Below are 121,218 nucleotides of genomic sequence, written 5' to 3' on the forward strand. Positions count from 1 at the left end.
TCGTGGTCATGTCCATAAATTTAATTACGTATTACTTAACTTATTATGAAGATATAAACACATAATTCACTGGAAAAATTATTACAATATTTTTAAATAGACAAAGGTAGCTAGCGAGACTTTATTTCTCGTACTCAAGGTCCGAGGGTCTTTGCAAGATTTACAGCTTACATTCGTGTGGAATAGAATACATTCATGAAGTTAACATATTACATTCATATCCATGTAGTTATAGATAAATAAATTGACGTATCCATGTAACTCCACGGAATAAAGAAGTAAGCATTTAGTTGCTTACGTAACAAAATTATACACACTAGTAGTTTTCGAAATAAAAAATTCTTCCCGTTTTTAACGTCTTAGCATGTGAAATCAAATAAGCTGCGGGCTTAGGAAATATATCCGACAAGCTCAGCCGACTGTGAATCGTTCTATTGTTGGAATATAGAACTTCAAACCACATTCCTTAATCTCAAACGTTAATCCAGTAATCATTGTTGGTCGGTCGCGTCAACCGGTTCCATCATAGTTTTAGTGAGAGATAAAGGGTTGTCATATACATAAGTTTATACAAAATGAATATGAAATTCGGTCACCTTAGCAAGGCCGGAGGTGGTCTTTTCTTGTTGTAAAAGGTGGCCTCACTTTCACTGCCTTCAGATGTCGACGCAAAATGAAACTTGTCAGCTGATAAAATGTCAGATGTTTGATTGTTGCATCAATGTTCTTAAAATTATATACTGTTTTAATCACCTTTAAATTCTTTTAACGCGATTATAAACCAATTTATTGAATGAAATAATACAAGTCTCGTATTTTAAACAATTACTATATCGATACCGTACCCAACTACATTGAGACATGTAATTAATTGTTCTGCTTGGACAAACGACTAACGTACTGAATCAGGTGATAGCAACAATAAAACATCTGTTAGCCAACGTAACGTAACGTTTACCTCAGTACCACTTCAACTCGCGTGAGACCGGAGAGTGCACTGTTCTTGTCTCGGCTTCCGAAACGAAAGCGAGACCGGTGGAAGGGAGGGTCGAGAGGGGGAGTAATGTAGGACACTGCTGCACTGCCCCACCTGTTGAAGTGTACAACATTCCCGCTCCTGCAGACAACGTGCCATAATGTAACAGTTATCGCGGGAATCTCCCCTTTTTTACTATAGCAGAGCATTGTTGTGAGGTAAGGCCCAAGCTCGCATGCGGAAAATAGTTTTGAAAGTCCTGTATTTCTTATTAAAATATCTAGCCCACAAACGCATTATGTTACAACAATGTAATTTTTACACCTTACTAATAAAAACTCATTTTTTATTATATTGCGAATCATCCCTAATTTCAAAAATCATATTAATTGGCCTACAAAATTGTCATAAGGACAAAAAGTGTTTCAGTTTCTTAAGATTGTGCAAATAACAAGAAACATAAAATATTGTTTGACTTTACTTGTGCAATAAAAACTAATTTACACACGCTTTTTCAAACAACTGAATTTTTTTTAAGTCGCCAGGTGTTGTATTTTATACATGATAATAATAAATAGTCAACATTTCAAAAATACATGCGTTTTACTATGTGAAATGCTCTAAATAAATAAATACTATGTTAATTGATTTAAATACTATGAGATTGAAACAATCATAGGAGAAAGTATTGTGATGGTCGAAAAATTAAATCTAGGTGTTACTTAACTTTTTTGGACTTTGGACCAACCGATTAGAAAAAAAAGCGGTTTCCACAAATATCTCCAGAAAACATAACTTACCACTTTCAAAAAGCTATAGTGATTTAGATTAATTTTTTTACATTTAAACTGCAGTAAATGGTGAATACATTTCTATCAAAATTCTATTTATAAAATATTTAACTGATTTGACGTATAAATGTTATTGAAACCGAAAAAGTAAGGTGACAAATATCTCAATCTAGGCTACTTCAAAGTATTGTGCGCATTGGAAAATACTTTATATAGAATATAAACGTTTGTTCTATTTTTTCACTTCATACTTCAAATATTAATCACCACCCAATGTTAAACAATCAATCTTTATTTTAAGCCAGTTTTTCACATTACTTAACATTGTTTACTGCTATGTAAATTTTTGTGAAATTCTCTATTGTTACAGGCTGTCATTTTGTAACAGGTTTTTCATTATTTGAATAATAGCAAACATTTTAAACTCGTAGCAAATTACACCACTTTGTGTTTTGTATTAACCCAAAATGTTTAGTTAGTATTCAAATCTAACACGGGTATTAAAATTCTACACCAAATCACGATGTTATTTATTTCATTTTTAACAAGCGCTAGTAATTCTGTAGTTTTTCTAATTATTAACTTTCTTTAAATAATTCGAATCAAATTTTATTAATATTTAGACAAAAGATAAGAATATTTTTGTTATAATAAATAATGTTTACATTTAATTTAACTCTGACAGTCTGATGTTTTTGAGTTAAACAGACATCACAAGTATCTCTTCCCTAATCCATAAAAATCTGGTTTCTTTTTTACAAACCAAATTTTTATTTTTTTCAATTACCGTACTGAAAATTCTTCATTGAGATACCAATACACACATGTACATATTTTAAACTGAGTATAAATACAAATGTTTGAGTGTGATCAAACCTCATTCCTGACCAGGATCAAAAGCTTTTTACCATCTCTTTCAGCTTATACTTTTCAGGACTTTGTTCCTTGCTAAAGGACTTTAATTCTACAAGCATAATTTTTCCTTTTAAAAATAAAAATCAAACTCTAATGGTTAAATAAATGTTTTTAGAGATGTGGAATGTGTTATTATTAACTGATCTTTTTGTACCAATGTAAACTGATTTTTAAAAATTTAGATAAAAAAATATTTACTTATGATGTAGTAGAGTACACAATGTTTTAACTTGGAAATAAAACAATCAAATTCCCTCTGCATGGTATTTAGAATTTGCTATTTTCCTCTTCGCACAATATAGTCGTATGCTGACAAATCAGTGAAGTTGTAATTTGACACTAAAAACCAATATTAAAGTAATTTGTACTTGATGAAAAGAAGTAAAAGACAAGAAAGGTATACTTAGATATATCATCAGTGTATGTACTGTAAGTATATTGCTTTTCAGACAGTAAGCTTTTTAATACTACAAATGTGAAACAGGACCATTTTCTGTAAGTAGAGAAAAACGTGAATTCTTTAGCATGTATCTATGGATGTGTTAATATACAAGAACACCAATATATTTCTAAATTTATTGTTGTTGTTTAGTCCTCCCATTCAACTGTTCATTTGTTTTCATAGTTCATTAGATTGATTACATATTCATAATCTTTTAATATAAAAGACCAAATAAGCCAGTTTGCACCACTTTGCCATTTAGTCTAGAGTATAAGGACCAATTTCCATTGTATAAAGTATAATTTTTTGTGAAATCTTATACATTTCTTTTAAGAAATAGACCTGTCATCAGCCTCACTCGTGTTTGGGGTTTGGGGTGGAAATGGGACGGTATCAAAAAGATTAAATTATCAAAGGACGATTTGTGTTATCAAAGCGTACATTTTTAGGTTGACACACTTAATATCAACTGTAGACTATAGAGAATTATGGTATCACCATCAGCTAACAAGATAAAATAGACCAAAAATCATGATTTACAGTAAAAAAGTAAGTCTTCATACAATTGGCTATACAGTTCCATTTTATTCCCACAGAGAACTGTTGTGGCTGACAATTGATTTCTGTCTTTAGGGACATTTCAATGTTGATTTCATGAAAGATACATTCTTTAGTGCAGAGATTCTTAAGCTATTTTAGTCTATGTATGACATAGTTTTTACAAAATAAATGTCTTTCGCTATACGGTATCTTAAAATTTATAATTATAGAGCCTGTAACACACCATTTGCAGTGTACAAGTTGATTTCTCATTTATTTACATTAGTCATTAGATCCACCAAACTTGTTTCATATATTAGGATGGTGGATTTACTATAAAACAAGTAGTTCACACATCTTTTACAAATGGTAACAATTTTTAATAAATCTTAAAATACTTTGAAAAGTACATACATGTACGTACGGGGTGTGACTATTAAATAACGAGACTGATGCTGCTGCGGATCAAGGAGGCATGCCCAACCACAAATAAACAGCAGCTGTTTAGTAAGAACCTTTCTCTTTAGTATGCAGCTAGCTAGTCTAGCTTCTGTAAACAACACCGTTTAGTTAGAGACTACATTCACGTTACTGTTGTTATTTTTGTTTTGCTGGATAAAATGGTTAGTGTAATATTAGAGCAACAAATTATTGTGAAATTTCACTTTAAACTTGGAAAAAAATGCTACTGAAGCTTATAATTTACTGAAAGTAGTGTATAGCAGTAAACGTTTATTGCGGGCACATGATTTTGAGTAGTTTAAGCTTTTAAAAAATGGCAGAGAGTACGTTGAAGATAATTCGCAGCCAGGTCGTTCTTTAACATCAAAAATGGATGAAAATGTTGAAAAAGTCAGCAATTTGATTTGGTCTGATCGTCGATTAAGTATTCACGCAATTGGTGATGCTATAAGTAAGAATGTTTACGGCAAATTTTACATGACAATTTTAACGTGCTAAAATGGTGCCTACAATTCTAACGTTTGAACAACAAACTCGCATAAATGTTGGTACTGACACTTTGTAATCAATTAAATGACTCAAACTTTTTGGAAATGGGATGAAACATGGTTTTTACTTATGATCTAGAAACAAACCGCCAATCCATGCACTGGAAGAGCCCGACTTCACCAAAAGCCAAATATGCTCGAATGAGCAAGTCAAAATTTAAAGCAATGATGATTGTTTTTTTATAACAATAGGATTGTGTACCTTCACTGGGTTCCTAAAGATCAAATAGTTAACCTTTATTACTACCTTGAGGTACTTTCTAAACTACGTCAATGGTTAAGGAAAAATGCCCCGAAATATGGAAGGACGACATATCATGGGATCACCACCAAGACTATGCGCAAGCTCATTCAACATTATCTGTAAATAGGTTCCTAGCCAAGTACTGCATCCCAGTGTTAGAAAATCCTCCTTATTCATCAGATTTTGCACCATGTGACTTCCACCTGTTAAGGTGAAATCTGCATTAAAAGGGACAAGATTTGAGTCTGTGGAAGTGTAAAGAGAAAGCGGCACATGTCCTTAAGATGACAGAAGATGATGACTTCCAGCACTGTTTTCAAAAATAGAAAATTCGCATGGAGTGTTGTAGGGATAGAGAAAGAGTGTAAACTAAAGGTGACAAAAGTGGTTATGTATAAAATAAAACTTTTACAATATCAGTCAAACTACATATTCTTTAATGAACCAGAAACAAAAAACTAATTTTGATGGGAAAACATTTATCATTGAACTGTTAGTTTAATGTGGTATTTTGAATAACTAATAAGTAAAATATACCATTTTATTTAAACTACTGTATAAAAGTCTAATGATTAAACATTCTTACACTTGAATGAAGCAAAACCTGATGACTGTAAAAGGGCTGTGAAAAGGGAAAGCAGTCCATTCCCTAAGAAGTAACAACCACAAAGGAAAATTACTCAGCATTTAGAACTCTTTTAAAGAAGTGAACACAATCCACAGAAATTTCAAACTACTAATTTTAAGCTGGAATAAGTATTTTTTGTATAGTCTACAGATAAGAGACCAAGTGGAACCTTTAACCTTAAGCACAAAATAACATACCCGTAGGTAATCTACACTGAAGAAACCAATTAATTATTAAACTTTTAATAATTATTCATTGTAAAAAAGAATAATTATGTCATTATAACTTTCATAAAACCTCAAAACAAATAAATGTAACCACATCTATATTGGTATTTGCTAAGCATTAGCAAACCTTACCAATCAAGAGGATAATCAACAAGTGCCATTTTGGTTTGTCTGTGTATCTGTTCACACAATATTTTGAGAACAAACTGACCAAAAAAAATCACCCTGACTGACTTGAATTTTTGCATGAAGCTTCTTTCTATATAGGCAACATCGGATTTATTGATGGAGCATCTGATCGTCACGTCATCTGATTTGTTTGAGCGTTAGAACATTTTTGCATTGGCCTTTGGGTAACCATTTTGGCAACAAGAAATAACAGAATAAATTAATATTAAACTGAGTACAATCATACAACATTTTAACATGTGGCATTGTGACAAGTGTAGGTATAGACTTTAAAGTTGCATACAACCTCAGTGAAACCTGTTACAAAACACATGGTGTAATGTATTCTTTCTTTGTATTAAGAAGACCAAGATTGAAAAAAATGATTTTATTTTACTTTCAAGAGAATAAAATGGCAATAATATATTAAAAATGATCCTGACCAATATTCAAGTCCTGTATACAATATTTACGATATAAATATAACACATTTTAAAAATGATTCATTTAAAAGTTACAAAGCAGGCAGACTAGTGTTGTGTGAAATTAGAAATTAGTAAACAAATTCCACTTTCAGATGGTCTTCCACATAATGTTTAGCAGCTTCTTCAGGGGAATCTAAGATCATGTTACAAGTAGAACATTTTTCTTCCCAAACTTTTTTGACGTGAGTTCTCATGTGTCTTCTGAATTGCGACTCTCCAGCGAACCAGAACTTGCTGCAGGTATTACAATAATACACATTAACTTCAGTTATAATTGACTGATCAACAGAATCAGATTTTAAATCATCTAAATCTTTTTTGCTGGATGAACCATCAGCATCACTTGATACTTCCGAGTTATCTGTACAGTTTGACTTTTCTTTAATAGGTTTATATTCTTCATGATCTTCAGAGGAGGTACTACATATTCTTTGGCGCTTTTTTCCTTCTCTCAACAGAGGAGAATGACAGACAACAGTCGTTTCGGCACAGATCGGATTGGTACCGAAGTCAGGACTTTCCGAGTGATGCCTTCTCATATGCCTTGAGAGGCTGTTCTTCAAAGAATAATATCTATCACAACCTTCCACCAGACAAGGATAGCCTCTAGGATTCTGTGCAATCATCTCTTCTCTGTGGCATAAACTGATGTGATGCTTCAAAATGTTGTCACTGTTAAAACTACGACAGCAAAAGTCACATGTCCACACCTCCTCTCCATCATGTATCACCATGTGTTTATCGTATATTCCTTTACAGTCCATCTGGATTTGACATTTCTTGCAAAAGAACCCAGTCCCTGACACTTTTTCTACATGCCACTGTAATTTGCATTTTGAGTCAGTGCTAAAGTCGCAGAATGAACATTTGAAACTTTTAGGATCACATGGTTTTCCATGGACACGTTCAAAGTGGATGATGTATTGTTGCCAATATAGGAATGGTGCATCACAGATTTTGCAAGAAAATTTCCCTTTACCGCTATGTCTCAATTTCATGTGTTCCATCAGCCGTCCTTTTGTTACAAATCTTTGGAAACATATGGTGCATTTGTAAAAATCTTGATGGCCATGTTTCAACTGGTAGTGGTACTTCAAGCGACATTTCTGAGAAAAAACCTTATTGCAAAAAGTGCATTTTAAATCATCATGGGTTACAACATGTGCTTTATAATCTTCCTTATCATTACATTTTTTACCACAATACTGACAAATTAAGTGTATTACCCGTAAGTGTTTTTCCATGTTCTTTTTCTTTTTAAATCTTTTTTCACAAACATTACACCCATACTTCTCATAAATGAAGTGATTGTACATGTGCTGATTTAAAAGATCCTCATTCTTTCTCCGTCTTCCACACTGAAAGCATCGATATTGGGTTTTATCGTGGTAAAGTAAATGCTTTTCTAAGTCCTCTTGAAACATGAAGAGCTGACCACAATAAGTACACATACTTGCAATATTCCAATGTTGTTTGCACAGATGGCTTTGCAAAGTGAATGTTCTCTTACTACACCTGAAACAAACATTACAGAGTTATTATTTATTCTTAAACTAAAAATTGTAAAACCTGAAATTGGTGTAGCTGGCTTTCAAATAATGTAACATAATAATTCAAACAGCCCTCCCTCCATGTATAAAAAATGCCAATTGTTTATATTGATTGGGTAAATAATATCTGTGAGGTCTTACTCCGTCACTATAAATCTATAGTTATAATCATAATTTTTATTGCCATTGATCACATGTTATATATAATGAAATAGGCATAGTCGTGTATTAATAATAATAGACGTAATAGAGCAAATAGAATAAAATATTTTAAAAATTAGACATGTAAAATTTACAGTACAATTTTACAATTGTGGTTTTACAATGTGTGAGTTTAATTACTACTCTGACACTATCTAGTTATTCAGAATCAAAATTCTATAACCACATCATGGTTTATAAAATCATCTAGATTATAAAATGGATTTTGTTGTAATCAATGTAATATCTTACTCTTAAACACCCCAGTTGAGGCAGTCCAAGCTTTTACATTAAGTTTATTAAAGAAAACAATGCTGTTCACCATGTGAAATGAACCTGTTTTGGCCAGCCTGTGCCGGGGTATATCAAGCTTATCACGATTTCTTATATTATAAGAATGTAAATCTTGTCTAAGTGTGAATGAGTGCAGATTAGTTTTTACACATAATAATATATGGAAGATGTATAGGTTTATAATCGTGAGAATTTTTAAACTAATAAAAAGTGGTTTACAGTGTTCTAAGAATTCAGCTTTACAGATTGTTCATAAAACCCTCTTTTGTATTATCAAAATATCTTTAACGTGAGAAGAATGACCCCAAAGTATTAATCCAAAAGAAATATGAGACTGGAATAAACCAAAGTATGTTGTCCTCAAATATTCAATAGAAACAACATCTTTTAGTTTCAAAAAAAGATAACTTACTCGCGAGAGCCTATTACATAAGTAATTAATGTGATGGGACCAGTTTAGTTTAGAATCAATGTGAATACCGAGTAATTTTGCGGATTGGACATCTTGAGTGTTATTGGATAAGCTGAGACTAATGTTTTGAGTTTTTTCTTGGTTACATAGCAATTTGTTAGAGGAAAACCATTTTTAAAGCTTCAATTTCAGCTTGTTTCATTATAATAAGTAAATAAGGGAGGTTTTTATTACTTGCAAAAAGAGAAGTATCATCTGCATAGACTACTGAACTAAAATTCAAATTATTTGGTAGATCATTTATTATAATAGTAAAGAAAAAGACGCCAAGTACTGAGCCTTAGGGGACGCCTATTTTCACTGGTTTTACAGAAGCATTATTACCCCCAATTGAAACATATTGCTTTCTATTAGTTAAGTAAGACCTAATTAGATTAGATGTTTCTTCTGAGACTCCATAAAATTTCAATTTCTCTATGATAATATTAAAGGGAACACAATTGAATGCTTTACTTAAATCCATCATCGAAAGGGCTACTCATTCTCTATTTTCAAAGGCATTAAGAGAGTAATTTACTACTTCCATGACCGCTTTTATAGTTGAGCGACCTTCCCGGAAACCAAATTGGGAATCAGATAGAAGATTTAATCGTTCAAAGTACTGGGACAGCTGTTAATGCATTAGTGACTCTAATATTTTAGAAAATATTGGAACAATGGATATGGGTATTTTGAGACAATAGCCTATCGCCCTTCTTATAAACTGGAACAATTTTGGAGGTTTTAAGCAACTCAGGAAAGTAACCAAACTCGAAACATTTGCTAAGAATAAAGAAGAAAGAATAAATGCTAATGGTTCTTTGATAATATGAATAGTTTTTTTACTAAACAATTTGAAATCCAATAGTAAGGTTCATAGAATAAATAAGAAAAAAGATAGAGTGGGAAGTGAATGTTAAAAGTCAGTAAAAGATTTAATTTCAACACACCCTCACGTTGTAGTACCCAAAACGGTTACTAGCAACTGGATGCCCACTTTTTAGCACCTTGCTTGTCATACCAATATAAATTTATTAAGTACCATAATCATACTACCAAAAACTAGTTATAATTCCGTCAATTTTGGTTTGTTGACTTCACTGCAATTGGTCAATTGTTTTAGATTTCAATACATTATAAACATACATCATCAATAATATGAAAAGTGTTGACCTAACACAAACAAACTAAGAATGCTGACTCTGAGAGTATCATACACACATAAAATAAAGAATAACGAAATAAGCTAAATTAAACATGAATAAATATGGCAATGTGGATAATTCATGCTAACAAGTTGTAACTCAACAAGAACTGTAAAGAACATACATAATGAATAACCAAATGAATTTATTTTGAAGTTAATACTGCAGTATAAACCCCCATAAGTATAAGCGTACAAAACTGAGGGAGTTATAAATCATGCTCATAACAACCACCAGTCAACACATGTGAATCAACCAGAGATCTTGAAAGACTATTTTTGTCATTGACAGAACATAACCAATCACCAAAATTGTTACTTATAAATTTTGGTAGTGGTTATTTTACCACTTAGGAGCGTAGGTGTAAGCTTACTACTCTTATGTTTTCATTGTCTGCTAAGAGCTCATTTTACAAAACTCAACCGAAACCAAGTCAGAATCTTGAAAGTTGAAGTTTAGGTCTTCAACATTGTTATTAATACTTCTACTACAACTCAAAAATCACACAACTGAACTAACAATAACTTTCTAGCTTTCTCACAATAATTTGTTTCTTCTTTAATTTTGTGCCTTATCCTTTTCGTAACACTGCTCCCTTTCTAATAAAGAAGCTGATTTAAGTGTCAGCTGCAACAAGAACGTATGCAGGAAAAATGTTGGGGTGGCTCAAGATGACTGATATTTTTCCATGGTGGACAGGGAGTAAGGTAAGTCCAGTCTAGAATCATTCCCCATCTTGTTCCCTAAACAGTTTTTGGCCCATTTCAATGTTGAGAATGATCTTTCAGTAGTACATATTAGTAATACTGAATTATTTAAATAATAATAATCGTTTGTTAAGACAGTAATTTAAAAAATTTTAAATTTGGGGGAGGGGGTCCAGACTCCTTGGACCTCCTGCTGGCTATGTCCTTGAGCTGAATTTTGTCTGTACCATCAAACTGGCAATATTGAAATAAAGGATTACCCAAAAAACAACCCAAGGATAAAATACCAAATGCCAAACAACACTTTTCCCTATGACACTACGTAAATCACATTAAAGATCATGGACTATGAATATAACACTCTTAAATTCAAGGAGCCCACCACAATACCTAGTGGTACACTGAATACATACGAGTAGATCTTCTGGAAAATGAGGTAGTACAAATGACAATGATAATTATTAGTAACCTCTCAACAAGTGTGATTTTATTATATTATTAACTAAAGGAAGTAGTTAAAAAAATATTGCAACGAACATTAACCGAACAACCGCTAAATCTTAATATTCTGGTTTTATGATTCATACATTACAAAAAACGAAAAAGTTCATTAATTATAGAGGGACAGACAAATGTTATCTGATGTTTTGGTTTAACATCTGTTAACTGAATATGGCTCTCCTACAGTGTGACCGAAATACTTCAAGTATGTAATTTTGTATGAAATGTTTTGACGTGGCGAGTACCAGAAAAATTACATTTTAGTGTAGTACAAGTCAAAACAAATTACAAATAATGTGTATAACAGTATTTTGTAGCCACTTAACGATCATCTGTTCAGGTTAAGAGGAACTGTGGTATAAGTTACATGGACTCACACCACAGCCAATGTTGTTGATGGTCTGGAAAGGAGAGAACATGTGCTAAACATATTTCTCGACCTTCCCAAAGCTTTTGACTGTTGCACCAGTTGTGGACAAGTAGTATTTGGGGTTTGCCACATGAGTAGTTCTCATCTTATCTTATGAACAAGAAGCAATACGTGCAAATTGTGAATGCACTATCAGGCACAGTGAAAATGTCTCATGGTGTCATGGTGAAAGAGTATTTAGAGCACAAAAGAAAGCTGTCAGAATTCTTTTAAAATTGAACTCCCTAGAGTCATGCAAAGATGCCGTCAGAGAGCTTGAAGTGTTGACTTTACCCCTGTTTTTATATTCTCGAGGTCTGCCAGTACTGTCGATTCAAATGCAAATTGGTACTAGGTAGGGATGTTCACCAATACAAGCCGAGAGGCAGGGAAACCTTCAGAAATGACCAACACAAAACAACAGCGTTTCAATACTTGCCATCTTAATTGGAGTGAGGCTGATCAATAATCCCTGAGAGTATCGAAAATCTAAATAATCAAACAATTCAAATCTATTAAAACACCTCCTAGTCTCAAAAGTATTTTACTCCGTTGAAGAGTTCATAATGGGCCGCTAGTAAGAAAATACTTGAAAATTATTGACAGTCAATATAAAACCCCAGTTCTGGTGTAGAAAATGACATCCAAAACCGTATTTTTGGACTAGTATTTTAGAAATATTTACGCTTTAAAAGATATTATTATAGTTATTAGTATTATCACTCAATAGTTTACCTTTTTGAATAAATTATTATTAACGCTGTTAGTTAGCAGCCATCCACACATCTGAGGCACCAACTTTAAAATTGGGATAAAAAGTTTTAAACTGAATAGGAATAGTTTAAAATGAATGATATAAATAGGAACTTATATTTAAACAAATGGTTTATAATTAATACTCAATATAGAGTTTTCTCTTATAAGAAAATCTATTAAATATAAATTAAAAACAAATAATATGAACGGATAATTGTATTATTTACAATTTTATTCATTAGCATTAAGACACTAAAAATATAAGAATATCTTTATTTATAAAAGTGTTACGTACATATTTTAAAAAAGTTACAAGAATTTTAAAGTAATATTTAAGAATCACTTTAACTAAGCCTGTACAGAGATTCCTTCTTCATACTAAATTAAATTTGTCATAGCTCAGATAAAATGTTGTCAATCAATTTTGATTAGAATAACTCCCATTTATCAAATGCCTGCATTACTTCTAAATCTATACTTATGTGCAACCATATATAAGTTTCTGAAGTGAAAAATGTATGGATTTGGGATGAGTTCCTATTTAAAACGCAGTTTCAAAGTTAAGCCTTACATTACATTAGGAGAGGATCTTCTAATGTGTGGCTGGCAGCTAACTACTCTTGGATCTTCTAGGAGATGTGTACTGACTACGGACAGGAATATTGCAAGACAAAAGGATAGCCTGTATATCCTTATAATAAATTTACACTTTAATATAAATATACATTAGTAATGTTAGTCATTATGAAATTGTTTCAGGACATCTTCAGGGAAATTTGGGGGCTTGACTGAGGTGTTCTTACAGTAATGATATATGGAAATGTATGTATTGGCACAGCACCCCTGGGGCTCACAAGTTTCCAAGTTATGTAGGAGCACTAAAACATTATCTTTATTCATTCTTACCTACTGACATTAAAAGTGGAAGTTGTTAGTAAATAATTTGCTTTATACGTCTAAATGACAAAATAAACAAGCTAAGTTTAATGTAACTCCCATTATTGTAGCTCTACTAGTTAGTTTGTGGTTAACGTTCAAACTCAGGTACCTATACTTTTTAATCAAACAGTAGTGTTCCGCTCAAGAAGGAAAAATAATTCTAAAGGTTGATAATGAATATTTAAAAGTTATAAAAATAAGTAAACCAATAAATACAAAATAACAAGAGGAATTCATTTTCTTCTAATAACTGTATATACAAACAACCTGAGTGGCTAATGACCCTGGTGACCTTGACCAACATCTTAATAAAATATATATATATATAATTATAAATTTGACATTTTGTGTGTGTGTTGAAGGGGATTTGAGAATGGTTTATATTTACAATTCTGTCCAATTTAAATTGTTTATTTCATTAACTTTTTATTTATAAATGTTGGTTGATTTTGGAATGTTTTATAATGGATCAGGCAGACTGCGCTATGACACGTAATACAACGTGAACTGATACTTAACAGCTGTTAACACTTTCAGCTGAAGTTCATCAAACAGGCAGAAACATCTGTTTACATTTAAATTTAAGAAAATATTAAATTATTGTAAAGTGCTTGATCAGTAGTGTAATGCAGATTGCAAAGACTATTATCTAATTTTAAATCTAATTTCCAGACTATTATTATCTAATTCTAAATTTAAATTGCACCAATGATTAATAAACCATCTAATTAATTATTTAAACACTGTTAAAAAAGTATCTTATTATGAAAAGCTGTGAATGTTTGCACAAAAGTTAATCGAATCTGGTGAGCTCCCTTGACACTGTGTATGGCATTTTTACTGAAATTAAAGAAAAGCAAATGTTAACATACTCTTCCTCTCATACTGGAAGCATATGCCCTTATACATATTTCTTGATCAGTGAAAACATCAAAATCAATTCAGCACCAGATATTAATCTAAGTTAATTCCAAAGCCAACATATATAATCATTTTCTTTGATAGTGGAACAACATAATTCAATTGCAGAACCGTAAATAAATTAGACAGGAGTGAATTTAAACGACCGGAATGGACTCATATTGACCACAGAGACATTTTAGTTGTACAATATACTTTCGTCATTGTGGCAAAAGTTTAACTATAACACTTGTGACTATATGTCTTAGACTGGAAGTAGATTATGAGTACTGGTAGTAAACGCTTTTTGACCCAATGAGATCTTTTAAACCAACATATGTATATATTTTATAGATCAAGTAAATAAATTAGACCGTAAATGAATTTAATCAGACGGACCTGACTTTTTTTGACTGAAGTAACGTTTAAGTAGTACTAAGTTATATATTTTCTTCATTAGAACAAAGAGACAAACTATAACTGTCACTTGAAAAATGTTTGATCAAAAGTAAATTAAAAGAACCGAAAGAAGACGCTTTATGACCGAAGTTGGTTTCCGCTGGTATATATTTTCTTGACTGCAGCACAAGGCAAACTTTACAATGGTATTGGAAATAAGAACTTGATTCTGTATAACTAAATTAGTTTATCGAGACTCATCTATGTAAAGGAAGTGTCCTGAATTGTAAATGGAATGAATGTATCAACGAAGGAATGACTTTTCTCTAAATCAGGGCTCTGTTCTATGTAAACATTATAATATTACAACACAATCATATGTTTAATTAATTTAAGTACCATTTGAAAAATATTGCTATTTATCGTTTTGAAAGCATAGAGTAAGCAAAAAGTGACATGGTCACAAACATATCATATATATATCTAAGATAAGCTTAATCCATTCCTAAACTGCACAGAATGCCTTATCATTATGCACTATATCGCCATTACTATACATTATAACATTAATTGACAATTCATATGTTTATCTTTAGCTATGCTGAAAATTATAAACCTATGTGAAGCTTATAATAAATAAATTGCTATTGTCTTCCGTTTAAAGATTCCTCCACACTGGCCTAAATAGTTCAATTGTTACGTAAATAGTCGATGCAATTTAATAAATTATTATGGAATGTTGGAGGGAAATTCAAATAAAAACTGTTTCACTCTATGATTTCAGGGCCCAAAAACACTGGTTTTTTCAAACTTACATCTAAAATTAATCAGGAGATTGGAATAGTTTTGAGTGACTATCAATTATCTCAGGAGTGTTTTAAATGTCGTCGAAAAATCATATGTGAATATAGTGTCCTGTTTTCAACAGGGAATTGCGTGCGAAGCCACGAGTAACTGCTAGTGTCGATATATACCTGAGATAGCCAACACTAAGAGGGTTCTATGAAAGGATTCAAGTATTCTACAAGGGTCTTTATTTCTTGTGTTCTGACCATAGATCAGCAGACATTTATTCCAACAACTCCTAGTATATTGTTTTTATATTTCTTCCATTATTTATGAAAAGATATAAATAAATGTTACACATCTTTTACTACTCTGTTTTACTAGAGGTACACATATTTTTAACTGCTCCATGTCAATTATAATTAATTATTAACAGAAATATGTGTTAATTTGTCAAATAAAATAAAAATTTCAAAGGCATACAAATTAAAAACAGACAAAATTAAAACAACGGAGACGTTGCAAAGCGGTGCTCTGTTATCTCCAGTCAAGACGAGTGATTGTGCTGCTTGTAACATCTCTTACCAGATACTAATGAATCTGCCACCTGTTCTATATAAAAGTAATTTGCATTTTGAATTTGAAATGTAAAAAATGAATTGAAAAATGTCTTTATTAGAGGTGGTTAGGACTATAAAGTCCTTTCTACCACTTAACCTTGTGCTGATATTCTTGACTCTTGATTAGGAATAGAACAGGCCAGCGAAAACTGGAAATGCAGTATTAGATTTGTAAGTAAAGGAAAGTTGTCTAAAGATACTGCTATAAGAAGTTAAATATCCTTTGAAAAATTGCATGAGGATGTATTGATTAAAACTGAGGAAAACATTAAATTACAATTTTCACAACATGAGAAAAATCTTAATTTCTAATTTAATGAGTTTAAAGAGCCAATAGACTTTTCTCCAAATAATTGATGAATATGAGGTAAGTAAAAAGTTATTTTTCTCATGTTAAAACTGAGTAAGTCTCTCAAGACTGTTTGTTAAAGAAAACAAAAATCTCAAAAATGTTGTTGCGTGAACAAAGCTTGAATGCAATAAACGAATTGAATTGAGAAATAAATTGTAATTTAAGCTTGAAGGTCCAGCACCTTTTACTCCAATCCAGTCGTTTGGAATCAACTTAAAAGTTATATCAATTGAATAATTCACAGTGAGAAAAGACGAATGTTTATTATAAAATACGGTACCTTGTATCACAATTATCCCAACAAGGACGGGGAAAGGGTTCACAGTATATCGAGCCTGTCTGACACTGCAATCACTAGTAGGAAAGCCGGGCAGAACTAGAATCTAGAAGCGAAGGCACCAAAATCTTTATTTCGTAAGTCTAAGAGCCACGGAAGCCACACCAAGGAGATCTCGTTGAGAGAGAAGAACATAAACAGGTACTAATAGTACGATGAGAGAGGGAAAAGCAATTAATTATGGCGATTTAATAGATTAAATTGAATATGATGTGTTTTGGTTGAGAGAGGAAGTTGACTGACTGCACTGTGTAAAGGGCGGAAATAACTTGGCCAATTCAATGGTACCGATTGGACAACAAATAATGCCATTCTCTCTTTGTCTTACTCATATATATATATAAAATTAACGCTGTCAATTCAATGAAAAACAAGCACAGTGAAGGTGTTAGTGGTATTAATATTATTCCTGTTAACCAAAATTTACCTGTGAATTTTGCTCCCCTTTTGTACAGTATGTTTGGAAATCTTTAGAACAATACAGAGTTAATTCCTGATAAGTTTAAAATGACTTTCATAGCTTGTATTTTTAAATCAGATGATAACTCAGATGTCTCATCATATTGCCCAAATTCTGTAATAATATTAGTGTAATAGAGAAAATTTTTGAGGTGATAATTAAAAAAAAAATAGTAGATTTTACCAAAATATCACTTTTTACTCGAAATTTCTAATGGATAGTGGAACAGATCTAGCTGTTGAAAAATATGTAAATTCAATTGATAATGCATTAGATAAGTATAAATAAACAGAGGCTGTTCATTGAAGTTAGCTGTGCTCTAAAAGACTGTTGCACCAACTGTGCTCCCACATCCACAAATAGCACATTCAGAGAAAAACTGTCATGTCATTGTATTTTTTTCAATTTTTTAAAATAAAGAGATTTTAAACTAGAACTTATTGTTGACTGTTAACATTGTAAGTGTGACTCCCTTCTGTGCTGTGAGTATTCAGTTATCACAATTTCCGGATGGTTGGCTCCGGTCTTAAGTTTAAAGCTATATAAGCTACTGAACTGTACACACTTACCAACGACACTGTTCAGGTGCTTTGTGTCCACTGGATATCCAATGTTCTCTGATTTCCCACCAATTGGCAAAATTTACATCACACTTCTCACAAACTAGTTTGGATTTAGATTTTTCTCGTTTTATTTTAACCATCTTCCTAAATTTCTTTGATATAACTATCTTTGGAAAACTAGTATTCTGCAACAAACAAAACCAATAACAATGTTTTGTTATATAAAATAGGACACAGTATATTCAATTAAAAACATGATACACTATCACATTTCAAGGTACTAATGGTCATTAGTAGTCGGTCTTTTGTTTCTACAGCTAAATCATTTAACTGTATCATCATACAACAACAAAATAAGAATCATACAAGTTTCATCCTTGAAAGTTAAAAACATGTAATTAAAATTTAAACAATATAAAAATCAAATGCTATTTACAACAAAACTATTTCTAGCAATGAGTATGTGTTGAAAACTAACTGCATGGAAGACGCCAATTGACCTTGCAAGAGTGTTACCAATGTAGTAACTGTGATGAAAATGTATATATAAAATTAAGTAATTTAACATTTAAAGTACTAAATTTAACTATAAAAACCAAAAATTTACTCTGGTGAAAAAAAATGCGGGACACATGTTTACAATTATTATCATTTTGCAAAGCCTGAGAGTCAGTGGAAAGTAAGAGCCATGCATACATAGGCCATGGTGGCCAAGATCCGTCTTTCTACAGGGAAAGTCCTTGCTATTGTTTTTTAGGACTGCAGAGGCATACTGCTAAATGATTTTCTCCATGAACAGTGTACAATTAATCCTGTAAACTACTACTAACTCCCTTATGCCATGAAACTGGCCAATTGGCAAAAAAAGTGAGGTATGCCTATTGGAAGTGCAAATCTGCTAAATGACATCGCTTAGCCACTCGAAGCTGTATTGACTCAAAGAAAAACTGAACCAAAGTCACTGGGAAACACTTGAACAAACGCATTACAGTGCTAATGACTTCCGCATGTTTGGATCCCTCAAAAACAATTGGAAGGTCACCACTTTCACAAAGATAAAGGGGCGGAATCTTTTGTGAAACTGGTTTCATATACAATTCCCTTCATTCTTTGATACACCATTATAAAATTTCTGATTTGGTAGAGAAAATGTGTTGATAAGAGAGATTTACAAAGCATAATTAAATGTGTTCAAGATTGTATTAATTTAACCAATAAGTTAAGTGGTCCAACAAAAGTCCAGTTAATATTTTTATAGTGGAGGATTTTGGTAACACTGAGATCATCACTACATGTGAGTGGTAAAATTGCAGTAAGCTACATGTAATTATAGGACTGTTTATCCTGCTCAGAACTGCTCAATAGATCACAAGAGCAATTTAAATTAAGAATAAAAGCAGTTTCATTACTAAGTGCCAATTTGAAAGTAAAAGTAAAATTCAAGGAAAATTTACATTCATATTTAAAGTAGGGTGTATAAATTTATAAAATAATATTATTTAAATTCTGATATAATGTATTTTTTATAATTTCACATAAATATATCAGTGTTATAATTTTAGATATAATTAGTACAATTTTATGTCTCTAAGCCATATATTGACATACATATTGCTTATAAAATATAAGGTTATATTTTATATCAATTCTAATAATATAAGGTTATTAGAATTGATCCGTTATATTATTTTATCACATTCTTTGGACGGGATTTAAGTAGAATGGAATAAAGTGATAGATTAGGTACGTTTTGAAAGTGATTTAGACCAGAATAAACAGAGACATAATTTTAAACTATACGATAAGGTACCAGTGCCAAACATATATCCAGAATGTTACTAATATTAAGAACGAGGAAGAATTTAAAGGAGATATTCTTACTTACCTTCGTTTTTGAATCATCTAATGTACTCTTTGCCATCATTGTTGTTTAGCTGTGACTGTTTGGACAATTAAATGAGTCTAAAACTGTATAAGTCCAGATGTTTCTCAAACCTGTATAAACAAACACTGAAATAAAAATAGCACTACATAAAGTAATATATATATATATATATATATATATATATATATATATATATATATATATATATATATATATATATATATATATATATATATATATTTAAAAGTTTGGTTCACTAATTGTCTTGGTAAAAAAAGAGAGGTATTAGCTCTCAACTGAGTGGTAACAAGTTCTTGCGAGATTTTTTAAATAGATTAAAATTACTTTTTCGTTAAATAGATCACTCAAAATAGAGCTTTTATTAACTAAATAACACAAACCAAAGTACATTTAAATCAGATTTAATGTACATCTTTTGGCAGTCAGAAGATAGATACGAGGCTTGTTCAGAAAGTAAGTACCATTTCATTCCACTGCCGCTATAGCGCTCCAATCGGTGTTCTGTATATGCGGACTAGTCGTCCATATTCACTGGCTATGACTCACGCCATTTTAGTTGTTCTACGTTGTGTTTCCAGTTTTCTCTGAACGTTTAAAATGTTTAAGACAATTAGTGATCCCACCGATTGTGAGATTCGTTCTGTAATAAGATTTTTAACGCAAGGAATGTGAAAACGGCTGAAATTTATCGCCAACTTCGAGATGTTTACGGGGAAGACGTGATGACTGAAGGAATGTTGAGAAAGTGGGTTAGAATGTTCAATGGCAGTCAAACAAATGTGCATGATGAGAATCGAAGCAGTCGGCCTTCTCTCGTTACCAAAGATCTGGTAAGAGCAGTTCACAAAAAAATCCAGATGTTTCACTATGACAATGCTATCTGAAACATTTCAACAAATTTCACGCACTCTTTTGTACAAAATTGTTACAGACCGCTTAGGTCATCGCAAGCTGTGTTCCCAATGGGTTCTAAAAATGCTCACTGGCGTGCACAAAACCAAAAGACTCGGAAGTACTTGACTTTTCTCACACAGTACCGTGATGTTAGTGAGGATTTTTTACACGAAATTGTGACAGGTGATGAATCTTGGGTCCGTCATGTCACACCAGAATCCAAACAGCATTCAATGGAGTGGCAACACACGCAATCCCCGAAGAAATTCGAAGAAAAATTCTAACTTTCAGAAAAAGATTGTTATCTGTTCAGAAAAAAGTTATTTATGTTAGAATAATCTAATAAATATTGTACTCAACTTTATTACATTTGTTGCTATTAGTTGTTTTATCTATTAACAATCATTAAATAATTATTACACAAGAGTACAAATACAAAATGTACATTTATAAATGTGCATTATACATTTTTTAATTCTAATCATTATAATGTCAAGGGTGGCAATAGTTCTGTATGACAATGTAGGAGTAACAACGCTTTTAATAAAATGAATTTAACATGTACTAACATAAAGATGCTGTATATATTATTTAACTTTCAGGCTGTTCAGTCTTTTTTATTATCTGACATGCAATACACCACATTAAGACACATATTCAGTTGTCTATTATAATTCTTTTCAAGTACAGTTTACCAGTAGCTATTATTTGCAAAACTAATTTAGGTTTTTGTGAAATCTAAATCTCACAAAGACAAAAGTCACCCATTTTCATCTCAATAACATATATGCTAACTATAACCTTAAGGAAAGCATTTATGATGTCCTTCCTTGGAGCCCATTTTCAAAACACTTGTGGTTTGATATAAAAAAAACATTAATTGTAAAGAGAACAGATAGCTAACAACAATTGTTCTGAAAGATAAACATGTACCAGAAGATAGGGCTCCGTTGTACGGTAACAATAATAAAATACAGTTTTTTTCACAAATAAAAACTATTTGTATATATTTTCCTACGAGGAACTAATACATTTTGAAAGTACAAGAGTGTATATAGTAAATAATGTATAGGCTACTGTGTTAGTATTTTGTTCAATTTTTTTTTGTCTTGTACATATGTTTTCACTTAATTTGTAATTATAAAATATCTGTATACTTAGGATTCGGATTCTTTATTTGCCAAAAACACCATTGTTAATAATGTTAAAATAAATTAAACTAACATACATATAAATTATTCCCCATGCAACAGTAAGGATTTGAATGACTATATAAACATAGTCATACCAAAGAGATGGCATCAAGACATGTAGAGTTTGATACTATACTGAAAATTATGTGTTTAAAATTCAATTTGTTTATTCCCGTGGATGAAGAAAAAGTGGAACCAAATTCAGTACTGGTAGTCGATATACATTCCACCACAACATACAAATTGAAAAGGCTTTTACTTCAAAAAGTAAGCAAAATATAAAAGGAAAACATTCAGCGATATGTTTTTACCTGAACTGTACAAACCCTACATAAACCAAAACATGTCCGGTACACCTTGGAAGGAATTGTTCAGCTAGAAACTCGACATCTTACGACTTCCACCCTACCACCCAGACCCTATTGAGTTAATTTGGGTCAAAGTCAAAGGGTATGTAGCTTTTGGGTAGGGTACGATAAGCGGACCCGGTTTTTATATCAAAATTGGCAAACGATACTACTTAATCATAACCATCGATATAATCAATCGATACTGATTAATTATTTTGAATTATTAACTTAAATAATCTATATCAACAGCTGTAAACACTTTCAAATAATACGTGTAAGGTAATATTTCAATTTTACATAAGTAACATTTGATTATTAAAAATGGCAGTCAATTTTAGAAAATTACACAACATTGCTTTCAAAGATGATAAGATATGTTTTACGTGGCTTCAACATGTTGGACTCGTACCGAAAAACCGAGATTGTGAAATTTGTGGGAAAGAAACAACTGTAACTGTGAGAGGAGCAAATATGGTCGTCTTCAGTTTTCCTAATTTTGGTTATAATAATTTGTTTCATCACTGTAAATATTAAATTCATATTTTAATTTAAAACATGTGATTGTTATTGAGGACTATAAATACCTTTATATCGATTGATAGTCTAGGATTTGAGATGCGAATATTAGGTATCGATGGTTACATTCTTCGATATAAAAAACCGGGTCCGCTTATCGTACCCTACCCTAGCTTTTATATTAATTATATATTACGTTTTAATTGGTAAATTATATTAATATTTATACATTAATTTCTAAGATTGAAAACTAGCAAAACCATATTATTCCTTGAAATATCTTTCACGTTATTTGGTCTGAAATTTTGCTTTCAGTCCTTTGGATGGTCATGAATATCGATGATTCTATATCATTTGATAATCATCATCCGATTGTGTTGATGGCCAGTTAGGATATTGTAGGCCTATTTTTTTCAAAGAATATGGCCCTAAACAATTTTTTGAACAAAAGCTTGGTGTCCCTGAACTGCAAAATACCAATTAGGTATTCCTAATTGTTTGGAATAGGCTCTAATAAAAATTAATTTATTATCATATGTACCATTCCTTTTTTTTAGGTCTACTCCTATCTCATTTTCAGATTGAACAAGCGCTAAACAAAATATGTTGTCATAAATTGAACTTAATTCAGCATAATAAACAACATAGGCTACTATAACATTGAATCGGTTTCAGAAAGTTTTAATAATCATACTAAACTGAATACGTACCGGTATTCAAATAATTTAATACTCTACAATCCCTCTTAGATTGTCACCTCCACTTCAATTTCTCAATAACCTAACCCTAAAACATACTCTAACTGTAAAGTAAGTAACCTAACCTAATCTATCTAACCACACAACTCAACATACCTCAACAACATACAAAGAGCGGGAATTGACAGTTCGCTGTTAATTCCATTGGTTTTGGTTTGGTTGTGAAACTAACACTGCTTGCACGATATACTATATTACATGTCTATGTCCTTTAAGAACACAAGTGTACACTATAAATATGTACATAACATCGATTATATTCACTTTGACTTAATACTAAAAGCAATAGTATTATTGTAATACTGTCAAAAGCAGTAGATCAAGACATTTCCTCCAAACTTTGTTTTAAGAAAGGTCTCATATACTTGGATATCGTGCTACCTTATTGGTAGAGTACAGGTGGTTCAGATCTCATATAATGACAATGACAAATATGTCTGGTTACAATCTGCTCGCCCAGCTCGGTCAGAACAAATACACATTACAATAACTGGAAGGTATGAACCAGCTAGAAGTGATCCCTGCTGGGTATGTAGCAGTGCATAGTAAAAACTTAATATAATGTATAGAATCATTTAAGACATACTCCCATTCATTTATTCTTAAATTGCGACTTTTTAGCAACAGTGTAATAGCCTTCCTGATTATGCCGTTGAACGTTCGATCTGCCCATTTCCTTGAGGATTATATGAGGTAGTTCTACTTGTCGCTATGCCTTTTGAAGTTAAGAAAGTCTTAACATGAAAGAAGAGCCCCTGTTAGTATGACTATAAGAGGATAATCAAAATAAACAAAACAGGTCGCTTAACTTTTCTATTACTGTGCTCGACGTTATATCGGGGCATGGATAAGTAACAGGAAAACGGGAGAATTCATCAACAATCGTCAGTAAATATTTATTCTTGGAGTTTGTTTGCAATGGGCCCTTAAAATCCATGTTCAACCTTTCAAATGGAGCAGTTGATTTTATTGACACTGTTTGTTGGGGTTTATAAAATCGAGGCTTAATTCCTGCGCAGATGGTATATGTAGCAGTCATCTTCTTTATTTGCTCCAAAGAATGAGGCAGATTCCAACTTCTTACCCAGTGACCATCCTAGTAATACCATGATGACGAATTTGAGTATAAAGTTGATACAGTTTGTTGTTGCCTGTTGATCCGTAAACTCTAGACGGTGTCAGTGTGTCGGCTATCTCAGTTTGTTTACCAGATCTGTAAACAATGTCGTATTTATAACATCCAAGTTCTAAGCACCATCTAAATAAATCTTCTAGTTTGGAATTTTACTATAGTGACTATTGTGAAACATGAATGAGGTAGATTTCTGGTCAGTGATAAGTCGGAAGTGACGATCAATCAGAAAGTGTCGCCACTTTTTCAAAGCTTCAACGATAGCATAAAATTCTTTTTCTACTGCAGAGTGTCTTTGTTCACTTGACGTCAAGGTTCTTGAGACAAATGCTACTGGACGTCCATTCTGGCTGATTTCATTACTTCTTGTTTCAAATTTTCAAAGTCTGAGGCTGCCTGAGATGATATTGGAAATGTTTTCGTTTGTATTAAACTTCGAACTTTGTCTGAATAGAGTGATATCCACTTAGAATAATGCGATAGTATACCAATAGTTCTTCTTAACGAAGCTGTGTCTGTATGTAGTGGTAGATTTTCTAGTGGTTTAGATTTATCGTGATCAGGTCTAATAGTTCTGTTATTTATCTCATAGTCTAATAGTTTTATTGACTAGAGAGAGTAGCTGCTTTTCTTATCAGTTATGGTAAGTCCAAATGTCTTGACAGCAGCAAGGAACTTATTTAGGTTAATATCATGTCCATGTTGATCCTTGCCACACAGTGTAATGTCATCCGAATATGCATAGGTTCCATCTAAATTTTCAGATTGTGTAACGCCATCGAGCACCCTCTAGAAACAAGCTACGCCATTTGTTACCCCAAATGGTTTCTGGTAAGTGATAAAGCCTACCGCCAGCTTCAAAAGCAGTGTATTTCTTTTCGTCATCTCGTATGGGATTTTAATGATAAGCACTAGACAAATCGCTGGTGCTAAAACAGAATATTTCGACACATGCTTTAAGCTAGGCAGAGGATATGCATTTAAAGAGTAAAGCGGTTTATAGTTTGAGAATAGTCTATCACCATTCGCCTTTTATGATTTTCATTAGTAGTAACAAGAGTTTGAGCTCGCCATGGTGATTGACTTTCTTCTATTACTACATCTGCTCATAATTTATCAACTTCATTCCGAATGAATATGTTATCATATACTGAATGTCTTCGGTAACCTAATAAAGGAAGACGTTCAACTCTATCATGAGGAAGAGAACAGACAATAAGTGGAAATTTACTTCCATCAAAATTCAGTTGAATTTGAGAAAGATGTTTTAGTAAATCATGACCCACTGTGACATCAGCACAAAGATCTTTTAATACCCAATTTTTGCTCTTGTGTATGAATGCTCAAGGAGTTTTACATTTACAATACAGTAGCCAACAATTTGAGAACTAAGTGAAGCAGATGTCACTGAAACCTTACCAGATCCACGGGAAAGTCTAATGTTACTCCCAGAACCAAACGAATCACTTAAAAAAAACTCTGAGCTTTCAGTATTTATTAATGCTTCAGCTTCGTATTTATCAATGATTAATTTAACTACGGCATGTTTTAAGCATGAAGAAGAAGCTGCTGTAATATTAGCAACCACATTTGAACTAGTTTTAACAGCATTAGAAGTTTTAATGTTGCTTTTCTTTTGTCTTGAAACCTTTTAACCTTAGAGTAATGTCCCGATTTAGAACAAATGTTACTTATTGTAGCGTCCTTAGCAGGACAGTGTATGCGGGGATGCCGACTGTATCCACGAAAGTAGCATTTAGCAGAAGGGACAGCCGAACGCTGTGTCTAGTTTGTCAGGCGGAAAATTTATGAGTGTAGTAGCATTTAAATCAAAATCAACATTAGAATAACATGCTGATTGATTATGAACTGCTTCTAATGTATGAGCTTGATTCGAAGCTTGTTCCAGAGTTAAAGTATTATATTTTCTAAGAGCCGTTGTCGAATTTTGTTGAAGACAAAAAAGTCCACTTAGAAAACATCTCGAATAAAGTTATTTTGTGATCTTCAGCAGTAACTGACGATAATTTTCAGTCTGTGTTCAGAACTTTTCAAGTCAACAAGTATTCACTGATGGACTCACCTGATCTTTGCTTACACGAAGATAACTGATACCTTGCAAATATTTCACTTGTAGGTTTGATGAATATAGTCGTACTATTCAGAATGTTAACTGCAGCATCGTATGTTGTGGACTCGGATATGAAATCAAAGATTGGTTGTGAAACATAATTGATGAGAAGATTCAGTTTATCCTCGAATGTAAAGCTCTTCCTTTGATGAGATTCTATTCACAAATGTCTCAAATGTTCCAGTATTTCCCAAGTTTAGAGCAAGGGAGTGAATTTGGGTCATTATCAAATTTTTGATTTTTGTTATTTCATACATTTAAGACTAATGCATTACTGTCCTAATAGAGCAAACAACGTGTTTAACACTAATTTTAATAAAGGATCATATTTTTTATATTTTCCATCGTAATGTTACAAAAATAAAATACAGCATTTTGAGGATTAGAGTATTCCATTCCTTAGTAATAAACTTAAAACAAGGATCCGGTGTTTCGTCCACATACTTTGACATAGAGGTTAAAGTTGTTATGAACGTTAACGAATTTATTATATTTCTGGAATTAGATGAATAAAAAAATATATATGTAATATCCTTACTAATTAAATTAGATATTTTTAATTTTTCAATTACCTGAACCCATTATATCTCTTTAATTTGCATTTTGATTTCAGTCGTTTAATTATTATTAATTTATATTTTATAAGGGCATTAAAAATGTTAATTCTTATCTGTAAAGATAGATGTATAACTAGAGCCAGATTTAAGCATAGGTGACGTATGCGTGGTTTAGGGGCCCGCGCCACAATTACAGTTACAAAATATTGTCACTGGTAATGTTAATAGTAGATATTACGTTGATTTTTGTATATTTAACTTATATCAATAGATATCAGACTCTAACCGAGTGCTTGAACTGCAGAAACTGAAAAAGACGATATTTTACTCAAAAGCAACACGATGGTCATGTCGAGCTGATGCTACCTAAGCTCTTTTGCAAAGACATCAAGAAATAAAGCAGATGCTGGTGAAAATTTCAGAAGACGGTGGATTCTGGGATATCAAGAGTGGCTGCTCTGGGTATTCGAAAAATACAAAAGTTTGAAATAGGGTTGTATGCCGTTTTTTGGGACGATGTTTTGGGTCAAGTAATGAAAACTAGTGAATCTTTACTTACAACCCATATAATCGACGTGAACACCACTGCATCATTTTTGAAATCTTCAAGAAGCCTGATTCGATTCTTAAGGTAAACAGGAAAGTTTCAAGGAATATGAGCAAAAGGCTATCAGATTAACTGACAGTCTAGAATATGAAGTTTAAGTTGAGTAAAAACGTAAACGGAAAATAAACGTACATTTAGGTCCTCTTTATTGTGTACAAGCTCCGGTAGTTAACCTAACCTCATCTAATACATTCCGGACTCAAATCTCAATTACAGTTACAGATAAACTTGAAGATGCATTAACAAAGAGGCTTCAAGCATACGAACATACCGATTCGAGGATTGGGTTCCTTAACAAATTGGACAATGCTTTCTAATGATGAGGTGTTATCAGCAATCAAAACGTTGGTAGACAGCAACAACGAAGAATTGAGCAACAAAGGATTACAATTTAAGAATTTTTCCAACCAGTTTTAAAAATGAATACGAGGAAAGTGAAAAGCACAGTTGTAGTGGAGAAAGTTGTATGTATCACCTTGTGTTGGAAAACAACGTAAATATTGCTTTCCTGAATGTAGAAGTGGCGTTGGGAATGTACCTTTCCTAGATGGTGACTAATTGCTCTGCAGAAAGATAATGCTTTAAGCTGAAACTGACGAAATTCTCCGGACCTCTATGTCAGAAGACAAGCCACACCTTTGGGCCTTGCTTAGTATAGAACACGACATTCTGAGATAAGTCAACCATTAGAACATCATAAACGGCTTCAATGTGGAGATGCTTAGACGAAAACCAATCAGCAAGAGTGGCTGAAGTGATCATGATTTGCATTACATGAACTGTAGGGCTAAAGATTTATTCATAAGTGCTTAATATTGACTTGTACTTTTCTTGTTGACTTATCAATGTACATTAAAGTGTTAAAGTTATGTTTACTTTTGTGGCTTACCTTTACCTAAAACAACATGAGTTGTAATATAAATTAACGACATTAAAGTTGTCTAATGTCTTAATTTTCTCGTTCATATGGGTATAAACAGTAAATACCGACAAGCACGAATATCAATTTTTAGTGATAACGCAAATACTGAATTCATAGCAAATATCATAATTTGTTTGACAAACATCTAAAAATTTTTCGACAATCACATTTTGCATAAAATATTGTGTGTATTCTGCTATGAAAGTTTAGAACCTATTAAGGTTATTATTAATTAAAAATTGACATTTGCGTAAAGTTGGATAACTGGTAATAATATTTTAAGACAATCCTTAAGACTTTCTCCATATATTCCTATCGTCTTCTTAATAAAGAAAACCTCGTTAATGGCTAAGAGCAGACAAGAAAGTAAATGCCAACGTGTGTTACATCCATTTAACTAACAACGAAAAATGTGAATTTACAACTAACACCATAATTTGTTTTATAAACATCTAAAAAAATATGTTAAAAATATTATTTGCAACAAATATTTAGTTTAATGAACAATATTACGTTTGGCGAACATGTTCGTCTCGACTTACTAGTCTCGGATTAGTATAGGCGCAGCATAAGGCGTTTGATTAGATAACTCGTAACTTAAAGGAATGCTAACATCACTTCACCACTACGGACTCCAGATTTGTCAGTGTGCGATTAGATTTTATGGGGACATCTAAAGAGCATTTTGTACAAAAGTAGACCCATAAACCTTGCTGAGCTTAATACATGGATAAAACAGCATAACGCTTACATACCCGAGAACACATTGCCGCCACATTATGCTAAAATCTTCAAGATCGGATAAACAAATGTATGAGGTTCAAGTGACAGCACTAAAATTGATCTTTATATCTAACTAATAAAGGTCAGTTCGTCTAAAATACATTTTAGGCATTAAATTCAAATTGACACAATTAGTTGTTTATATAATATGATATGTTAAAGTTCTTGTTTTTCTGCACCGTCTTAAACTTTCGTATATTATCTTTTACTAACATTATTTTGTTACAAATCACAACTAATAAAATCTATATATTATTACGTCTGTACAATTCTTGCGAACATAAATATATAACGTTTCTACGTAATTCTAAATAGGATCCATGGGTACAGAACAGCAAAAACTGTTATACTTTGCTTTGACTTTACCTTGTTATGTAAAATGTGTTAAAAATAAGAAAGGTCCAAGAGAGTACCAAAAAGACTGGATCGATATAAGCTTTCCTAGATATTTGTGTTACAAAAGTGTCTCAACGATAAATAACAAACACAAAATACCATGAGTTGTGCAATGACACTTATTTCTACATACTCTTCTATTGTTTAAAACCTCTAGAACAGCTCAAAAGATAAACTTTTGCTTGGATAAATATTGTTGGACTCAGAACATACTTTTAGAAATGTGTGCACTGTGCAATTAATGAGATCAAATAAATTCTTATACAATGTGACAGGAGTAGGACTTTATTCTTCAATTTTCTAATTAATCACTGTGTTATAACTGACGAAGCATTGATATTTTAAGGTCAACAAAATACAAAGTATTTAGTGAAAATTATCTAAAAATTAACATTTTGTACACTTTCAAATTTTCCATTTTTTAATTAGTTGTATTCAATACCACACAAACCATGATCCAGGGTCCGCACCATACGTGGAGCCTAGGGGCCTCTATTTTCTAAATCCCGCCCTGAGTATAACTAATAAAACGAGTTAATTGGCACGATAATGTTTGCATATATGTTTTCAATACCGGAAAGCATAAAAATGTACAATTGGTTAGATATGAAAGACATCCTTCAGATAGCTTGCAATTAACTTTTAAAATTTATTATTATTTGCATGGTAAAAGAAATATGTAGGAAATAAACTATTTTTGACAAGCAAAGTTTAGCCTGTTAGGTGTTATATTGCTTAAAATGCCTATTAAGGATATAAATAAATTGTTTATTATTGTTAACATTGTATGCATTTCATTTGAATGGCCAGTTAAACTAAAATGTTAGTTAATAAGTTATTATAGATAAAATTCTATAAGTTAAAGAGAGAACAGCCTCTCGTGTTTATGAATTTGCTGTTATGGAAATAAAAAATAGTAACAATTAATTTGGAGTTGTTTCTATGATAAATCAATTTATGAAATGTTTAAACTCCACTACTATTTCGCTGTTAATGCGTGCAGGACGAATTATTCTGTTTTTAAAAACTCTTCCAAAAAGTAATAATGTGCTACAACAGCAAATTCTTCTATGTTACCTATAAATCGTGTTAACTGGTAAACTTACTTCGATGAAACGAGATCAGCAAATAATATAACTATTGTCGTTATTATAAAACTTCCATATCACCATTAGGACGTTAAATAATGTATTGAGTATATTGCAGTGGAATAATAAGAATAACTTGCTTGATTTACGAATTATTGCTAGCTTTAAAATTGTGTATCACATGGTTAAATTGATATAAAAACAGACAACGTAAGTCAATACAGCTTATCTGACAAATAAATAATTTATCTGAGATTTTAACAATAAAAATAAAGTTGTGTTTATTAATAAGAACGGCTAGACCGATGTGGCTGTAATTACTTTATTTTAAAATGTTCGAAATAGTTCACATTGATCTATTTTTATGGAGAAAAAGGAAAGTATGCATAGATCTCATAGAAAACGGAATTTCCAATCATTTCGAGAGATATTAGTGTTCTGTAAACAGCAATAAACATGTATAGTATTATCGGACTTTTAGTATACATGGCGCCATTTAGTGTATTATGGATATTACTTTAACATTGCTATAAAATTAAATTATTCACTAACATAATCCAACGAACCATTTGCTCCGTCTCTACGATATTTGAGGAATAAGAAAATGCATCGAGCCCGTAACAGTTGCAAATAGAAACGATGAATCGGTATTCGGAAATGCAAATCCAACCCCAGATTGTCCGCTCAGTAATACACCATAATCCACACATTACACATTTAGAGTGGATAGCACGGAGCGGAATGGAAATGTACGAGTACGATTCAAATTTAATTCAGTTAAAACATCTTATATCACAAAAACACAAGAATATTAAAATGTATAGGCCTAATAAAATTATATATTGACTAAAAATCTGAAATTAATTTAGGATTTAATTTATTATCTGAAAACTGCAGAGTAGTTTAATATTAGTGGAGAAAGAATCTGCTTGTGCAGTAGTGGTATTAGAAAAGATTAGAGTTCGATATATTTCTTTTTTATCTTGACCAGAGTGTTAATTCTATATGAACATTTAGTCGAACTTTAGAAATGGATTTGTTGTGTTCTAAGATTTTTGCGATAATTTTTAAATGGCATAGAGTAGCGGGTACAGCGGTTATCGCGAGCATGTCTATTTCTTAACTGGGTGACCTCTGAGCAATCCTGCACTTTCAAGCATTTCGCCTGCCTAGCCATTGTTGTTGGTTCGGAAGTCACATATAAGCCGTTAGCCCTCAGGTTAGGTGTTAGAGAGGGCTTCTTAGCCCTATTTTCGCCTGGTAACAAAATACATTACGTTAGTTTTACTTTTTTACAACAACAGTACTACATTTAAAATCAATAAAACATACAAATTATAAAGTTGTGAGGGTGATACAATGAACAATGGTGAAATGATTTTCATATATGAAACCGAATTCTCCCATCTATAGTTAGGAGAAGAGAGGGAATGTCCCGTCAGTTTATGTCTGTCTTCAGAAATTAGTACCTACCTCTGACTCCTCGCTGCTGACACTTAAGAATAAACAAACCATCAGTTGTCAACCTTTCCTTATTCCATAAGGGTAAAGTTTAAACATTCAGCTTTAATATTTAACAGTAAATAAACGTAAACAGCAAACCAAGGAACATCTGATAATACATTTTGGTTAATACAAGGAACTGATAAGTAATTTGCTACATATCATATCATTCTCCCCAGCTTAATTTGAAGGTAGCGTGATGGCATCCGGGAAAGCTGCGGTTGGGAACTACTCGTTTGTTGAGTACTCATCTAAGAATTCGACATATGCATAGCCGGGATTCACTGGAATAAGTTCAACTTCTTCCTCTAAAGTGCCAAATTAGCTAGATCTGTTTCTATTTCGAAGGATAGGACCAAATCGAATGAAGCGTTTCTGATAGAATTAATTTCCAGTGTTTGACAAGCATGGCTTCTCAGGGAAAATGTGATTGTCATCCAAATTATATCATTATACTTTTCAACTTAGCCATTGACTCTGGGATTGTATGCTTAAGGATTGTATGCTTAAGAACGACCGATAAGCTTCTGAAGACAAAAATGCCGGAACTCTGTATCTTTTTTCTACGTGTTGATGACATTTCGAATATTTTCAATTTTAATTCATTGCAATTAACGCGAACAAGCGTACCTCAGCACTTGATCTAGTAACATCAGAGGCGAGGTTATGAACAAAAACAAAAAAACTGGCCACCTAGCACCGAGCTCTGTGACAAGGCCGAATGCCTTTGTCGTGTTGAACCTACCACTGGGCACAGCAAAAACTGATGTGTCACTTAAATCTGGGCAACCCTATGGATGTCCAGGAGTGGCATATCACTAACAGCAAATGTCGAGATTCTGGGGTACAAGGGCAATTCGATAGGTCTAGTCAACTGCGGGAGATGACTGTTGGAGTTTGGTGGTGTTTGTTCCCTAACTATCAGAGGATCTTGCTAGCCTCAACAATTAAGGGTCTGCCACCCCTTGCCTGCTTTGACTGGAGAGGCTGGTTAAAGCTGGCCTCCCCTTCTCCCGGGAGGACACGACTTTGAGATTAGTGCCCCAATTCTTCCTCATGGATCTCGATAGAAGGCGGCACCTACCCCCTAACCTTACCCATCCTGAATATCACTCCGGAAGCAGCGCAAAGGTTCTTACAGGACTAAGTGCAATTTATAAGCTTCTTGTCCTAAGAGAACAAAAAATGAACTGCTACAGATGTGACACCGTATGTACAAAAGTTTATTTATTCAATAAAATCTTCAAACGGCCAATCTTTACCAACCTGGCTACTTGCATCTGAAAAAGTGTTTTCGAAGATAAATGTAAGACAGAGCAAGTACGATTCACTCGAAAACGAGGTCGAACTTATAGATGTAAATCCTAATTATGCAACTATACGTATCAATAACAGATGCGAGAAGACAGTTTCCCTGAAACAGCTAGCTCCAAAAGGAGACAGTGCCGCTGTGCTATCAAAAGATAAGACAGATCAATCTGTTTAGGTAGTGGACCAACCGAACAGTAATATCTCTGAAGGATCACAAATATCAAATCAGGATATATCTATGATGAATGTGACAAGTAGCTATCTGCTGGATCTTGATCATCTTGCAACACATCCTCATTAATCTAAACCAAGTAATTCATACGCTCCGTCACAAAACATTGATTTTCCTCAACAAACAAATTCATGATTCTGACTACTCACCTTTAAGACGAACTCCTAGAAATAGATATCCCCCAAAATACCTAGAAGGCTATTGCCTATCAAGGAGGGGTGAATAATTAACTAATACAAACTATCATATGTTTACATCACATGTGTTTTGTCAAAAATTATTTTATTATTATGTATTGTTCAACTGATTATTTTTCTATGGTTTTTTTTAGATGATTAAAACCCTTTATTCTGTTACGTTACTAACTGGGTTTACTTTTCCATTACGGTACACAGTGTCCTACGCGGAATAAGAACCCACCAGGCCTTAATTTAGATGAACCTGTCGGGGTAGATGTTAACTTACTGTTTATTCCAACGGGTGGTATTGCTAAGGCAGCTTGCACAGCTAATTTTTCTATTCAACAGTTTAGGTCTGAGACGGTACTTAATTATACATTTACAGTAAGTGAATAATAAACATAATTTCAAACTCTGCTCGAAAGATCTTGGATGATATTATAAATAAAAATAAGTATATCATTTGAAGGTGAACGAAGGAACAAGCTGCTCGCTCAGTCAGCTGTTACTAGGTTATGTTATGAATGATTTATATTACAATACAAATTAAACATCCAAATAACAAGCAAAAGAATTTGTTTTAGTTAAAATTGAATAATAAATACATTAGGTTAGTGAGTGATATGTTTTAACTTCGATTTTTCACATCTACTAACGTGTATTCTTTATTTATCCTTTGTGGTTGTAAACGAAAATTGTGAAAACTGTAAAGGTTAGGTTTTCTGACGACCACTACAAAAATACCGAAAGGATAATCCTCCTTTCCGCCTTCATTTAACTCCTTATTGGCAGGCTATTTTTTATTCTTCTATAAGTGTCTAAAAATTGCAAGGTGTAGAAGTATTTAAGTAAATCATGTATATACTTGTTAAACAAGAATTTTACCATGCCTGCTAAAGTTTAATAAGTAGCCACCATCACAATTGCATCATCAATATTCATCCTAATCTAAACTACTGAAACCAAAATGTCAAACTGAATTACAATATAGGTATTTCAACTTACAGTAATAGTCCAACTGTTTTTATATTTAAAAAAGTAATTATTTAATGATAAATTAGTAAAATACTTGGTAATTTGGTACTGTTTGTAGGCCACTTATCGGAGACCTAATAAAACTACATTATTAGAAAGAACAGACTTTGTTTGACCTACCCTGAAATGTCCGTCATTATGACGATCAGTTCTTGTTTCTTGCCCAAAAGGAAATGATGGAAACAAGTGAAGTAGACCACTCTGTACCTATACTTCTTATTACGCGATATAAGTAGGTTTATATCAAGTCATGAATATGTTACTAGTAGTACCAAAGTTAAAGATAATGATTAGTAGCGCTCACATAATCTGAGCTTGAATTAAGGCAGGCTACTATCTCGAGGAATTGTTTTATTTTTTCGCCGGGAAAGCACCACCGAATCCTGCACTGATGGCCAGGAGCATATACGATCGGTACTTTCCTGATCTAAGATCACGTGTCAGATCATCCGATGTGAAAGAAAATCATTTCTCAAGATAGAACTTAAATTAAAGCTCAGATAACACTTGTTAACGTTTTATATTTGTAATCCACACACACACACACTTATATATACCTGCTTATATAGTATAATAAGAAATAGTAGATAGGGACAGAGTGGCCTTCTTCTCTGTGACGTTGTTGTTCCTTTCGGGAGGCAAGAAGCAAGAACCAGTTGTCATAATGGCGTATAATTTTTTCAGTAAGTTAAATAAAGTCTCTACTCTCTAATAGTGTAATTATTAAGTCCTCTGATTAGAAAAACTGGGTCAATGTCAAATTAACCAATGGTCTGGACCTTGACCTCTAAGATTTTGATAATTTTTTTTGCTTAGAAGTTGTACCTACTAAAACTAGTTAAAATGCAAAATTTAAAATTTTTCTGTACATTGGTTATGGGGTGGTACGATTTTTAAAATCCACAAAAAGGCAGTTTTTGGCCATATCTTAATATTTTCTAAGTAATGTAGCTTAAAGACTATTGATGCTTAAGTGCTAAAATATATTACATTAGGTAAGATACTGTGTTCTATAATTAGTTAGGTATTAAATAATTATCCCCCTTAACTAGATAATATTTTTTATATAATTTAGTTGATACATTTAAATTGGCATATTTAGTTACTTTCTTTAAAACATTTAGAATAACTTTTAAGGAAAAATGTATTAGTAGACATTATTTTAACAATGTAGCTAGTTTATGTATAAGTTTAGCATTCTGTGGCTGTATCGTTTCAATGTTACCTTTTTAATTCTTAGAAAGAGTGTATTCAACTACACAGACAGGCTGGACCCTGAAAAGTGCCAAGTCTGTCCTGTTTCATGTAGGAACTTGCACCAACCAAACTAAGCTAGCCAGCCAATCTCAATGCATTCAGCACAGTATTCAGTTGTCTGAAAGTCTTCAATTAGTACAGATCTATCTACTGTCATAATACTTATAAGTTTTGGGAGTGCTCTACTTGTTCTACTAGTTCATGTGTTTGTGTGTGGATTAGTTAATTTATATTTATAAATTAAACATTTAATACAATATTTTTTTAAATTTAATTTCTGGATTTATTCATCTAAGTAGCCTATATAAATTAGTATTATTAGTTTTATCCTTTTTTTGAAATAGTTGTTGAAAGTCAGTGGTTTTTTTTGCATAAACATAATTATTATTTTATGCAAACAAATTAGTAGGCAAATATGGAATTAAAAAATGGGCTTTTATTTCTGCCAGATGTTATAATCCTTTTAATGCAGAAAATAAAAAAAAATATATACAGTAATTCTGATGATAGCAGAATGATGCCAACATCATCCCTAAACATGAAACACAAAAAAACCAATCTTAATAAAAAAGAATATGTCACCATTACAAATAAAGATGGAAAGGCCCAAGTACAAAAGCAATTAGTGTTAGCAAATTTAAAAGAAATATATCAATTATTTAAGGAAAAATTCCCTACAAGCTGAATTGGGTTTTCAAAGTTTTGTGTGCTTAAGCCCAAGAACTGTATCCTAGCTGGAAAAAGTGGAACTCATGCTGTGTGCGTGTGCACATTACACCAGAACATCAAGTTAATGATGACTGGAGCAAAAATGAAAAAATTTTCTTGGAAGATGAAACCTCATTGAAATCATACCACTCCTGTCTGGCCAAGATAATGTGTGATCCAATTTCTTAGCACTGTTATGTGAATGTGTGTAAAGAATGTCCTGGTGGTTGTGATTTGTAAGAGTTATTGTATAAAAAATGTAACAATAAAATAATTGTAAAGATACTACAAAAAAGTAGGTATGTGGATAGGTGTTCAATGGAAACCGTAATATAAGCACCAATGATTTTTTAGAATCACTTTTAAAGCTCAAAACACATACATTTATAACTAATTAGCAAAAAGAATACTACAATGAATTAAAGAAAAAAGTACCAGAAGGCCATGTAGTAATTAATTGTGATTTGGCCATAACTTCTTCATTCATCGTACAGGATATATACAATCCTTTCAATGGATTACCAGCCAAGCTACCCTACATCCCTTCATTATTTATTACAGATAGGAGGGAAAATTGAAACATCTTCAGTATGTTTTCATATCAGATTGTTTTAAATACAACAACACATTTGGCTTTTGTTAAAAAAAAAACTAAGAAATCTTAAAACAGACTGCTTTTTTCTTTAAAAAGATTATCTATTGCTCTGACTGCTGTGCTGCTCACTACAAAAATAGAAAAAAATCTCAATAATTTATGTTTGCATAAAGAAGATTTCAGAGTTGAAGCAGATTGGCAGTTCTTTGCAACATCTCATGGCAAGAGTGCATATCACGTGTCATCACCTTCCTGGTGGTACTTTTAAGCGGTTAACTGCTAAAGCTATTTTACAAAGGCTATATGACCAACAAATTTGAACACCACATCAACAGTATGATTTGTGTCTGAGAATATTAGCAATATTGACTTAGAGTTCTGTACAATGGAAGATTACGAAGAGGTTAAAAGATACTTGTGTCCTCGGCTTAGTGAATCAAAGGCAATTTTAGTAACACAGAAGTGTCATTCATTTATACCATTCTCAGAAAATCATATTATTCTCAAGCCTTTTTATTTCAGTCTGGATGAATCCCTTGAATATGTAACATCAGTTTACCAAATAACAGCAACTGGTTTGAGACATACCACATCTGGTTTTGTGACAATAGCATATGAAAACTCTTGGAGGATGGGATGTATTGAGACAAAAAGTAACAACATGTATAGGGTAAACTTTTTACATCCAAAAGGTCCATCTCATTCTTTCTTCTACCAACAACCAAGAGATATATTAGAGGTGCCAGGTAACACTCTGTTTGCTGAAGGTGGATCCAGCAACAGGAAGAGTGTACAACTTAATTGCTGAAGAAATGAAGTCATTTTCTCTTGCTTTGGAAACATATCTTAGAAGAATATACAAAAATGTTATAAAATTATATATGAGGGATAATTGTGATTAGTGTGAAGAGTACAATTAATATTAATTTCATAGTTTGTGGTAGGTTGTGGCCTTACAGTGCATAGCAATAAAGATTCAATGTTACTACTTTTAATCAAAATTTGGGGAGACTTTAATAAGCGGCCTAACTTGTTATTCGATTGTAATTATTGAACTATTCAATATATTATCCAAATTTGATATTATATATTAATCGTACATACATTAACAAGAAGAATAGTACATTACAATTTTTAATAACATACATATACAGTAATAATAACATTGAAAAATAACAAATCCAACTATAGCCTAGACATAAACATCAGAAATATCTTATAATACTTATAGATTACACGGATAGCATTGAGCAACCGCTTTTGTGAAGGCAGTAGCCAAACCCAAATGTATATCTAGAAATTTATCACATAATTTCTTCATATTCATCGTCATTTCAAAATTCTAAAAAAATTTTTTACTTCTTACTGTTAATTGTCAACATGACAAATGACTGTAACTAATAAGTAGGAATCATATGTTTTGTTAAATAAATTGTAATATCGAATTATTCATTTGGAAAAAACAATCAAACCATTCGATAAAACAACTGTATGAAGAGTGTAAAATTTTGCATTTTAGCTTGTCTTGGTAAGTAAGACTTCCATATAAAAATTCAACAAAATTTGAGAGGTTAAGGTCCAAAATAATATTTTCATTGGTTGATTTGACATGGAATAACCCAAAGTATAAAAAGCTATCAAGGCCATGTGTATTTGTAACATATAACAAACAAAACCGTGTAACATTCAGTTACATTTTACTGTTTTGAAAGATAAACGTGTCTGACAGTTTGTGGTACAAATAGCTACATTGCCATTCTACTTGTGTCCATGACTTAAATACCATAAACATGATTTTACTTTGCTTGAATTAATTGGAAACAAAATAGTTATTCAATACATTAATAAGAGCTGGTAGTAATAAATTGTAAATAACTATGATTATGCCTTTGTATGTGATAGTTTAGGTATTTCTAATTGATAAAGTATTTCTAATTGATAAATTGGTAAGCTGATTATACTGCATCAATTGAAAACTCTAAGATAGTAATTATAGTGTTTATTTCATGTTTAAAAAAATATATAACATTTGTTGCATTACAAAGTTTTTGCTAGAAGTGTGATAAGGTGTGTACAACTGAAATAACAGTTCTCACAAAATGGATGTTTTGAGTCTGGTACAAGAATACCCCATCAACTTCCACCCAAGCAAACCATTGTCTGCTAATTTAAGGTGGGCCTTCCCGCCAGCTATACCACAGACCAGTGTACATCGGTGCTATACCCCTACATAAGTGTACATCGGACAGCAAAAACTCTAATGTCAGACATGGGAATTAAACCTGTGACTCAAAGGCCAACACCTGCGCCTGAGATTAGTACCTTAGACCACACAGCCACACTTGATGTATTGGATGTAAATAGCTAATATTACATTTTTTTTTTTGGCTGCTTCAAAATTCGACATATAGATCACTTTAGACACGTTACGTAAAAACAGTCTAAAAACCATTTTTAACAATTTCTTAAAATAATATACTTCCATTTCCAGAAAGAATTGTTAGGTGGTCAAAAACCATATAATGCACAAAAATTATTAACATTATTTGAATTTAGGTTATATCTCAACTAGTATACCGATCCAAGGGATTGGGAGGAATCAAGGTTTGTGGGTGGGGGAACAAATTAAAGATGGTTAGGTTTAAGATGAGGGGATAACAGGGTTACCAACATTCATGTGAAAATTTGAGTGGGAAGAATAGGTCTATCAACTGCATTGAAAGTACAGTAATTTTAAATCATACCTTGTCCAAACTTAAAATAACTTTTTGGGTTTGGTATAAATATATCATTATCAGAGTATAAAATCATAGTGCATACATCTGCATTTATCAATGATACAGCCTCAGTTTGATAAAATATTAGAAATATGGTTTCTGGTTCTTTGTGTTAATTTAATTCAAATTTCTTCATTTCTTTTCTAAGGTCATATTACTATAATCAGTACATATGTAATTCTATTCTGATTGGTTCTTAATTTAATTTTCTTGTATATTTAACTTATTTTGTTTCTTTATTAACACACAAGCATAAACAACCATGGCGAATTGCCACATTTTTACAATGTTATATCAGGAGTTTTGTTTTTTGTTAAAGGAGGCTAATTGACTAGATAATCCTCGGATCACTATCCTTCCATGTGACCTTGAACTGGATTAGTAACTAACTGGCTGTGCGGGCGAGCAGTTTCTTCCTAAGCTCAAACACTATTCCGATTGTGAGCTATATGGTAACACACATGCTCTCGCATTTTGACCATGCAAGATTTCTTTTTAAATTCAATGCTATTTGATATACATTGCGTGGTTCAAATATCTGTTTTAGTTCTCATCTTATTGTCAACATGTTTAGTTTGTTTCAAGAAGGTAAAATATTCTCATGTCAATAGCAAAAGTTCACAGAGATGTAAACAAAATTACGATTTTGCATGATGTTGGGATTAAATATTATTAATTACTGAAGAATACCAATAAACATATTAAATTAAGATATCAAATAACACTCATAAATATTATTGTATTGACAGGGCTGGTTTGAAGATGAAGTGATATGTTTTATGAAGTTGATTTTTGTTAAACTTATCAGGATTCAAAGGAACTGAAAATAATCCACATACCATTGAATGTATCCATATAAATAGCATATTTTTTAGTATATGGATGGTATGATGTTTGTATTTTCTTTACAGATGTGGTTGGCTTATGATAAATATTGAAATCAAATTTGTTTAGTTACTTTTTAAATATGAGTTACAAAAAGGTAAAGCTATTTATTTCTTCCAGTGTAAATTTTGACTTGAATATTATTGAGGTCATTAACAGAAGGTTTAACTGTCTTCCAATTCCGTAAATAATATAATTGTATCATTTACATATTGTTTATGCAGCATTTTTTTCCTTTAAACTTGTTATTTATTGAACAATATTAATTAATTTCTGAGGCAAGCAATGATGATGTGACTGCTTCTTGGATGGTATTCCTCTGCGATGAGAAATACTATCTTTGCAAGCAGCCCTTGCCCAGCCGTTGGTGGTGGTTCGTATATTATTTTAAAGTTGTTGGTCCCTAGATTAAGTGTTAGAGAGCTTCTTAGCACTAACGTCACCTGGTTAAAATAAGACAGCCTTTACCTTTGTATAAATTTTAAATTTGATTGAGATAAACGTCTATTAAAAAGTCAAGACAAGGACGAAGCCATAGCCAAGCCATCCATTTAAAGATAAAATGTATTATGTAATATAAAATATTCTGATTTAAAACTTCTTTTTAAATCTTGCTCACTAATTCGTCAAGAACTTCAACCAAGACTGTTTACTGTTATTTAAATTTGCATAAACTAGCTCAATTGTGTAACTGATACAGTAGTGCAAAGATTAACTATGTCAAAAGAAGCAAATAAATAATACTTGGCAATTTAAATTTCTTTTGTCTCTTTTGGCATTTAGTCTATCTTAGGTTGTATTTAATAGTTTTAATTAGTGATTTAAAAAAATATTACTAACAGATTGTTAATATTGGTTCAAAACTCTTCAGATTTCAAACTTTTTATTTTTTTAACTTAACCAGTTTCATTAGATTATTCTTGCATTAAGCCCTTACAACAGGACTTGTTTGTCACCTTTAAAGCGGCCTTACTATCAGATAGTATTAGGTATTTAGCTCCTTTAGGGTTATTCAGTAGAAGTCTTTTGGCGCATGTTTCAATTGCCATGACATACTCAGAATAATTTGGCTTGTTTTTCTAAGGGTTAATTAGAAACTGGTTAGTAGTACAACAAGTTGTAAACATTTGTGATTAACATCATATTTCAATAATTGTTTGGCTAAGTGGGATTAACAAAAATACTAGGTTAAATTGTATGGGGACATAACATTTGTAAAGCTATCAATTGTTAGCACTAATTATCTTGTTTTTCTTTGATTGACAGTAATAACTGCAGTTATGGATTTTATCTTTGATGATGACGAGGACCTTGATATAGTACCACAAGTCTTTCCCATACCACCTCCACCTTTAGAAGGAGAAGATTTAAGTATACCACCCATGAATGGAGTCCAATATCTACAGAGAGCTATGTGAGTTTTGAACCCTATTGTTATTCTGTACTTTCTTTATTAACTAAAGGAGATGCTTTAGGATTTTGAAAATATTTTAAATAAAATTTATTTCTATAGGTAGTAATTTGTAATTTTGGATCTGTTTAATCATGAACTAAATTGAAACTTTGAACTTGTTCTATTGTACCATTACTATAAGGAGTGTTTGTCACAAATGAAATTCTAATGGAACAGTGAAAACAAGGAATATAGTTATAGTTCAGCTATTTTGTTTAAACTTCACAGTAGATTTTTGGACCCTTATTAACTTGTTTCTAATCTGTAAATATGGTACTTGAATATATCCTACAGAAGAAGATATCTATAATATGAAGAACAAGTGTCAGGAAAATTGTTTATTAAACAATTCATGAAAAATTTCAAATTATGTACTTTTAAAAACAAAATTCTGTTAAAATATATGTATTGTTATCTGTGTTATGAATGTTATGCATATCACTAAAAATAAGCATAAAATTGCTGCAAAATGATGTCTCTCCCAGCTCTTTAGGTCATGTTGGACAGCTTATAGAATAATTTTAAAAAATTTGTTCATGGCTGTTGGTGAATTACTGGTAGAGGTTAAAATCAGCCCATCTTTTTCGAAACACATTGCTTTTTTAACTTATTATGCTTACTTAGCTAATAATGCAATAAAAAGATGTCCCTAGATCATAGTTTGCAGGAATGATGTTTCAAGTCTATCCATTTGAGGATGCTAATAAATTTTCTCATATCTCATCTGTAGGAATCTAATTTTTATTTTACTACTACAGTTAAGTTTTGTTTCTCCCTGTTAAATAATAAAATAGTATTTTAATTTGAATAAACACAATAATATTGCAGACAGATCAGGTTGAAATTGTACTCAAACAATAGTGCAAGTAGCAGTAAATAAAAGCACTGAAAATCGCTTACAGCTACTTTAAATATAATATTTTTCATTCATACAAATGTACAGATGTACCACATTTCAAAAAGATACACAGAAAGTATACTTGTATTCCACAAAATCTGTCAGTATACCTGAAGATTGGAACTACTTTTAAATAATGCATTGCAATTCTGAAATTACTCAGAAGTTATTAGTACAGATGTAAGATATGTTATACTACTAGGCATATGGTAATATATTGGTTTATTTTATTTCAGAGAAGAAAAAAATAAATGTGAAGGAGTAATAACAGTAAAGATGGATTTGCCTCCACAACCCAATCTTCAGGTTATCCATGTAAGTTGGGTCTAATTAAAGTTTATACAGTTAATTCTTGATTAGTACTAAGTGAGTACTTACAGAGTAAAACATCACAAATAAAATAAATATTTCAAAAGGACAACACACATTATGTTTGAGTATGCACAAAGATAGAAAGAATTACAGTATTTCAACAGTTTACCGCTGTTTTTGAATAGATCCAGATATGGCGACACAAGGTTACCAAGCCTAATAAGACAAAACAGAATATTATATACGCTATAGATTGTTATAGTCCACTTGCAATTGAAATGGTGGAGAAATTGCAATCTGATAGGCACCCTGAGATTACTAATGTTGAACAGGTGTGGACAGTATAAAATTGCTGAAGAAACGTGACATTTCAAAATCACTTACATAGAAAAACTTAACCCTTAAAGCACGTTACATAGATGTCAGTACCATCGGAATTGCGCTAATTGCAACATACGGGAATATCCTTATTGTCTTATTTTAGTTTATTGTGTACATTATAATTCTCCAAAGTTCCATGAATGTGTGGGATTGCATATATGTATTGATTTATGACTTACAGGAAGCAAATTGGATTTCCAGTGTATATTAAGTGTTATTCTTTTATCTTTGTTTCGCTGATGAGATTTAAGTGTTCTAAGTGAATGCAATAATTTCTTTATTTCTTCAAAATTTGTAAATCTTTTAAATTTTGTTGACTGATTAGGCATAAGCCTCTTGAACCTACAACTCAGTTTAAATTTAAATTTTAGTTTTTCTTGAGAACAAAACAATACATTTTGATTATGGGATTAAATTATTTTCTCTTATAAGTAAAACCATTGTTAACAAGAAAGTAAATTGGAATGAGTGAATGAATTCGAACAAAACCTCGATTTAACTTATGATTAACAAAGCAGTCTATGATAATTAAAAAATTATGCATAAACATGTTTTATTTGCAGCTTTATCTCTTATTGGTGAATTTTATTATTTTCGTTTATTTTAAACTTACTTCATTCGAAGTGATTTTTTTGTTATTTTTATTTTTTATTATTGTTTATAATTTTCATGTAAATGCACAATCTTTATAAAGACATGTTCAACCCATATATGCCCAAGTCATTTTTAGAGGTTTCAAAATTAAATTTTACCCATTTATTTGTATTAGTATATCTTAAAAATGAACCAGAAAAATAATTAAAAAATTTCTTACATTCATGGATTTTCCATAACTGATCCGCCCCAAAAATGGGGCGTTGGGCATGTAAGGGTCCGTAAGCCTAATACTAATTATTTTTGTATTTTTTTGGAAAAGCATACATAGAAACGAACATGTAATACCTAAATATATGTGTTTTATTCAAATATAACATGATTTAAAAATAATAATTGAAGTAAATCTTATTTTTATAACTAACATATATTTCTGAAAATACAGAATTATGGACTTAGATTTTTCAGAATGATTTTTTTTCTACTAACTGGGAATGAAACTTAACAAAACAATTAGGCGTGGCATCCCTACTGAACAATTTCTGACATTTCTTGGTGGTATAATTTCTTGTGGCATTCAGCGCAGCGTATTTGAGACACATATCAAATGGCTGATGCCATCCAAGCGTAAGCCATCTGGAACACGGGTCCGCTCGACTTCTTAGATGGTCTTCCAATTGATGGACGGTCTACATTTCTTCATCAGGTACACTTGAACTACTTCTCTGATAAACCCAAGAAAGTCGAAAGCATCTTTACTTTTGCTTGCTGGGCTTAGCTTATACAACTAAAAGGCATTGTTCAGCTGCAAACTTAAGTGGGGAATAAAATAAGTTGCCAATACCGACTTCTTCATCCGTATGGTTGTTTGTAGGCTAAGAAGACATTTTGATCATCGCCTATCAACTCCTCCCATGTATAAATTGTAACAATCAACACACAGTGGTTGCTTGACACTAATTCTTCTTTTCTCCTGCTGTGACCAGCGGTTGCATGAACTACCATGGGAGATACTCCAGACGATTTTGATGCAAGATTGTGACAACACTATTATTATTGAATCAGACAAGAATAGTTCCTGACTTTCTGTCACTTAATTGCTCAAAGCTTCCTCTCTTTAGTTTTTTAAATAATTTGTGCGTCAGTTAACGGAGCCTTCCTCGATTCTGTCAACTCTAATTGTGCCAGTTCATCATACCCATTTTCCTTGAGATCTTTCTAAAAGAGGCAGTGATGTAAAGTAGTTATATACAAACAGGCTTTATTTACTGTCGGAGGGAAGTCCTTTTAACCAGGTTCATTACCACTGACCCTCCCACAACCTAAAATGTGGATGGGTGTTGCCTGTAGATGCACCCTGGTAAGGTTCACCTTGAATAATGTAGCCTAAACGTGTACACATCGACCAAACTTTAAAACCAAACCTTATTGGTTTATTATGTATGTGCTGTTTTGCACCATGCCTCCCAAAATACCTTACCATTGACTCATCCAAATGCTAACGTACGCGTCTCTAGGAAAATATTCTAACCAATTTTTCGTTTTAAGTATTTCCAAGAGGTTGGATCTTGGTATATTTGTCTGTAACGTCAAGATTGTTATTGTCTGCAACATGAAAATAACGAAGGATTTCTTCAAATCTGGTGCTGAGACTTAGCTGCTGCTACACTGGGTGATGCGTGTATGCACCTGTGTCCCAGTCAGAGATATGATTTCACCCCCCCCTGGCAACAGGTATCCACTCAATAAAAGAAATACCAGTAAAAAACACGTATTTCATGGGATGTTACATTAAAGGATGTATGATTGGCCCTTGAACATTTGCGTACTTCTTTGATTCCTGAACTATTCAATCAATTAGTTGTGGCATCTTCATCATCATAAAATAATTACAAAAAACTCTGTTGGAGTTCGATCAACATTAATGAAATCTGTGGCATCTCCCATTCATGTTCAGGCTATTTTAAACTATGGTCTCATCTAATTGTTCCCATTTACCGTGTAGGTAAAGATCCTTTCTTAGCTTTTTTTATTCATTTGTCTCAGAATGGGTCTTATTTTCAAACATGGTTGTGTTTTAGAACTAACTCTTCTTGAGGAGTTTTTTTACGTTTCCTGTCAATCAAAACCAGATATTACTAATGATTAACTTGATCATTTAGCTTCATCAATAACACTTGTCCCTGAAGAGGGACTAATGTCTAAAAGATCACTGGAAGTGGAAGGTTTTTCTATTAGGTCACTACTCCTACAGGATTATTTATAATGATATCTGGATCTCCAAAAGATCATTTGATCAAGTCCATCAGAGTTAAGAGTTGTAGCTTGCAGTTGAGCGAGCCGGACGCTCTCAAGCTGGTTACCTGTTAATCGATTTATGTTGTCTTCCTCCTCATTAGCACTATCTTCATCACTTTGCAAAAAAGTTTTCAGGTGGCTCAGTGTACACTTTAGCAGTAAGGAGAGTATCTGTATTTCCTTCCAGAAACTGCAGTATAACTTCAACGGTGTAACTGGAATAAATATATGACATAAGTATTTCTCAAAGTAAATCCGACTTAACAAATTTGTTTTTACTAATAACAGTTGGAAATAGAATGGTGTTACCTATTGTGTATAAAAGATAACTGAATTCAAATGTACTTATTTAATGGGTCTACGTCACTAATTGACAACATCGTTAGAACGAACATCAATCCAAGTGAGCTTGGTCACTCCGCCCGATCAAGTTGTCATAACGGCAGTATCGGAACCACCATGCTCATGTTGGTGTATCTCAAGGTTAATGTGTCTCCTTGCTGATAAAATACTCCTAAGTTCAAACTCAAACGTCAAATTTAAGATAACAGCATCCATTGTTTTTTAAGACACTTGTTGGCAAATGAAATGTGGGCTAATGTTCTTAGTGCACAAGATGTGAACTCCAAGTTCTCACTTGTTTCCTATCTACTTTTTCATATTATTTTAATTTAATTGCTCCTATAAAGAAGGTAAAATTATACCAGAAAACCAAATCTTTTACGAAGGTGGTTTTCAATAAAGATTTGCTTCTGCTCCAAGAGAAAAAAAAAAAAAAAGGTGATCACTATGTATTCTCTGACTGAAACACCTTGGTTCTGGACATCCATTGTTGCGAAAATCTTACCGTGGAACTTAAGAAACAGTTTCGGACTAGTGTTCCGCTCCTGCTAAGGCTGGTTGGATTTTATAAACACATCACAAAGGCCACCACCCCCCCCAAGAACAAAAACAGGGCCCGTTTGTGGAACATCAAAAGGACATCAGCCCAACCAAAAAGTCTAAGGATTGAATTTACCTGTTACTGCCATTAAAGAATGAAAAGTGGTACCTTAGTGGTCGATCCGACTGTTATCTCATGTCAGTTTAATTCTTTTCTTCACCCAGATGGGCGAACGTCTTGGAGGCGGTTCTTGGAATGTTGACGACCCACAACGAGTGTGTCATGCGATGCGGACAGTTGTACCTTCACTTTTTCCCTGTGGCCAACAGATGTTCGGGAAGTAATCGCAGTAGTAAAAAAAATCCTTAAAGCCCGCCACACCTCACTCAGGGGCTGATGGGATTTTCTTCTAGCCTTCTGAAGGATGTTGTCTCTGAGCAGGGCTGGCTTGGCCTTTGGCCCACATTGCGAATGCTACCTTCGAAAGTGGTGTATTTCCATGTATTTCTAAAGCAAGCAATAGTTAAACCACTACTGAAAAAAGGGAAGCCCATATGACATCCGAAAACTATAGGCCCATATCTATCCTATCAACGTTTTCAAAAGTCTTGGAAAAGCTGTATCCTTGTTCGTTTACTGTCCGTTTTTATCGCATAATAATGTCATTTTTGAAAAGCAATTTGGCTTCAGACGTGCTGCTTCTCGACACTTGATGCCGTTTTTGACTTCATCAATCAATGGTTTCTTATTTGCCTTGGTATGAACCGTCTGCATTTCGTTTGGTGTTTTCTTTGGATCTCCGAAAAGCGTTGTTTCGATGTTGTCAATCATGGGCTCTTGATATGCAAACTACAAAACCTTGGAATTAGGGGTGCCGCATTTGGACTGGGTGTCTTCATATTTGATGGGGCGTAGCCAGGTAGTTGAATTTCCCTTTGTTTGACCACTCTGGTTGCTTGAGTCATCGAGTATCCTCTGTGAAAACAGTGAAGTCAGGGTACCCCAAGGCTCTGTCCTTGGCCCAGTCTTATTCCTATTATTTGTTAAATGACATCTCATCTAGTGTGGGCGGAGGAAATCTGTGCTTATTTGCTGACGAACACATCTTTCAATATGTCACATAAAAATAGGGAAAACCTGGAATATGATAATTTTTTTGTACAAAGGCAGCTGTCTTCTTCAATGGATGGAAGTAAATCACCTTACTGTGAACACTGCAAAGACAAAACATTCCCTGGATTTTAATTTTTTAGAGCACCCATGAATGGTTGATAGTGTAAGTTCATCCATTATTTTAGGCGATTCCGTTATTAACTCGTCACAATTTACAAACTTCTTGGGTGTGATTTTGGACTCAAGCCTGAACTTTCACCTTCATCAATGGACAAGGTGTGTGGGAAAATAAATTTTTTATGCAGCGGCATATTTTTATTATACGTAGACGACTCTCTCCAGTTTTTTCTAGTACTGAAATTCTTCTGGCTTTGGCATATTATGGGTGCATTTACCCACATCTTGCTTATGACTTCCAATATGGGGCTCTGAAAAACTACAAAGACCCTATACAATCTTTCGTTGAGCAGAAGAAATCTCTAAGGATTGTATTAGGGCTGGCAAGAAGTCAATCATGCAGGAGGGTTTGTTTTTCCGATCAAACAAAATTCTTACATTCCCAAGCCCTATTTACATACTCGAAACCTTAACCTTCTTTAAGAAAAATTATGCACATTTTTACCTCTTGATTCTCCTACTCAATACAACTTACATAAGAAACTCCATCTGTATACCTGTAACCAAAACACCGTACCTTCATTTTTTGAAAACCAGTTATATTTTTACAGCAATCAAATTATTTAATAGTCTCCCCCCACCCTCCCCCCCACTGGAAATAAAAGCAGAAACTGTTGTTTAGCAAATTTTAGAAAAAGAACTTAAGATGTTTTTTTGATTGATGGAGAGTTATTTACTCTGTAAGAGATTATCTAATGTACAAATAAGATGTTTAGTATTTTATCTTTTGTTTTTTATTATTATTGTAAAATTATTGACCATTGTCATGCAATGTTAATTGTTAATCTGACAAATAAACACTTTTAGACTTTGACTTTGACTTTGGCTTGGACTATGCTATGTACCCGGCTATGCCTCCGCCGCCCCAATTTTGGGGGGCAGTAGGAAAAATGAGGTTATGTTTCTCTGTGACTGAATAAGTAAGTTTATAATTATTTTTCACTAAAGTAATATACAAACAATAAATCCAACTGTAAAATAACTTCTACTTATTTGTCAGTTAGAATTACGTGTTTTCCTAATCCATTTTTAATCTTCAAAATATTGACAGAAAAGACACAACACATGAGGCTTCTGCAGAGGTGCAACACACTGTTGCAATCACTATACCAACTGATATATGTAAGAAAACACATAAAAGTCCCTTTATAAACAAAAGTGTACCTGACAGAGTTTTTTTTTTATAGTGCCGCCCCAAAAATGGGGCGTTGGGTATATATGGGTTAAAGTGTTTCAGCATATTAAGTGGAAGTATATACATTAATGTTAATTTATACTTGCTTCGCTCTCATGAACACCATTTGCATTGTTTATTGTTATTGCTATTTTATTTTATTTTTCTATTTTGTTGTACACATATTGGAAAATCTATCACTGCTATATGAATTGGCTATGAAATACAATGAAAAATCTCTTTAACGCGTTTGCTGCGGGTGGTAGCTCTGGTTACCGCTGCTACACTACTTAAATCATTTAAAGTAAACATTTAAATATATTTTGTTATAATTACTCACCACATATTTGTAAATAATAACTGAATTTGAGTGAATTAGCAGAGATTTATGTAAACTTTTTCACGTTTTTTATAAACTTTTACATTCATTTTGGTTTTCACATTTACGTATAAATATTGTTTATATGTGTCTAAAACGAATAAAATACAATTTACTTAGCTACAATGTATTCATTTGGAATATTCCCACTGCCATAAAAGGGCGTTCCTTAGTGCGAGCGGTAACTAGCGTTACCAGCTGGCAAGGAAGACTGTCCTCAAGAGCTAGCGGTAACCACAGTTACCGCATTCCCAAATTGTTAGAGAGTGATAACTTTTGTGATTTATGAGTAATTTTTATATATTTCTATCATATGTCGTCCAAAAGTAAGTAAAAATAAATTTCAGCATATAGGAAACTCTATATAGGGATTTTTAGCAGCAAACGTGTTAAGAGGCGAAGTTAGGACTAGGTATTTGTGAATGTGGAGCATTTCCTCCACTCTAATTATGAATGTGAAGCAAGGTTGTAACTTTTTTATTTCCTAATTGACAAGTTCCTTAAACAAATGGTGTAAAATTTAAAAAAAAGTTAAAGTAATTTACTCTAAGAGGCCAAAGATGCATGGTTCAAATCTCAACTTTAAAAAATTAAAGATTTTGTACTTGCCTTATATGACAAAGTCGAGGGGGTACCCCCCCTCAAAAAAAACAGGAATTTCAGTATAATTTCTTTATTTCTCAATATTTTTACATCAAATTTTGATCACCTTCAAAGTATTCACCATTGGCCATAATGCACCTATCCAAATGATGCTTCCATTGTTCAAATGTCCTTTAGGCCTTCCAGCGATCCATGATAGCAAAACACTTTCCTTTCTTGTCCCTTTTGACTCTGGGGAACAAAAAAATCCGGTGACTAGGGGACTGGACAATCGTCATGCCGTTTTTGGTCAAAAATTGTGACATGGAGAGGGCGGTGTGAGCTGATGCGTCCTGATGGAAGAACCAGTCACCAGTGTGCCAAAGATCTGCTCTTTTATTCCAAATGCTCTCTTTCAATCTCTTCAAAATTTCCAGGTAGAAATTCTGGTTGACAGTTTGACCTGGTGGAACAAACTCCTTGTGCACAACACCTCTGTAATTGAAAAAAAACAAATGAAGATTGTCTTGATTTTTTATTTCACTTGGTGAGCTTTTTGGGATGAGGAGAGCCAGATGTCTTTCACTGGCTTGATTGCTGCTTTGTTACAGGATCGTATCCATAGCACCGTGATTCATCACCAGTAACCACCTTGGAAGAAAATTCCGTCTGTGAGTAGGCGAGGAACGAATTTGGCTACAATCCTTTTCATGTGCAAATCTTCAGATAAAATCCTCTGAATTGAACTCCATGACACTCCAGACATCTCACAAAGCTGATCATTGGTTTTGCGATGGTTTTCACGAACAAGGTCATTGATTTTGTTGACATTTCGTCAGTTCTTGATGTTGAAGGCCGTCCTGAACGGGTTTGGTCTTCAATTGACATTTCTCCATTTTTAAAACGAGTAAACCACTCGTAAACTCGAGTTTTACCTAAGGCAGTTTTCCATAAGCATTCTTGAGCATTACAATAGTCTCTGCAGCGGATTTCCCTAACAGGAAAAAAAATTCAGAGCAGCCCATTGCTCTTGAGAATTCATAATGTTTTTTACAACAAAAATTTGTTTTAATGAAACAATTTTCACAGATGAACCGATCCACTCACAGCGACACAGCTGCGCATACTGACTCAGGAAGCGTGCGTGACCTTGACGTTTGGCCGGCCGAATGATGGCTTCCCCCATTCTTGCTCCTCACCACAGCCCAATTCCCGTTACTTTTGGATCCCCCCTCGTATGAGAATAGTAAGGGTACACCAAAAGAAATAACATTTTTTTTTTAATATGCAAATGCTAGAAAGAAGTAAACAAAATTAATCAAGGAAAAAGAATAGCTAATGAAAATTATATAAATAATTTTTTTAATAAATGTAAGGCGGCTGCATGGAAAGTTATAAAGGCAGAATATTGTAACTGTGAAACATGGTGGCTTAATTGTAGTAGATTCCAATAAATTTAAGAATTATTTCGTTAATTTTGTCAGTGAACTAGACTTAGGTAATAATTGCAAAGTCTCTATAAATAATATCAAAGAGTCAGTAAATAAGTTTATTATAGGTAGCAATAAAACCAGTTGTTGTTTTAGATAGCAACAAATTCAAGTTAGGGGTGTCCAATAATGTTTATCTAATTTAAGTTTATCTTGTGCTGAAGATTACCATCAGTTTTGTAATAAGATATTGTAAAAAAATCTCAGGTATAATACATATTCAATCCATAAAGCTATCAACCCATTTCACTAGTTTCAATTCTAGGTAACCTTTTGGAAAGTTGTATAAAATATCAGTTAAAATTTTTCATTGGTCTAAATAATATTTTTGGTAGTGACCAGTTAGGTTTCATTCCGGCTTGAAATACAATTTAAGCAGTAGAAGTTGTTAGCACAGTTTTAATAAATCTGGAAAATAAACTGGTAACATCAGCAACATTAATAGATTTTTAAAGCGTTTGACTGTATTTCTCATGAATTATTAGTGAGTAACTGTTTTACTATGGAGTTAAAAACAGTGAGTTCGCATTGATCAATTCCTTTCTTAGTAACAGAAAGCAAATGGTTGTTCAGATACAGAATGTATCTAGTTTTAGAAACATAAATATCAGAGTGCCATAAGGGTCTTTACTTGGTCCTCTTTAGTTTGTGATAGCAATTAATGATTTTTCTTGTAATATTTCTTGTCAATTAGTTTTATATGCAGATGACACTAAACTTTTAAATTACCATAAAAATCTGGATAACTAGATTATCAGTCTGAATATTGCTCTCAATTGATTTGAAATTAATAGTCTTGTAGTAAATAGCAATAAAACAGAACAAATCATATTCTCTTTATACAGGGTGTCCAAAAAGTCCGGATCGGTTAAATATTTTTCAAAATATTTTAAATAGAGCTACAAAACGTTACACAAAGTTACTGGACATAAAAATCTATTTTATCACATATTCAGTGATCCGCTACTTCCTCAGGGGGGCGGCCCGCTAGGAGTCAGAAGAAAATCTTAAATGTAAGCATAGGTTGATATGCATATCAAATTAAAGGTCTATATTAGTAGAGTACAGAGCCACAAACCCGACCTCAAACGGATAACCGAGTCAAAAGTGGCAGCCGTTCAAAGATGGCAAGAGTTTGGGTCCAAAAAGTCCCGGGTCGGTTGAATATTTTTCAAAATATTTAAAATAGAGTTACAAAACCTTACACAAAGTTACTGGACATAAAAATCTATTTTATCACATATTCAGTCATCCGCTACTTCCTCAGGGGGGCGGCCCGCTAGGAGTCAGAAGGAAATCTTAAATGTAAGCATAGGTTGATATGCATATCAAATTAAAGGTCTTTATTAGTAGAGTACAAAGCCGCAAACCCAACCTCAAACGGATGACCGAGTCAAAAATGACAGCCGTTCATTAAAAAATTAAAAACATTAAAAAATGGACATGAGGTGTTTCTTGAGGTGTTTGAGGGTCATTTGAATAACTCATTAAATTGTAAACAGTTTTGGGTTAGTAAAGTTAAAATCAAAAAGCTCATCAGTGTATTTTGTTACATTAACCTAAGTTGCAAACTCTTAGCTATCTTTGAACAGCTGTCATTTTTGACTCGGTCATCCGTTTGAGGTCGGGTTTGCGGCTTTGTATTCTACTAATCAAGACCTTTAATTTGATATGCATATCAACCTATGCTTACATTTAAGATTTTCTTCTGACTCCTAGCGGGCCGCCCCCCTGAGGAAGTAGCGGATGACTGAATATGTGATAAAATAGATTTTTATGTCCAGTAACTTTGTGTAAGGTTTTGTAGCTCTATTTTAAATATTTTGAAAAATATTCAACCGTCCCGGGACTTTTTGGACACCCTGTATAATACAATTTGTAATGATAACAAAACAGTAAAATTATTAGGTATACAACTTGATAGTAAATTAAATTGGCATTGTCACACTCAACAGTAATATAGAAAATTACCTAGAGTAACATTTATCTTGTGTAAATTGGCAGACAATGTGACTTTTAACATGTTAATAGCTGACTTTGTATTTTTTCATTCATATTTAAGCTAAGGGATTACTCTATGGGGCAATAGTAAAGGTTCTTTCAAAAAAAAGTCTAAAGAGTCGTAAAAAAAATACCAGAAAGAGTTTCATATAGACCTATTTTTAAGAAATTACAAATATTGAATTTTCCAAGCTTATATGTTTATTGTTGTATAACTTCTTTTTTTTCTTTTTTTTTTTTTTTTAAAGGAGAAGCCGATCCCCTTTTAAACCTTATTCTGCCCGTCCTCATGGGCCACTGGCCTGTGCGAGGATCTTATCAAACAGAATAAGGGGGAGAGTCGATACAGTACAAGGTCAATGGTACTGATAAAAAGTCCAAGGGTCACAGACAGGATTCGAACCTGCGCTATCTCTAACTCAGACCAGTGGCGTAGCGACAGAGGAGCGAGTGGAGCGACCGCTCCAGGGCGGGGGCGACGGGCAGGCGCAGGGCCTAGTAACATGTTACTAGGCCCTGGGCGGGCGGACGATAATATGGCGTGAAGCAGCCCCTTCCACGCGCATCACGCCCGCGCAGTGTCTTTGTGTCAGTCAGTCTGTCATTGACCTTGGCTGAGACAAAAGGCGTCCGTACAGACCCACCGAGTGATTGACTTACTTCAATTTACCTTTGCGTAGTGATTGCAGATTTAGCGTTAGTGCAAAGTATTGATTATATTATTTATTTTGTTGTGATGTGATTTGTGTGGTGTTGATTTATTACCTTTGGTATATAATGTCAAAAAAACTAAGTGGTGCTGAGTATCGGAAACGAAGGTTAGAGAAAAGTCACACAGAAAATCTTGAACTTAAGAAGGTAAAGAAGTTATCTACCTACTTTTCGAGGGACACTTCAGTAGTTGCAGTTTCTCAAGAACCCACTTGTAGCTCACAAGTACCCACAAGCGATGAGGACTTGGAGCAAACAACTATAGGCTTACCTGAAGATGCAGAAGACCACTGCCTTCTTCAGGAACCTTTTTCTAAGGTAGGCCTAGTTAAAACTGAAGGTACCGATTGCGAGTTGAACCTTAAAGAAAATGTAACAGCTGTTATAAGTTCTTCTGATAAGGGTAATTTTGAAAACACTCTTACAGGTACAGCCGAACAAAAACGGCAAATAATAAAATTAGGCCCTCATCAGCCTAAAGGGCCATTTCCAAAAGAATCAGAAGGGAGAAATAAAAATAGGGGATTTGACGAGAAATGGTATTTTCAAAAGAATAAAGAAACCAATTGAGAATAAAACGTAATTGGTTATGCTATTCAAACATCCTCAATGTTTGCTATTGTCAGCCATACTGGCTTTTCAATATGGCATATACTGATGTGGGATTTTCGAAAGGTACGTCTGATTGGGCACATTTACGTCGAAACATAAAAGACCATGAAGAAGATTCGCAAAGTCATGCAATTGCGTGTGAAATATACTATCGCTGGCAGTTAGGCCTAACAGTTGATAGTGAGAATCTGGAGGAGATTAAAAAAACCACTAATTACTGGAGACAAGTTTTAAGGCGAGTGGTGGACGTCATTATTACGTTAGCTACAAACGACTTACCACTGAGAGAGCACAGATTGTGTAATGACGATGAAGATGCAACTAAATCGAAAGGAAATTTCCTTGAGATAATACATATGCTAGCAAGATATGACCAGGTCCTTGCAGATTTAATTAAGTTACCAAAACGTGGTGTTAACTTCCTTAGTCCTCAGATTCAAAATGAGCTGATCAACCTCATTTCCAAAGAGATAAAAAAAGAAATCAAGGAAGAAATGAAAAAAAGCCCCTATGTGTCTATTATCTTTGATACAACTCAAGATATAGCGAAAACCGACCAGCTGAATACAGTGTTTCGTTATATAAAGATAAAAACTGACGAAGGTGACAGGCCAGTACAACTAGTCATAGAAGAAGCGTTCGGGGGCTTTTTGGAAGTGGAAAGCCAGAAATCAGAATACTTATCAAATGTTGTTTTCAATATCATAGAAAAGTATTCAGATATATCTAAAGTTCGAGGGCAAGGCTACGATGGAGCCGCTAATATGAGTGGTATATATTCAGACCTTCAAGCAAGAATAAAACAAAAAAATCCTGCAGCTAAGTATATTCACTGTTGTGCTCATGCCCTTAACTTGGTAATCAACGATTCAGTATCAAACATTCCTGAAATCAGAACCTTTTTTGATAATGTTCAAAGTCTTTATGTATTTTTTAAAACTATATCAAGATGGGCACTGTTGACTAAGTCGGCTATGTTACAAAAAACCAAGAAAGTGTGTCCAACAAGGTGGACTTCAAGAAATCAAGCCGTCGACGCTCTTCGATGTGGTTATTTTGACATAATAAAAGTACTGACTTTCCTAACGTTAGAAGGTAAAGACCAAGAAGAAGTAAACCAAGCTAAATCACTTTTGAAATATTTTGAGCAGTTTCCTACAGTAATATTGATAGTTTATTGAAAGTGTGTTGCTTGAAACTATGGACATAATTTCTAAAAAACTTCAAAGTACCGAAGAAGACTTGGAACACGCAACAAAAATGCTCTTAAATCTCAAAACAAAAATTAACAAACTTAGGAATGAGTGGCAAACAGTTAAAGCAGATGCAACTAAGCTTTGTTTGCAATGGAAAGTTGTACCACATTTCATTGACTCAAGAACAAAAAAGAAGACAAGAGTGTTTGACGAAGTGCAAGTTGATGACCCTATTAAAGACAATGAGAAACGTTTGAGGTGTTCAACCGTAGCCTTGACATAATCACAACACAGCTGACTGAGCATTTTGAGGTTGTTACTCACATTACTAGTAGTTTCCAATGTCTGAAGCCTTCTTTTTTAGTTGGAGCAAGTGATGAAGAAATCTTAGAATCAAGCAAAATTTTGATATTAAACTACCAAGACGACATCTCTCTTAACTTAGGTCCACAGATTGTAAGGCTAAAAACTTGTTTTTTAAGTCACGTGGAAAAACTCAAAAGTATAAGGGATCTTGCAGATACTTTAATAGTGCGTGCTCAAGTTGGTTCCAGCTTTCCAGATGTTGTGAATGCTTGTTTGATGTTTTTGACACTACCTGTTACAACTGAAAGTGCAGAGAGATCATTTTTAAAACTTAAACTGATAAAGAACTATCTTTGCAGCACCATGTCCCAAGAACGTCTGAGTGCCTTAGCAACTATATCTATAGAGCGCAGCAGAGCCAGGCACATCAACTTGGACGACACAATAACACAGTTTGCTAGCATGAAGTCACGAAAGAAGATTAGTTAAGATAGTAATATGCGAGTTGGTTTTGTAACTACTTAACTACTATGTTCACGTTTTAGATAATGTACTCAAATTTAAACTAGGGTTTTCAATACATATTTATTAAATATATTGAAATTTGTACTTTCATTCCAAACTCTATGGAATTGAATTGAGATTTAAATACATATTGCTATACACGTAAACTAGGTCTCTTACAAGGAACAAAACTTTATAAAGAATAGTAGACTGTAAGTTATTATAAAAAAATGATGTTTGGTCAAAGACGCCTTACATTGCTGATGAAATGATGGCCAAGAAAAGTTTGTTACGGTAGTGAGGTGAACTGTCGGCACTGATTGATCATGTAGGTAAAAAAGTTGGGGAAGGGGCGCCAGGGACTGAGTCGCTCCATGGCGCCAAAATCCTCACTACGCGACTGACTCAGACTCAAAGTCCGAAGTCTTAGACCGCTCGGCCATCGGCACTCCCAACTGATGTAAATATAATGCTTAGTGACTTGATAGTTGGAAAAGAAATATGTCAATATTGCCCTAGAAAAAACTACCTGTTATATTTAATACCAGCTAGGCTAGAAAAAACCAAGAGCAGCCATATTTATATGAAAGTTAAATTTTTCATCCAACTTCCAGAGAAAGGATGGTCTGTACTCACAAAAAAATTTCAAATAGTTTTTGGGATGTTATTAAAAGAAAATACTTTGTATTCTGTACAAGAGTACTTGGCCTGTGACATGAGTAATCTTCACTTTTTTGTTAACGTAGTTCTTTTTCTCAAGTTTTTTTTTATCTTATGTAAATATAGTGTTTATCTTGTTAACTAGTTGTAGATTGTTTCTTTAAATGTTATACCACTTTTAAGTTATTGTTAATTCTTTATATTTTTAGATTTTTTACTTCATGCTTTACATTGAATTTGTTAATTGCATTATTGTAAATGCTTAAAAACAATAAAATTTCTTGAATCTCGAATCAAAATCCTCTTTATGACAATGAAAATAATAATTAAAAACTTGCAAGACAGGTTTGCAGATTCAGCTCATACTCAATGGCTGGCAACACTGTTAGGACTAAAGATTGGCTGGCAAAATGTGGCTTAAATCTAACGTATTCCCAATTTAATAATGAAATAAATAAAAAGCCTTTTATTGACGAGCGATTTTCAGATATGTCTGGTTTTCAAAATAACTCCTAGTCATTAACTTATTAATTAAAATAATAATTATTAATTATTATTATTATTAAAATAACATAACTAATCTAAAAGAATATCACAACATATACACATGTTTTAAACATATATACTTATTCCTAGCAACTTACTTATTCTTACAGTAAGTAAACAAGGTCATAGGGGAAGTAGTACAATTTTGAGACAAGTAAAATTATATAAAAATATGACTGTCTAGGCTACATGTTTTAATAAAAGTGTTAAATGGTATAAACCATTGGTTTGACATAAATGATGAAACATCTGCTGCATTTGTGATAACAGTAAGCCAAGACGGTGGTGATATTTTCAGAGAATTTTTCAGTCAATTAGTTATTAGTTTTTACGTAAAACTTAAGTATCAACTAAATATGTTCTTGTATTTTTGTAATCTCTCAGTTTCACTGTTTGTATCATATTTCTAATTATCGTAGGTTTACTAATATTTTAAAGTCAGAACTCTGTTTTAGGTCCCAACAAAAAAAGAGTGCAGCAGAGAGCTGCTGCCAAGCAAGGATTATCAGCAATCAGTCACAGCTGACTTTTCTAAATTACGTCTTAAAATGGAGTCCCTTCAAAAGAAGATGGAAGATGACATTACCATCAGAAAAATAAGAAAAGCATTGGTATGGGGTTTTTGTTTGAATCTAGTACAGGTTTTAGCATTTCACTAGGTATGCTTCACATATACTGTTTTCATCTGTGTTGTCTCCTCAAATAGTGGAACATTTATCCACCAATATTGTGCCAATGGTATAAGTGGAAAACTTGATAAGCAGCCTTAATTTTTTACAATCAGTTTTTGTTTCCTAAATTATAGTTTAGTACGATTCCAAATGCTATCTAGTAACCAGGAACCTTTCTGACTATAAGGATGTGTGTTAAACTGTAAATAAATAATGCTTGGGTGGATTTAAAACTGTATACTTTAATTGTCAAGCATTTTATAAAACCAAAGCAAAAGCAATGTCCAGCCTGTCGGCACAGATGTTTTAACTCTCTTAAAAATTTCTAGCTTAGCACTCAGACCAATGGTTGACCTTTTTTTTTTGTTGTATTGCCAATAACTTAAGTTTTAAGGGTTTATTGCAAACTCAAGATGTATGGTATGAACCCTAACAGTGTAGCATTTCTATAAAACACTACATAGACATAAACGCCTATAATTGTCCTGAAATGTGTACAATATGTTCCTCTTCAGATATTTTTTAGTTTGTTGTTTTTTACAAAATATGTGCTTTTCTTCAAACGTGCCTCTTCGGTTAGGCAGAGAGGGAGGCATGGGTAGGGTTTGTTTTCTGCCATTTTTATGCTCGATCAAACCATCTAGAAATGATAGGGGTAACCACTGACTTTTGGATGACCCTGCATAATATAATTATAATTGTGAAAACTGTATGCACTTTAACATTGAATACTCAATAAACGAGATGTTATAGCAGAGTTCCATTGGACTCTTATGCACATTTAACAGATTGTCTTTTGCATATATTTCAGCCTTCTGCCCTGGATTTTCCATTCTAGCAATCTCCTCAACTTCCTATCCTCCTTCATCAATTATTCGTGTCAAGGTACAAAACATATAAGAAGATACCATTAACACAATAAACAATGATCTCCATTATTGTTATAAATTATGTGTGAGCATTTTAAATAAAATTATAATCTTACTGTTGCTTTTAAACTAAGAATAAATGTTTTTCACCTGTTGTGTAAAGTATTGCTGTATCATCCACTGTTGTAACCAGACAATGATAACCTTAATAACTATTGTCCTAAAAGGGGACTGTTAGAACAGGGCTGTGGCATGGGATTGTACATGAAGAAGTTGAAATCCCCATGTTGATAAATTAAGTGTCTCATTGTTCTAAAATGTATACAGATCTAATACTTCCAGTGGGGATGAAATCTAGCTGAAAAGGAAAGTCATCCTTGAATTAGGGCCAAACTGGAGAACATTGCTTGCTTTCTCTTGACTAAGCTATTGGTAGTTTATTAATTTTTTAAAGTTCCAAAGTTATTAAAATAATATGTAATTGATTCATGATTATCCTGGTTCATCATAATGTTGATTTTAAAATATTTCTTTTGATGAAAATACTTCTTTGCTTGTTAACTTTTGAAATTCAATGTATTAATTTGATTCTTTGTTAATTGAAATAAGCACAACGAGCATGATCACTGTGTATCTCTAGCATTTTATAATGAGATTTTGTTAAAGCCTGATAAAGAAGATGACGATGAATGGCTGAAAATCTGTTCACTACAAGAGGGACCAGATGTCGTGAGGGAATGTGCTGTGGGGCCCTCTGCAAAATTGTGCCTTTCTATGTCGCAGGTAAACTGTTATTCACACCATTATTTAAAACAGCTTTTCATGAACTTTAGAAAACTATATTAAAATTTCCACTATATTAAGATTTGTTAACAGAATTTTGACTTATCACTCTCAAAACATTGGCTATCCAAGGAGCACTTTGTGTGGAGGAACAGGTGATAGTCAGAAGGCTTGGGGCTGTAAAAAATGTGCTACAACCATGTTATTTAATTTGTCTCAGTTCTTAAGATTATGTGATCAATTTATTGATTATCATGTAAGTTTTAGGGTTCACATCATGTCGAAACGTAGTTAACAATTAAAATCTGTGAATATTTTGGCTTTGGTTTGAAAAGTCATTTAATACAAAGGCATTAAATAAATAAGAATTTTATTGTCATTAAGCTTTAAATTCAAGCAATAGACAAAGTCAAATCTGCTATATTAAATTATATTAATAACTTACAAAGTCAATAGACAATAAAATTTAGAAAATCTTAAACAACTCTAAACGACACAAAATAATTTAGACCAACGATGGTAACTATATCAATAACTTAACTATAAGGACAATCTATAACTTAATCTAACATAACAAACATCTTATAAAATATCATATTGGCAGTTCTTTGGATTAAAAGAATTTCTGAATAGAATAAAATGGTAAATTAACCAAAAGCCCATGGTTAAACCTAAACTGCCAGTAATATGTGTCCACTTATAGGAGTGAATCAAAGTGGGTGAAACTTATAATAGTAAGGAACTTGTGCATGACTTTTGTTTTCTCATATTATATATTCTCAGTTAGTTTTGTATCTGTGGTTCTTTATGGTTGATTTTTTTCAGTATTTGACATTTCATGTGTCACTAACTTGTGTAGATATTAATTGTTTTATTTACCAATGAAGACTGAGCCGCAACATAGAATTTCATAGATCCAGGCGTACACAGTGGAATAATGTCCATTACTGTTCTCAAACTTGAATAATAAATATATATTGAATTGAGTCCTATTTCACTGAATGTCAGCAATGTGTGCAGGAGGGGAATGACATGACTGACTCAAAATCTGTTTCATGGGGGATCCCACTGGGTTCTGTCATTGGACCCCTTCTATTCTCACTTTACATACATGACATTACTTCAATCGTAAGGCATTGAAATATTCATCTTTACGTCGATAAATTTACAAACATGCATTCACTGATTACTTAACGAACTAGACACTTTTGTGTCACTACTAACTGGGATATAGAAGCGATTCACTTTTGGGCTAAACAACCACATGGACTGAAACTGGGTAAAATTGAGATGCAAGCAGTAATAATAGGTAATTCGAGACTCATAACGTATTAACCTTGAAAACGCACTAAAACTAAAAGTTAACAGTCGTGAACCAAATTACCAAACTAAACTGAAGAATCTCGGACTGACTGTGAATACAAGCCAAAAATGGGCTGCCTATGTTACGACAAAGTCTTTGTTGGCATCCATAGTTTAAAGAATTATGCTTTGTATTTGTCATTCAATATTAAGGTGGTGCTGGTTAAGACACTTTATATTTCCACACTTTAACTACTGTGATCAGTGATCTAACTGTTGAGCAATTGGACAGATTACAACATGCTCAGAATCACCGAATTAGATTTATTTTTAATCTCAGACATCATTACCATATTTCACAATTTTTAAGCAGTTATACTTATGAAACTTCAAGAACTACATCAATTATATATTCTTTCCTTTTTACATTCAATTATCAAAATTAAACTTCTGTTCATCTGTCCAATTACTTCTATTTTATCTCTGATATTAGTGAATGACCTACAAGAAGGGAAGCCACTCACTGTACCATCAATTCCAATTAATAGATTAATTTTTAATAGATGGTACTTTATGCTGGAGGGCTTTTGGGGTGACAGGCGGTGAAGCTTGTGACGTATTTGAGGTCAGATAGTATGTTGACACTTTCTCTGCAGTATCGGTAATCTAAATGAAGAGCTTAAATAAATTTAAATGTGAAGGACATTTACATAATATTTGTATTTAAGTATGTTAGCATCTTACAGTGTACTTTGAATTAATAGTTTAGAAAATAACTTTGTTGTCTAATTGTTTAAAACTAGATTTTTTTTAGGTAAAGATCTGGCATGTGCTATCATATTTCCCTGACTGGATAACTGAAGGTTCACTCAGTTTGGCAGACAGTTGTCGGTGGATCTATTGTTTACTAGCGTGTCTAGAGCTGCCTATGGAGCCTGATGTGTACTTCACCCTGCGCCAGATTTCACGAGCTCTGATGGAGCACAGGGCTGGACTGGTCAGTTGCCAATTCATTACCAAATAGTCTTTGAAACGGCACATATGTACATTGTTTGCTATACACCTAGATGAATAAATCTTGTCTTAAGAGTTCTGTGAAGTTGATAAAATGTGTTTCCTACACTTAAGCAGGCATTGATGAGGTTCAATGCAATATCTCTATATAGCGTATTTTATTTTTAATAGATAAAATGAAAATCATACAGAAAAGAAATTATTTATATTCCCCAGCAAGCAAAAGAGAAATTGTTTCAGTTTACTGAGTGACAGCCTTCAACGACGCTCTGCCAAATTCCATGGTTGGAAATGCAACATCATAGAACTCATTCTTGTCTATGTAGAAATGATGTTCCAAGCAAATTTTAAAATCTATTGATAAAATCTTTCTCGAAATATCTTGCCACATGATACATTCACATTTTTTCATTACATTTAGTTTCATACTAGTGTTCAAATAATAAAATTCTACACACTGAATAATTTTTTTCTTTTTACACACACAGGATGTTTACAAAAGGATTTAACAAACTTCTGTGGCTGATAGTATAGATTTTTATTTTTTTAATTATTATATTTACACATAGATTGGGATATATAAGAGAAATTAAAAAAATAACATTGTGTTATTTGATTTAATACAAACAAAATGGCCTGTTGAAAATTTTTAGTAATATAAAAAAGTATATTTATAAAGATCAGCTGTTTTGCATCAGTTCTAAAAAATAAAATCAACTGACAAGTATTTTGCAATTTTTATAACAATTCCAACGGTACCTCTTGCAACAAAATCCATTGAGTATAAGCAACCACAACCACTTTACAGGTACTCTTGCACAAGCAGGGAGCAAGAAACAGCTAATGCCTCTCAACTGTGGCATGTTTGTTGCTCCTTGCTTGTGCAAGTATTGGAATTGTTATAAAAATTGAAAAATAGTCGCTATCTAGTTGATTTTTTTGTTACATGACTTAAAAATTTTCTACCAGTGCTATTTTGTTTACATTAAATCAAATAACAAAGCTATATTTTGAATTTTCTTCTTATGTATTCCAGCCTATGTGCCAAACTTGGTATCGGTAGCTTTACTAGTTCTAGAGATAATTGTTTTTAATGCAAAATGGTGGCTAGCACCTCAAAGACACATTCCACGACTGTTCTATGTTTGTAGGACAGTTTTTGTTTGGAATCATGAGTACTATCAGCCAAAGAAATCTGTGACATCCTTTTGTGAACACCCTACATATATAATATGTATAATTAACATCAGAGCAGTATTTATACATAAATATAAACATATATTACATAGTATGATAGTGTTTAACTGGTTTGACATATCCCATCATTGGCAAAGTAAACTGTGACTCTAAGAATGTAATTTACCAAATTAATTGTAAAGTTTGTAACAATCAGTACATTGGACAAACATCTAACCACCTTAGAGTCAGAATAACAGGGCACAGATTTGATATTTTTCATAAAGACAAGGAGAAGCCATTGGCCAAACATGCTGCTGAGCACAAAAAAGACAAAATTCAAGAGTGTTATGAGCTTAGGAATTAATAGGTTTTCCCTTGTCCTGAAGAAAATGTAAATAGATAAAAATGTAACAATCTCAAACAAGCCCATCAGTTACTTTTTAAAATCTAAATACCCAAATGGTTTAAATTTAAGATAAAATTAACTTTTCCAAATTTCCTTCAGTGCCATTAATGATATAACAGCTGGGTCTTTGAATGTTTTAGTTGCGTATTTACATTTTTGATTATTTTCTTCCTATTTGTTGTGTTTCTTGTTGTTCTTTTGATATTTATATTTTTGCTTCCTGAAGATGTGGGTATCAAATCCCACGAAATAGAAGCTTTATATCTTCGTTTTTCATTTAAATAAGTGAAATACTATATATCCGTACATATACATATACATACATGGTGTCACAAACTTCTGTGGTTAATGGTACTCATCATTTCAAACAAAAAATGTCATATAGACATAGGTTGAGAAATGTCTTGTATAACTGCTAGTTTGTATTTTTTATTTTAAAAAATATCTAAAACTAGTTAAGCTAAAGACTAACTACATACGATGGGGTACCCAAAAGTAACCGGAATTGTATTGCTGGCAGCCGGCAGCGTGTAGTACACATTCCTGCCGCTAGGCGTGTGTCGCGCAACCCATTGCGAGCTCAGTGACCCCAGTTCCGTTGTCCTAGTGCATTCTGTTCGTTCGTAGTGACTGTTTTCGCTAACCCTGTTTTGTTCTTGTTTCGTTTTTTGTCATGGCAAGTTTAAGTGAACAACGTGCAGCTGTGAAATTTTGTTTTTTACTTGGTAAAAATGCTGCAGAAACTATTTTGATGTTGAATACAGCTTACAAAGATGATGCTATGGGGAAAAGTTAGGTCTACGAGTGGTTCGCTCGATTTAAAAATGGCGACATGTCGATTGAAGACAAACCTCGTTCTGGACGTCCATCAACCTCTCGAGCGGACGAAAATGTTGAGAAATTTCGTGAACTTGTGCTCACCGACCGTCGACAGACAATTGAGGAACTATCAGAGAGTAGTGGGTTAACTTGGAGCTCGGTTCAGCGAAAAGTTCGCCAGAAAATATGCGATTTGTGGCAGACTGGAGACTGGTTCTTCCACCACGACAACGCACCGACACACACAGCCATCTCAGTTAGTCAGTTTTTAGCCAAAAACGGCATAGTTCCGATGCCCCACGCACCTTACTCGCCTGACCTCGCTCCATGCGACTTTTTTTTATTTCCACATATGTAAAGAGGCTTGAAAGGTCAACGATTTGACAGCGTTGAAGAGGTTAAGAAAAAAACGAAGCTCGAGCTTGCAGCCATTTCTAAAGATGACTACAAAAAATGTTTTGATCAATGGAAATACCGTTGGGACAAGTGTATTAGTTTAAAATTTAATTTATTAGTCCTTAAGATATTGATTTTTTAAAATAAAAACATACAGACAGATAGATGGGAAACTATAGACCTGTGTTCATATTGTGAAATAATATGTTTGTCTTGACCAGAACAATAACACGGTATACTTTTTTCCAGAGAGTTACACTGTATAATAAAATGTTTTGATTGTTCTTTGTTTTCTTGAATTCCAAAAGCGTTCCTTACTTTCACAGTATCCCTCGTATTAGCTCTATATTTTTTTTAATCAAATCAATTTTTTTATGGCTTTATTGTGATTTTAATAATATATTCCTTGTTATCAGATGACATAGTCACCCATTTAGGCAAAATAAATTATTAAGTTTAAACTTTATTTTTTCCATTTTATCAATAAACATACTTTTAAGTATTTGTAATATACTTTGTATTATCGTAAATGTGTAACGTTCTTTACGTAGATGTAATAAAAGTAAGATTGGAACTCCTAAGTCCACCTCTTTTGAAAAGTAGTAATGAAACATTATTAATAAGAGTAATTGTGTTTCAGGAAAGCCAAGACACTGATTCTTTGCCACACATAAACCTCATTATCTGCATCATTGGTCGTTACTTTCGTCAAGAGGATCTTGCAGATCCTTACGTATGATCTCAATTTATTTTTGTATGATTTCTTAAGTTTATTGTTATTAAATTAATTATAACTCTAATTTTTTATGTTATTATCGTTCACACCTTTCTTTTATAGAAAATTTCACACATTTTTAATATCAATAAGAATTAGATATAGCAATATTCTGACACAGACAACCCACCCAGCTGAGGACTCATCTTTTACAGAAAAGTAACTGGATAAAATAAATAACGAAGTAATCATCAATACATTTAAAAAGGTTTTCTATAATTTTAATCCTTGAATATATATATATATATAGTAGTCGTCTATACAGTGTGAGTTAAAAGTATGGATACACTCTGTTTAGTGATGGATAAAGATGCAGGGGTGGAACTGGTCACACTGTTCTGGGAAATAGAAGTGAACTTTTTAGTCACTGTTACAACTTTGCCCATTTCCCCAAAATGGGATTTTGAGGGGAGGGGTTGGCTCAAAACTTTTTAAATGTAAAAACTCATTAAGTGATACCTCATTTGAAAGGTCTGGATAAAAGAACAGTCAACATTTATGAAGACTTAAAAAATATTCTTATACTATACAGCTATTATAACAAAATGTTATGACAAAAATAGTTACAGCTATTTAAATAAATAAAATCCCCCAAAAAAGTGAATTATTTGTGGTAAATTTTTATCAAACAAACTAATAATATTTGGGCTGATATAGACTTATTAAATAAAATGGGACTTAAATTAAGGGATTAAACAAAATATTGATACACCCTTAAACATTAATTATTGGAATGTTAACTGTGATTTTTGTTTGAGATTAATTTATTTTGAAGCAAAAAATTAATTTAAATCAACTAAATTCTATTTATATGCTACTTACAGAAATATTATAACACTAAAAATACAATTGACTTAAATTAATAAAATTAGGATTTGCCAATCTTAACGGAAAAATGGACACTATATATATGCACACAGGGTCAAATAAAAATAAATTAAATAAACTCTTTATACTACACTATTATTGAACTAAGAATAACATAAACTCTTCGTTATACAGAGTTGTATTTTTATCAAAATAAAAAAAGTTTTATTTTTCAAAATAATAAATAACTAAATAAAACAAATAATAACTAAATAAAAACTAGTTTTAATTTTTTTAACTAAATAAAAACTTTCTCGAAGCTAACAAAAATAAATAGAATAAAAATTGTATATACCAGATATTTAAATTAACAATATCATAACTAAATTTGAACCTTGTGTTAGAACAGAGTTATTTATTTGTCGAAGTCAGCTAGAGAAGTAATTCTTTCAGTCTCAGCACCCTTAACCCTTTCTGGGCCAGGCGGCAATATATTGCCGCCATAGATCGCGTCTGAAAAGTGCCAAGCGGCAAAATATTGCCGTCGGTGACATATGCGAAAAGCCCCAGGCGGCAATATATAGTCTCCTTGATATTCGTCGTTTTCTTACATAAATACAACGTCAAATGATTAGTTTTATGTTTTTTTATTCCCTGGTATATTTTTAGATAATTAATATGAATATCATTTTTATTTTGGAGGTCTATGCATTTTTATTTCGTAATTGTAACATGACATTATCAGCTGACTCAATCTTTTGTTGTTAATTCTTTATGCTTTAGTGTAATCGTATCATTGTATGTTGGATTCTTCTTCATTATTTTATCTTGTGGTTGTAAATATTAGTAGTGTTAGTTGTTACGTGCTTAGCTATTGTGTGTAGTAGTTACAATAACTGACAATTTGCGATCTCATGGGAGTGAAATTGTAAATAGCACATTTGTAAATAGAAAAAGTGTAAATCAATTTCAAATAAAATTGTGTAAATATTTCTTGGTAAATAGTGTTTTTTAACTGTACTGAAACTGGATCCTACAATCATCTGTTTACCGGTACATCTATAATGTGAATATTTATTTTAAGTTTCTTGCAATGTAAGAGTCAGTTGCTTTAACACTTATAAAATGTTGCGAAGTACAATTATGCGTATTTATACAAAATGTGTCATAAACAATTTATTTATAAGAGAAATAACACAACATTTTGTATGGTTTTTCCTTTCTAAATGTACATACAATATAGTAAAATAGCTTCCCACGGTAAAATTACGAGGGCTGTTTTTTTTTCAAGTTCCGATAGGCCATAAATAATAAACACATTGAGATAAAAAGATGATTTTATTACCAAAAGATTCGTAATTTCTTACTTATTTTTCTACGTAGTCACCAAAAATGTTGAGGCACTTGTCGTAGCGAGAGACAAGCTTTCCTATACCCTCCTCGAAGAAGTCTGCCGCCAGTGAGCTCAGGTAGACCCTTACAGTTGCTTGAAGCTCTTCGTTGTCAGCGAAGCGTCGTCCACCTAACCACGCCTTCATTTCTCGAAAGAGGTGATAGTCACTGGGCGCCAAGTCAGGACTATACGGCGGATGGTCGAAAACTTCCCATTTGAACTTTTGCAGAAGTTGTTTTGTGACATTGGCACTATGCGGTCGTGCATTATCGTGGATCAGGACCACGCCGGATGACAGCATTCCTCTCCGTTTGTTTTGTATTGCTCTCCGGAGGCGATGTAGAGTCTCACAGTATGATTCCTTTGTTATCGTTGTTCCCTGTTGCATGAACTCAACCAGAAGCACACCTTTTTGGTCCCAAAACACTGTAGCCATTGTTTTCCTTTTGGTCAAAGTCTGCTTGAATTTTTTGGGCTTGCTAGGGGAGTGAGTGTGCATCCATTGCTTTGATTGTTCCTTGGTTTCTGGATTTTCATACAGGACCCAAGTTTCATCCCCAGTAACAATAGACTTTAAAAAACTGTCTTTCTCGTTGTCATATCGCGTCAGAAAAGTTAGGGCTGACGCCATTCGCTTCGTTTTGTGATCCTCACTCAACATTTTGGGTACCCAACGGGCACACAATTTTCGGTACCCTAGCTCGGTGGTCACAATCTTGTACAAGGAAGACCTTGAAATGGCTGGAAATTCGGTAGAAAGTTCATCAATTGTAAACCTCCGTTTCTCCCGGATCGCTTGGTCAACTCGTTCAACCAAACTTGCAGTAGCGACCGACTTGCGTCCTTGACCGCCTTCGTCATGGACGTCTGTTCGACCTTCAGCAAATAGCCTACACCATTTTCTTATCGCGCTATCACTCATACAGTGTTCACCATACACAACACTCATTCTGCGATGGATTTCAGCAGCACTACATCCTTCAGCTTGAAGGAAACGAATCACACTTCGCAACTCACAACTGGCGGGAGAATTGATCGTAGCGGCCATCTTTACTCGCCCGTAGCTCGGCTACGACTGATGGATTGGAGCCGGCAACGGCGTTGGTTGTAGTGGGGGAGCGGCGCAATTGCACAACACGCAGCCCCGCCTCCCGCCACTACGCTGGTTATTTGGAGAAACAAACGGAACTTGAAAAAAAACAGCCCTCGTATTTTTCCTTTTTTAGTTATTTGCAACAAAAAATAAATAAAAAAATAAAAATTTTTTATGTAATCTATTAAGACATTATTTTTTTACATTTTTAATTACTTAAAACTACATTTATATATTTTCTTCTTGATAGTATATATCTATACGAGTAATTTGGTGCAACTTTTAGGTCATTCTCCAATTTTTATGAAAAATTATTAATTTTAATCTTAGAGACTGCAAAATCGCCAATTTTAGTCTGGCACTTTTGACTAGTCACAAGGGGATATGAGATGTGAAAAAATTTTGCAACGTCTCATATTTGGTCCTGGCCCTGAAAGGGTTAAACCAAAGACCTTGCCAAGAATCTTTCGGTTAAAAAACCTGGTGAAGTTGATCTTCTTCTTTCACTGGAGTCTCCGTGCTCGCCTGAGAATTCCTTTGTTGTTGGCGGTCAAGTGCTCTTTGATGAATAACGGGCTGTTGATCAGCACTGGTTCAATGTCGGACGTTGATGTTTTTCCTCCTTCAACCATTCTTCTCTAACCATCCTAGAGGTGAACTGCACAATTATTGGCAGATGGATGTGCTTTTTGGAGAAGAGACGCAGCTGGTGAGCGATAGAGAAATCCTCTCTTCCGAAGGGGACATTGATGGTGCGAACTACATTTTGAAGACAAAAGTATAAATTCTATGCGTGTATACTTGGCAATCCCAATGATCTCAGTGTTAGCAGAACGCGAGTGCTGCTCAATGTCTTGTAGCTGATCGTTTAAATTTGGCAACTTCCCATTTAGCTTGCTGTTCACTTGTTCTAAATCATTGCAGCGGGTTTCCTACTTCTGCTGAGAATTTTGTAGCTCAAAAACACTAGACTGAAGTTTTTCACCACTACCATTTAACAATTGATAGATTCTAAAATCGTGTTGATTTCTTCATCTGTGTTCTTGTTAAAATCTTTTTTAGAGTTCAGCAATGTATTTTTTTTAGTTGTATCCTCACTGCTACAAACTGATAAACACGAGGCAGTTTCCTCCACACATTTGTCATACTTCCAAGACCAATGTTGATTGCCCTTCATAAAACTGGCAAGTGAACACGCAGGGTGAAAACAGCATACTTTGCAACATCAGAAGCAAAAAAGTTGGTATCACACTTCACACCTTTCTGAAATTTTGAAGTAAAACATATAGTAAACTGCACAAATAAAGAAAACTCAAATAGCAGGTAATAGCCTCAGCTGGACAGGTCAAATCTTGCAATCATAGATAAGAGAACCGGATTCATCGGCGATCTGATAACAACTGAATTCATGGAACATTTCAATATAATTGTTTATAATAGGTTTTGTGTTATAGGAATTGTTGATCTTCAGACTGTAGTCTGGGTTATAATAGCTCATTCAGTCATTTTAAGGCTGCGCTCTACCACTCTGGTGAACGCTGATGCAAGGGTTTTGAATCTGCCTCATTGTAGGCTTATTTTTTGAACTATTACAAACATTTTGATGTCATTTAAGTAACTAAATATTTGTATACGTGCATTAGTTTTTGCAATTTCGATTCAACTTAAGCTGCACATCAGGTGGAAAGTTTTTAAATAAAGGGTATTTTCAACGCTTCATAAAATAAAAACGTAAATTTTTATTAAAGAATTGAATACAGACATTCGTAGATTGGAATATAGTAAGCGTAAAACTGCAAACGGTTTATTAAAAAGTTCTAAAGTTAAGGTACAATAAGGCAGACATGAAAGGTCTGCAAGCGCTATTTAACGCTCTGTCAGGTGGCGCGCGTGGCGGCTACAGCCGGAAACTGTAGGCAACTCTCCCACCACTACCTGCTGGATATTTCCCCTCACCCGCTTTCGCTAGTTTATAATGTGTGGCCTTTCTCTGTACGTACCCTCAATTTTGTTGATTTATAATATCTATTCATACGAGGGGGTACCCAAAAAAAAACCGGAATTATTTTATAAAAATTATATATTATCAAATTTTTTACAATACGACCTTATCTCCTTCAAAATAATCTCCATTAAAACTAATACACTTGTCCCAACGGTATTTCCATTGATCAAAACATTTTTTGTAGTCATCTTTAGAAATGGCTGCAAGCTCGAGCTTCGTTTTTTTCTTAACCTCTTCAACGCTGTCAAATCGTTGACCTTTCAAGCCTCTTTTCATGTGTGGCAATAAAAAAAAGTCGCATGGAGCTAGGTCAGGCGAGTAAGGTGCGTGGGGCATCGGAACTATGCCGTTTTTGGCTAAAAACTGCCTAACTGAGATGGCTGTGTGTGTCGGTGCGTTGTCGTGGTGGAAGAACCAGTCTCCAGTCTGCCACAAATCGCGTCTTTTCTGGCGAACTTTTCGCTGAACCGAGCTCCAAGTTAACCCACTACTCTCTGATAGTTCCTCAATTGTCTGTCGACGGTCGGTGAGCACAAGTTCACGAAATTTCTCAACATTTTCGTCCGTTCGAGAGGTTGATGGACGTCCAGAACGAGGTTTGTCTTCAATCGACATGTCGCCATTTTTAAATCGAGCGAACCACTCGTAGACCTAACTTTTCCCCATAGCATCATCTTTGTAAGCTGTATTCAACATCAAAATAGTTTCTGCAGCATTTTTACCAAGTAAAAAACAAAATTTCACAGCTGCACGTTGTTCACTTAAACTTGCCATGACAAAAAACGAAACAAGAACAAAACAGGGTAAGCGAAAACAGTCACTACGAACGAACAGAATGCACTAGGACAACGGAACTGGGGTCACTGAGCTCGCAATGGGTTGCACGACACACGCCTAGCGGCAGGAATGTGTACTACACGCTGCCGGCTGCCAGCAATACAATTCCGGTTACTTTTGGGTACCCCCTCGTACATTAATAATCAAGTTCCTATCTTGCACAAATGAAAAATTGTAGTCAATATTTTGTTTTTAAATAATAATGTACTATGAACAAGTATGTATTAAGTATGAACTACAATATTTTTATTTATTCGTCATCCGATCAGTGTGAAAGGATAGGATATAGTGCAGTCATTGAAGCGAAAAATACTGTCTTACCTCCGAATTTTTTTACTGTGAACCGATTTGCATGAAATTTTGGAATTAGGCTCATCTTACCCTTAACTTCAAAAGTGAAATTTATCTGAACTCCACCTATTATTTTTAAGGGGTGTAAACAACCCCTTAATGGAAAAATTGACATTGAGCCATTTATCGCTAGAAAACATGTCTAATAGTAAGTGGTGAAATTGTAAAGTGTTTTCTAACACAATTACCTCATATTTAAATAATTTTCAACCCCTTGAAAATCTTACAACCCTTGAAAACAAGCCCTAAATTGAAAAAATCACAAAAACATACTTTTGTATGACACAAAAAGATGTAAGTATGGAGTAAATAATATTTTATATTTTCTATAATAATTATCAAATTTTTAGCCCCCTTTCAACCCTTGAAAACTACCCCTTGATAAAAAATTGTTAAAAAAATGTTTTTTGATAAAATGAAAAGGATTTAAATATTATCCCACACTCTCGAATATGATTATCATATTTTTGTTTTTCTACCCTTAAAACTATCCCTAAATTAAAACAGTAAATATATATGATTACATATTTAAAAATAATTAATTGAGAGTAAAAAATAGCCATTTGTTGAATAAAATATTTATAAATTATATAAAATTCACTCAAATGTGTTATATATAGCCTACATATATAACGTTGGTATGTATTCATGCCTACGTTTCCAAAATATATGAGCCATATTATGTATATAGATACACATTACAATAGTTTTGGGTCTCTATTATACTGCGTACTTTCACATTGCTCCAAATATTCACACTCCGAAATGTTCAGTACTAAGTAGAAAAAAATATAAGTTTTTGGACCATAACTCCTTCAATTTTCATGCTATCACAATTTATAAAAAAACCATTGTAAGGTAATTAAGAGAGCTACAACATCCTTTATTGCAATATATAGTAAAAAACCTTTTTCTAAAACGGTGAAGGGTTAAAAGGCTTAAGAGAGGCTGTGATTGCGCTGCCACGCGCTCTTTAAACAATCATATCTCCGTCAATTTTTGTTTGACATAAAAAACAAAAAGACCAAATTGTTTGTCAGAAAAATACCTAAATTTGTCACCCCTACACTTTTATACGTATCTGTCATCATTTTTTAGATATTATGAAAAAAGGTGGTTTTTTTTAATTTGAATTTTTTTTAATCATGACTTTTTTGAAAAATATGTGTCCTGAAGCAGCCAAACTGATAAAATCCATCAAACTCTTCATAATAAAGTTAATTCTAGGTGGAATACGATTACTTTTAATTTTGGCGGAAATTGCACTTATGAAACCCATTGATTTAAAAGAAAAAACATTAGATGCTCCTCTTATTTGCAATACAGCTCACTTATTTTACGTGCAAAAGACTTTTAATAGTGCTCATTTAAAGCTTATTTCAAGCACTACAAAACCCTTTTTTATTAGAATGCCTAAAATGCATCTGCTCGCCGCTAGATGGCATTGACCACATCGATTAAATTTCAGACAAAATAAAAATCGGCTTTGATCTTTAATATCTAGCTTAATATTGCACTTAGAATCTTTATAAAAAAACCAAATTGTTCATTTTTTAACCTACTAAACTTTTGTTCTTTATAAAATTTTCGATAAAACGTTTATTTTTGGAGATATTTGCAAAAAACCGATGAAAAACGTGAAAAAAAGTGCGAATTTTCAATTGCCAATAACTTGAAAAGTATTAAATTTTTCGAAAAACGTTGTAGATGATTTTATGCTTAAAATTAGACCTTCTATCGATATCCGAGGTTATTTTAAAAAAGAAAAATTCACCCCTGAGAAGGGGTGGCAACCAACCCCAGGGTGGTTGCGGAGTTCAAATCATTTTCAATTTTGAAGTTAAGGGTAGGATGAACCTAATTCCAAAATTGTATGCCATTCGGTTCACAGTAAAAAAATTCGGAGCAATAATGCTTCAATGACTGCACTAATAACAGGCCCCACTGAGCTCACGGGCGGCGGTTTCAAAGGACCGCGCCGCGCTGGGTCTTTCCAGCGGCCATGGACAAAACACTACTTACGCGCCACCGTGGCGCGTCCATGATATGAATGATCGTGTCGTGTGGAAGCTCTCACATACATCTTCATATCACCGAAATAGTGTTGGCGAACTCTTTCCGTAACAATAAATTCGTAAGTGTGTTCACCTACCTCTACCTCCTGGGTATTGACATTGATTAATGTCAATATTTTCAAAATATGAGTGACATACCTCATTATGAGGTATTTTGTTTAGTGCAATATTATAGTCTAACTATAACAGTTTTTATTTGACTTAATGTATGATTGCTTCATTTGATTGTTAAACAAATCTCATTACATGAGAAGCTATTACCCATTACAAAATAAAGGAATTAAAATTTTTAAATCTAGATTTTTAGACTAGGTCTGATTTTCACTTTTTGGACTTTTGCACCGCTCGATAGGGACATTTCTCCACTCTGCGATGGTGGCAATAGAGAGTAGGCTTATATTTTTATATATATTAATAAAATTTATATAATTTTTATAGATGTTTTATAACTCCAATTTTATGTTAGTATAATGCAATAGACGTGACGAGAGCAGCTGATATAGTAATTCATTTAATTCACATAATATATACCTATATTATCCCTTACAGTCATGGAGACTAGTGGTATGTTAAAAAACAAACTACACAATTAAATATGACAGATAGGTCCGTAAGTGTTATTAGTTTAAATTCAACATTATTATTTTTGCGTAATAATAGGAATTGAGGATAATAGAAATTGTATTTTTATAACTAAAATGAGTTGTTTCCAAAATTTGAAGAAAGATGTTAGAGACATTTACATTTACATTTAATTCATTTTACATTTAATCCAATATATATATATATATACTCGGGTAAATTTTTATCCTATACAATTTGCTAAGTAAAAACTGTAATTTCTCTCATGTTGGTCTTGTGATATTTTGCATGATAGTAATTTTAATGTATTGTTGTGACTTTGTGTTTTGTTGCTGAATTTTGTTATGTTACTATTGTTCAATTCTGTAAAGTTTATTGTTGTTACAAAGTTATAACTACATTCTAATTTGGCAGACGCACAGAGAGTGACATGTAGCTGTATGTTGGGAGTGCCGATGGCCGAGCGGTCTAAGTCGTTGGACTTTGGGTCTGAGTTAGAGATAGCGCAGGTTCAAATCCTGTCTGTGACCGTTGCACTTTTTATCAGTACAATCATCCTCGTACTGTATCGACTCTCCCCTTTATTCTGTTTGATAAGATCCTCGCACAGGCCTGTGGCCCATGAGGACGGACAGAATAAGGCTTAAAAAGAGATCGGCCTATCCTTAAAAAAAAAAAAAAAAAAAAAAAAAAAAAAAAAAAATTTATTAAGTCGTAAATATGAACTGAGCTCATAAAATATGTAATTTTTTAATATACTGTTATCTTTGATATAATGTATCTATACATTTACTTTTAATGTACATTTTAACTAACCACATTACGGGTAGCGTGGTTATTTAGTCTTAAAAATCTTATGTGATCTGATGATTCTAAAAAATGAAAGAATGATTATATAAACAAGAAAATGTGTGGGTTTACATTATGTATCAAAGAATTAATAAAATTATGTTAGTTTTGTTGATAACATTAAAATTATTTAAATTTTCTATGGTTTTCATTACAATTCCTGCCTTGTCCAGTTTTTCCACGTATTCCAGATTGGTAGACACTCTGACCTGACAATATCACTGGAATGATTACGTTTCTGTTAGTTTTCAAATATTTCAGTAGACCGAATTTAAATTAACAAAAATAAAATATATTTTACTAAAACGTTTTATTGCATAATAATAAAAGTATGTTGTACCAACGAGTAACGGTAGGAAAAGTACCGGTTACAGTTTCATACTGATTTAGCCGATCTCCGCGTTGTTACGAGCCGTACGACACTGAACGCATTTTCTTTCGGCAAATAACTGAGATGCTCCGTAGTCCCGATATTGCGATCTGATTGAATCTCATCAGAGTGCCGCTCCAATGGATTAGCTCATTTTAGGCCACAGAACACAAATCGTCCAAATCTCAAACAAATTCTCTGAACCGATTCAGCTGAGCTATGGTGTCCCTCAGGAATCAATACTCAGTCCGATTCTTTTCCTCATCTATCTCAATGACATGGAGTCATCACTACTGTATGGAAGACTTGTGCAGTGCACTGATGACATGACACTTTGTTTCACCAACAAATCAAAACCATTCTGAAACAGCATATCTTTCTTAACACAGAAAGTGTTGTGTCCTATACTTCAACAGCCTCAACCTCAAAGCGAATTCTTCAAAATCAAATTTCTTGACTTTCGCGTTGCGATCAGGAAACTCCAATGACGGGCCAGCCGTTTTATTGTATGACTGTTTCCCGGAGGAAGTCGACTGTTCAAAATTCCTCGGAATATTCCTGGATCGGGGATTGACTTGGAATTATCACATTGATCATGTTTGCTCAAAACTGGCCTCGGGCATCTATGTGTTAAGGTCTTTGGCCAAATACTGCCCCATTCAGGTACTGATGGCGGCTTATTATGGCTTGATCTACCCCCACCTCACCTACGGTTTGGTGCTGTGGGGATCCAGCACAAACTATCAATTTTTAAGAGCATTCAAATTGCAGAAGCAAGCGATTCGCATAATCGCACAGTTAAGGTTCAGAGAAACATGCAAGGAAGCTTTTAAAAAACTGCAACTGTTGATTCTGCCGTGTATCTACATCCTAGAGTTAATCTTTTTTTGTATGTCTAAATGTGCCATGATACGTGGCCGTGATATACATTCGTATGGGACAAGAGGCAGAGATACCTACCGAACTGGAAGTCACAGGATGGGGGTTTACGAACACTTGCCTTCGCAGGCAGGAGTTCGTTTTCTCAACAAGTTACCAAATTCAATCAAAAATGCTCCAACGCCCAAGGCGTTAAAAGCTCGTTTAAAACGCTTTTTAGCGTCTCAAGCATTTTATAGTACTGACGAGTTTATGGCATTCGAGTGGGTGACCGCACAATTGGAACACTGACAGCCGGGGAAATTGGCATGAGTGAATGTGGTGCGACTGAAATTTCTGTATGTTTGACTGGTCTCAATGTGGAGTGATTATTGTTCCAAATTATAGAAAAATGACTATTGCTATACATTTTTTGTAATGTTCTGGCAAAATAAAAATGATTTGATTTGATCTATGGCCTGTGGTACATCGCAGTCTTAACAAATATAAAACATGTAACTTACTGTAATAAAAGTGAAAGTGTCATGTAATGTTATTCACATGTAATATTTGAAGGAAGCCACTCCCAGTCTGATTTTTTCTATAATATTTTACGTATCATGTTTTGCCTAAATTATACTACAATATGTTATATATGTTTAGCGATAGCTTTCATGTGTATCTTTGTGTCCAGTTACTGTCAGTATATAGGGGCAGACTAATGTGAATAAAACATAGCATGTGGCGTGGGTAAAGTAGCTGAAGAGTGAAAGGCCTACTAGCCCATCCCTGTTAAACACGAAGCTGTGTGCCCATCCCGCTCGGCAAATGTTGGAGGCGCTCGGGAAGTTCCGATCCCCTCCATAGCAACTACTCATTGCCCTCCCTACAACCGATTATGCCAGCGCTCCAAGCGGATTTTTGAAACATCGTACTGCGATTTCTGGCCTGTGGTAGAGCGCACCCTTAATGTTCATTCCTCTGATTTTTCTTAAGCCACTTTAAAAATGCCATATTACAATGTCAAAGAAATCAACCAGTTTCAATCTGGAGTAAAAGTTAAATAGTACTTTTGTTAACTATTACACTACTTATGTATACTTAATAATTAATCATATTTAAATGTAATTTTTCAGCTGCTTTGATGAAATTTAGGTAAAAGTTTCAACAGCTTGTGTCAGTTAAATTTAGATTTGAAACATACATATTACCCAAATTCTAAAGTATTCCGGACAAATGTCCTGATCTTTTTCTTCATATAAACCTTCCTTGGACTTCAATGAAATGGCTTGTACAAATTTTCTATATAAGCTCAAGTTAATCCTATTATGCAACACATGGTGTAGCATACTCTTATCTTGTCATAATACAGAGTGCTCATTTAATCTGTACCACTTATTGGTATCTCGTAAATGAATACATTTACAGGAAAGTTTAAATGAGAGAAATCATTTAGTGTTTAATGACAATTAAAAATATGATCCTAGAATATAAAAATTCTGAAAGGGTGGCATCCAATTCTAAAATTGATACATAAAACCAAACTTTAATACGTTTTTTATTCTTGGCATTTTTTTTTTTAACTTACTCACTTAGGAGCTACAGCCTATTAAAGTTAAAAAAATTACATTTCAATGTTTAAGAACAGTTATGTGAGTAATGTCAAAAGAGAATGTCTTAATTGTATTAATTGATATGTAAGTAAAATATTAATATTGTCTGTAGAGAATAGATAAATGTCTTGTTTCGTTCTTTCTTAGGTATCTTCATTAATAAAACCTTAATGTAATTAATTTTGAAATTCTAAATTGATACTTTGATGAGTCATTAAAAAACAAGCGAATTCCCCTTTTAACCCTTTGAGTGCCACAGCGTCGCTAATTTTGACGGTACGAAAAGTGCATAAAGTGCCAGCGTCGCCAATTTTGACGTTTCGTATTTCGATAATATTTTATATAGTACAAGATTATTTTGGCCAAATAACCAGACAGCTGTATTAAATAGGTTCCAAGCTATCAATAAATATGAGTTTTATGTTGTTTCTGTACTATTTTATCTGTGAAACTTATGTTGTTTGGGTACTTATCAAGAAGCCACTATTTTTGGACGAGTTTTCCTTATCGGGGACAAAATAAATTACAGTGTTAAAAACAACTGACTTTATTTAACCTATTTTGGAATTTACAAGTTATTACGACAATCAATGAAATAAAAAATTATAAGAACAACGTTCCAGTATTCGAAAATGTCAGGTTATTCGTGTGTCTATTTGGAGATAGGAAGTATGACTCATGGAGTATTTTTCGATTCATTATGGAAGAAGGAACTATAATGAAGTATATTTTGATCTCTGATAAGGAAAACTCGTCCAAAAATAGTGGGCTGTGATAATACTGAAGTACCTGTGCGATGATTCTGTCTTCCAGTCACGCGACGTAGCGGACGAGTACCGCGTTGCGTAAGGGCCTTTCTTGTTGTTTATGTGCCGATAACCAAGCATTTGAGTAAATACAAAATAAAATAGTAACTTATACAGTATTTTACTGTATTTCTTTACAAAAGTAATGTAGTGATTTGAGTTGTGTCCAAGCGAAAAACGTGAATTTGCAGTGTAAATATTATTAGGGTTATTATTTAGTAAATGTAAACTTTTATGTAAATATGTTAGCAAGTATTTATTTCTAAATTTACTAATCATATTTATTTGTATTATGTTAATGTTTTTTACATTTATTGGGAAAACTACATCATTACTAAGAAATTTCTAAACTCTGAAAAACGAAGTACAGTTTATAAAATGTCGGTACCGGGCAGCATTTAGTTAATACATATAATGCCATGTTTTTTTAAATTCTATAATAAGATATTACACATGGGTTTTATTAAGAATTATATGGCCTTTATCATGGTATAAAGAAAAAAAATCTTAAAAATACCGTTAACTCTCAAATTAGGTCGAAACTTAACTTTTTATACAAAAGTAAAAACATTTTTTTATAAATACTGAAATTTTTATAAATCAAATTTTATTTGTAACTATATGTATCATATTTTGCATTTAATAAGAAAAAGAACAACAACAAAATTATGGACATCTGTTTGGTAGTTATTTTACAACAGCTTTTTTCCCAAAAGCTTACAAATATGCGAAAAAACAGCGTAGCACTTTATGCATATGCCTTCGGAAAATACCCGTGGCACTCAAAGGGTTAAACTTATATAATTTAGACATTGGTGGTGTAGATAAAATGGACACCTTATATGTCATACATCTATTGTTGGTTCAATAAATATCATAATCGGACTAAGTATAAAATCATGGAAAACTGTTTAGTAAAAAAGGGCAAATTATATTTATTAGCTAACATCTTTTTTTAATCTCCATTTTGTAAAAGTACTAAATCTTGGTTCTTATCACAACAGTCTGTATTCTTACAAAAATACAATACTTATAAATTATGCATATGTTGTGTATTATATTTACCAAGGTGGAAAATCATGCAAACTTAAATTAATTTCTGATGCAGTCAAACCAAAAACAATACAATAAGAAAGAATTGGAAATGTGTACAAAATGCTAGTTAATTTAACCAATAATTTAATCAATTTAACTTGCAACCGGTTAGTGGAGATATATGGACTCAGCAGTATGTAGGCTTGTAGAGGTTAGCTAATGACTGGTGATAATACAGTATAGAATTATAGATACAGTATAGAAATACAGTATAGAAATCATGGATATTGAGCTGCATATTCAGCTCATGCTAACTGTTAAATAATATTTAAGTAAACACAGGTAAAAGAAGAATTTATAAATTAAAATCAAAGACCAAAAATAACATTTATTAAATAAAAAACAATATATGTAAATTTTATAAATATAATTCATTTTGTAGTATTGCCTATGTAAATGCATAATACTGCTGGTAGAGAAAACGTTATTGTTGCAGTTTGGTGAGACGCTTGGCACCTCGATTTGGAGGCCCCTTGGGCTTCTCAAACTTGGGTCGGTGAAGGTTCCTCTTGGGATGGAGCTCATCTTGCAGAAACTCTTCTGTCAGTTCTGACCCACTATCAATTTCTAGCTGCAACAATAAGGGAAACCAGTTTTCAGTTAAATTGCAAGAATATTCAGAATAATTTATACAGTTTTGTATAAATATCATCACAAAGTTAAATAACACAAGTAAGGAAATAAAGCAAGATATAAAAACATATTGGAAATAAATAAGAATCACCATTTTGCCGAGGTTAAAATAAGCATTTGACATCAGCTAATTTATTGCAAGTTTAAGAAAGGTTCTGGGTCAAAAATAATAAAATAACTAACTGAAGAGAACCAGCAAGGTTGCACTCCAATGTCCAAGGCATAAAAACAAAAATAAATTAAATGAATGCTTTCTCAGAAGAAAGAGACAATATTGTGCTATTGGGTCTGACTGAACACTGGTGTAATAAAGATGAATCATTTCTTATACGTGAATTATTCAAACAAGGCTGTATTTGCATTTGTGTGCTGGCAGAGCCATTACAGCTTAAAATGCCAGCTGAATTATCCTTTGAGGCTTGTACAGCCGTACTTCCCAATCTAAATATCTCTAAATGTGGTGTGTATATCGGACACCGAATGGCCAAAACTTTGATAAACTTTTGGATCAGTTAGCAGCCTTTAACACATTCAGTGCGGATGGCCCCACCTGGGGCTGTCTGACCTTGGCGCGCAGCACAGTCGGCCCCATATGGTGCCGTCAAGCAACACAGCGCACTTTGATTTAGTGTGGTTCGGCCACTCGCTGTAAACGGGTGGATCTTTGCTCCGTCATCTGTTACTGTGTACACCATTTTGTGGCTGTCTTCGTTCGTTGTCCCGTGGTACGGTTCGGCCCCAATCGGGGACCATTCATTACTTGTTGTTTTATCATGTTTGGTGGAATATTACAGTGTCAGTGATGTGTGTGTGCTTCTTACGGTATATAATTAATGTTTTTTGCATTTTTTAGTGAAAATAGATCCCACAGTGCCTAGCACCTCTGGTCAGAGTACCTCTCATACTTCAAATAATGAAGAACACTATGACAGTGACGGTTCAATTGACGACATCCAAAGACAGCTTGATGACTCTTCTGGTTCTTCCGTGTGTTCTGACGATGCGGATGAACCTATTCAATGCCCTTCATGGAGTATATCTACTATGGGGATGCGTCAAATTGGAATTGTTAAAACTGATTCCTTGCTGGTGTCGATTCCAGGGGTTGGTTCCCCGCTGGATTTTTTCAATCTCTTGCTTGATGTTGTTTTTCTGGAAAGTGTTTGCAAGTATACTATGCTTATGCATTCAATGATGTGTACTCTAAGAATAATTTGACTCCCAAATCACGAATAAATACTTGGAAGGACCTCACTGTGCCAGAGCTAAAGACATTCTTAGGAATTCTGTTACATACCAGGACAATCAGATTAAATACTACTAAATTATTACTACTAAATTTTTGAACGGCCTAATTAAAGGAGGGCTATAATAAGGATGTGATTTTCCACGGCCAGCAAATAAAATTATGTGATAGCATAAAATTTTTAGGTATTGATCTGGATATAAACTTTTCTTGGAAAAAATGTATTGAAAATATTATTAGAAGTTTGAACTCGGCATGTTATCAAATGCTAGTGTTACGAAATTCAATTAATTTGGAAACTAAAATAATAATTTACTACTCTTTCTTTTTTTCAACAATTCAATATGGTATTGAATTTTGGAGATCATCTTCTGACTTTGATAAAGTTTTTAAGATCCAAAAAAAATTATGAGATTAATGACCTTTTCATCATTTAGAACTTCTTGCAAACCTCTGTTTAAAGAATTAAAAACCTTATCACTTCCAAATTTATACATTCTGAAAACCCTACTAACAGTACAATCAAATTTTGAAAGCTTATCAAGTGATAACTTTGATCATAATTACAATACAAGATTTAAAGCTAATTTTCAATATCCCATACATCGACTGCGTCTGGTAGAAAAAAACTCCAATATACACGGCAAAAAAAACTATATAATAAGTTACCTCAAAAATATAAACATTTAATCAATTCAAAAACATTTAAAAGCAAACTAACAGATTTTTTGTTGGAAAAAAACTATTATAGTGTTGATGAGTATTTTATGGATCCTGAATTTTAAAATTGTGTTTTAACATAGATTACATTAAATTTGTTACGCTGTCTTGACCTCTTATATGTATGTTTATGTGTATATGTATAATGTGAATGGTGATGTGCATATGTATGAATGTATAGGTGTATGTATCATTATTACATTAACACATTCGCTGCGGGAAAATCCGTAATTAGGTTTGTCATATGCGGGAATATTTTTATTGTGGAATAACTTACCTTTGGTGGTTGAAAGACAGGAACGATGGTCTATAGGATGTTTCCGGTCGAATTCGGTAAAATAATGATGTCATAGTTTTGGGCCCACATGTGGGCCGGCCGCATTTCTTGAAAGTGTTGTTATTTTCGAACTACTCAAAAGCGCACAACCACTAATTGTACAGTATTATTTAGTCTAACAACAGTTATAATTCCTTGTTTTTGGTTTTTTTGTAATGTTATTTACACTATATACACTCGGGCCCACATGTAGGCCAGCCGCACTTTTGGTTAGTTCTGCACTGTCTACCTCCTCGAAAGTCAACCACTACTAAATTTACTTCACTTAGTCTAATATTAGTAATTATTCCTTTTCCTTATTATTCCTAGTTATGATATTTACACTATATACATTCCCACCCGAATGTTTTTGTTAGTACAAGGAATCATGGTAGGTCTCAAAACATTGACCCATACACAGACCAGGGTTTTCCGGACATGTTTCACAATGGTATAGTGTCTTAGTGTTTGGTTTTCCCACTTTAGTACACTGCCTACACTTTTTTCGCAATGTTTTGTTTTTGCTGTCTTTGCCAAGAATCTTTCCAAGTTTGTGAGCCTGAACCCTTTTCTTTTTTTGAGGAGGTGTTTCAATGGTGTGAGTTGGTTGAGGTAAAAGGCCTTTTATAACTTCCAATCTGAAGTCGTAGAGGGACATTTTTTGTTGATTCATGTTGTGAAGGCTGTGCGCATTTACAAGTATCATTTGTAGTACATGTATAAATATTTTCTTGTACCACCTTATGGTTTTGCGTTCACAAGGGTTGTACGCCATCATTTGATCAGCGCGATCAACTCCACTCATGTGAGCAGTATACTTGACAATCGGGAGGGGTTTTTTCTTTGCACGACCTCGTTTGTCTACAAAATCTACTAAATCGTTCTCATGTTCAGTTGAGATATACGTAACATTTCTTTTGTCTCTCCACTTGCCAATCATAACTCCATTTGCGTACTGCGCAATTGTTTAACCTTTTTTCAAAACTGTGTTTGTCACCTCCATAGGTGTATGTTTCCTTCCAGCACGCAATGTTCCGGTGCAGTAGGTCTTCTCAGAGAGTAATTTGCTGGCTAGGGAGTAACTGTTGTAAAAGTTGTCCATATATACAGCATGTCCCTTTCCCAAGTAGTCTTTCAACAGATGGAGAACCACTTTTTCGGTGTGCCCAACACCACCGACAACATTGTCTGCTTTTCCTGTATATAAAAGAAATCTCAATATAAAACCCTGGTGCTCTGTTAGGGTGTATAGTTTGACACCATACTTATGTCACTTGCCCTTTATGTACTGTCTAAAATGTAGTCTACCCCTCCACAGTACCATTGCCTTGTCAAGAGACAATTCTTTTTGAGGGTAATAAACACTCCTCATTTTGTTGTTGAAACAGGTTATAACTAATTCGATTTTTTTAATAGCATTGTCGTTATCATTAGGATTGTGTCTACAGAAATGCAAACAACGCAAAATTACCAGGAACCTATCCCTTGACATGAACGTGCTAAAACACTTAAAGTTAAAAAGATAATCCGTTCTCCAATAATGCTGAAGACGGTTGATTTTGATTGTTCCAGTGTGCAGCAAAATTCCCAAAAATATTTTTAGCTCTGACACTGTAATGTCCTTCCAAGCATTAATTCGGGAATGAGGGATCAAGTTAGGTTTAGCATAAACTTCGTTGAAAGCATAAGAATTGGAAAACTGACAAATTCTTTCGAGAAATATATCGTCAATAAGAAGATTGAAGAAATCCATTGGAGTACCGTTACCCGGGAATGGCAACAACAAAGTATCAGTTCTTAGAAATTCAATCTGGCGCATACATGCGGTGGAAATACTCCAAGTCGGGCACACAATTTCATGCTGATCATCATCGTCGCTATCATGTGATGAAGAATCAGTAGACGAATTGTCAACAAGTCTTTGAACTTCGTCCACAGAGCCATCACTGTCATGTTCCTCTTTAACATTTCTACTTACAAAGGTGCTGAGACCGGAGAGGTACTAGGCACTGCAGAATCCATTGCAATAAGTATAACACTACAGACAACACGGTAGAATATATACAATCACCTCCGTTACATAATAACACAACACAAAACACAAAAATATTGGAGTACACAATGGGCCTAGTACAGGCCGACCACAACGCGGGAACTAAGAACGAAAACAACCGAAACGGAATGTGAATACCACTAGAAAATGCGGCAAAGATTCAACCGTCTCGGGCGAGTAGCTGAGCTACACTGAAAGGCCCACTAGAGGGCCGGCCGCAATGCGTGCGCAGCCAAGCCGGCCCATAAGTGGGCCGGCCGCACACAATGGGTTAACTTATGACAATGCTACCTGTTTCTATAACAATGCTATGTATAAACGCTGATGTAACAATAAAGACTGATTCTGATTCTGAAATAGAATACAAGACTACTGGAAAACTGATTATTTGTTCAATATTAAATGTTTCAGTAGTTTTATGTCCAGAGATTGATTCTTGTCAATCACACGGTGTCTGCATTTCTGCAGAACAAATGACAATGCTGCCAGATGAAAAAATTGATTTTGTTGTCAATTATTTTAACAACAAGATGAGAAGTATATACTATCCTCAAAAAGAGTTGTCTCTTGATGAGGATATGGTGCTTTGGAGAGGGAGGCTGCACTTCCGCCAATATATGAAGGGAAAACGCCACAAGTAAGGTGCAAAATTGTACACATTGACAGAACACCAGGGCTTTATTCTAAAGTTCCTGTTCTACACCGGAAAATCTGATACTATTGTAGGTGGTGTAGGACACACAGAAAAAGTTGTACTTCACCTTTTGAAAGACTATTTTGGGCAGGGGAATTCAGTCTACATAGACAACTATTATAATAGTTACAGACTTGCTCCAAAACTGTTAGCTGAGAAGACCTATTGTAAAGAGACACTACATATGGGTAGGAAGTTTACTCCTCCAGAGGTTACAAACCAGCCCCTAAAGAAAGGAGGGACTGTAGCACAATACGCTAATAGCGTAATGATAGGAAAATGGAAATATAAGAGAACTGTTCTCTACATCTCAACAGAACATGAGAATGAGATGGTAGATTTTGTTGACAAAAGAGGACGCACTAAATAAAAACCTCTTCCCATCGTGAAGTACAATGCTCACATGAGTGGTGTTGATCGAGCTGATCAAATGATGGCGTACTACCCATGTGAGCAAAAGACTATGAGATGGTACAAAAAAATCTTTGTCCATGTGATGGATATAACCAGATCTATGATCGATGCCTGTCACCGTTTGGGAAATAAGTCTGGTCCCAACAACTTGCCACCGGGGATCATCGTTAAATTCGTCAGCCGACTAGATAAAGAAGAATTCCTGAGGAAACGGAGGGTCAAAAGCAGCTTTTCTACTCGGCATATGAACCTGGGGGTAGACCAGCCGGTCTACATCAACGAGTCCCTGACGCTGACGAGGAGGAAGCTTCTGGGCGAGGCGAGAAGGTTGAAGCGGGAGAAGAACTACAAGTTCCTGTGGGTCCGCAACGGCAAGATCTTCTTACGGAGGGAGGAATCTGCTCGAGTAATCCATGTAACTTGCCAGGCTGACTTAAGCAAGGTATAGGCTAACTTAGTTTTTTGATTTTTATAACTGTTCTGTTTCAATATGTTTTATGTGCGTGTGTATGTAGATGTATACATTTATTTATATATGTATGTATAAATGTAGATTATATCATGTATATTTTTTTCCTAGCTCTATATTTTCTTTTCTTCATTATCATTATTAACTATTTTTTTCTTGTAAATAGTTTATTTTTTCAGCAATAATTAGTAGTTTTTTAGTTAAACTAATTCATCAAAACATTAGAAGTATTAGGAAAAACTTTGATCTATTTTTATTAGAAATGTCACAGAAAAAGACTTATCCTGATATAATTATTCTATCAGAAATATGGATTAATAGTAACGAAATAAATCAATATTCAATACCTAACTATGTTTTGTATTCAAATTGCAACGATAGTTATAGATCAGGTGGCATTGCGGTTTATGTTAAAAGTTCAATTTCAGTTATACATTCTTCAATAGTTCAAATGTAAACAGCTGATGCCTTAAAAATTATAATTAATATTCTTGGTTATGAAATTTGTTTATTATCTGTATACAGATTATATTTCCATTCAATAGATTCTTTCATTAATGAGTTCTCAGTAGTTTTAAATAGTTTCAATAAATATCAATATTTTTTTATTGTTGGTGATTTGAATATAAATATATTAGAAAACACGCAACTTGTTGATAGCTATCTGAGGTTATTGGCGATGAATGGATTAGAAAGTTTAAATCATGAGCCTACAAGGATTGCGGCAGACTCGGCCACCTGTATTGATCATGTTTTCGCCCATATTGCGTGCCGATACAGGATGTTAGTGGATGTCTCAACAATACACGCCGGTATCACTGACCACTCACTGTTGTGTGTGCGCTTATCACTGGCCGGTGGGGATGGGGAGGGGGACGAGCCCTTGCCAACCTCTCAGCCGCTCAGGACGCGCGTCAACTATGATAAGCTGAGACAGCTGTTGCGTGAAGCCGACTGGTCTGATGTTTACAACGATCAGGACCCGTCGTCTGCTTTTGACTCTTTCATTGACTTATTTCAGATATATATAAAACAAAGTGAAGAAATATTAACTTTTAATAAAAAAATAAAACAAATAAAACCTTGGATAAATGATTTTATTTGTAGAAAAATTAAAAAGAGAAACTCCTTATTCAAACTTGTAAAAAATCATCCTAATAATATTAATCTGAAAAAACTATTATACCATTTCTAGAAACAAGTTACAAGATGAAATAAGAGCGCTAAAAAATAATTACTATAAAGTACAATTTGAAAAATGTGAAGGTAATACAAAAAATACTTGGAAGGTTTTAAATGGCATAACTAATCAAATGAAAGTAAATTCAAAATCTGTTGGATTGTATATAAATGATAAACTTGAATACGACTCAAGGACTGTAGCAAATGAGTTTAATGAATATTTTTTGAACATAATAGATAATTTAGATTTAGATAGCAATTTGCCTATGAATTTTTCAACTTTAAGTTTTAAAAGCTATTTTGACGATGTGTATCAAGTCAGATCAATGTTTTTAGAAGCTATTTTCAAAGAAGACGTAACTATTGCTATAAATTCCTTAAAAAATAATACCTCTCCTGGTATAGATAATATAAGTTCTAATCTTATCAAAACAGTTGCACGGGAAATAGTTGAAATTCTTGCGTATCTGATAAATTCAAGTTTTGAACATGGTATTTTCCCAAACCAATTGAAGCAAGCAGTTGTAATTCCTATTTATAAGAAAGGACCAAACAGTCAATGTAGCAATTATCGCCCAATCTCATTACTTTCTTGTTTCTCAAAAATTTATGAAAAAATAATGAAAAAGAAGCTTTTAAAATTTCTTAACAACACGCGTTTTTTTAGTCAAAATCAGTTTGGTTTTAGAGATAATATGAACACTGAAAATGCCCTAATGCATTTCATGTCAAACATTTATGACAGATTAAACCTAAATAAATGTACTAGTGGCCTTTTTTTAGATATAAAAAAAGCTTTTGATACTGTGGATCATGATATTCTACTTGATAAAATGCATAAATCTGGAATCAGAGGAGTAACAAACAAATGGTTTGAAAGCTACTTAAAAAATAGACGTCAATGTGTCAAAGTGTGTGCCACATACAGCGAACCTGGTACAATTTCTCACGGTGTTCCTCAAGGATCCGTTTTAGGGCCAATTCTTTTCATAATATATATAAATGACCTATGTAATGCAAAATTTGAAGGTAAAGTGACGTCTTTTGCGGACGACACTGCGCTCAGTTACGTAAAAGATAATTTGGCTGATATTCATATTGCTATGAATAAAGATCTGACAGCAATACAGTGGTGGTTCAAAATGAACCATATGTTACTTAGTACTGAAAAAACGATGTATATTAATTTTAGCTTAAGAAAAGATGTATCGTTTGAAACACCCATAATTTATAAATGTGCAGGTTGTATTATGGATTCAAGCTTAAGTATCTGTTTAACAAATAAATGTTCAATCGTTGAAAAAACTAAAAATTTAAAATACCTAGGTGTTATTTTAGATCAAGAAGTTAATTGGAAAAATCATATAACAAACATTAAAACAAAGTTAAATAACGTAATTAGACTCTTTTATTTTCTGAAAAATATGTGTTGCTCAAACATACTTAGAATGCTATATTTTGCACTTGTACAAAGCCGTATTGAATATGGATTATTTCTTTGGGGTGGTACTTATAACATAAATATGAATTCAATATACTTACAGCAAAAACATTTTGTCAGAATAATAACTTCAAAAAAAATAACTGAACCCTCTCGTCCACTATTTAAACAGTTGAAAGTTTTTCCTTTGAAACATTTATTCGTTTTTAAGATTTTAAAATGTTATTTTAGTATGATAACTTCTGTTCATCAAATTAATGAATACAAAAGTAAACTTAGAAATGCAGATAATGCTGAAGTTCCAAAGCCGAAAAATACATTCTTTACCAAATCTTTTATTTTTATTGGACCTTGGTTTTTTAACAGGCTGCCAAGCCACATTAAAAACTCAACAAATAAAATTGTATTTTAAAAAAAACTAAAAAAAGTGGCTCCATGATATAGATAATATAGATATCGTTCTAAATATTCAAGTTTAGCTTTTAATATTATCACTTTGGGTTTTTATATAAATTTTCATTATTATCCTCTTAATCATTTTGACAAACACATTAGTTCTAAGTAAATGTAAATTCAAATTTAAATCAGGTTATACAGATTTAAATATCTTGTTTTGAATAGTTTTATGTAAATATATATTTCTTTTCCTTAGCGAGAATTTGGTTTATTTTTTGTGTGATTTTTGTTCGCTGATAACTATTTGTTTATTAATTGTTTTTATGCTGGAACCTCCGAACAGGCTAGCCTTGGAGGCCCTATATTTCTCTATATATAAAAAGTAAGATGTAGTTGATAATTATCTTTATGTTTTTGTTATCTCAGTATATTTTTTAGTTTCATTCTTGTACTTAGATTATTTACTTTTATGTATTCTTACGAGTAAATTTGTTTAAGTTAAAAAACCTTGTAAACTTTTTCATTGTGCTTGACATGTTTTTGTATTTAAAATATTGTAGATAAACTTATAGTTTTGAAGTCAGTCCTGGCAAGACATAAATACGTAAAACTGTCTACTATACATATATAAAAAAATTGTCAACTATATGTATATTGTATATATTGTGATGTAAAAAAAAAGAGAAATAAATTCTTTATTCTTTATTCTTTATGATGCAAATGATTCTATGAACGCTTACCAGCTTCACAACTTGTACCGGCCCAAGATGACACTCTATGATTTCCGGTTGGAAGTCATCAGAGGTCTTCTACCTCAACCCCCTCAAGGCATTAAAAATATTTTCCAAAAGAGAAAGAGGAAAGATGCTCACAAGTTGGGAAAGATCCAGGACCTAGAGGCAAATGTCAACCGAACAATGAAGAAGAAATGCAGGCAGTGCACCAAAAATGGAAAGCCAAACGTCAAGGTCGCTTACCACTGTGAAACGTGCCCAGACAAGCCTGGCCTGTGTATTGGTAACTGTTTTGAATCGTATCATGCATCTTTGACATAAATACAGACAGACAATGGGTGGGTGGTGGGGTTGTATAAAGTGTATATAGTACTTAGAACTAAGAATACCGACTAATTAGACCAAGATATGCGGCCGGCCCCAATTGGGAACCGATGATTTTTCATCATAATTTTTAAGAAAAACTACCGGAAACAACATTTAGACATTTATAACGGTCTCCTAACCAAACAATATGAGTTATTACCAGAGATGTGCTCTTTACAACAAGTTTGAACTTCATGGGGACCTACCCTAAATGCGGCCGGCCCCAAACGGGGACGACTCTTATAACATCAGAGGTCCAAGAAATACAGCCGAAAAATAATTTTAGACCTTCAACCCTGTCTTTCAACCATATAAAGTAAGTTTTTTCAACATAAAAAATTTCCGCATATGATGACCGCAATTACGTTTTTTTTTTTTTTCGCAGCAAATGTGCTAAAGAGGAGTTTGTTGTGGATGTGTTTGGTGACTTTAATGTCCAGTTTGAAGAGGACCTAAATTGTAAACAAAGAAAATGAAAAGAAATTATTTACAACCAGTTGGAGTCAAATAGTTTTGATTACACAATTAATTCACTACTTCACACAAAATTATAAAAAAATAATAATTTATTTTTGCTTCCATTCAAGATTTTCTAACAAAATATTGTTGAACATCTCCCTTGAGAATGTGAAGAATAGCAGATGGCACAAAAAAGTAGCGTTTTACCCAAACAAACAGATTTTATCCAGATATCCAATTCAAAATTTACTAAATTGGTCTTCTTATCATACTATTATGGGAGTGGACAAATTATTACCTTTTTCTCAACTATAAGGCCAATAGAGTTTTCAATATAATCCAGAAGAGGTGCTTTACAACTGGAGTACAGCATACGTTCCTTTATTGTGCAGGAGTAGCCTGGCATAGAATATATAAACACTGAAAAAGAATATTGCATTAATTAAATAGTTGCAACATAAAACTGTTGTGACTCATAAAACAAAATAGAAAATCGATGAAGATGTTTCTAAAAAAGTCATGGACTTAGGAGTCAATTATCAACCAGCTAATAAATATTGCTTATAAAATGAGTTGTGTGAATAAGAATATATTATGTTATCAGAAAAAAAACTCAGTTGTAATAACATTATTAGGTAATTTTGTTGATACTGATGGGGGAAGCTTTATGAGAGATGATCTCTTGTTCCAACCCAAAAGTACTGCCAACTCTTGATTATTCAGTAACAGACTATGGTGAGAGTCAACTATGACGATATATATACACACACACACAAATATATATATACACACACATGCATACACGCATATATATATGATGTATGTATGTATAAACATATGATATACATATATCAGTATGAAAATTTACAAGCTATATTTTTGAAATCATGCTAATTATTTAGAATTAAATGTACTGTTTGATTTGTATCTAAATACACTAGTAGTTACATAAGAAATGGAATTTAACCATATAAGCATTATAAGTCACATTCATGACGTATTATTAAGAATTGTTCAAGTCCTGTTATTAAAGCATCAATTCATATGTTTGTTAAAAAATATATTATCAAGACTTCCTAGTATTGAAACATGTCTATAAATAAAATGTTTGTGTTTGTGTACATTTTCCAAAGTTTTGCTTACTCAGACTTTTTAAATTAAAATTCAGGGTATTTATGAACATTAAGTATTTACCCTGATTCACAAGTGCCTCGGTATTGTACACCCCTGATTACTACTATACTCTATATTAATACAGCCCAAGTGTAATTCATGATTTATTCCAGAAATCAATAATATACCAAAGATTTGATATTTGTATGTAGTAGTTACTATGGGGTAATAAAACTAAGGAGTACAGAGGTTACATGATTTGTCTGATATAGAAGTATTTGTTACAGGTTGAATCACACCAACTTCTAGACACGAAAATTCGTGCAAAGACAAGCTCTCACTTACTTTTTTTATATTTTGTTTAAATGGACATTTTTAGTAACCTATTTAATTGTCCTCAGTAAATAGTAATATAAATACTTTGCACATAAAACTTTCAATAAAAATGTACAACATGTATTTATATATAATGCAATGCATTATATAATGCATAATGATATTTACATTGTGGAAAGGGTCATACATGAGCAAATTACTGAGTTAAAATAAAATATTTATAATTCAAAAGAATATGTGTACAATAAAAGTACATGAAACTTGTAATATAAGTACGTCATTTTGTACAATACTTCCATACGTTTAGGAGGAAAAATTGCTGAATCAATATGTTGGGGACTAATAAAATTACAATAAAGCAAACATGGGACTCAATACACAATCAAAAGGTCACTTGTGGAAATATATGAGGAGGAATAAGACAAGTTCCTGAGTTACTAGATACAAAAACACTATGATTTCTAAAAAATAGGCATACTGCTTGGATGTTACCCCTTGCATACTAACGAGATAAAGACACCAGTACCGGGATTCTACTCTTAATAAATACTGTATTATTTTTAAAGACAACAGACAATATTTATTGAGCATTTTAATGAGTTCTAGTATCTTTTTAATTAAACAATTCCAATGACAAAATCAAACTAGTGATTCTTTAAGAAACAACCATCCATAATACATGCCATTACAAGAAGGCAATATTTTTAGGCTTTAAAGGTTGTCATTATAAGAAATCAGAGGAACAATTAAAATTTTAAATGATATTTGTTATACACAAATTACATACTTACCAATAGACTCAAGGTAATCACACTCGTGGGTGTGTTTGAAGCAGAAAAGGTGATAACGGGCAGCATCAGACGGTACAAGGTTCTGCAGTCTCGACACACTCACCTTATCAGCCTTCACTAGTAAGATCTTTTCGTTCTCAATGTCTGTGGGCAGTATCAAATCTTTCACAAATATTCATTAAAACAATAGCTTTTAAACTTAAATGATAATTTTTTCTAAATCAGTGTTTAGAATAGACAAACAGTGTGGAGAAGTTATTATTTAAGTTTTTATATAAATTAATAACATAGCTATGGTAGGAAGGGTTGATTCAATTTGAATGTTGAGTTTAGTTCCATTCACCTTCCTTGTATTGCAGCATTTGGTATCTGACGCTGTCTCAGACTTGACTCCTGGTCTAATCTGAAGTCATGTTCGTCTGAAGAAATCTAAAGAGTTGTGACGAAGAAGTTCAAAACAAACTTTTACATCGTTTGACATCAGAGACTCAAATAAATGGGTGAAGTGGCAGTCTCAATGTCTCATCAGGTGAACAATTGAGTGCATTACAATGTGTCTGACACAATCCCTAAGCACTGTGGAGCAACCAAGTTTTCTACACATAACGAAGCTTATAGTATGAAGGGTTGATTCAAAATAAATGAATAGGTGAGGAATTAAAACCGATAACTATTTCATCAAAGTAAAAGTAACTCCACTTATCTGCATACCCATTAAATCCCAAAGATAATATTCACAATATAAAACCATACGCTTTAGAAATTTTAATGGTTTCAAGAATAATGGAAAATATCTCATTTAATTTGGAGAGTGTCCATTAATGTTAAGACTCATACAAAACACAAACTTTCAAAAACTCACACATACTCATAACACTGTTGAGACACTAGTTTCATTATTGTTATCACAGATTTCCGGTTCAAACATTTCAAATAATTTTACACAATTCTTTTGATATTAGCTATCCACACCAGTACTAAAATATTTCAAGATGTAAATTATTTGCTAGCAATTCTTTAACTCAATTTTAACTAGAAAATCTTAAAAATAGTCATGACAACATCCTCACTAAAGCTAAATATAATTAAGATTAGTTTAATATTGTACTTTTTCTCTTCTTTATTCCTTACTAGATGCTATGTTACATACGTATATTTTTTTAATTAATAATTATTGTTTTGTAAATTATGAACCAAACAGCTTTGCCATTAGAAGGATTGAATAAATAAACACCTTTAAAAGACTTTTAGTAATATTTCTTTCTTTACTACTAAATTGTGAGTTTCCTTGTTACATCATCTGACAAAAACAATTGCTCTGCAATATTATCTTTTATTTGTTGTAGTATATCAAAGTGCTTTACAACAATGATATAATATGGATATGCCACATGGTTTTAGAACAACAGTAACTAGGCTTACAGCATGAGGAGAGAGGAATGTTCCATTTAGCCTACACATATAGGACTAATCATGTTATTGTTTTGTAACCATTCTTGTTTATGTTATTTCATATTTTTATATTACTTATTTTCCACTGATTTAAATCTTTGACATACGTGAGATTTTTTCATCCTGAAAAAATGAGATTTTAAATTTATTTGTGATTCTTAAGGCCGGTATCGACAGTGCGAGGCTGCTCGCTGCGAATGCCTCGTGGCGAATGCTCGGCTTTGTCTCGGACTGTGGATACCGGGGTTGCTCGCTATGAGGCGTTCCTGTTGCACAATGTGAGGCGAGCCGTGTGCTTGTCGGTTTTAGAGCAGCGCTCAAAGGTGCCTCGCTCCGAGCTGTGCATCAAGTGGATACCTGCACTGTTTGCCTCGCACCGTACAAGACACAATTCTGCACTGCAAACCAACAAACCTCCACAACGAAACTGTCATCATGGATAATCATGAAATTATCAGACAATTAGTGAAGTGTTATGAAACTGTGGGACTCAAAACACCCTGAATATTATAATAAAAACAAGAGAGAAGACTTGTGGCGCGAAATATCACAGTCAATGTATGTTTCGGTGAAAGATCTGAAAAAGAAGATGACGTCTCTGTTGGGGTCTTACCGACGTGAAAGCTCAAGGGAAAAGAAAAGTCAAGTTACAGGATCAGGTATGTTTTTACTACATAATACAACACAAACAACATTCAAAAAGGTATTTACAAATTTCACCGATTACACATTTGTACATTTTTGTAAAATTTATAATACAATGTATTTTGGAATTTTACTATGAAAGTTAAATTCACAAGAAATTATTGAGTTTTTATTTTACAGGTCAAGGAGATGTTTACAAGTCCAAATGGTTTGCAAACACATGGTTAGACTTTCCATCTGATAAGGACATGCCAAATGACACGTTCGATACAATTGATCACAATAAAAGCAGCGGCAGCAACTTGCGCATTTCTAGAAAAAAAAAAACATTGTCCCGACTGTCTTCACTACGAATGCGAGTGGTTTCGCGTGCTCGCAGTGAGCATTCGTGGTTACAAACTAGATGCTAGCTGAAGAGCTCACCCTGAGGCAGATGGCACGAGGCATTCGCAGCGAGCAGCCTCGCACTGTCGATACCGGCCTTTAGGAACACATCAGTGGTAACAAACAACCTTATTGGTGTGATTATCAAATTCATTTTTGAAAAAGGGTGAATTTAAAAGTGCTTTTATAATTTGGTAATTGTTTTTAGGACTAGAGTGTCACGAGAGGGAAAACTTAACCACCAATTACTTCTTAATATTTAGTTTCTTCACAACTCATACCCATTTTCTTTCTTATTTCCCCCTAATTTGACCTCACAAAATCCAATAAAACTATTTTCAGCTTTGTAAAATGGCCCAATTTGGGGGATTGGGATGCTTTTTAGGAAATTTTCAAATGTAAACATGAGTTCTGTGATACATCAATCATTTATAGGTCTATTTATACTAAATATTTTGGCACAAACAAAATTTATTTATCTCTATCTTAATGTATTATTATTTATCTTTTAACTGTATTTACAGAGTGTATCAAAACGTTTTAAAATTAGGTACTGTGTTAGCATAACTGAATACGGAACAATAACAATTTTTCTCCAAGCTTATTATTGAGGTATTCTTTACCTTTACCAGATTGGAAGATTGTTATTTTTAACATAGAGACATTAAACACAAACAAATAAGAAGTTGTCATTCTACATCCTTAACAAAATATAAAGTATTTACTATTTTAAAGAGATTATATTGCTTTCACAAATTCGAATCTAACCTATCTTGAGCTGTACGTAGTCACAGTTGCCCATAGATAGGTCCTGGATGGCAGCAACAGCTTCTGGGTGGAGGGGAAAGGCCACACCCCCAAGTGTCTGAGTGCGGGAGTCGATGCTCACCTCTGTGAGATCCTGAGACAGGCTTGCCAACTCCTCCTCCCTGGTGGTGAGAGGTGCTGGAGATTTGGCGGCCTGTCTTGTCTTCTTCAACCCTGACAATGTCACATCCTCCTAGACAATCTCATCTTAATTAGTAATCAAAATGCACCATTTTTACCACTACCTTTTAGTAAGATCAGCTATCCTACCAAACAAGCATCAACAGGTTATAGATAGATTATTTTAATAATAAATAAATACAAAATTAATTAATAACAACAATACCTAAATAGAAAAGATGTGACCTTCTGTGAGTTAGAAAAACATTCCTTTTTTCCGCAAATTCCTTTGATATTGTCTATATAAAACTGAAAGAGACAAGGTTCCAACACTTTTTAAAATCTTCTTTACTCTAGCTTCAGATTACCTTCAACCCTATAAAATTAAACAACTCACTAAAGAAAGTTTTTATGAACAAAGATGAAATCATTAAAACCTATATCTTGTTTTGGCTACATAAACTAATGCAAAATATAAAGTAATAATTTAATAAGGTTAAACATTAGGGTCAGTCTCTTTGGGTTGTTGATAAATGCACATAACCAACATAAGAAATAGCCTTATCATTTTTCACATTGATCAAAATGTTCTCATACTTCAACCAGTGCACATAAGCCTAAAAAATACTAACCGAACTTCAAAAGTTCATTGTATAAAGCATCATGGAGGAGTGTACATAAATTGTCTGACAGAAATGATAGTGTCGTGAAATGTGAAATTAACTCACATGAACACACCTTAGCTAAATATTAAATTTTGTGATCGTCTGACATCACTGGGAAAACTAAGATGCCACAGTAACGATGGTATAATATGTATGTGTTATATATTTTTACACATTGTTTCATAGTTTCTTTCAAGATAGTAAAAATATGTTGGTACATGACCAGAGAACTTGATATTTGTGGTTTTGCACCATAATTGTTGAGCAACTACTAGTTTTTCAAGATTATTTTTTTGTATAGGCACTAGTATTTTTTCTAGTTTAATATTCAAATTCTACATATTTTGGCAAACAATTTTTAACAAAAAGGTACCTTTGCATAGAACATATATCTTTTATAACAGTTTATAAAAGCACTCACAAATCTTCTAAAGTTGGCTTGCCAGTATATAAATGTATATGGTCAGTTGGAGGGTACGACTAAATCAAAAGTAAGTTTCAATTAAATAGTGGGATGTCTTTAAACAAATTAAACATTTGTCACTGTTTAGAAATATTAATTTTATTAGCAAGGCATTTAATAATATTAAAGAAGAATTGGAAATTAAATGAAGATAAGGTATAACACTCCTTTTATTACAAAAGGTATATACCTTTTGTAACATATGACGATGGCAAATGTCCGAAATCCTGTTATCCTTTCAAACCTTCCATTGTCAATAACAAACTTTAAACAAGGAAAAGAAGATTATTTTGTAATACTTTATTGTGATAGAAATATAAAAGAAGTAACTGACTGCCTGATATATCTCATTCTTTGGTAACGACAGTGACAAAGTTACGAGGTGAAGAAATCGTATCTTATCTAGTACATAAGAGAACAGTACATGATTAGTTAATATAGTTCAACACATCATTCCTATAATTGTAAATGTACCTTATCAATCTTGAAGTAGGATCACCTAGTACACATAGTGTGCTACATTATGATCTAAACTGTCAAGTAAATTTGTAAAAATATTGTAACAGTAAAACAGTTTAGAATATTTTGAAATAGTCTATACATAATTATTAAAATATGAGGTATACACCACAATTTGTAAAAGCTCATTTCATACTAATAACATGACAGATAATAGAATATGACAGAATATAATGAATTATAAAAATACATAAGGGTTAATTTCACAACTTAAATACAAGCATGGCTGCAAAAAAACAAATTATTTACGGAATATGTCATGAGTTTCACTTAAATAAACTTATTAATACAAGGAAAATATGTATTAATATTAGTCTTGTTACTGGCTGATTGTATATGAGGTATAACTAAAAAGTTCCTGGAATTGGTTTAAATATACACTCAGCACGCTCAATGGTGGAGAGCATTTGTTTTGTAGCAGTTGGTACTACTCCTTGGGAGAGAATACATGTAGTTTAAAACTATTTAAATTCCTATTTCAGTCATTTTTAACGTAAGATATTGACCAATGTTACTGGCTGGTTTCTGTCAAAAACAGCAATTTGTCTGTATGGTGTTTAAATTTAAAATAATATCCATAGCATAGCTTTTTAAATGCTGGCCTCTCATATTTTGTATATAATGTTACACACTGATCAAGTTCAAAATTATATAATATTTATATTGATATTACAGTATAATATAGACAGTAAATTGCCTTTTGAAAATTTATTGTTTTGTCACATTATAAATTACTTTTAAAACATTGTTAATTATATGTTTCACATTAAACATATATCTGTTAATTTATGTAAAACCGCATTTAACCCTTGATTCCAGCATTATTTTGGTAATTTGTCTGAAAAATAAGTCATGAAACCTGCTAAAAAGTATTAATTTTAATCCCAACCATATTTTATTAAAAATTATTTTAGCAAAAATTGCATAATATTATTATTTTTTTACAGAAATCTTAAATTTAAGTATCTGTATCAATCCCAACTAAAATTATTACATATGTTACATTTTTCTCATCATTTATTTTTTTAATCATTAATATTGTATATACTATGTGTTAGTAAGTAAAATGACTGACAAAGAAGATAGATAAATATTTACTTTTTATGTATGTTTGCATTGATTTGTGTAAACGTAAATTGATTTATTTTACACCAATTAATCACTACTTTATGTTCATTAAATGTATATGAGTGATGGCAGTATAACACTAAAACACATTTTTGAAGCTATGACCAAGTACAAAATTTGTTTATTTGAAAGCATTCCACTTACATGCACAGTGGCATGAACCTCCTCCTTGATCTGCCCACTGCCAAACTCCTGCTTGAGTGTTGCTTTTGTAGAGGCATACAACATTTTTTGTCTGATGTGTGAATCATCTGGAGACCAACTTATCAACAACCAGTCAAACCCTCCTGTTTCGTTTTTACTGTCAAATCTACAAATAACATTTCATCAGGTATTGTGCACAATATCCTGTATATGTATAGAGTAAGTTATACATAAATACAGTACTTAACCCATTGCGGATCATATTGTTTTAGCGCATGGACACGAATTAATTTACGGTCAGCGGGCGCACGAACAGCAATGGTGCGCCACATTGTATCGCTCGCTATTGTATACTAGAAAATTCACCTGTGAAGGTATTTGTTCAGATGGAACATGGGCCTGCTGGGGTATCCGTGATGTAGAAACGATAACACGCGAGCAAGGTTCCGGGGTGGCAGGGATGATGTCTGAATCATAGTCTAAATAAAGCGGCTCGGACGAAGCGATTACAACATCCGGACCATTGTCTAGACTAAACTCGCCAACATGTACGTCTGCGTCGTTTAGTTCTGTGTCACTAACCTCAAAAGTATTATAATAACAACTGAGGAAAACACCCAATCAGAAGCGCTAAAAAGCATAGAGTAAAACTCATATGATTGATTTTTCAATTTCGACATACAACTGCGATTTGTAGGATATTTATAAAACTTTGAAAACTCTAAACGTAGACCGTTGTTAAACACTCTTAGTTGACAAGTGAAGACGATTGCCCGATCTATCACACATTAATAGAACTATTTGGTGGGAAACTTAAAAGCTGATCGCTTTTGCGACCTGAGCTCGTCATCGTGCTGTTAGGTCCGGTCGCTGCATGACGAGCCCAACTCGTCAGTGATCTGCAATGGGTTAAAAAATGGATTGATGTCATGAACAGTTTTTAATATATCCCTGAACACATGTCCTGTTTCTCAGTTTCTATCTGTTTGTTTACTTTTTTACTAACCATCTATAAAAAATAAATGGTTTAGATTACATTAATTTGGCATGGACACTGTAACTTTATTCCATCAACTTACAAACTAGTATATCAAGTTACAAACTCGTAACTGCCATTACAAACTGCTCAAAAACAACTAAGTGTTTGGTAACCTACCCTACCTGGCCTCTATCCCCGACCTTACCCATCCAGAATATCCTGTCGCTTTGGAAGCAGCGCAAAGGTTTTTTTTTTTTAAATGATGTGCAATTTATAAGCTTCTTATCCTAAGAAAACAAATAAAACTTACACTACCTCATTTGAAAATAATGTTTTTTTTTTTACTAAAAAGTACAATTCTACTGCATTTCATATTAATGCATTTGAGTTATTTTACTATGGAAGCATAATAAGTTAAACAAAAAAAATATATTTTCTCAGTTACATTTCATTTGATTATAATAATGCTGCACTGTACATTTGGTATCTTCTTGTGTGCTTTGTTTCTTTTTTATTATTTTAGACATTTTTTCAACCTTATAACACTACGTTTTGAGGAGTTAAATCTACCCTCTTCATCAGGTGTGAGGACAATTAATAGATATTTAAAACCTACAATATGCAGCAATGGACTGCCTCTAAAAAAATGGGTCATACCCGAAAACTGCTTGGAGTATACTTTAAACTGTACATCTCAAAGATGGCTCAAAAGAAACAAGGTCGAATCAGATCTTTTAAAAATAAATGGATACCCTCAGGCTGTCAGAAATAAGTGCAAAAGAAACAATAGAAAAATCCATGAGCCAGAACTAGTTTTAGAACACAAAACACTTTTATATGTCTCGTAAAAACCAAAACAAAAATGGGACACAGCACTCAAAAGACTGTGTTTAGAATATAACATGTTCTTCAAATAGAAAATACATAGGCAAGACAAAAAGATCAATAAATATGAGAATTAAAGAACATAAAGAAAATATAAAAAAGAGCTAGTGGAAAAGTCTAAAACTGTTCAACACTTCTGGTCTAAAATCATCATCAGATGAAATGGGATGAAGCTAACATAAAACACTGCTGGGAGAATTTCTTCAAACACAAACTTATTGAGGCTTCATACACAAAATTACCAGACCAACCGTTAAGTGAATCTTCAGTTGAGATTAGGCCACTTTTTTTACAAATATTAAAAAAAAAATAACTAAGAAAGCTAAGAAGATTTAAGAATCAAACAAACCAATAAAATTCTTACAAACAACATCAAATTAACGTCTAGATATAAAACATAGTGTCGGAGGTGGCTGTCTTTACCCTTCTCATATCATTTTTGTCAGATGACACACTGTGATACCAAAGGAAATGCCAAAATTATATTTTTTGTTATTCTTTCACTTTCACCCGTGCATTATGTTTTTGTGCTCTTGATTTTTGTTGAGTGACAATGCCTGGGTTCATTTTCTCCTTTCTGGACTCCAAGCAGTTTTCGGGTATGATCCCTTTCTTTTCTTTTTTTGGAGGCAATTCATTGCTGCAAATTGTATGTTTTAAGTACATGTATATCTATTGTCTTCAGACCTGATGAAGAGGGTGATTTCATTCAAAAACTAGTGTTATATATTTTGTAACATATGATGATGGCAAATGTCTGAAGTCCTGTTATTCTTTCAAACCTACCATCGTCAATAACAAACTTTCCAAGATATTCAAAGAATTTTCATTAATGTGTTAATTTTTATTAAACTTAACTTTAATTTTTATATGGAGTTGTTATTATAAAAGCTACATAAGTAAATTTTTTCTACAAAGTTAGGTCTTTAAACCTACTTATTACTGCCAATTAGTGAAGCAACAAGTATTGCTTCATGTTGTACCTGGGTCTGATGAAGTAGACATGAGAGTTGCTTTGGCCCATTCACTAATTTAACAATATAAATCAAAGTTATCACAATATTTTTGGTACCAATTAGAGGAGATTAAAATGTATATCAATAGTTTTTATCATGTAGAAATGAATGCAGTAAATGAAATACTAATTACAAGTTACCAGATAAAATTTAAATGCTCACATTTGAGCCATTTATTAATCACAAATTTGTAAGACAACCTATGCCAATTGGCACATGGAGAAAGAATTAACAAAGGACATATTTAGAAAATCCTTTCTATTATTTTTATCACTTCAACCATTTTGACTGATCTTGTGTAATACTGTTCACAAATTCATCATGAAATCTCTTAAACTAAAAAAATGTACAAACTTGTAATTTGTGTTGTTATTTGACATGTACACTGCTTAGATTCTTAGTGATTTTGGTTCACTTTTAGTGTCTATAGCCATTTTTAAAATTAACTGTTCATATTTCTTACCAATGTTAATCTAATCATGACAGTGTAATCTTATTTATAGTTAGTCCAGTTGTGTTAGTCCTAAATTTAATGTAAGCCTACAAAAATAACGATGCAAGCCCTGCAGCTCTCTTCTGTTCTGGCTTTGTTGTTCTGTACTACTGAAGGTTTATGGGTTGAATTTCTTTAACTCTTTGTTCTGCATGTCCAAATTCTGCATTTACTAGTTCTGGGAATTCTACAGAATTCTGGGTAGGTGGGTCTATGACTTCTGATGGTTGGCCTGGCTAATCTCTAGTAAGGTCTTTTCTCACAGTAACGTCATCTTCACCATGCCCTGGAATAGGCATGTCTTCTGGGCCCTTTTATAAATCATAGTCACCTGCAGTAGCTAAGTGTCTCATCAGCGTTTCCATCTATAAATGTGTTGTCTTCCACTAAAAAGTCATATTTAGAGTTACGAATATGGTGCTTCATTAAAACTGGGCCAGATTTCATAAGCCAAATTGGTGTAAACATTCTGTTACCAGATCATGTAGGATGTTCAAACATTCTCTCATGAGAGATTACTCTACATTATATAACTCTACAGCCTACCTGTAAAGGACATAACAAGGCTGTTCCGGTTCTACCAAATGTGGCACACAGCGGTCATAGTCTTTCTCCCAAGATCCTTCAGAGTCCATATGTTTTGACAGGACTAACTGCTCTGCAATATATAAATGGAAATTTAGTCAGTACAAAGTTTAATAGATTCCAACTTTAAAAGTCATTTATTGTCTGTGGATGATTTTAAAGGATAAAACAATGGGTATTGCTATTGTTATATGTACGGAAACTGAAATACAATGTAATTGTTGAGTTTAGGTTCAGTTATCCATCCTCATCGTGCAGTCTGAAATTTGATGCTGTCACAAACTTGACTCCTGGAATCTGGAGTCATCTTTATCTAAAGTGATAAAAAAATCGCAGACAAAAAGAAAACCTTAAAATGAACTCTTTAAATTGTTTTGATAACAGTGACACCCAGACTACATAATGTAGTCTTATAACTAGGTGAAGAGTTATTCTCATTGTTTCATCAGGTGTACAATTGAGATCAGATTTCAGATGCTGCACTGAGAGGAAGGTGAACTGGAGCTAAACTCAAGTCCAACCCTTCCCACCATAGCTACGTTATGTGTAGTGAAAAACAATGTTTCAAGAACTGGTATCTTTTGTCTTTTACAGGTGTCAAATCCTCCAATACAAGTATGCAATAAGTTAAAAATCAAGAAAACCTACAACACAGAACCAAAATAAAAACAAAACACCACTGCATTTACTCACACAACGGGTAAATAGATACTGATAGGTAAGGGTACAGTAACAATTAAGTGGAGTAGGTAGTCATTTTCAGTTTACTAAGAATAAATTGATACTTTCAGAAAAAACAAAAGATGCCCAGTGTAAAAATACACATTAATTAAACCACTCATGAACATTACTGCTAAAATACATATCATACAACTAATACCATTATTTTAACTATTTTATTTTATTAATTTAACTCAATAACTGCTGACTAATTTTCTTTTATTTTATATTATTATACAAAAATATGGTATTTATGATATTTTATACCAAGTGGATAGTTAAATTTTATTAAGTCCTGTCTATAAAATACTTTGGTTCTAGAAAACTAACACAATTTTCCATTTGATCTTGAAACAAATCAACCAACATTATTAGTTTATGACCTTAAACCTACAAATTGGCCAAGTACACAAGTAGTGTATACGTTAAAACTTTGTGTAAATTAGTTGTCCTGTACAAAAAGGCTGTCTAAATCACTGGGTAGATTTTACTTGAATTCCACATTAACACTAATTTCAATACTTAAACAAAAAGAGGAATTTTTGAAAATAGTATGTTATTTTAAACTTCTTAAGTTGTTTTTATTAAGTATTTTACAAAAAAATAATCAAGCAGTATACTAAATTTTAATTAATTTAGAAATTTAGAAACCAATGTCAAAAATAAATACTCTTTTTATATTCTAATTGCCAAACTATTTTAATTGGCAGTTAATGAGGTATGTTTACATGTAATATATTTGATTAACTTACCATTATCTATTGAAACTTTGAATGCTCTTACTTTTCCATCTCTGCAAATTCCAAAGAAATGAAGCAACGCTTCATTTGCTGAAATAAGAAAAATTATATAACCATTATAGTATCATTGAATAAACTAATTAAAACAACTCTAACTATATTGGCAGGAATATACTCTATACAACTATATACTCAGATAAACCTTGATAAATCGAACCTGAAGAGAATAAATAAAAAAAAGATTTTTTGGGACTATTTTCAGCAAACGTTGCTGGTTTACAAAACAACTCAAGCCTTATTATTAATCTTAAAAATAAAAAGCTTTTTTTATAGTATTTAAATATTAATACATAAAATTAGGCATTCAGTACAGGTACTATGAATAACTATTAAATATTAAGTAATGCACATTAAATACTTATATACATTTTTCATAATGGTTTTCATATATAGCCTGGCCTGTTATGTTGGAAGGCAGTTTATTGGATATTTTGGGAGCAAAGTACATTTATAAATAGTTTTCTTTCACATTTATGCTGAACGCGAAGCAGCTCCAAAACATGATCCTGTCTGGTACTACGAGATCAGACCTGAGACCAGTTTATAGTTTCTCCCTGAGGTATCCAGGTCTGCCAGTAGTCAGGATTCTGTGGACTAGGCAGGAGAAGCAGAGGGTACAGGTATCAATTATAGTTAACAAGCCCAACGATCGTCATGCCTCAGAGATATGGTAAAACTTTCTTAGTCCACATACACACCTGACACACATACTTTACACTCTCTGTAATCTCCTTTAGACACAATATTGTCATAGACAGGGATCACAAGAGTCTGGACAAAGCAAACCCTGGTCTCCCAAGGAAAGGTCTTTGTGCTTGTATATTTTCTCAGTCAACCAAGTGCTCGCTGACCAACAACACTTACATGACCAGATAATGTGAGGCCTCCATCGAGCATGACGTCCAAGAGTTTTGAGAATTCACATTCCTTTAGTCTAACACTGCCGAGTACCACCCCAATTATTAAGACTCCGAACTCACACCGGACAACACACTACACTTTTCCTGGTTCAACTTAATCCCATGCCTCTTAACCAATCATAGACAATCCTTAAGTCAGCATTCAAAATAGATACAGCTGTGTCAGCTCTTCTGATTTCATACAAAACACACAGCTGAGTATCATCAGCCTACGAACTTTCAACAACTGTGGCGAAAGACAGAATGAACAGAATGGGCCCTAGACAACTTTCCTGTGAACACCAGCAACTCTACTTAAAGATGAGGAGAAATCCATCCAAATTTTAACCGTAAGTCTCCTATTCGTCAAATAGGAATGAAACCAAGAAACCACCTCCAGTGAAAACTATAAAAATGCATGACAGCCAACAACATCCTGTGGTCTATTGAATTAAAGGCATGTGAGAAGTCCAGCATTACAAGAATAGTGATCATTTCTATTCTAGCCCTGCGTGAAGCAAGTCGTCACAAATGAGTAAAAACGCAGCCTGGAAGGATATTCTCTGACTCCAAAAATGCTAACATCTGGGAAACAACCAGTTTCTCCAATACCTTTGATAGGGCAAGCAATACCGAAATTGGACTCAGGTCTGAAACAGATAAAGGTGGTAGTACAATTAATTGCCATCTTTCATTCATCTTCGTTCTAGTAACACAAGGTTATAAAATCACTGATGTTGACTTATAAAGGGCCAGGGACATGGAACCTGCCATCATATGACACATAGAACAGTACCAAAGAAAACAAAACTTTATTTACAATAAAACAAAACATAAGTGGTGATCACATTTACAAACAGTTACAATACAAAATCACAAAACTTGATAAAAAAACCCTGCAGAAAACAAGTTGTAGAGGTGAGGATAATTCTTGTTAAAACACGAAAGTTTGAATAGCAACAATTGGCTTTAATATTTATAACTGTTGGCACAGTTGATCAATTTATAATTATTGTAGTACCTAATCTTAACCAATATTAACCCAGATAATAAAGTGAAAAATGATCATTATGCCAAGAGTACATATTCCTGTGTACAAAAGGCTAAACTAGGCGGTTACGGGTTAAACTTCAGGTAATGAAGAAAAAAATTATTGATGGAACTATGACTAATAAAGGTATACATATCTACAACTTTGGGTTTTAGTGGGTTAAAATAAATACTGTTCCAGGCAATAGAAAATTCAGTTTATCAAGATGTTTATATTAAAATATTCGAGTTGGAGAGGAGAAATTAATATTGACTATTAAAATAAGTTCTAGAGGATTTGAACAAAACTTAACTTATTAAGGATTTTGAGTTATCGCGTGGTGTTTTCAAGGTTCTACTGTAGAAACTATATATATTTGACAAGTCTACCACATAATTTATTATGAGTAATGTAAATAAACAAAACTTTGACAAATATTTCATTCTATATTTAGACAACCAAAGGATTTTAAGACAATAACCATTTAGGTAGGAATCATGCAGTGGTGATTTCTCACTACAGCAACCAGATGCTTCCCACATGACAACCTAGCTCCTACATTATTTTACTCTGCTAATTACAGGTGAAATTTGCCAAATAAACTCCACAATTCAGTACAAATAGCCTAACGACTCATCCACTTTTCAGTATAACAGATCAAATTGCCCCTAGCCATCAGTACAGGCTTTGGTGATGCCTACCCTACACTTCTGGCAAAAAAAGAAAGACATTCTCAAGATAGTAACTTAATTCAAGCTCAGACAAGTGAGCACTTGCTAACTTTTTATATTTATAATACATATGTATATATTTACCAACTTATATAACCTAATAGTAGAAAGAAGGAGAGTGGCCTCCTTCTCGCCAACATTACTTCCTTTTGGAAAGCAGAAAACAAGAACCGATCACCAAAAACAAATGCAATTTCCACAATAAGTAAAAAAGTCTGTTCTTCCTAATAATGTAGTTTATTTAGGCTTCAGTAAGAAACATCTTCCAAAATCAGTGTCCTCCGGATAAATCAAAGTACCCATGACACAAATGAGGTTCGTTTGTATAGCATGCAATGGAGAGTCAGGCCTATGCCTTGAATGATTCTTTGACATCATCCACGAAACACATGACGGCACTGCAGTGCATTCTAGTATTAGTTATTATGTATGCCCAAGACCTCTGTTCAGAAAGTTGCAATGCATAGAAACAGAACTATGTATGAATAGAGATCATATGGAGTATTTTTTCTCCTTTTTGTGATCATGTAACACAACTAGTAGGCCTTATAATTACATCTTTTAACCCTCTAACTGGAAACTACCTACACTGGAATAAAAAGGCTACATTAGTTAATTTAAGTGCACAGGCTAGAAGTACTAAAGATAGTCATACCAAAGAAATGTTAAAACACATAAGGAAAGAACTAAAACAGAATGTCATTTTAGAAAAGAAAAAGTTTTTTGACAGAAAGATTGAATGCTCTACTAACTTGATAAAATCAACCTGGCAAATAATTAATAATGAATTGGGTAGAAAGTTAACTGGTTGTAACTCAGAATTACTTCTGAATGTAGATGGTAGACAAATTTCTGATCCTTTATGTATAGCCGAAAGTTTTAATAGTTTTTTCTCATCAACTGTAGAAAATTTAATTTTACCAAACTTGCCTAATAACCTTGTTCTAAATGAGAATTCCCAAACTATAAATGTTCAAATGAATAAGTCCTTTTACTTTCAACCAGTAAATTCAGATGTAGTTAGTACCATAATTGCCTCTCTCAATAATAAATTCTCATCAGGCCATGATGATGTGTCTGTGGCTGTCTTAAAACAATGTGGCAGAGTTATCAGTGGCCCTCTGGCTCATCTCATTAATTCCTCTTTTGTCACAGGTATATTTCCTGATCAAATGAAAATTGCCAAAGTTGTCCCAGTTTTCAAGAAGGGTGACCCTCATGATGTATCTTGCTACCGTCCTATTTCTCAGTTATCATGTTTTTCAAAAGTCTATGAGCGAGTAGTGTACAACCAATTTGCCTCTTATCTAGAATCTAATAGTTTATTTGACAAGGAGCAGCATGGTTTCCGATCTGGTAAGTCTGTGATTACAGCTGCAACTGATTTTGTGCAGTCAATAATTGAAAATATTGATAAAAAGAAAAAAGTGGCTGCCATTTTCCTTGACCTGAGCCGAGCATTTGACAGTGTCTCACATCCTAAATTACTACAGATTTTGGAAAACCTCAATATTGATAGAAAAACAGCTGCTTGGTTCAAATCTTATTTAACAAACCGCAAGCAATATGTTGAGATAACAAAGCAAAATGGAAAACAAATCAACAAAATTCAATCAAGACAACAGTTCATAAAATATGGCGGCCCCCAAGGTTCCATTTTAGGCCCTTTGCTGTTTGTTTGCTATTTAAAGGGATTGCCCAGTGTGGTCATGGGAAACGGGCAAATTTGTTTATATGCAGATGGCACTAATCTTCTTGTAACAGAGGACAATATAAAACAGCTTGAATTATCATCTTTTCTTAATATTTCCAATCTTATTCAAAATATGGCCCAAAAAAATTTATTAGTCAATTATGAAAAAACACACCTTATGCAATTTTTCACAAAACAAAATTCAAATAAAGAGACCAACCTTAAAATCCTAATAGAGAATCATGAACTGGATCAAACAGACAGCACAAAATTTCTAGGGTTGACGATTGACAAAAATTTAGACTGGACAAACCACGTAAATAGAATTTCATCCAAAATATCATCTGGATTATTTGCTCTGAGAAGAATGTCAAAGCTGAGCAATCTCAAAACATTGAAAACAATTTATTATTCACTCATTCATTCTCACATCAACTTTGGAATTAGCCTATACGGGGGGACAGTCAAAGCAAATCTCAATAGAATTCTGAAATTACAAAAACAGGCTGTCAGGATCATGTTAAATCTTAGATGGAGAGACTCAGTTAAAATTTATTTTGCTCAGCTACAAATTCCAACAGTATTTGCCTTATATATTACTGCCACAATCTTAACTGCAAAAGAATGTATTGAAATATCAGATTATCCTACTCAAAAATACAATACCAGGAATTCCAGATATAGAATAACTGGGCATCATAATCTTGAGTTCTATAAAAAAAGCCCAACCTACGTGGGACTAAAATTTCTTAAAAGATTACCTTGCCACATTAGATCGGAACAAACCTTGCCAAAATTTAAGAAAAAATTAACAAGTTACCTGACAGCAAAGGCACTTTACTCAATAGAGGAATTTTATGAATCAGATGGCCCATTAGTTAGTTCATTAATTTGAAGCTTATTTTTAATAATTTAAAGTTCTCTTTAATTTATAATATGAACTTGCAGAAATATAATGTTTATAGATTAACCATTATATATTATGTATGGCTATTTTAAATTGGAAAATATACCCAGAATTCTAATTTGTTAATGTAAAGATTAGTCAATTATATTGTATATACAATGCTGACACTATTCATGTATAAAATATATGTATATACAATGCTGACACTATTCATGTATAAAATGTATACAACTATGAATAAAGAGATTCTTATCTTACCATATATACGGCAGTTACGCTGCTCGCGTACTGGCAGTGCTGTATATACGGCAGTAAGCAGACGTTTCGGAAATCATTTATATTTTCGGTTTTATCAATCGATGGCAGAATAATCGAGCTATTGATTGAGATATATTATTAATCAAAAAATCAAATGTTACTCCTCTTTGTATGGTTGAAAGAAACACCTTGTGCAAGCAACTGTTTTGACTGTGAACAGCTGACCGGGCCTGACTGTCTTATTAGTTAAGTCTGCTGCCGTTGTGTTTTGGTGTCTGTCTACTTGACTTATTTGTAGCTTATATTTTGTTTTTGTTATTAGTAATATGGCTGATGGAAGTCACACTTAATTTTGAGAACAAATCTATTGATTTGGAAGAACTATTAGCTGAATTAGAACTGGCATCCTTAACAGGCTTGTTCAGAGATTAATTTTTTGTGAATAAAAAAACTATAGTAACAATAATAAGCAAGTATTATTTTCCTTTTAGTTTTCCTGAAAACAATGATACATAATAAGTTGAATTTCAGTATTGTAAAGCAATTGTACAAAAATGCTAAAAATACAATGTTAGTAGATTGTGCGATAAAGTTCAAAAATTGAAATAAGTAAACATTTTGTAAATAAAGCCACTAATTGGTTCTATATATAACAGTTCTAGGGTTGAGGCAGAAAATATGATAATAAATTATTACTTCCATTCTGTTTTTATTATTTTTATTTTGTAAGTTTAAGTTTCTAAACTGCAAATGTGTACTTATTTTCCTTTATTATTAACTGTGATAAGATGTAAAATATGTATAGTTAAAACAACAAAGCAATTAATTAATTGATCTATTTAATTACTCACCTCTGATTCCAGTTTGATGGGACATTGAATGAGGACCACTGTCTCTGAACCGAGACGATAAAGAAATAAATTACTAAAATAATTAAACCTGGCAAATGGTATTCTACAATTTCAAACTTCTTCCTTCAAATATGTTTTAGCCTATATTAACTGGCCAAGTGAACCTAGCTACTTATAGAAGCGAGAAGGATGTAAACTACACAGATATTTTTAGGTTAGATTTTCTAATTGACTGACTAAACTGGTAATTATTATTTTTTTATGACTTTGATCTTTTCTGAATACAAAGTTGACGCACAGACAGACTAAAAGCGATACAGCTGAACTAAACCAGACCCATGTTGGTTGTTTACTATAATATTTTGGGACTGTGAAACGACCCGAGAGTCGATAATAGCACAAGCCAACAATAAAACGAATTGTACTAAAAAATAGCTTATTATTTTCTTAGAGTGCTGAATCTAAATATGACACTTGCAAAGCTGTATTACCCACTATTTTCCAAATTTTATGTTTAAAAGAATCAATTTAAGTAAAATTTAAAGAACTAAACAACTTTATTTAAATACAATACAATTACTGTACCTGGGAGGTAAAGGGCACTATGTCCATTTTTTCAAAATCGGGATATCAGCACCAAGTTGTTCTAATTGTATGTTTCTTTTTAGGGGTAGAAAGCACTAAGTCCAATGTTTATTAATAAGGGAGATAGCCAGTGGAAAAGGGCATTATGTCACTGAGTAGTTGAGAGGTAAAAAGCACCAACTAGTTATAGTGCTTTATACCTCTTATTAAAATGTAAATCCATAGAGGAAAAAGGCACCATTTAGACATAGTGCTGTTTACTTTTAAACTTTTAGAAAAGACCTGGTATTAGGTACCATGTGTTTTTGACATGGTGCCACTGAGATGTTTACTGAACATGACCTCAAATTCCATGATTTGCATTATTTTAAACATTGCACACTAACTTAATCTGTCATAGTATTTTGTATTATATAAACTATTTCCTGATGGAAAATTCAAGAGGATGGCAAATGACGAATATGGCTAGGCAATCAACTAATTCTTCAAATAAAGGTAAGTTATAATATTTTGTTAAATGCCTACTTGTGAAAACTTGTAGGATTTAGCTGACTACACATTGTAGTTTGTATATCATTGAAAAATAAAATAATACAGAAAGCTAACAGTATGAGCATATTGACACCTTGGGACTGGCAACAATTAGTGCGGCAAACTTCTTCAAAACACTCTATTTAACATGGAATTAGAGGATTTTTAAAACTTTGAGTCCTTGCTAAAAGGCAAAGATTCTCCGTGTGTGTCCAGGAAGTATGATATTGACAAAAACACTGTTCTCATGTCAAATTTTGTACCCATACAAGCCAGACAAGAAAACATGAGTCATCTCTTCTTCAAAACTTCATTTGACGGAGATTTTTCAGAAATGAGTTATGTGCGATCCCGTAGAGGACAATAACTACCGTTCCTGGAAACTCTTCTATTAGTATCACACCAGAGACTACCAATAAATGTAGCAAAATACAATGATCTGATAGCACTACTGCCATTACTCCCATCTGTGTGCCATGACTACTTCAAAAATCTGCCGAGAAGCAACAAAGCCTCCATGTACCCAGAAGATGACCCCGAAGAAGACTCTGATTAGTTGGCACTATTTTGGAAATACAGTGTTTATTTAATTTTGAGTTGCTATGGTAACCAGTTAAGTACTATGAAGTATTAAAACTGGAAAAAATTCACAGAATTAAAACTCTATGTCCTTTTCATTTCTAACAACCCGCTACTTTCTCAGAGGTAAAAAGCACCAAGTCCAACAAGTTTTTTAATAAAATATTTTAAAATAGGTAAATTACCGTTTTTTTTGTTTTGTTTTAAAACAGTTAGTTTAAATAGACAATAAGTTAAAATATCAAATATAAAAAATCAATTTAGTAATGAATATAAATGATAAGGTATAACATTTTATATTGAAACAATTTTTTCAAACTGTTCTCCTGAAAAGTAACAGTTTTGTGACATAGTGCCCTTTACCTCCCAGGTACAGTAAAAAAATAATGACGTTGTGCATATCTATATACGCTAACTTTTAACTACACGTCATAATTTAAAAAGCAGGGGCAATGGATATATATAGATGACGTTGATACCACTGCTGATACACATTTTATGGCCAACAGGTTGATTTCATTTTGCTCTTAATAGCTGATGTTGTATTTATTGTAACCCAACCTCACTTGTCACCTACGATGTTTTACTAACTATTATTATTTGTATTTAGTAATACCATTCTGACTCAGAATGATTTTACGAAACCTTATAATAAATACAACCCTTAGATGAAACAATAATTTATAAGGGCAACTATTATAGATACCGGTTTGAACATTTAACTAGATTTTAATTACAGTGATTGTCATTCTGGTAAGAGTGCCACAACTTAGCAGCCACAGAAAAACAGTATCCTTCGAAAACTTTGGTATTTACCGATGCCGATACGAATTAATAGACGTTCTTTCCATCCACGTATTACCATAAGACTACTGTCGGTTTTACCAACGCCAATCCAAATACTGCCTATGGCTTAATTTTGTACTTTATTTCAAACTGACATTTCCAATTACATATGTTTTCAATAATGAACACAGACAAAAGCTTGTTTCAAAACTCTTAAGATAAATAATACTATACATTGAATTAGGTTATATGGCTCCCAAACGTAAAAACTCAAGAATGATATTTATTTATTCGTGGTAAACACAATTATTTTACAAAAAATAATAATGTAAAATGTGAAAATACATAAAACAATCTTATCAATTTTAAGGATAAAGTTTAACTGTAACAAAGAACAATTATGATCACGCATCAAGCATGAGTATAAAACAACAGCTCAAAAGAGTAAGATAAATAGGCAAATGAATAAGGACGCAATATAAAAAAACAATAAAAATATTCATAAATCAAAGAATGATAAAAACATAACAAACAAATTAACATCAAATCATTCTTACTTAAAAAATACATGCTTTATGGACTTGAAGAAATGCTTGAAGAAATCATTTGATTTTGTTATTTCATTTCCGGTACTAGGAACCTTGGCATGAAACTATTACATAAATATGACGTTGAATTGCAAGGCAAGACAATTGAGCATATCTTTTATAGGTAAACCGCTAACAAAAAAAACCTTGGTTGATTTGAGTTCACGCAGGGTGGGTTAAATATCCCTCCGCCGCCCCTCCAAGCATCCCCACCACTGCTCGGCGCTCACTCCATTTCAATCTAATAAAATCAGCTGACTAATCCGGCTCAGTCGGTATCGTTCACTGCTGCGACCCGTTCAGTTGAACCGGTCAGTACAGAGTTACTAAGCCTTTCCGCTAGAGCGTGTTTTACCGGGTCATCGTGTTGACTGAACAAAATGAACGAATGAACGACTGGATGTAATGACCAAGTGAACGAAAGGATCTGCTTGCAAAAATGTGTTCGGATAGAGGAAGAAACAACATATTTTAGAGTGAATGGTTAGATATATAACAATAAATGTATTGTTTCAGGAATCTAGTAAATGTAAATATATATTATTAATAGAAATGATTAACAAAAATTAACTGTATATTACTATATGCATTACTAAATATTTTAAACGTTAATATTTAAGAACAATGGACTTGGTTGATTAATATGCCTTTGATTTACAATAAGATTATTTCACATTTTAAACATTTAATCTATTAAGTTACCACCACTTTTCATAATACCCAGGTTGAGTCATTAAAATAATATTAACGCACAACTACTACACAGAACGCTTCCTCTCAGATCGACCCTGCACATCGCACCTATATCGACCATGTGTTACCACAAGATAACCTTTTAAATGCTAATTGGCAATCAATTTTTAACAGCACTAATGTTAATGTTTTTTACGTTACAACTACAATTTCAATAGACAATCGAATAAAATTTAAAACGAGGTCAAAAAAAGCTAAAACCATGGATTACTTCAGATTTAGTCCATGCTATAAGACAAAGAGATAAATTACGTAAATTAGTGAAAAAGCAACCATTTAAATGTGGAGCTTAAAACCCGCTATGTCAATTGCAGGAACATTTTAAGCAGAAATTTAAAGCAACTAAAAAATATTATTTTTGTGATAAATTTGACCAAGCTAATGGGGATTTAAATATGTTTTGGGGGGGTTTAATTAAATTGAGTGGTAGAGGGGTTAACAAAGTTTCTTCCCTAAATAAATATTTGCCAAATACCAAATTATTCAATGACAAAATTAAGCTTGAAGTAGCTAACGAATTTAATAAATTCTTTACTAATGTGGGTCAGAACTTGGCGAACTCTAATGGCTCAAATGTAACAATTTTTTTTCAAAGACAGATCTATAGGCTTCATTCGATCTTTAACTTACGGACTGTTACAAGAGGTTATACGTTACGTATCCAGTTTGAGAGGAAATTTCGCTCTTGGGCACGATTCAATACCTGCAAGTATATTAAAAAAAATCACAACACATTCATTTTTTTGACAAATAAAATCCGCAAGTACATTTTTGCCTTCAGACAATTACGAGAAGTACTCACAGATAAGGAAATTAAAGTGGTCTATTTTTGCTTTCGTTCAATCCCAACTTTCATTTGGTATTATAGTCCATGGTGCTGCGTTCAAAACTATTCTTGAGCCATTAATTTTTGAACAAAAAAACAATACTAAAAATAATGTTCTTTTAGAGTACCTACAACATATTCTTTAGAATTAATTTTCTTCGAGGAAGAACTAATGACTATAAGAAATTTGGTCATCAAAAACCATTCTTATTTACTTATACATTAATTTTCATACTATTTTAGCGTTTGAGAACTTATACTCATAATACACGGTACTCGCAACAAGTCGTCATTACAGTTTCTATATTTAAAAAAAAACATTCAGTGTAACAAATTTTGTATTACATTTCTCAAGTTTTGTACTGTAACGTGTGTTTGAGTTACAACTTCGCTTCTGTGTTGCAATTACCTAATCTTTACTGGTTTAAAAAACGCGTGAAGGATGGGTTACTATTGTTAGGATGGCGAAGAAGTATATATACTTATAGTCCCTTGTTATCGCTGAACTTCTAACCCTTCCTCGCTATTTATTGTATTCGGTCTGTCCTTCATTATAATTACCATAACTAATACTTCATACGACAGTGCAGCAAAAACTAGATTTATACTCGGTTACGTATCATTATCAATGTGACTCATCAATTGCCTGCGTGGTCACTGTTGTCATTGCCATCCAGCCGGATTAAAAATAAATTCTAAAACCATTAATAATATAAAAAATTACTAAACTACTATTTTTTACTTATATTATTTGTTCTATTATTAGTTTTGAGTTCCAATATTCACGACCAGAGCCTACGCACAGGTCCTAGGCCCATCCCGGTTATACTACTCTTCTTATTTCAAATTTTAATTGAATTAAATAGAATTAATGCAAGGTTTATTATAATAAGAAATAATTAACTACGTATAAGTACCGTATTGTTAAACTCTGATACATGATTTTCAGACATTGTATATATTTGCTTACGTTTGTTGCAAAACGTGTATAGGCTATGTGTTTTACTGTACTATTTTTAAGAAAATAAACCATTTTCATTTCATTTTTCATTTCACCTGATTTGGAACAAGTATCAAATTTATTCAGTTGCCAGGCCAAATTGAACAAAACTTTAAAAGTTAACGGGTCTTTTGAAACACTCCGACCCGGATCACTCGTTCACCTGACTGACTCGTTCGAATTGAACGGTCTAAGTAAGTAACTGCAGTATAAACAATATGGCTCGAGCAAACAAGATTTAAACAGCTGACAAGAAGATGCTCCGCCCACTCACCACTCCCCCCCCCGCCGGAGGGGGGCCCCTTCTGCGCTGTGCTGCTCAAATTATTTGCTTCTGCGCAGGTTTCTTTATTAGCGGTTCACCTATAGCAGGCCGTTAGAGCGTGTGGATGTTGGAACTCTGAAATTAACTTTAGCCAGAAGGTCAAGGCAGTCAACATCACCAGTTATACTTTTCTTGAGGAAGACCGCATCCGCCTGTTGTCTTCTTGAAGCCAGTGATCTAAGAAAATTAGCCAGCAGATCCACGAGGACAGTATAGTAGTATCCCAATCTGAAGGTAACAAATTTTAAAAAAAGCTTTGAATCTTCTCAAGTCGATCGATGTGGCCAGACTGGAAGAGGCCAAACCACACTATTACACTCCATGATAGTTATAACAAGAGAAATATTAAGGATCTTCATAGTTTCAACACTTATACCATGCTTGGCTTCACGGAAAATTAACCTCAGTGCTCTTGAAGCTCTATTAAAAACGTAGCATATTTAGAGATCTGGTTTTAAGTCCTACGACTCAATACTCCAAGATCCCTATCACAGTTCTCTTTGGTTAAAGTAGTGCTACCAAGAGAATAATAAAAAAATAGTTGGGTTTTCAAATCATGACAGAAGGCAATTTAACTGTTAATGACTTATGGCGTAGTTTATTTTAATTTACGACAAAGTCTTTTTTACGTAGACCTCGAAGCCGACTTTTAAATGGTTAATAAATTTTTTCAGTGACTGGTACAAAACTGTATTTTTGTGGTACAAAAGATACAAAAAAGTACAAAATTCTGGTATAGTTTTTAAATTGATTTGTGATGGTCGGCTCACATGTTTATACAGCTCCCTAGCACTAATGTTTGCTGTACCGCAGATGTGGAAATGTGTGACTTAGGATTTAATGATTGTGTCAATTTAACGCCAAGGTCTTTTATTTTAGAAACTCTGTCAATGGCTTAAATAATAACAATGGTTTCAGCA

General features: G+C 33.1%; 3 protein-coding genes across 12 annotated transcripts; 1 reads left to right on the forward strand and 2 right to left on the reverse strand.

Annotated features, from left to right (window-relative positions):
• Nucleotides 1–6,314: 6,314 nt before the first annotated feature.
• LOC124365495 (gastrula zinc finger protein XlCGF57.1-like) lies at nucleotides 6,315–23,588 on the reverse strand. Of its 2 annotated transcripts, none has more exons than XM_046821481.1 (4): nucleotides 23,426–23,588; nucleotides 19,742–19,851; nucleotides 17,863–18,041; nucleotides 6,315–7,941 (listed from the first exon to the last, which is right to left on the reverse strand). In XM_046821481.1, exons 2-4 carry the CDS (start codon nucleotides 19,778–19,780, stop codon nucleotides 6,495–6,497), a joined length of 1,665 nt encoding a protein of 554 aa, XP_046677437.1. In that variant the 5' UTR covers nucleotides 19,781–19,851; nucleotides 23,426–23,588; the 3' UTR covers nucleotides 6,315–6,494. The 2 variants fall into 2 exon arrangements, with proteins under 2 accessions (XP_046677437.1, XP_046677441.1); XM_046821485.1 differs by having other exon boundaries at nucleotides 19,742–19,866.
• Nucleotides 23,589–34,476: 10,888 nt separating this feature from the next.
• On the forward strand, nucleotides 34,477–68,080 carry LOC124365508 (gem-associated protein 2). 9 transcript variants are annotated; one of them, XM_046821523.1, is made up of 7 exons: nucleotides 34,477–34,698; nucleotides 42,838–42,985; nucleotides 44,159–44,237; nucleotides 60,297–60,452; nucleotides 62,048–62,164; nucleotides 64,281–64,463; nucleotides 67,921–68,080. In XM_046821523.1, the coding sequence occupies exons 2-7, from the start codon at nucleotides 42,852–42,854 to the stop codon at nucleotides 68,017–68,019; spliced, it is 768 nt and encodes a 255-aa protein (XP_046677479.1). In that variant the 5' UTR covers nucleotides 34,477–34,698; nucleotides 42,838–42,851; the 3' UTR covers nucleotides 68,020–68,080. The 9 variants fall into 9 exon arrangements, with proteins under 9 accessions (XP_046677479.1, XP_046677483.1, XP_046677495.1 ...); XM_046821527.1 differs by lacking the exon at nucleotides 34,477–34,698 and adding an exon at nucleotides 34,780–34,924; XM_046821539.1 differs by lacking the exon at nucleotides 34,477–34,698 and adding an exon at nucleotides 35,111–35,305.
• Nucleotides 68,081–83,091: 15,011 nt separating this feature from the next.
• Nucleotides 83,092–114,679, reverse strand: LOC124365552 (twinfilin). The gene is made up of 8 exons (XM_046821547.1): nucleotides 114,327–114,679; nucleotides 107,910–107,987; nucleotides 106,399–106,510; nucleotides 102,480–102,645; nucleotides 99,402–99,633; nucleotides 96,153–96,296; nucleotides 94,211–94,332; nucleotides 83,092–83,360 (listed from the first exon to the last, which is right to left on the reverse strand). The coding sequence occupies exons 1-8, from the start codon at nucleotides 114,349–114,351 to the stop codon at nucleotides 83,214–83,216; spliced, it is 1,026 nt and encodes a 341-aa protein (XP_046677503.1). The 5' UTR covers nucleotides 114,352–114,679; the 3' UTR covers nucleotides 83,092–83,213.
• Nucleotides 114,680–121,218: the final 6,539 nt, after the last annotated feature.

The sequence above is a fragment of the Homalodisca vitripennis genome, chromosome 1 (genome assembly GCF_021130785.1).
Source record: "Homalodisca vitripennis isolate AUS2020 chromosome 1, UT_GWSS_2.1, whole genome shotgun sequence".
Lineage (NCBI taxonomy): Eukaryota > Metazoa > Arthropoda > Insecta > Hemiptera > Cicadellidae > Homalodisca > Homalodisca vitripennis.

Bases quoted from the DNA above. Each gene is read 5' to 3' on its own strand.
- LOC124365495 (XM_046821481.1), bottom strand. From the start codon at position 19,780: ATGATGGCAAAGAGTACATTAGATGATTCAAAAACGAAG. The intron at 18,042-19,741 runs GTAAGTAAGAAT...TGTTTGTTGCAG, and splicing joins TAGATGATTCAAAAACGAAG to AATACTAGTTTTCCAAAGAT. The intron at 7,942-17,862 runs GTAAGTGTGTAC...TGTTTGTTTCAG, and splicing joins GCACCTGAACAGTGTCGTTG to GTGTAGTAAGAGAACATTCA.
- LOC124365508 (XM_046821495.1), top strand. From the start codon at position 39,401: ATGAAGAGTGTAAAATTTTGCATTTTAGCTTGTCTTG. The intron at 42,986-44,158 runs GTGAGTTTTGAA...ATTTTATTTCAG, and splicing joins CAATATCTACAGAGAGCTAT to AGAAGAAAAAAATAAATGTG. The intron at 62,165-64,280 runs GTAAACTGTTAT...GATTTTTTTTAG, and splicing joins TGTGCCTTTCTATGTCGCAG to GTAAAGATCTGGCATGTGCT.
- LOC124365552 (XM_046821547.1), bottom strand. From the start codon at position 114,351: ATGTCCCATCAAACTGGAATCAGAG. The intron at 96,297-99,401 runs GTTAGATTCGAA...TACTGCCCACAG, and splicing joins CTACGTACAGCTCAAGATAG to ACATTGAGAACGAAAAGATC. The intron at 83,361-94,210 runs GTAATAATTTGT...TTATTGTTGCAG, and splicing joins GCCTTATAGTTGAGAAAAAG to CTAGAAATTGATAGTGGGTC.